Genomic DNA, 144,179 nt, shown 5'->3' on the forward strand with positions numbered 1-144,179 from the left:
TCACAACATTAGTCTAGTCAAACACCTTATTAATCTAATAAAGATGCATTACACAATATTAGCTCATTCAAATAGTCTCAAAACTCTAATTTTACCACAACTTCTGTGTCCTATAAGTGAACACCCAAACTTTGGGAGGATTCACATTTGTAAATAGGAGGCTGTCTAGCCACTTAGTTCATTCCTTGTTTTTCAGGTTACCCTAATTCTTTCTTACCCCCATCCATAAGGCACCTCATTCAACTTGTAGCTATGGTTATCCCAGGTTGCATTTTGCCCTATCTTGCTAATATTGTCATCATCTACATCATTTCATTTTTGCATTTTCAATACTTGTCTTCATCCAACTAGTGGTTACTACACTCAACATCTATCTCTATTAGATGACACATAGCAACCCCTCCCACAAGGGCCCTTGGACAGCTCTCCCTTTGAGCATCTTGTGCACTCTTTCCTTCATTTACAACATTCATTCATCCACTTGTTTATTCTCTATTTGTGTCTTTGCATTTTGTGTTTTTAGTTTGAGTTCTTTGTATTTTAGTCGTGATCATACACTCAAGTGTTTTCCTTTGCAAACCTTAGCATATCTCCATTTGGGATCAAAATCGATGCTCTTCTAAAGAGTTACCTAAGGCTATCGTGGATTACTTTTTTTGGATTAGGAAAAAACTCTATGATTAGAGATGTTCCACAAGGTGATTCTTTATCTTCCATTTCATTTGAGTTTAAGTTTGGTGCTTAACATTCATCTTAACATTGTCCACCCTTCCCTCCCACTATCACTTCACACTTACATTCTTCTACATTCATCCCATCACTAGACACTCATAGGTGTAGCACTTTGAACCTTGGTGCTTTGTTAGCAAGCCAGGAATGCCACTTGTGCATTTCGCATCTCCTCAATATCCCCAAGTGTGTCACTGTCTATCCTCTTGTCTTGTTGTGTGCGGAATGTGCAATCACCCTCTTCTTATGCTGATAAGCCATCTCCTTCAAAATGAATTGCCTATACATTCCCACCCTCCTTGATTGATCCTAAACACTAACCACATTCCAATGCTAATGCTCAGTCTTGTTTGCAAAAAAAAAAAAAGAGATGTGAGGTCCTATCATTACAAAGACTCTTCTAGCATTAGTTGCCTAAAGAGAATATGTTTTGTACATTTTGCCAAAAACTTGGCCATGTAGATGACAATTGTCACTCAAAGGCTAAGGATATTAGACGGCCCACACCCAAAATCACACCATCCACTGTCAAGCTTTTCTATCCACACTAAAGCTGAATCCATTACCAATTTCCAAATCATCTCAGCCCCTTCCGATAATGCTAGTGACACTTCAAGGATGTGAATAGGGGTTCTTCCCTAGGGAGGTAGCATAGTTTCTCCACCCCTTGGTAATCATCTTCATCAGTGGCTAGCCACTAGTGCAATGGATCCCACATCTCACCCTCAGTGCCCCATAGCGTCTCTCACTAGTTCAGACAACATTACCTCCCACTAGGCTATTCTCTTTGGAGTCCTAGGTCATCCATAGGAACCTTAGGCTAGTTAGACTCAAATTATTTTATCTTAGCTATAATTTTAGCTTTTCTAGTCTTCCATTGCATATCTTCACTTCAGCTGCATCTAACACTCACTTAGCAATACTTTTCATTTAGCATAACATCCAAATCATCTCAATATGAAATATTTGGCATGCAAGTTTCTTTTTTAATCCTTTCGTGTTGGGCTTTGTATTTCAATTTCGGAATAACATTATATGTATTTTATTGGTTTGAACTAGGCTGAAGGTTTGTTTTTCGGCTCTTGCCTTAGTGAGTATTGCCTCTACCATGAGACAAAGATAGTATTGTCTCTCTCATGATCAATCATTACTCCACTTGTTTATTTCCTTTTGATGTCAAGTGGACTTCTACTTTGGTGATCGTACCTCCAATGCTTAATCAACATTCGATCCAACTCTTGAGATTAAGTATGGGCACATCCCAACTACCTTAGTGACTTACTTTTTACCCCCTCTTCCAATTGGGGAGTGTCGTCTTTCTTCTTCCTCCGTTTGCATGGGGGACTGCTATCCTAGTAATTCTCTACTAGCATGAATCCCTCTCCAAAGATTGAGATTCAAACTTACCTATGCCACTTGATCAACACTAGAGCCCTCTCTTGAGATTGAGAATGAGCATGTTCCGCATACCCAGAAGGTTGATTCTTCTTTGGCTATTTCAATTAAGGGGTGCCATGTCTATCTACATTCATCATCGGCTTAATCCTTCATCATGATTTTTGACACCACACCAAGACTAACCTTAGGTTTCCCTTCCTCCTTCAGCATCATCATCCATGGTTGAGAGGGGGTTCCTACCCTTTCCATTGATATTTACAGGTTTTTGCATTGTCTTCAACATTAGTCTCCATTCTTGGTTGTACCTACCCTTTACATTGCATGATGATCATCATCTTTGTAAAAGAGTGCTTGGGCAAGTGAATAATTTCTCCATGAGAGACATTGTCCAAGTGGCACCTTGCTACATACACTTGTTGATTGTTTAGCTTTCATCTATGCATCTCATTATGTAGAGCACCCCTAAGCAGATCATGAGATGTTTCCACTAGTGGTGCCCTCACCACCATACCTCGATACCTCTTCACCATTTCCTTCGTCACACCGACACCCTAGATGGATGGTTGGGATAGTATTATGTTTTGTGATGTTGGATCTAACCATCCCTTTATTCCCCCATGGGCACAGGTACTCGTAGGAAAAGAAACTTCAAAGTGGTTTAACATCACCTTTGGAGCTCCTAATAGGCTATTGCATAACCAACAAGCACCCTTTGTCTAGTGCCTTGGCTTCTCTTGGGTGGCCCTTTGGATGCCCAAGGTAAGATAACCATCATCTCTGTAGTCTTGGTAGATTCTTGGGTAGCCAACGTGCACCCATTAAATGATGCCCTAGCTCCTTTGGGATCGGACATCCCAAGATAAAAGCACAAGGTGAGCAATGCTTGTAGCCCCTTTCAGGTTCAAGTTTTGGGTCTAAGTTTGGGTGTTGAGCTAAAAAAGATACATTACACATCAATCTTCATTAGCTCATTCATACAATCCCAAAATTTAAAATTTACCAAAGCTTCTGTCACATAAGCAAACGCTCAAACATTGAGAGGCTCCACTTTTAATAATAGGAGGTTGCCTAGCCACTCAATCCATCCTTGTTTTGCAAGTTACCCTACTTATTTCCAACCTCCATCCATCAAGCATCTCATTCACTTTGATAGTGTGGTCATCTCTAGATATCACCCATCAGCCTAACAACTCTTATGGGAAACATTTTGCCCCATCTTGTTGACGGCATCCCCATTTATAACAAGTCATTTTTGCATTTTTAGCACTTTGGTAGCTACTGCACTTTGGATCTATCTCCAACAAATGACACGCATTGGCATCTCCCTCAACCTGCTCCTATGAAAGCCATCGATTATTGGACAACTCTCCTTTTGAGCATCTTGTACACTCTTTCCTTCATTTACAACATTCACTCATTCACTTCAAAGCTCTCTATTCTCTATTTGTATTTTTTTGTTTTGCATTTTTGCATTTGTGTTTGAGTTTTGTATGTTTAAATCGTGGACGTACACTTAGTGTCTTCTTTTGCAAACCCTAGCATATCTCCACACACCCTACAAAGAGAAGGCAAATAGTCACAGCTCACTAATTTTTCCCAGATAGCACCCCTGCGTCTACACAAAGAGAGGTGACAATCCAACGAGTAGAGGTGATCAAAGTTGCACACCAATCAAGGGCACAATGTTACCACACAAACAGATTATACCTCACAAAGATGATGAAGATCCACCATCGACACAAGCAACACAAGACAAACCCAAGGTTCTAGACTAGATGCTACGCATATACTCTTGCCAAGATGTATGACATACTATATCCACCAATCCTAACAACTGGATGGGGTTAGGCAAGATAGCACCACACAAAGTCATTGTATCATTACTCAAGTACACATTTAATCATGTAATGCTCCACCAACCCATCCCCTCATTTTTTGTGTATCCCTTTATGGTGGGCATTATTGTACATCACTTTACACTTTGCTCTGCACTATATATCATCAGTTACCATTTAGCATCACACTTTGATATTCAAGGACCATTACAATTGTGCACAATTTTGTCTCATATGCCATTTTTAACCTAACACACGCACACACACACACATATCAATGCATAAGAAAGACCGTGCTCGTGTCAAACTTTCAAATTTTTGGGATTCATTGAAAAGACTTTATGGAATTGTATAACCTAAGCAATAGTTAAAATTTGCACACCGAAGGGATGGCATTAAGTCTTAGGTTGGGGTTTCAAGCCTCTCTCTCTCTCTCTCTCTCTCTCTCTCTCTCTCTCTCTCTCTCTCTCATGAAGAGGCTCAAATTAAATGAAAGTATTTACATCAAGCCTTCAAGCCAACCATTTTAGAAAACCATAAAAAACCCGATAATTACAAATCAAGCCAAAAGGGTACCAAGACCTAGCACACAAATACCACGTAGGTGGCACAATAGAAGTAGATTGAACAATGACATTCTTAGAACTATTATATGGAGATTGACATCCAGCAAAGCTATTACCCCCAACCTTCATAGTAACAAAACATCCACACCTAGCCCAAATGATTCCCTTTCTTTTTCCACAACATGAAGTAGACCGAATATACCAATTCCAAGAGAGACTTCTTGGTCCAAGGAAGTAAGGGCCCAAAATACAAAAGCATACTAATCATGGTGGATTGAGTGACTTTCAAGTGCACATGGAGATCGGCCCTAAGACTTCCAAGATATAGGACATCCAGTCAAGCAATACTAGAGAAGCCACATCCACACCAATGGGATATCCCAAGTGTCAAGTAGTTTCACCTTTAGAAACGACTCCTTGCCAACCGAGAACTTGCAGATCAATCTCCATACAAGAAATTAGTATAGATTTATGAGAATTAATATGAAGCCCCAAAGCTAAACCAAATTTACTCCAAATAGTCATCACCCAATTGATATCGGTCATGTCAACCTTAAGAAATATAAAGAAATCGTCAATCAACGATCAATACAAGCATTACATCTTAAATGTTCAAATGGGGATTGATTATGACAAAGCCTCTATCTAGTAGGTTGCTATGATCCATTTGGACATTGAAAAGGCTTTTAATCATGTTAGATGGTCTTTCCTATGGTGGTTGATGTCTTCTATGCATTTTTGGTCACTGTATGACTTTTCTTGTTGATACCATCATTCAAGATGTTGTGGCACCTATTGTGCTTAACGAAAGGGGGCCAAGGGAGGATCATAGATATAATTGCTTTGTCCCGTTCTCTTAACTAAGGATGTCGTCTTAATCCGCATTGATCACTCACCCAATGCTCTCTTTATTGGATAGGTTGGTTGATGATGGGAAGATCATTGGTCTCTCTCTTCCTAGTGTGCTTAGATTTTGTGCAAGGAACCCATAACAAAAATGGGTCTCCACTATTTCAAGGCACACGAGGAAGAAGCAGTAACCAAATAACAACAATCTTCCAATTTGGAGGCATCAAAACAAATCTCCACACATGCTAGCAAAGGTGAGTGAGTGGGTCCTTGAGCTATCCAACATGCCCTGAAAACAACTAATTAGAGAGCCCATCCTAGCCAAGACTTTTCCTACATGGTAAATGGAAACTATACATCCTCCACTTCAACCTTAGTAATATGCCTCCATCGAATATACCCATTCAAGTTTAACCTTATTTCTAACCAAGTCATAAATGTATCTACGAGAAAAGTGAACAACATTAGAAAGGACCTCATGTGGACCCGATAAAGATTAATAATATTCGAGATATATCTAAATGATATATACATGCTCAATAACCATGCCATCTTTCTCATTCATCAAATGCACAATATTTTCCGGAGCATATTTTTAGCGCAGACGAGCAAAGAAATACAAGTCAAGCAATTATTATCGTGCAATGCATCCAATCCGTACAACGTAGATAGAAACCACATACTAAATGAAGCAATCAGTTGTTGCATGAACTCTATGAACTAATCATGCAGCAAAGCCTCTCTCTCTCTCTTTTTTTGTAATAGCAAAGCCTCTCTCTCTCTCTCTCATAGGTGGATTTGGCCTTTTGTAGATGTTAATATAACTTTCCTTCCTTCACATCCTTGACAAGGGCCCAATAAACAGCCAAACAACTCTCCACTTCCACCCATAATGAACATGCCTACTTGAGTAAACAAAAAAAATCTACCATTGGATGCCATGAGACAACATGCACCAACGATTTATCAAAGAGAAAGGACTACTTATTGAAGATGACATCCTATGCTGAAGTAGAAAGAAAGACAACCTCAGAATCCACAGGGACCAGCAAATATCTCCACACAATCAGTCCGAAGGGTAGGCATCAGCCATTGACAGATCTTGGCAAGCACAGGAATCTGGCCGGTGAAGAAGAGAATAACCCCTCGCTTGTACAAAGCAGAAAAGGAGCGAAGGACCTCCTGAGTACGCACTTGTGTATCCAAGATCTCCACCGCACAGGCAAGAATAGCTCAATGGTTGTGCTCCATACAATCCTCCAAGAGGGAATACGCAAACTCAAGCAACTGTTCCCAATTCGGTTCTTGCAAATCCTGCCAAGTAGAAGCCACCTAAGCATACAAGCAAGGTAGAGAAACACCCAAATTAGGGGCCTCGAGAGCAGCTGTAAATTCATCATGGAGATCATGGAGATGCTTCTTGCATTTGAAAGATGGCTGACTGAACATCAGGGGGTAGAGGAGCAATCTTGTCGGTGCAGGGCACCATTTCTTCTTCCACTGCATCTTCTTCCACATCCGTGTCCGGACCCAAGACTGCAACAGCCTGATCCATAGCATCCATATCCAGGACTGTCATCAAGAAACAGGAACTGTCAGTTGTTCATGCTCTCCCCCCCCCCCCCCCTCTTGTGTTGCCATGCCCCTGTGCACAGCAGGCACAGCAAGCGTGCAGGCCTGCAGCACAGGTGATGTGCAGAGCAGGTTGAACGCAGGGCAGCCACCTCCAACAGAGCCAGGGCTGTGCCCTGTGTGCTACAGGGTTGTCTCAGTACAGGCTGCAGGGACATCAGAGGGATACAATCTGCACAGGTGGCAGGATAGGGATGCAAGGCTGCAGATCCACTCTGCAGGGATGCCGTGCAGGCACACAGGCCACAGGGTGGCACCTGCCACAGGATGGCATGCACAGGCTCACAGGTAAAAGGATGATGCGCACAGGCTACAGGGATGGCGTGCAGGCTCAACACCATCATGCCTCTCTCTTCAAAAATCTCTCCCCCCCCCCTCCCCCCCGCCCCTGTCCCCCCAAAGTGCATGTCAAACTTGTGGGCTTCTAGAAATAATGAGGTACATTGAAAGGGAGGCCATGAATAAGAGAGAGATACCCACATGAAAACAGGTTACTTAGTTGGATTGTGCAACCTCAGTGAATAGTTAGCAATTGAAAACTGATATGATAGCATTAGACTTTGGTTTCAAGTCCCCTATTGCTATGGTAGAGAATGCCTACATTCCCACAAAGCAGTCAGTGATGTTTGTGACTTATCCTCACTTCCTAGGCTAGTCACACTCATTGTGAGTTATACCTTCTTTCATAGGTCCTTCCTCAAAGTGACTTGCCTCTTTACAATAGCATTTGTGAAAGGTAACTAAAAAGCAATCCTAATCACATGCTTGAATGCATGGGGTGCTGCTTTGGAAGAGGGTAACAGACACCACTCTACTTCGCTAAGCTACCCATTCGAAGAGACTCTTTCTAGGCTTGACCAACATTTGTTAAGGTGGCAGGGATGTTACCTTGATAAGGCTCAAGACTTAGTAGCAGGCCTGCAGTGCAAGTGTGCAACTCTAGACATCATGCTGTCTTAGAAGTAAATATTATTTTCACAGCATTAGTTTCTCTTGTGTATAATGCAATCAATTGTTACCAGAAGAGTGGATCTTATCACATCAAAAGGATTTTATCATACATCCACAAATTCTTTAACTACAGAGGCATGAAGCAAATAATGTATTTACACTCCACACTTTCATTTACCAAGCATATTTACAGTACATGAGCCTCTTCCAAGCAATAGGCCTGGTCCCAAAAAATGATTCTCCAATCAAAATACAGAACCCCCAGATGTTGAGTTGCTTCTCTTGGTCCCAATTCCAAATCAGTAAACGAAAGTGAAATATCAAGCAAGCCGTATGGCCATTTCTTGAAGAAGTGCTCTCTTCTGTGCAGCATTGATCAAACCCTTACATTCAGCATCCTCCAACACATCCGCTATGATTGCTGCAGCATGTCCTAAAGGCTCCTCTGCTATTCTCCTTAACATGAAAGCCTTCACAAAACAGCTGAAACATTACTTTGCAAAATTTTCTTGTTTAAACAGATGAATTGCACATTGTTGCAATATTATACCTGCCCATGAAACGCTATCTCAATGGTTCCAGGTTCTTGAATCCAAGGCTCACCATCAATTTGAACTGGAAATCTGGAATTGGTTTGAATTTTAATCGATTGACCTTGGGCAAGCCTCTTGGCACTTGAAAGACCCATCTGTAACAGAGAACATGTTGTCTCAATTATCCAGTGAGATCAACAAGGGCACTTCTTTGCAGATATTCTTACCTGGAGCTTTCCAAGATGCCAAGTTCCACAAATTCCTACTACCTCAAGCAACTTATCATGCATGGACTGAGGAAGAAATTCATCAAGGTCTTCCTCATTCTGCCATAGATCAACCCCTCCCATGTAGCTCCCAATATTTATCACAAGCACACCTTCAATATCCTGCAACATACCGACTCAGCTGATATTTGTATGAAAAAGTGCTCCAAAAAAAACCCACAAAAGGTACCGAAATCAAGGAATAACCTCTGGTATCTGTACTTCTATGCCATCAACAAACAAGCAAAGCTGCCATGGCAGATCAGCACAGGTCCTATCCATGATGTCTTTAGCACCTTCTTTGGCATACAGCATTTTATTCATGAACTGCAGGTGAAACTACATCAGTCTGTGCTAAAAACTAAATATTGGAATCTCTATTAACTTTGAGCACTGTTCTTAGGTTCCATTATCCAGGGGTTCATATGCAAAATCTCAACCAGAAACTATAAAATATAAATCTGAAATGTGTAATTATGTATGCTCAATGGAGAACATCAGATTCTTTATTTCAAAGTGCAGCAGTTTGCTACCTAAAAAGTCCCAGCAGATGTTTGTTCTTGCTGTTCAGACTAGCCAACTGATACTTATCCACAAAAGGTAAAACGAGAAAACAAAGACCTGCCTGACTATAAAACTTTTCAGGGCTTTCCTCTCTCAATAAATGAATATCCAGAGCCACCTTAGCATCGCATCCGACACCTAGTAATGGCACCAACCAATCAAGATAGCCACCAATAAATATAACATCAACACAGGGGCCAGCTTTATGAAAAGCTATATTGCTCACTGAATTACCAAGGTAGTTGTTCATCAACTTTATGGTGGGTCCCTTTGTTTCAGCACAACGATTGGAAGTTTCCTGTGTTACTGTCACCCGCCATCGATCTAGCATTGTAACTGCAGCATGGTCGATTTGTTGCAAAACCATTGTTAGTCCACCTTGTCTCCTCACAGCTCCATAACCTCCTCCCCATGACAAAACTCTAGCAAGGTCATTCCCAGTTCCTATTGGAAGAATGGCAACAGGTGGAGGTGAATCATAATCCTGCTTGTCAATTGCATCAAGAACCCAGCCTACAGACCCATCACCACCACAAACGAGCACCCTAAAATGGGAAACATTTTTGAAAAAAGAAAGGCCCAGTTCAGGACCCTCAGATGAACTTAATTCGAACACCTGTAAAGAAGCATGAACAAACTCAAATCAGTCCGCCAAAGAATGTGTTCTTTAAGTCAAAAGCCGTAAAATGATGCCTAAATTTATCCTTAGAATACAAAGAAAAACTCATTGAGAAATGAACATGAAAATTTCTAATGGAATCCTTTATTCAAAATAGACATCACCATTTTGAAAGGAATCTAAGCTTCACACGGAAAGATTATCTGAACTCCTTTGCAAGCTATTCTGCAATTATTTCCACAATGTAATTCCGTAAGTCAAAAAGTGACTTTTATAAAGGTTAAGGGATCTGCACTACCAAAACAAAAAAAAATTGTTTCTCATTTGAATGGAATTTTTTTTGTTGACCTATTTTTGTCCAAGTCCTGGCTGCTACCAGAACTTGCAAGGCTTTTTTGTTGAAGCAGCAGGTTAGTCGGCTGTAATGCATATAGGAGATGTGCACAACTAAAGTACAAATCCACAAAACCGTATTTTCATAGACACTAAGACAACTCTAATTGCAGAACAAGATTTGTCCGAGTTTCCAATAACATTGGTTGAAGATTGGCATTTGCTTGTTACTTCAAGACACATACTGATCAAAGGATGTAAAGTCTTTCAAAAAACATGCTTGGTGCATCACATCTTAACCTTTTGGCTGCTTATTTTATGAACTATGGATATATTCAAGCCCTCTCCCATCAGTAAAAGATCGTATCAGTGAAAATTAGGGCAGGGCTTGGGGCTATCAAAGCTTGTTGTATGAACTGGGTCAGAGCTAGAGTTGCAACCCTCTAGTCAAATGTGATAATTATGTACCAAAACTTTAACAGCCCAGTGTCATAATAAATGAAGCAAGTACAAAGTCAAAATATTTGACCAGAGTTACACCCAAAACACTATACTAAGACGTGAGGATGGAGTGGAGCGGCCTTTGCCTAAGGAAGCACCAAAGATGAGCACATTGATAATGTTCTACAAATGCTGCATGGGGCACTGTGCAATTGATATTGCTTACAAATGCCCACTGAGCAAGAAGGGGAGGTAATCAGGGCTTTCAAAGAGGTAAGAGCATTGCACTCAGTTAGTTAGGTCTCAATGTGGCATTGATGGTCTTTTGTGATGCCAATCACGTGTTACAACAAAGGATATCTGTCACTTCCAAATTCATTAGTTGAAGGGAGCAAAGTGGTAGTATTCTACCTAGACAAGGAGCCTTAACAATTGTGAATGAGTTAGAAATAACAGTATCGTGAGAGGGAAAGAGTATATGAACGTCTCTAAAAGGCAAATGTGGCCTATGAGACTACGCCAAAACGTACAAAGAATTGTATCTCATCTTAAAAGATAAAAGATAAAAGATAAAAGACATGCCTATGAGACTAGATGCTAGGCAATACACACTGTGTAAGAATATATTTGTGGTGCATATGTAAGTGATGCTACTAAGAAAAAGAAAAAGAAAGATGGAAATATTCTTTTTCTCAATGAAGTATCTCCCTCGTGGAAATGTAGCTCTCTATGGTTTAGGAGCCTTGACATCTATCTACTGTGGCACTAATTGATTGCTCTAATCTGTCTATGATAAGAGTGTTTGGACCTCCTCCTAGGTGGACGTGGGTCTCTCCCTCAATTGAGTACCAATGCTCTACCCAAGGAAATACCCCCTGAAGGTGGAGCTCCTCTATGACATGGCCCTGCTAGCTGTCTATGTGGTGGCCAATCCTGTGCTTGGGACTGTGTGGTAATGAAAAAGTCAGTCAATGACAGCCCTCCGTCTAAACGTGTGTGACTGTGGGGCGCTTCTATTCGGTAGAATAGCAGCTCTATGACGCTAAAGCTCCAAAAGAAAAAATCCCAAACATCTCTAATCCTCAAGCTGCATCACATGTTGCAAAGACCCAAAATCCTCTCGAAACAAACAATGGTATCTACCTCAAATATCGTAATATACAATACATCGACAAATGTAATGCTCCTTAGTCTCTTGCTCTTTGCCACAAAGTTGGCACATGCAGTCCTCACTCTCCATATCCTCCCATTTACCTATAGATCTGCCCAATAGCTCTATGTAACCCATGTGGCAATTAAGTATCCATATAGCTCGATAGGGTGACAAAACCATACTCTTAAGAGCTAAAGGAAATACCTCCGATAGTGTCCCATCCTCGTGTTGTGTGGGGAAAGGGATCTAATCCAAGTCCTCTTTGTATCTACTATCTAATCTCAATATGTATGCTCTAATCACATGGTTCAACTCCGACCTCCTAGGTTGGAGTGTCAAGCAATCAAGATAGTAATCATAGAGTAATTTTTCAATTTGCAAACCGTGCAAACTCATCCACATACCCATTCGAGCATACCAGCAATGTTTGTCACCCTCCACTGCTAGTTGTCTAGTAGTTTTAATGCAAAAATCTCTAATCTACTTGGGCAGCCCACAACAATACTTCTCTATTTGCTCCTAAAGTGGGACAGCACGATAGGAACAGTATACCCCGGAATGTCGTTTCGGCAGCCCCGAAACGGACCGGCCGTTTTGGACCGGAATGGAAACGGAAGACCATCGTTTCACAATCCTACTGTCCGTTTCGGGGCTGGTTATCCAGCGCGCTGGATTCGCAAATCTAGTTTAGAGACTCCAGCTAGCAGCCGACAGCACGTTGAGTCCAGCTCCTGAGTCCCGCAGCACACTCCAACTCCCGCCACCACCGTCACCTCCTCCTCCTCTTCTTCTTCCCATGATGCATTACCTTCTTCCTCTTCCTCTTCCTCTTCCCATAATCCATTACCTAAAGGCTAATCATCAAATCATGGCGCCGGATCCATATTGGAGGCACATCACTACAATCAAGGGATATGAGGGCTCTGGCGGATCAAAGAAGTGGTGGTGCAGCTATTGTGGATTGGATAAATCGGGGAGCGTAATACACGTGAAAGACCACTTGGCATGCATTCCCAACAAAGACATCAGGCCTTGTGCAGATGTGTCGACAGAAGTAATGATAAGTCTCCATCTTTGGCGTTGAAAGCGTATGGGTATTGAGCTAGAAAAGGATGAATCCTCTCATGCAACACCACATTGGGCTAATGAAGCACAAGTAGGGCAAGGAGAGGCTAGTGAGCCTAGTGGTACTAGCCAAATTGGAGGTGCCAATGGCCCATCAAAAAGAAGTGCACCCATATCCGTATTGGGTCCAAGTGCAAAAAGGACCCTGTTGCCATCTTCTAGTGGTGGTGGGCAAAAGGGCTCCTTGCATGGTGTAAGTGTCCATGCAGGACTTCAGAGGTAGGCAATTGTGGAGGTAACTAGGAAACTCACACGCTTATTTATTTGGTGTGTTATCCCTTTCAATGTGGCCACTACACATCAATGGAAGAAGATAATCAAGGCAATGAGCCGCATAGGGTGTGAGTGGGAAGGCCCATCCGCAGATACATTATGCACATGGAAGCTTCAAAAGGAGAAAGCATCCATAGAGGCTCAATTGGACCCCTTGAAGGAGACATGGGTGAAATATGGGTGCACAATATTATGCAATGAATGATCAGATATGCACCAAAGGAATGTTTACAATGTTTTGGTATCTTCATGTAAAGGCACCATGTTCATTAAGGCCAACAATGCCTCTGCCTCAGGTCTTACCATCATAGGAGCTTTCATTTAGAAGCACATGCGGCAGATCATCATGGACGTAGGAGTCCAAAATGTGGTGCGGGTGGTTACATGTAATGGAAGCAATTGTGTATCTATGGGATATATACTTGAGGAGTTTCCTAGCATAGTATGGGCTCCATGTGCATCCCATTGCCTTGACTTGCTTATTGAAGATGTTGAGCAAATATCTTAGGTAAAATGACATTTTCAAGACGGCAACAAGCACGGTAAGATTTGTGAAGAAAAGACCATCCGTCACAAGCATGTTTCGAGCCAACATCACACTTGAGCTATTGAATCCCTTTACTACTAGATTTGCTTATCTATTTATTATATTGGAGAGGTTGATACGGATCTGTTCAAATTTGATACGAACCATTGCATGCCAGGAATGGCTCACATGGAGTAAGAAAGAGTCTCCAAAGGCTCTTGCTTTTAGGTGCAATATTTTAAATGAGAGTTGGTGGGTTGAGGCAAAGGCATTGGTGAAATGTCTCACTTATATTTACACTATATTGCGCATCATTGATATGGAGGGGAGTACTTTGGGCCTTTTATATGAATATATGGATAAATTTGACAAGGCCTTGCTTCGCAACAACTTTTTGCCCCAAGACAAGTAAGCTTTTGTTTAACTTTTACACATGTAATTATTTGGTATTAATGACTCCTTGATGATTGATCATTATTCTAACTTTTAAGTCTTTAACTTATTTTATCTATGATCCATCATCCTTCGCTCTAAAGGGTTGATGAGATTCGTGCAATGTGGAATGCACGATGGGATTGGTTTCATAAACCAATCTATGTTGTTACACATATCTTGCATCCCCTTTCGTACAGCGAGGAGTAGTACACTAGCGAGGAGTTAGAGGAGGGCTGCATGGAGTACATGAGGCACCTCACAAGGGATGATTTAGATATGATAAGAAGAGTAGAGGATGATTTGTTGGCATATAACAATCATTCTCTTCATTTTGACGAACCCACATCTAAGCTTCAAGAGACATAGCTTCAGCTTATCTCTTGGTGGGAGAAATATGGCGCTTCTATTTTGATATGTGACTGGCGACTTTTATATTTTAAATCTTGATTATCTAATGCATTATGCAACCTAGGTAATAGGTTCTATAATCTATTGCCCACTCAAATGTTGATTTTGCGGCTTGCATATTAGCAATTGCCAATTATTTAATCTCAATATCTTAAATTTGAATAGAAACGCATTGTCATTCAGGTCCTCTCGCAAGATTGCAGTTCAAGGCATGCTAAGAGGAACTGGAGCATATGGACCCTCTTCCACACCAAAAAGAGGAACAAGCTCACAACTGCCCAGCTGGAGCGTTTAGTGTTTTCCATTGCAATCTTCAGCTTCTTGAGAGGACCGCTATGTCCCTTCAGCCTTCACAGGTAAATCGGTAATGATTAGTATTATGTATAATTAACTTTTTAACCTCGAGTCCTTGACACTTGACATTGCTAATTTGCTTGGAAGTTGGATTGTAAATTGTGATATGTATGAACATTGAACATGTTGAATCTTCTCTCATATGATATATATTTGTCTCATTCACCTTTACACGTGAATCTCGACAAGATTGATATAGAGGTGTGTGACATTCCACAGATACCACAGGAGGAGCGGGATATCTACTCCATGCTCTATGAGGAGTTATCCTCACCGTGCATGAGACTCGTGTATAGAGGAGGATTCGAGCGAGGGCCACATGTGCTCATGCATCACAGGCAGAGTCAGAGCCAGAATTTGAGACTGAGGCTGAGACTGCTTCATCAACCTCTTGATCAAGGTCGTCGGAGTCGGATAAGGAGATGGTGCACAAATCCTCAGAGTCCAAATGAGTCATGACTTGTAATATACAGGAGTCAGTTTAGCAATCCAGAGTTCAGACTACAATTGCCAGTTGTTCATTGATGTTGATACTTATAGCCTCACTCGACTTTGGAGTTTTGACAGATTATTCACATGACATAGTTACATGTATCATTGTATCTTGATTTCACGTATTATGCATCTTGATTCTTGTTCCATTGTTCTTGATGTCAATCTCCACTATTCTTGATCTCACTCTTCACTGCTCTTTAGGTCATAGATTATTCAGGAGTCATAAATTATAATTCATTTTGTTGCCTTAATTTTTGAAAATTGAGTCTTAATTGTATTAAGTTGTCTTAAGTTTCAACCATTGAGTCCTCATTCTTGACTCCTCAATCTTCACTTGTAAGTCGTGACATGTATAATGAATCATGATTTCAACCATGGCATGAAGACTCAAAGCTTTGTATGAAATTTGGATACATGTTGTTGTAGGCATTGATATATTTGCATACCCACATAATATTGTATTTATTTTAGTGTACAATCTAAAATGCCGTTTCCAAAATTTGGCCAAAACTCCGAAACTCTAGTTTTTTCCATTTTTGTTTCCCCCGTTTCCGAAACTCCCCCATACTATGGAAACGTTGTTTCCCCATTTCCAAAATTTGGTCAAAACTCCGAAACTCTTGTTTTTTCCGTTTCCGTTTCCCCCGTTTCCAAAACTCCCCCATACTATGGATAAGAAGTAATAGGCAACAATGCCAATTTGCTGAAATTCTATTCTACTGTCATAAAATTCAGCAAGCATGTTTGTTCTCGTAGTGAAGGATCACATTTGCATTACATCAATGTCTCATCAAAAACAATGGAAATTATACCATGTCTAATCTTGGAATGGACTCTCAACATGGTCAACATGTTGTAAATGTTGGCTTTGTTAATGAAGTTAGAACTTCAACGCATAGACATGCAGAAAATCAGCAAGAACAATAGGATTCAAATACATGGGAATCTTAAATGCAAACATTGCATGTTGGACAGCAAGGTATACAGCCAATAATATAGGGAATGTATATTGGATTGCAAAATCCCATGTATAGTTGCATTGGAATGATCCTTGGTATGCAAATGGACATGTTTGGCAATGTATCTAGTGCTCCAAGTATGTTTTGTACAAATGAGATTGGGACTGGTCAACTAGATGCAATGTTTCATGGTGGTTAAGCTGGAATTGCAGCAATTGTACCATATTTGGAGGCAATGTGAAAGTTTCAAGGATTCATGTGATCCAAAAGGGGAAAAGGCCTAGAACCTAGTGCAAGTTTTGGGGGAAATGAAGTTACATGTAAAGTTTCCATGTGCTACTTGGTGAAATTTCAAGATTGTTTCACCTAATGGATGATGCAAATGGATGGTGGACAGAAAACGCAATCGTAAATGATGATGTCAGCAACGGCCAACAGCTGCACAATGGCGACCACCTAGACAACAACCAAACACAGCTTGTGGATGATGCCAACAGGCTGGAAAACAGTTGTCAGCAGTAGGAAATCATTCACATGTAGGCACCAATGGGTAACAACAGGCTGGAACTGAGATATTTGTCAGAAGGGACAGCAGAGAACAGGCATCAACAATCCGCAAAACAAGGATGGGCTAGTGGTTGGCAGCCTGTCTATTTATATAAGTGGATCCTCCCAATTAGGATTTGGCTTATGGGGCACAGATACTCTCTAGGAACGCATTTCTTTTAGTGAAAGTTTGGTGATAATTGAGTTTTGGGGTTGTAATAAAGAGCTAATTGTTGGGAATAAAGGGCCCTTGTGCCTTTTATATGTGATCGGGTGTGAATACACCCTTAGCACACTCGTACTTTCATATATATATCTATCTAAAAACCTAAAGTGGTACACTCGTCATTGTACCCGCAAGTCGTGTTCACTCTTCTGACTACTCTACACTCTCTCTATCTCTCTCTCTGCGGCTAGCAAGCACTACGTGTCTCGATCCTCGCGCCACAGGTGGCAACAAACTGGTATCAAAGCGGGCAAGGAGTGCACACTTCTCGAGACGTTAGAAGTGTGCCAGGCTGCAAAAGGCGAGCAGGTCCTGAGGTCGTGGGCGACAGTTGCTGCAGGCGCAACAGGGCAGCTGACAAGCGAGCTCTTGACACAGGCGAACTCTCAGCAGGCAGCAGACTGACAGTTGACAGGAGGATTGACTGTCAGACCAAGGCGGACAAGACCAGAGGGCGACTTCACTGGCGACTGCACGGGGCGCTGACGACGGGACCACGGTGCATGACAGACGGGACCAGCAGGGCGCTGACGGCAGACGCGGCAGCTGACCGGACCCACGCGGCCAAACGAGTGCTGTTAGTCCTGACGAGTCAACGGACCCATCATCCAAAACATTATTTTCTTCAAAAAAAAAAAATTTTGAAACTCATTGCTCTAACCGGGGTTCGTGCATGATCACACAGAGTGCAAATTTGTGCAATCTTGGCCTAGCAATTTTGGGCTTTTCCTGGATTTGGGGATTGTGTTTCAGAGCAAGACCATTTATCTTAGAAATTGCAGGAATTTGTGACATTTTGCCTCCAACATTTGGGGCTTTTCGTGTACATGCAAAAATTGGGCTGAAATTTACCCAATTTCTCGACATTGATGCACATTGGACCCTGTGCAATTTGTGGCTTTTGCTATTTGGGCAAAATTAGTGCATCATTTGGTCATTTTATGTACATGCGGGTTTAATTCCATGCAATTTGTACACCTAGCACTTGGAAAATTTTGGGGGTTTTGCTGAAATTGCTGTATTTTGGCAAAATTGACCTATTTTATGCATGTCAGAGACAGTGCAGATGTATGGTTGATGCTTTGAGCACAAAAATTTTGGCGATTTTGATCATGCGTGTCAAATTTTGTGCTCGTGGGTACATGTACAACAAAAATTGCAGCTAAAATTTGGGACTTCTCATGTAATGTGATGTATTTCCCCTTGGAACAGCTGTAGTCAATTGTGGAGTGCTATAGCACATGATTTGGTACTTCTGAAAATTTACTTACAGATCTGAAATTTCTGCTTCTACGTGGTTATTTATTGCTGGTTGGTACTTGTTTCTACCTTGGTCACTTGTGTGACAGTTTGGGCGTGCATTTGCTGAAGTTTTTGGTCACATTTGGGCTGAAAATCATGGCTGACTGAAATCGTGCACACACTCTGCTTTGCTCTCTCTCTCTCTCTCTCTCTCTCTCTCTCTCTCTCTCTCTCTCTCTCTCTCTCTCCGTAAAAGGTAATTGTATTAATTATGAAAAAAGGTACAAGTTTACATGATTACAAGATACACAAGGGCTCTAAGCCAACGTGTGTAAAATCCTAGTACGAAGCCACGAAAAAGTTACACAAGTCATGGCAAAGACTCAGAGGAAATTGCCATATGCCAGGGAAGTAGGTTCTCCCGAGGGAGCAAGTCCGAGTGCCAAATGAGATCTATCTGCCAATGCAAGAGACCTTTAAGCTTGGCAATGTGTCTCGGTACATTAGAGGCCGAATCAAAAAGAAAGGCATTCTGAGTGGTCCAAGTGTGCCAACATCCCGAGTATCGAAAAAAGTGGAATAAGATCTTTATATGCAACTGTGGCGGTGTGGGGTATTTTGGCCGTACAAAAACCCAATCGAAAGGGGTTAGTGAGAATCTCACCACCACACGCCAAACCTGTGACAAGAGCGACCAGATATTCTTAGCGAGCGGGCAAGAAATAAATCGATGTCGGGCCGATTCCACAGTAGTGCTGCAGAAGAAACAATTGCCGTTCGAGATTCGGTGCTTGGAAAGGGCCGAGGCAAGAGGAAGACCACCAATCATCACCCGCCAAAGAAAGACCTTACATTTGAAAGGTGTCTTATTCAACCAGCCCTCCATCACAGTTGCCTTCCACCATGACTGAGATTTTCGCAATCCCCATACAGTATTAGCTTTAACACCCAGCCATTGATGATCTTTAATCAGAAGATGATACACCTGATTAGCAGAGGCCTTTTCCAGACTCAATCGACCTGCAAGGACCCAGTCCTGCCACGGACGATGCACAGCAAGGGCAGGAAAGGGTTGCCTACTCTGAAGCACTACCAAAAGCTGTTCCCATAAATCACGATATCCACGCGGGATTCCGAAAAGCCTCCTGGCAGTACGAAACGATGTGAGGACATTACGACTGGCAAGGGTGGCATCTGCAACTGAAGTCACACCCAAACGGGCCATGCAGTTGAATTTTGGTCTGAGCTCATGTTTGTCTTCCCATGAAAGTAATCTCGAGACTGCCAACAATTCCAATTGAAAAGAGTTAGTATGCAAGCGGTCCTCCGCTAGATGCCAACACGCTTTTTGGAGCACCACTTTCCACGAGCTAACCAAATGCAAAAACAGAGAGGAGGACGGACTAGAAAACCGAGAGTCTGCATTAAGGACATGCCACCAGGAGCTCCGAAGTTGGGTATTGCCATGCCGAAGCCCGCTGTCCTTAAGAAAATAACGGGCTATAATGGCCCACGGGTGATGATCCACACACATGGCGCGAAAAAGAGACCAACGAAGTGCCAGCATATGAGTTTCGGCATTGTCAGATGACTCTGAAGAAGACCATTAAAGCCAGAGGAAAAGCAGTCGGGATGAATGAGCACGAGTGATCCTTTCACCTCCCAGCCTTGCCTAGTTTATTGCTGGCTAGACCCATCGTGATCCGATTGCCAGCCGTCAAACCTTGGTGAGTCCTACTATTCTTGGACTCTCTTTGGTTCTAGGCTCCCCTAAACCCCGTTCGGGTGCCCAAGAGCCCGGACGGTCATCCTCGTGCATGTTCCCCTTGATTTACCTTTATGTCATATTAAATGTCACTTTAATGTCACATTAATGTATGTGACCTTAATGTCACATTAAATGTCACTTTAATGTCACATTTTCTTCCCCTTAAGAATCGGTTTCATCCTCGAAAACGATACTTGGAAGGTCTAACTGTAAATTGGGAAACCTTTTCTTTAAAGTACTTACTCGCTCCCATGTTGAGCTTTCTTCTGAACAATCTTTCCACTTAACCAAACATTCTTGATAAATAGTATTCCTTGTTCGTCTATTACGAACATTTAATATTCTTTCTGGTTCATGTGGATTAGATTGGTCATTTAATAGCTCCTCAATATCATCATTTAATATTAGATTATCCAAATCACCCAGCTTCTTCCTTAATTTACTTACATAAAAAACTGAATGTATTTTACTACCAGCAGGTAGTTGGAGCTTGTAAACCAATTCTCCCACCTTTTTAAGTATTATGAAAGGACCACAATACCTTGGTGAAAGCTTTGGACATTGTCCCTTTTTCATAGTTTTAGTTTGTTCAGGCACCTTAAGATAGACCAATTCTCCTTCTTCAAAGGAGATGTCTCTTCGGTGAGGATCTGCATATGCTCTAGCTCGATTTTGAGCCTTTTTAATATTTTCTTGAGCAAATTTTAACATACTATTCATATCCTCCAAAAAGTCTTTGGCTGCCTGAACCTTTTCCTTATGCAGTCCTACTGCAAAAGGAGCTCTGGGTTGAAACCCATACATTAACATAAATGGACTATATCCAGTGGAAGAGTGCTTGGCACTATTATATGCAAACTCTGCTATCGGTAAATACTCTTCCCAATTAGTTTGCCTTTTACTTACATATGCCCTAAGCATATCTTCAAGAATTTGGTTAACCCTTTCAGTTTGCCCATCTGTTTGCGGGTGTTCTGCCGTACTCATGCTAAGTTTAGTATCCAATTTCCTAAATACCGCACGCCAAAATTGGCTATCAAATTTTCTATCCCGATCAGAAACTATATTTGCGGGAAGGCCATACAATCAGTATATGTTCTCTACAAACAATCTAGCCAATTCTGGTGTTTTAACATCAGTTGAAGTTGGAATGAACCTAGCCATTTTGGTTAACCTATCCACAATCACCCACACAGAATCATGCCCCCTCTGTGTTCTGGGTAAAGCAACAATAAAGTCCATGGAGATACTCTCCCATTTTCCCGAAGGAATCTCTAGTGGATCGAGAAGTCCTCCCATTTTTAATCTTTCAGCTTTATTAACCTCGCATTTATTACATTTGACCACATAGTCAAGGACGTCCTTATTCATTCCAGGCCAATAGAACTGCCTTTTAATAAGACTATAAGTCTTATTAACTCCTGGATGTCCCGCGCTAGGGGTATCATGACACTCAAAGAGTATCTGGCGCCTTATTTCTATATCTTTCGGGACACATACCCTACCCTTATAGAGTAAATAGCCATTATCAATGGTAAAATTCTTCCACTTGAATCCGGTTTGAGCAACCCCTGATGCTCCATTTCCTTGTTGAACATCGTCAGATATTCCTTCCTCAGTAAAAGCACTTTCATTTGAATCCCCATTTTTTATTGCTTCCCATATGTTGGAATATGCCGGATCAACCTGGCATTTCCCTTTTAAGGATTCAAGCAAGTTGGAAGTGAACTGAGTAAAACTCAATTCATTAATGATGGGCATTCTGCTGAGTGCATCAGCTACTATATTATACTTTCCTTTTCTATATCTTATCTCATAGTCGAACTCTTGGAGGAGTTCGGCCCATCTGGCTTTACGCCTGTGTAAATCCGGTTGATCATTAAGCCACTTAATGCTTTCATAATCCGATAAAATCAAAAGTTTGGCACCGTACAGATAGTGCCTCCGTTTCTTCATTGCATGTACTATTGCATATAGCTCCCTCTCATAAACAGAATAATTCTGTTTTGCACGGTCTAATTTCTTGCTTTCAAAAGCAACTGGTCGACCTTCTTGTAATAAGACCGCGCCTATTGCCTTATCACTGGCATCAGCTTCAACCACAAATGGTTTATTGGGATCCACTATTAATAATACTGGAGCTGTAGCAATAGCTACCTTAAGTTTTTGAAAACTTTCATTTTGGTATGTTCCCCAATTAAAGCTCTTTCCTTTCCCTTTAAGTTGGTCTGTCATTGGAATAGCTATTTTGGCATAATCTCGAATGAATCTACGATAAAATCCAGATAAACCCCCAAATATTTGACCTCTTGTGCAAAGAATTCACATTTAGTTTTCTTCGCATAAAGGGAATGTGTTCGTAACAGTTGGAATACTAATTGTAAGTGTTCCAAATGTTCTTCTCTTGATTTACTAAAGATCAAGATATCATCCAAGAAGACTACTACAAAATGTCCTAGATAGGGCCGTAAAACACTATTCATCAGCTTCATAAAGGTAGTTGGTGCATTAGTGAGGCCAAAAGGCATCACCAAAAAATCATAATGCACGTATCTAGTACGAAATGCTGTCTTAGGAACATCTTGTGCCTTAATTCTTACTTGGTGATAACCTGATCTTAAATCTATCTTTGTGAAGAATTTTGCCCCTTGCAATTGATCAAAAAGATCTTCCATTTTGGGCATAGGAAATTTATTCTTCACCGTTATTTTATTAAGTGCTCTATAGTCAACACAAAGTCGCATAGAACCATCTTTTTTCTTTACTAATAAAATTGGTGAAGCCCAAGGTGAATTACTGGGTTGTATAAACTCTTTATCAAGGTAATCCTTAATTTGTCTTTCAACTTCTTGATGTTGTGTTTCACTTAACCTATACGGTGGTTTAGAAATAGGGTGTGTATCCTTATTTGTGTCAATTGGGTGATTTATATCACCCCTATCTGGTGGAAGGCCACTTGGTAAATCAGAAGGAAACGCATCTTTAAAATCATCTAACAAACTATTTAGTTCATTATTTATATTCAACTCACAAACATAAGAAAATTGTTGCTTTATATTACAGAAAGTGAAAGTATTCTGTACAGGAAGAGACCATAACATATATACCTCACAAACTTCCTTCTTTATCAGCTTCTGAACTTCAGTAGAACACAGCAAAGGATTATCAGATACTTCATGTTCACCTTGAATGACAAAAGTCTTACCATCCCTTTCAAATTCCAGTGTATTATGATGGTAACTACGTTTTAAGGATGGTTCCAATCCCCATAGCCACTCCCTCCCTAGAGCAATATCAGCTCTTTCCACGTTCATAATTTGGAAATCAAGTTTATCTTTATATCCTTGAATCTCAATTTCCAAATTGGATACCATTGTATCCCATATTTTATTGTCTTGGCCTTGCATCATACGAACAACATATTGATGCCCACTCTTTTGTTGGGGAAGTTTCAATTTTTTGACAAGTGCATAATTTATAAAATTATGTGTAGCAGAGTCATCAATCATGACTCTAACTCTCTTTCCAGCTAATCAATCCATGTACTCTAACTAAATCATGTGGCCCAAAAGTAGGCTGCCACATAGAAGTTGATATACAACACTTGTGTTGTACATCCATGTGCAAGACCTCTAAAGATTTATACCTTTCATGCCCCTTTAATTCTAAGGTCTGCACTACATGGATTTGTTTTTCTTTTCCCTTGCCCTTGTCCTTATCCTTTCCTTTGTCTTCCCCCTTTTTCTTTTGAGAGCAATTCCAAGCAGCATGGTTAGGGGATAGGCAGTTGAAACACAGCTTTTCTTTTTTGGCCTTATCAAAGTCATCAGGACTTAACTTTGGCCTCACATATTGTTTCTTTTCAAAAGGTTGTTTTTTACCCTTTAAAAATGGCATTTTCCTTTTAAATTTGCCCACAAATTTTGAGGTTTCCAATTCCTTAGACTTGGGCTCCGTATCAGTGAGACTAGTGAGTGTACCTGGACGCATACTATCTTCATTGATCAATGCAAATTTAATTGCCTCTTCCAGCGTCTTAGGTGAACTCCTTTTAACTTCCTTTTTACAGGCTTTATCTAGTCCCCTAATGAATCCTCTTGTCTTTTGAAATTCATCTATTCCCTCCAATTTGAGGATTATCTCACGATATTCCTCCAAATATGTCAGCAGGGGTCTTCCCTTTTGTCTGACATAATCCCAATCTTCCCAATTTCTTTCCATTTCATTTTCAGGAAGGAATTCTTTCAAAAAGACGGATTCAAATTGAGCCCAAGTTTCAGGTATTTTATTTGCCTCCTTTAAAGTTCGCCACCACTTATATGCTTTGGGCCCCAAAGTTAAACTAGCCTCCAGTGCTTGGAGATGTGGTGGGGTATTTTTAAGTTTATGTAAATCTTCCCATTTTTGGAGGAAATTAAAGATTGTATCTTTATTTCTATCTTTTTCCTCCCCATGAAACTGAGGGGGTTTCATATCCTTTAGAACTGGATTATCCCTCAACTTATGGTGGGGTTCCTTAGGATCTCGCATAGTCACATCTAAATCTTTCGATGAAGATGGGACATCCGAGGTTTCTATCTTATTTTTATCTCTTTCTAATAATAAAGTTAATTGAGATTTTATTTCAATGAGTGTTTGAGTTAAAAATTCCATTTGAATCCCCTGAGCCTGTACATGAGCAGTAAGATCATCAAATTGTTCTCATGTAGCAAAAAATTCTTCCCACTGTTCTTCTTGCATCTCTGGTTCATGGGGATCTACCATAGGGTGGTCCCCAGAACTAGAACCTTCCATTACTCCCTCTTTCCCTTTTTTTGCCATTAATACATTGGAATTGGAAAGCAAAGATAAAAAATTTGCAGACAAAGTAAAGTACTTCCCTGGTTTTAATGACAGGCAGTTGTTGCTGGTTTGTAAATAAACCCGAAGAGTAAGGAACAAATTTTATCTTTCGAACAAAGTCGGTCACGCAAGAAATGGAGCTTCTTTGCAAAAACGACTAGTATTCAGCCCCCTTCTTAATGATCACGCAGGCCATCAATGCACCTTTCCTGAACTTGTTCTCTACTCAGCCTGTACTTGTTATACAAGTGCAGTCGGAGCTGGTCACAGGGAGACCAAAAGGTGGCATCTTTTTTTTTTTTTTCTGTTTGCGTCTCACGGAACTGGAGGGCCAACCTGCGGAAAAAGAAACAAGGTGGTCCGCTGATGCGCTTTAAGACGGGCTCGAGCCAGGATTCGGCGTGCGATCCAGCCTACGACGTTCGATAAAGAAGATAGCTCCCCCCCGCCATATGATAAGTGACGTAGTGCAATAAATCGTCACGTCAAATTTATATGACGTGTCACCAGGCGCCGTAAACGGATTGCTTCACGAGACCCGTCAGCCTATATGACGTGTCACCAGGCGCCGTAAACGGATTGCTTCACGAGACCCGTCGGCATGTCTTCTCGTCGAACAGCTTCACGGATCCACAAAACGAGACCCGTCGGCTCTGATACCAATGTCAGATGACTCTGAAGAAGACCATTAAAGCCAGAGGAAAAGCAGTCGGGATGAATGAGCACGAGTGATCCTTTCACCTCCCAGCCTTGCCTAGTTTATTGCTGGCTAGACCCATCGTGATCCGATTGCCAGCCGTCAAACCTTGGTGAGTCCTACTATTCTTGGACTCTCTTTGGTTCTAGGCTCCCCTAAACCCCGTTCGGGCGCCCAAGAGCCCGGACGGTCATCCTCGTGCATGTTCCCCTTGATTTACCTTAATGTCACATTAAATGTCACTTTAATGTCTGTGACCTTAATGTCACATTAATGTCACTGGCATCCAAAATAGCTCCACCACCCAGGCGTTTGGGGGTACATGTATGTGACCACGAAATCCACGAAATACCTACATGCAATGAATCCTTCTTCGATAACATGAAACGAATGGGGCGAGTGAGAGCCTTCAAAGTAGTAGGAGTCCACGGCAGCAACGGCAAGAAATATGTGAGTATTGGCAACATAATTGTCTGAGCCACTTTGAGGCGGACATGGAAGGGCCACGCTTGAGACTTCCAATACATAAACTTAGCTACCAATTTCTGTGAAATCCACTCCAATAGTTGCTTTGGCCGAACATCAACACCCAACGGGTACCCAAGATGCCTGACAATGGAACCACGGGGAACCACCTGACCCTGCCAGCCCAATGACTGTAAATCAGACTCCATACAACTGAGAATGGCTTATTTGAAGGCATTGATACGAAGACCAGAAGCATGACCAAAGAGCGTCTAAACGTCTAATGCCTTTCGAATGTTGTCCTTGTCCGCACGCAAAATCATAAAGCTATCGTCAGCCAAAGATTGGCTAATGAAGTGCTGTCCCAAAGGAAGAGACAATCCGACCAGCTGAGTAGAAGCTACCATTGAAGATAACATTGAAAGCACCGGGTGGGTCGCTAGGGCAAAGAAGAGAGGACTCAAAGGGCAACCCTGTCTCACCGAGCGTGCAAGGACAAATGGCTCTGTAACACCACCATTGAGCATAACTCGCGAAGAAGCAGTAGCACTAATGGTATAGATCAATCGGGACATTCGGGTACCAAAACCCATAGCAGACATAAGTTCTGCAATAAAAGACCAGTCTAAATAGTCGAAAGCCTTTTCCAGATCCAATTGAATCAACACCACTTCCTGACTAGAGTGCCTTGCATAGTCAATCGCCATTTGCACATTTAAGATATTATGCAGAATGTTGCGGCCCTTAATGAAACCATATTAAAGAGGATGCACAATAGCTGGGAGGTGCTTGTGGAGCCGATTCGCCAGCACTTTGGAAAAGATTTTATATATCGAACCCATCAAAGAAATTGGTCTCCAATGTTGCAACATTGACGGTGAAGGAACCTTTGGAAGCAGTTTGATAAGGCCTTCTTTCCATGAGGAGGGCATGACCCCTGTTTCCCAAACCTGCTGAAACATAGCCACCAATGGCTTCACCAGCTGGGTAGCCAAGCTCTCAAAGAATTCATTGGTGAGACCATCCCAACCAGGACTTTTATCCTTAGGCAGGTGTAACAAAACATCCATAACCTCCTCCTCACAAATATCTGCCTCCAAAGTAGTTTGCATATCAAGTGAAACCTGATGGCGGACCAGATCATAGAAGACAGAGCGTGCAGGCGTAACCTAGTCAGAAGGCGACGGAGAAGAACCAAGAAGATCTAGAAAATAATTCCTACACATATTGACAATGGTCTGCGGATCAGTGAGACCATTCGACCTTCTGAATCCTGGAGTCTGGTCATATTTTCTCGAGCCGGAGAAACATGCAAAGCGCGAAATAACTTATGAGTCTGACAAGCACTATCTTGCAAATTGTCAGTCAAGTTGTGCAGTTTGGCCTGCTGATAAGATTTCAACTGAAATTCTTTAATAAGATCAGCCAAATGCATCGCCAGTGACAGCAGAAATTCATCATCTGGGGTGTCCACAGCAGCGAACGAACCAAAGCCAGTAAGTCCTCTGCTACGTGTCGACGCCTCCGACAAATAGAGGCATGATGGATCCCATACTGCCGAGCAACCCGCTGCACATTAGAGAGCAGGCGTTCAAATGAAGCCGAGCCCTCAGAGGCAAAGTCCAATAAAAACCTCTCAATCAATTGTTACATATATCCCTGAAAGATTGGATGCTTCAAATAAGACCAGTTGAAACGTAAAGGGAGTCTACCCAACAACTGCATAAAAGGTGCAATGGGTTGTGCAAGTATCTCAAGCTGGAGAGGGAAATGATCCGATAAGACATATTGCTGCAAGACTTTCATTTCTAGCATCTCAGGAAGAAAATCATCATCCTGCATGATATACATTCGGTCCAGCCGCGATCATGTAGTTGCATATTGTGCGGAATGAAAAGTAAACCCTGTAGAAGAAGGGTGGATCCAAGACCATAGATCTTGCTTAAGTACCTCAAGAGCAAAGGCATTCCATACCCGAGTTTCCGGAGCATCCATCACCGAATGCCCTGAAGTGGACTGAGAAGAGTCAACACACATATTGAAATCCCCCATCAAAAAACCCCTTCTGCCAAGTGACATGGAGCTCTGCAAAGTCTTCCAAAGATCCCATCGGGATGAAGGGTCCCAACAACCATAAGATCTCTCCTTCAAATGAAACTTCGATCACCACAAAGCAGCCTTGTACATCATTTTTAATAAGAACAGGCTGGTATTTCTCATGGACAATCATAAGCACGCCAGAATAGTGCATAGCATGTGTCCCTGCATAAAACAAGCGAAACCCATGGCAATCTACCACTTTATCTGCTTCACTGTGACTCTTGTGCTCAACCGCACACAAGACATCCCACTGATTCTCATGCAAGACAGTCCACATGGCATGTTGCTTATGGCGAGAACAAATGCCTCGCACATTCCACGTGGCTATCTTCATATATCTTCAAAAAGAAAATCACGAACGAGGCACCGCTTGCCTCGATTTAACCTTTTCGGCTAGAATGTCAAGGACACCTTCATCCAGAAAATCAGCTAACACTGCAAAATAATTCTGGCGGCCCGCTTTAGAGGTAGATGGAATATCCACTACCTTGGGAGTGGAACAGGGATAACGACAATCCCAAGGTGTAATCACATTACCTCTAGTATCAAATGACAACTTAGCAGGTGGGCCCTTTGGACCGTCTGCATATACTTTCCTCGTAGACTGATTACGAGGAGCAGAAGGAACCATAGTACGCGCAGCATGCTGTGAAGAGACCATTTCTTTCCTACACATATACGTGCATACGGAATCCTGTGAAACATTAGGCCCAAAATCCGCCAGGCCAGCATTCAACTTTTTACCTTTTTTGGGACGTGTCTCTAGCCAGTCATTGCTACAGGAATCCAAACCTAGGACCTGTTGTTTACCTTTATCCAAAATATTAGGTGGCTGGATGGCCTCCTGTGACGGAGCATCAAGCACCATGTCCTCCATAGGCAGCACCATATGCACATCCTCTGAAGACGGTTGCCTCTCTGGGCATTCGGCCATAAAATGCCCCAATTTTCCAAACAAAAAGCAGTGTCCAGCAAAGTTGCCCCATTTCAAGCGAAAGTGCAAAGGATGCATGCGAGAGCAATTAAGGCGAAGCCACGCAGGCCTTTTCCTGACAGTGTCCCATAACATACACAAACGGTTTCGATTCATGGCCCTTAGGCTTGGGGGAACCAGCACCGTTCCCACAACGGTCATGGCATCCTTTAACAATGGCCAATAGACAACCGGACAATTTTCCACTTCAACCCACACCGGGCATTCACGTGAAGCAAGCGCTGAAAGTCTGCCATAGGGTGCCATGGTACCACATGGACCAAGTGGCGATCAAAGAACAATGGCAGTTTGGACAGGAGCTCCGCCCGATGCTTCTCTGATTTCAACAGCACCTCATAGAAGCCTCGGGGCCCAACAAAGATCTCCTCCACACACTCCCCTTGTAGTAAATGGTGTAGCCACTGGCGAATATGGGAAAGCACTGGGATCCTGCCAATGAAGAAGAGTATAACCGCACGGTCATAAAACACCGAAAAAGAGTGCAAGACAGTTTTCGGGTCCACAGTGGCTTCCAAAACTTCTTCAATTCCTGAGTCAGAAAAAGCTTCATGATTATGCTGAACATAATCACCAAGCAGAGTATTGGCAAACTCCAGCAAGTGCTCCCAGTCAATCTCCTATGAATCCACAGAATCAGAGGCAACCTGCGCATAGGAACGTTCCTAATGATCCATTGTCTCTTGGGAAGTATGCTTGGAGCGTTTGCCCGCAGGCGGAAAGTCCGAACCAAGAGGCATCTCCTCTGTGCAAGGAACCATATCCTCCAGTTCCTTGGTATCAGAATCCGGACCCAAGGCTGTCACCGTCTGGTCGATAAAAGCCATATCCAGCCCAGCCATACTGCTGTCCTCTCTCTCTCTCTCTCTCTCTCTCTCTCTCTCTCTCTCTCTCTCTCTCTCTCTCTCTCTCTCTCTCTCTCTCTGTGTACAAAGGCAGGGCTGCTCTGTCTCCGTGCACCAGACTAGATTGGACGAGGCGCAAGTCGCAGAATCCAGGGACGCAGGCACAGGCTCGAACGGGGGATGCTGACTGTCGCTGGGATGAAGACGAGAACTATGCGCCCTATGAAAAATTGTCGCAGACAACATGTTACCTAGGGCGAGCAGGACGAAGGCTAACAGGCGCCGATGGCGGACAGGTCAAACCGGACAAGTCGAAACACGGGCGGGTCTGGCTGCGAGCTGGTTTGACGGCAGTGTCTGATAGCGGGCAGGTCTGATAACGACGGACGATGGCCGACAACGAGCAGGTCGCAGATCTGACGACGACGGGCAGGTCGCAGATCTGACGACGACGACCGACGGCCGACGACGGGCAGGGCCGACCGGTCAGACAATCGACAACAGAGCTGCACGCGCAGGCGGCGACATCGCAGGCGACCGACGGCTTCTCTCTCTCTCTCTCTCTCTCTCTCTCTCTCTCTCTCTCTCTCTCTCTCTCTCTCTCTCTCTCTCTCTCTCTCTCTCTCTCTCTCTCTCTCCCCCCCCCCGTGCATAACGAACACCTACTGTCTCGATCTTCATGCTAACCCGTCACTACAAACTGGTATCAGAGCTGCGGTTGAGGTGTTTGTACTTCTCGGAGTTCGAGCAGGAGTTGTCACAAGCGAGCAGGTCGTGAGGTCGTTTTCTGACTTGACAAGCAAGCGTGAGGCAGTTAGTTGTTAGGCAGGTGACGTGTTGCCAGTCGGACAGGCGACTGGCGGGAGTTGTGGCGTGGCAGCGTGGCAATGCTGACGACAAACGTTGCACGGTTCAAAGACGCGACTGGTCTACGGTCCAACCCTTAGAGACCCGCTCGGGACCCCCTGGGGATCCCGTCTAGGCCCCGGGGCAGCACTAGACCCATTCCATAACTTTGCCATTTCGACCCCTCAACACGTCACAGAGCACCCCAACATGTCACGGAATGCGACATGGGACGCGACACGGAACATAACATGACACAAGTTTGGCACAAGGGCCCATCTTGAGGGCTTTACGTCATATTCATAGCTAGAAAGCATTTACATGATCACCGGGGGCTCAGCAAGGGACTATGTCACGGTGGGTGGGTGGAGCTATCAACGCGCTACAACACGACGCCAACACCGTGGGTGAGGGAGCTACAACACCAGTCGCGTCTTTGAACCATGCAGCGTTTGTCGTCAACGTTGCCACGCTGCCACGCCACAGCTCCTACCAATCGCCTGTCCGACTGGCAACACGTCACCTGCCTAACGACTAATTGTCTCGCGCTTGCTTGTCAAGTCAGAAAACGACCTCACGACCTACTCGCCTGTGACAAGAACTCCGAGAAGTACAAACACCTCAACCACAGCTCTGATACCAGTTTGTAGTGACGGGTCAGCATGAAGATCGAGACAGTAGGTGCTCGTTATGCGCGGAGAGAGAGAGAGAGAGAGAGAGCTCTACACGATGACTGCAGGCGACGAGCGAGCTGCACAACGGAACCGCTGACGAGCTGCACACGCGACGGGACTGACAAGCGTCTTGCACACGTGACGTGACGGCAAATCTTCCACATAACAAGCATCTGGCTAAGGTCAACGGCCCATTTTTTTGTTCGCTTCTTCTTTTTTACCCCATTTTTACCGGGTGTTCACACCAACAAGCACAGATAAAAATCTGTGTCTTGAAATTTGGCGGTTCTCCCAAATTTGTGCCCGACACACATTTCAGTGTTCTCTAGACCAAAAATTGCAGACATTGAATGCGCAGGCCTCAAAAAATTTTTGGGGATTCTCAAATGCAAGTGAGAATTTTTCTTGGAATGACTTAATTTCGCTGAAATTTGTGCAATCTTAGCCTGAAAATTTGGGGCTTTTCCCAGATTTGGGGATTGTAATGCAAGACAAGACAATTTGTCTCAAAAATTGCAAGAATTTGTGACATTTTGCCTCCAACATTTGGGGCTTTTCATATACATGCACAATTGGGCTGAAATTTACCCAATTTCTCGACATTAATGCACATTGGACCCCGTGCAATTTGGGGCTTTTGCAGTTTGGGCAAAATTTGTGTATCATTTGGTCATTTTATGCACATGCACGTTCAATTCCATGTAATTTGGACATCCAACACTTGGAAAATTTGGGGGTTTTGCTGAAATTCCTCTAATTTGGCAAAATTGGCTTGTTCTATACATGACAAAGAAAATGCAGATGTGTGGTTGATGCTTTGAGCACAATAAAATTTTGGGGCTTTTGACCGTGCGTGTCAAATTTTATGCCCCTTGGGTACATGTACAACAGAAATTGCAGCTAAAACTTGGGACTTCTCATGTAATGTGATGTATTTGCCCTTGGAACAGTTGTAATCAGTTGTGGAGTGCTATAGCACATGGTTTGGTGCTTCTGAAAATTTACTTACAGATCATAAATTTCTGCTTCTATGTGGTCATTTATTGCTGGTTGGTACTTGTTTGTACCTTGGTCACTTGTGTGACAGTTTGGGCTTGCATTTGCTGAATTTTTTTGTCACATTTGGACTGAAAATCATGGCTGGCAACAGTGAAAGCAGTAATCTCATGCACATTAAGAAGCTTGAAGGAGCACATAACTTTGCAGTCTCGCAAAAACAGCGCTACAATATCCTGTTGTAGAAGAGACAAGCAAAGCCGATTAAGTCCAAAGGGGCAAAGCCCACAAACATGGAATAGGAAGATTGGGATGAGTTAAATGAGCTTGCACACTCAACCATCAAGCTATCGATTTCTAATGCCTTGTTGTTTAACATTGAAGATTTGGATTCTGCATATGCTATTTCGACTCGACTGAAATAACTATATGCACAGAAGAGTGCCGCCAGCAAAGTGTATTGGCTGAAAAAGCTTATGGATTTCGTATAAAAGAGGGTATAGCAATGTCTACTCACTTGAGTGAGTTTAACTCCATTTTCAGCTAGCTAGTTACCTTAAAGTTCTTGATTGATGAAGAATTTAAGGCTACGTTCTTGCTTTGCACTCTGCCAGAGAGTTGGGATACATTCAGGACTCCTATGAGCAATTCTAATGCAATTCTTTTGTATGCTGATGTGGAGAGTGCTCTACTCATGAAAGAAATGAATCAGCAAAACAATCCATCCAGTAAGTCTTCAAATGCTTTGCATACTAGGGGCAAATCACAGCAGAAAGGCAAATTTGATAGCAAGGGACACAGTAAATCACGTGGCAAAGATATTGAATGCCACCATTGTGGTAAGAAGGGTCACTTTAAATGTTCTTGCTATAGATGGAAGAAAAAGAAAGGCAAGGGTAAGAAGACAAATGATAGCAAGGAAGAGAAGAAAGAGGGTCAACCCAAAAAGAGCAGTGTCAAAATTAAAGAGGTGAATGTAGTCACTCATGATAGTGAGGACAGTGGGAATGACGTACTTTTGGTCTCTTCACACTTTGGTGCACATGCGTTACTTGCAGATACAGATGAGGACATGCATACCTCGATTTTCGATTCGGGTGCTTCCTTCCATGTCACCCCTCATCGAGAGTGGTTCTCTACCTATACAGGGGGTCGACATGAAGTTGTCCATCTTGGGGACAACTATGCATGTGACATTGCAAGTATTGGCAATGTGCAGTTACAGTTTCAGCATGGCTCCGTCTATACACTTCAACATGTACAGCATGTACCTCAGCTCAAGAAGAGCTTGATTAGCACAGGGCAGCTAGATGATTATGATTTTTATACCACTTTTAGTAATGGAAAATGGAAGATCTGTAAGGGATCTAGAGTGATTGCTTTGTATCCTCTCCATGTATCTAGTGTGAGTGATCATGTTGTTGCCATGACTGAGCAACCAAGCATTTCTTTGTGGCATGGCCAGTTGGGACACATGAGTCAAAACATGAATGAAAATGCTTTCTCGTTTGGGTTACTTGCCTTGTCTTCGTTATGCTGATTTTGAGCATTGTGATCATTGAATTTATGGTAAACATGCACAGACGTCTCACATAAAGTCTCTTTCTTTGAAATCTTCTCCTCTAAAGTTAGTACATTCAGATGTATGTCAGATATCAGGATTATCCTTAAGGGGAAAGAAATATTTTGTCACCTTTCTCGATGATGCTACACGAAAGGTATGGGTTTATCCTATTCTAGCAAGGATAAAGTACTTGACAAGTGTTTTTTTCCCATTTAGGCAATTGCGCTAAGTCCCAAGTGTCATTTTTCTCAAGAGATTCCATTTCTGACAACATGGCTTTATACTATTTCTTATTGTTCTATCTATCCATTGCTTCCTTGAAGCAAGACGGTTCACCACAGTCTGTGTGATCTACATGAAGACATATATATGCACCAGCCTGAACGGTTTGTGGCAAAAGGGAAAGAGAAGATATGTAAACTCAAAAGAAGTTTGTATGGACTGAAACAAGCACCAAGAGAATTGTATTATAAATTTGATACATTTTTGCAATCTCAAGGTTTCGATAGAACTCAAGTGAATCACTGCTTGTACACTAAGAAGGCAACAGATAGCAACCTGATTATCTTGGTTCTATATGTTGATGACATGCTAATTGCTGGCAGGGATACTCGTGCCTTGGATTCATTGAAGCAAAGTCTTCACGGCAGCTTTTACATGAAGGATCTTGGTGATGCAAATCACATTCTTGGTATGTGAATACTCAGAGATAGGTCAAAAGGAATGCTCTATCTATCTCAACAGGAGTATATCTCCAAGGTTTTGCAGCGTTTCAAAATGGAGGGGGAAAAAACAATTAGGGTTCCATTACCTCCATATGTGAAACTCAATGCAGAGGACAGCCCTACATCTAATGATAAGAAGGCTGAAATGGCCAAGATACCTTATGCTTCAGTTGTTGGCAATTTGATGTATGCTATGGTTGCTACATGTCCTGACATTGCCTTTGCAATGAGAGTGGTTAGCAGATACATGACAAACCCTAGCAAAAAGCATTGGGATGCAGTGAAAGGTATTATGAGATACCTCAAAGGCACAAAGGAGTTGTGCATCTACTTTGAAAAGCAGAAGGCATCTGCTGTTGGCTTTACGAATGCAGACTATGCTAGTCATACGGATTGCAAAAAGTCCACTTCTAGGTATATGTTTACCTTCACAGGAGGAGCAGTCTCTTGGATCTTGAGGCTATAAAAGTGTGTTGCATTGTCTACTACAGAGGCAAAGTATGTTGTTGCCACTGAAGCATGCAAGGAGGCTTTATGGCTTTCACGTCTGGTGGGAGAGCTTGGCATCACAAAGTTACCTGTTCTCCATTGTGATAGTCAGAGTGCTATCATGCTAGCACGGAATCCCATCTTTCATGCAAAGACGAAACACATACAGGTGAAGTACCACTTCATTAGAGATGTACTTGACAACAAGAGCATTGAGCTTGTCAAAGTGCATACAGATGATAACCCTGCAGACCTTCTCACAAAGGGTCTTCCAACAAAGCGGTTTGCTCATTGCCGATAGATGATGGGAGTTGGATAGATATATGTATTTCAGCTTTGTACATACCTAGACTTAGCTGATTCTTTTTTCCTCTTAAGGCACATTGCCTTTAGGTGGGAGGTTGTTGGAAATAAAGACCCTCGTGCCTTAAATGTGCTCGGGTATAAACACACCCTTAGCACTTGTACTTACATATATATATCTATCTAAAAACCTAAAGTGGTACACTCATCATTGTACCTAAAATCATGCACACTCTCTGCTTTGCTCTCTCTCACTCTCTCTGTCTCTTCGCGCGTAACGAACACCTACTATCTCTATCTTCGTTCCAACCCATCACTACAGATCACAACAGAAAGGCAAATCTAATAGTAAGGGACGTAGTAAATCACGTAGCAAGGATGTTGAATGCCATCAATTTGGCAAGGAGGTTCGCTTTAAATGTGACTGCTACAAATGGAAGAAAGAGGGAGGAAAGAGCAAGAACATAGATGATAGCAAGGAAGAGAAGAAAGAGAGTCAGTCTAAGAAGAGTAATGTCAAAATTGAAGAGTTGAATGTAGTCACTCACAACAGTGACAGTGGGAATGACATACTCTTTGTCTCTTCACACTTTAGTGCACATGCTTTACTTGCAGATACCGATGATGACATGCATACTTGGATTCTCGATTCATGTGATGTCCATCTTGGGAACAACTATGCATGTGACATTGCAGGTATTGGCAGTGTGCAATTGCAGTTTCAGCATGGTTCTGTCTTCACACTTCAGCATGTATGCCATGTACCTCAGCTCAAGAAGAGCTTGATTAGCACAGAGGGCAGCTAGATGACGATGGATTTCATACCACCTTTGGTGATGGGAAATGGAAGGCACATTGCCTTTAGGTGGGAGGTTGTTGGAAATAAAGGCCCTCGTGCCTTAAATGTGCTCGAGTATGAACACACCCTAGCACTTGTACTTACATATATATATCTATCTAAAAACCTAAAGTGGTACACTCATCATTGTACCTAAAATCATGCACACTCTCTGCTTTGCTCTCTCTCACTCTCTCTGTCTCTTCGCGCGTAACGAACACCTACTATCTCGATCTTCGTTCCAACCCGTCACTACAGATACAACAGAAAGGCAAATCTAATAGCAAGGGACGCAATAAATCACGTAGCAAGGATGTTGAATGCCATCAACTTGGCAAGGAGGTTCGCTTTAAATGTGACTGCTACAAATGGAAGAAAGAGGGAGGAAAGAGCAAGAAGATAGATGATAGCAAGGAAGAGAAGAAAGAGAGTCAGTCTAAGAAGAGCAATGTCAAAATTAAAGAGTTGAATATAGTCACTCACGACAGTCACAGTGGGAATGACATACTCTTTGTCTCTTCACACTTTAGTGCACATGCTTTATTTGCAGATACTGATGATGACATCCATACTTGGATTCTCAATTCATGTGCTGTCCATCTTGGGAACAACTATCCATGTGACATTGCAGGTATTGGCAGTGTGCAATTGCAGTTTCAGCATGGTTCTGTCTTCACACTTCAGCATGTATGCCATGTACCTCAGCTCAAGAAGAGCTTGATTAGCACAGAGGGCAGCTAGATGACGATGGATTTCATATCACCTTTGGTGATGGGAAATGGAAGGTCTGTAACAAATCTAGAGTAATTGCCAGAGGTTGTAAAAGTGATACCTTGTATCCTCTCCATGTATCTAGTGTGAGTGATCATATTGTTGCCGTGACCGAGCAGCCAAGTGTTTCTTTGTGGCATGGTTGGTTGGGATACATGAGTCAAACTGGAATGAAAGTGCTTTCTCGTTTGGGTTACTTGCCTTGTCTTCGTTATGCTGATTTTGAGCATTCTGATCATTGTGTTTATGGTAAACATACACCGACGTCTCATAAGACGTCTCTCTCGCTGAAATCTTCTTCTTTAGAGTTAGTATATTTCGATGTATGTCAGATCCCAAGGTTATCTTTAGGGGGAAAGAAATATTTTGTCACCTTTGTCGATGATGCTACACGGAAGGTATGGGTTTACCCTATTCGTAGCAAAGATGAAGTGCTTGTCGAGTTTAAAAAATTCTTGGCATTGGTTGAAAATCACACTGATAAGACACTTAAGTGTCTTCGCTCTAACAATGGTGGGAAATATGTGTCCAAGGCCTTTCAAGTATTTTTTCACAGCAAAGGGATAAAGAGGAAGCTCACTACCCCTCATAATCCACCCCAAAATGGTGTTGCAGAGCGTATGAATCGGACCATACAGAATAAGGTCCGTACAATGATGTCTCATGCTGCATTACCCCATGGTTTTTGGGCAGAGGCGGTTATGATAGTCGTACACTTGATTAATCGGTCACCAAACAGGTCTTTTGGGCCCGGGGGGAGGGGGTGGGGTTCCCCAAGAAGTGTGGTCGGGCAAGCCACCTTCATATGTACACTTGAAAGTATTTGGCTGCGAAGAATTTGTGCACATTCGTAATAAAGAAAAACGCAACATGCATGCATAAACAGCCCGAAAAGACTGAGGAGGTCCGTAGGGTTGTATTCCGGGAAGAAATACCTTTTGGACAACAAAATGTGCCCGCTGTACAGCAGCAAATACCTGCTGTAAATGAACCTGCAAATGCAGAAAATAATGCTGGAAATGAACAGCCAGCTATTGCCTATAATAATGAGCCACTACATGTGCAAGAACAGCCAGGACAGCAAGCTTTTAATGCTGATTTGCAGGCTGAAATGCCATGCTAGCAAGCACTGTGTGTCTCGATGCTCGCGCCACAAGTGGCAACAAACTGGTATTTGAAGATATGGAGCTCATATAGATGGATGTAAAGACTGCATTCTTACATGGTGATCTGCATGAAGACATACATATGTAGTAGCCTAAAGGGTTTCTGGAAAAAGGGAAAGAGAAGATGGTATGTAAACTCAAAAGGAGTTTGTATGGGCTTAAACAAGCACCAAGAGAATGGTATCATAAGTTTGATACATTTATTCAGTCTCAAGGTTTTCATAGAAGTCAAGTGGATCACTGTGTCACAAGACTGTGACAACTATTACCTTTTTGTTGATTTCTTTATTACATATTTTATTTGGTTTTTCTTTTTGGAAGGATCCCTCTTGAAATCTAAACGCCTGAGTTCCATGGCCAGTTTGTGAAACGGACAGGAATGTCTAGTGAGTCAAGACTGGACAGTTAAGGTCCAGTATAAGTCTGGAAGAGACTGATGGCACTGTAGATTGACAAGCATGGAAGAGACTTGTGAAAGTGTATATGAACAAGTGTGTTGAAGAACTAGCCTGGAAGAGACTAGTTCAAAGTGAAGATGGACAAATCTTCAAGAGATTAGTCCATGTGGAGTCATCAGTGGAAATTCACTTTCAGTTGAGCTACATTACAAATTTGGATGTAGCCATAGTCTGCAAAGATGGTCAGAAGACTAGTGGGGATGCAGTGGGGATGCAATGGAAGCAACTCCTAAAATTTAGGGAGTTACTATTTTTGGATCCCAGAATCTGTTTGCGTCATTATCTTCGTTTTTGTACGAGGATTAATCCTCTGGTCTGTGCCGAGGTCAAATTTTGAACCGAGGATAGAGAATTTTAGACCGAAAAGTTTAAATAGGAAAATTGTTACATGTATGCCATGTGTCACAATTTGGACATAAATTCCCAAAAGAGAGAGAGAGGACAGCACAAAAACGAGTTTCAATGCATGGGGAGCTCTTTTTTTTGTGAAAGGGAGATGGATTGCTGCAGATGGAGAGCTCTTGAGAGCTGGTCTACCTTGTCTATGATGCACAGAGGCTTGAGCTTGCTTCCTACTCTCTCTCTTTCTCTCCCTAACAGTACGGTTATGCTGCAGAATCAAGGGTTTTTCTTCTAATTCAGGTACAGCTATGTGGAATATGCTGTTTTTGTATGAGGCAAGAGCCTCTTTTCTTCAGGAACAGGAGCACTCTAGCTTCATGTATGTCTTCTTGGTTCTGTGTCTTTAAGTTCAAGTAAAGTAGGCGAGTGTGAATTGGGTGAAAGCATTTATATATTTTGGTTGTACACTACCGCCCTTTTCAGTGAACAGGCCGGTTACACACTGCTTGTAAACCAAGAAGGCAGCAGATGGCAACTTGATTATCTTGGTTCTATATGTTGATGACATGCCAATTGCTGGCAGGGATACTCATGCCTTGGACAACTGAAGCAAAGTCTTCATGGCATCTTTGACATGAAGGATCTTGGTAATGCAAATCACAATCTTGGCATACAAATACTCATAGATAGGTTGAAAGGATTACTCTATCTATCTCAACAAGAGTATATCTCCAAGGTTTTGCAACATTTCAATATGAAGGGGGGCAAACAATTGGGGTTCCGTTGCCTCCATATGTGAAACTCACTGCAGAGGATAGCCCTACATCTAATGATGAGAAGGCTGAAATGGCCAAGATACCATATGCTTCAGCTGTTGGCAGTTTGATGTATGCTATGGTTACTACACGTCCTGACATTGCCTTTGCAATGGGAGTGGTTAGCCAATACATGGAAAACCCTGGTAAAAAGCATTGAGAAGCAGTGAAAGGTATTATAAGATACCTCAAAGGCACAAAGGATTTGTGCATCTACTTTGGAAAGCAGAAGGCATCTGTTGTTGGCTTTACGAATGTAAACTATACTGGTCATGCAAATTGGCAAAAGTCCACTTCTAGGTATGTGTTTACCTTCACGGGAGAAGCGGTCTCTTGGATCTCCAGGCTACAAAAGTGTGTTGCATTGTCTACTACAAAGGCAGAGTATGTGGCTGCCACTAAGGCATGCAAGGAGACTTTATGGCTTTCACATCTGGTGGGAGAGCTCGGCATTACAGAGTTACATGTTCTTCATTGTGATAGTCAGAGTGCTATCATGCTACGACGGAATCCCGTCTTTCATGCAAAGACGAAACACATACAGGTGAAGTGCTACTTCATTAGAGATGTACTTGATAGCAAGAGCATTGAGCTTGTCAAAATGCATACACATGATAATCCTGCAGACCTTCTCACGAAGGGTCTTCGAGTAGAGCGGTTTGTTCATTGCTGACAGATGATGGAAGTCAAATAGATATATGTATTTCAGCTTTGTCCATACCTGGACTTAGCTGATTCTTTTCTCCTCTTAAGGCACTTTGCCTTTAGGTGGGAGGTTGTTGGAAATAAAGAGCCCTCATGCCTTTTATATGTGCTCAGGTGTGAATACCCCGTAGCGCACTTATACTTTCACATATATATCTATCTAAAAACCTAAAGTGGTACACTCGTCATTGTACCCACAAGTCATGTTCACTCTTCTAACTACTCTACACTCTCTCTATCTCTCTCTCTCTGCTGCTAGCAAGCACTGCGTGTCTCAATCCTCGCGCCACAGATGGCAACACTAATCAATCTATAGTGCATTTTTGGCTCAACAATCCCAATGGCAAAGATACTTTCGGCATATATACCCTAGATGCAGACCCAATATATTCGAGATCCATTACATATACTGAAAAATATTAAATCACAATATTTATGAAATTGTGCTCTCTTTCAACATTTTATTGATCTCAGGATTAAGATTCTCTATATGTTCTGAAGCTAACCTCGATCTCATAAAGGATATTATTGAGCCTATCCATAGGGCTATGCTCAACTCGAAGAGAGTTTGATTGTATTATTGAGCTTTATCCATGTTGCCAAGTATTCTTACTACATTAGTATTAACAACCCACCATTTTAATCCAAGCATAGAGGCATAGGGCATGGTCTTTGTATTACAAGTCTTTAGTATGGAACTGATGACTCATGGCCATGAAGGAATAAATTCACGTCAATACTACATAAATATAGTTTAGTCTCTAGGCACCCGTACACATTATCAATGTATATACAAGCTTAGAGCTCAACAAAAACATACATCATGCTAGAGAAGTGGAGGTGCAACCTCCCCCCTTGAGCATCAAGCAATACTATGGATCCTCTATGCTATATCGAACATGAATGAGCCCGGTGATCTAAGCATGATCTATCACATTACTTTTGCTGCACCAATTGTTCGTGGCATCATCCTAACCATTTTCAGTCTGCTGTCTACTCTTCTAAACTGTCCAACTTTGTCTGACACTGATCTAGACTCTATAGTTCTATGTTTACTGTGTTGAAACCAATCTTCTGTGAAGGAAACTGCTAGGGTTTGCACTGAGGATACACAAAGCGTACAACCATGACAGAAACACAGAGAAACAGACACATACACAAAGGGCAAAACTCAAAACTCAAACACAAAAACTCAAACACAAACAGAAGAAGGGAGAGAGAGAACACAACTCTGAAGTGAATGAATGCTGTAAATGAATGTAAGAGTGTACAGTGTGCTCAAGGGCAGAGCAATGTCGGAGTGTGATGTCCACCGAAGACGGATCCCAAGTCTGTGACCACCAGTCGGAGTGTAGGAGTGTTGAATAGTGAATGGCGGTAGGCTAGTCACCAAAACGCAACAGTTTGGAGGCTGGAAATTGGTAAACGCAGTAGTGTACCACCGATCGGAGGCTAGAAACTGTGCACAGTCTGCTGTAAACAGCAAGCTGAAACAGTGTCTGAGAGTGTCAGGGCCCGCTATGCTGAAAACGCAGGCTGGCTGACCCTGGAGATGATGGGCAGCAGGCTGAACAGCATTCTGGGACAATCTGGAGCAATCGCCAACAGCTGAGAGTTGTCGCCTCCAGCAATGGACAGGCTGAAGATAATGTGGCTGTAGTCGATGATGGCTGTATTGCAGATGGAGGCGGGCTGCAGGCTGGAAACTGGGCGCCCACAGCAGCAGAGGGTGTGTGGGCTAGTGTAACCTGCAAACAAGGATGATAGCTGAATGGGAGCAACCTATCTATTTATAGATGTGGAAGGGTACCCCAAAAACTATGGTTTTCACTAAACTCTCTCGAACCGCTCCCCGTTTTAGGGTTTCCACTGCACTCTCTCGAACCACTCCCCGTTTTAGGGTTTTACTCTAAACGAGCATTTTTAGTGTGTTCTAGGGCTGTTTAGTAGGCTAATCAGCAAGTAATGCATGTTTTAGCTCAACACCTTTCTACTCAGATAGGGTGAATTAAGCACTATTAACAAATTCATAAAACTGAAATGCACACTTTACCATATGATCTTGGACATTGGACATCCTGTTGGCCCCAAAATTGGCGCCCCTTTCGGTATTTATTTAACTTAATTGAAGAAGAAGTTGATGTACAATGGGATTCTCCCAATCCCTTTCGGTATTCCAACTCCCCTTGCTATTCAAAATGACCAGCAAGTCTTCAATCTGATTTGCCCCTTGTTTCACGCAATCAATTGGCCTTCACCCGCTTTGATGGATATGGAAAATACCCCAAATTCAATTATTTGCTAGTCCCTCCACTTAAATAGGCTAAAAACAGCTTCAGCCCTATTGAATCCAAGTCTTGGAGCTTCCAATTTCTGACACACTTCTCAAGGCTACTGCTAAACCCTACTTTCTACTGCAGATTAGAGTTTACAGCAGAGAAATCTGAAATTTCTCAACCTCTATGATCTCAATGCTGTAATCTTCGAAGCAAGGCTGTAGAAAGGCTGGGAGATGAGAGAGAATGCTGAAGAGAGAAAATTCAAACTTTCTTTGCGAGGAACTTAAGAAATCTGTCATTTATTGCTGCTGCCCTGTCTCAACAGCTTGTAGCTGCAAAGAACTAAAGAAAATCAGTCATTTGCTGCCGCTGCACTGTCTCAACAACCTATAGATGCTATCACCTACTGTTGATTGGTCTTCTCCTGCCCCTGGCTGCCTCATAAGGTCCTCCAATGGCTGCAAATCAGACCAGCAGCATCTCCTCTCTCTCTCTTGTAGATTGAATACACTAAAAATGTCTCTTGAGCCTCTAAATACGTTTTTCAGTCTTGCATGGGCATTTTTGACAAGTGGCAGCCTTCCCAAATGTATTTTCCAACATTGTCCATAATTAGATATTAATTATTTCGGTGCCTTGAAAAATAATGTGACTGGCCAATAATTAAATTGGCTAGGCAACTTTCATTCCCGAGTGTCTCTACACCATCTTTGACCATTAGATTCACTCCCTAGTGTCACCAGCTGACACTTATAGCCAAATGAATGACCAAGGCCAACTGGCACCAGATACCACCAAGTACCTGTGCAGCATAACTTATAGCAACTTTTTTGCCTTTGACATCCCATGATTTCCTTGGGTACTGAGCTCGTAAATTTACTCTAACCCCAATTACACCTCACATGTGCAACATTTACTTAACCATGTGACTAAAAATTAATCCACATGTTAAGTGAGGTTTCAAAAATGCATGTTCTCATGACAATTGTTGTTGTACACTTTGGAGGCTTTCTATTGTAATTCGGGGTCTGTACTTACAGAGGATGACACTCTCTCTAGCTCACACTCTTTGCTAGGATCCTAGACACACAAGAGTTAGAGGTTTCATATTCACCTTGCATAGTATGGTTACTGCATGAGCATCGTATTTTTTCATTATTCTTGTGTTCATTGTCTCCAAGTTGCCCTAACCCTACTGAGTTCATTTATTAATCCGTGCTTTGTCATACAATTGTGTTTGTTACTTATAGACGAGTATTTCTTTACATGGTATCAAAGCTAGATACTTACTAAAGAAACTAGGCTTCTAATTAGAAAGCTCGTCATCAAAAACATAATCTCAAAGGAAAGATGACTTTGAAGATATCATCATCACTTCAATCTCTAGAGCAGCCTATGCCGAGAAATTGAACAGGAGTGGGTTTCACAGCTTGCTCTGCAAGGTTCCGACACTAGAGAGACATCAAACTACTATGGAGTCCACACCATATGAGATTTCACGGGTAAAGTTCAACTCGATCCTCATGCACAGAGCCAAACAACAACTAGAAGGTAATGTTGATTCTTCTCCTTTAGATTTGGTACACGGATCTATTGATAATTGGTTTTGCAAAAAGGACACAACCTCCAATTGGGACTAGCCATCCTATTGGGGAAACCTGCACAGAGCATAAGCCTGCTTTCTCTTCTCCTCCATCTACTCCTCTATCAAGTATGTGCACATTTACTTTTGCATCAGCACCTGTTGTTTCTACTTCATTGCAAGATTTTGGTGATAGTCAAGAAAAAGAAAGAACTCTTTAATCTCTTCATAACAATTTAAGTCTTGAATAGGACTATTATATTTATGTAAACACAAGAGGAGGTGCATATAAGAAAAAATCAATGAGCCCTGCTGTAAATTTTCCTTCTCCCTTTTTTCCTTCAATTTTTGTTTCTCAAGGCCAATTTGAAGTTAGCACATCATTTTTTTCTTCATTTTCATCATCATCCACATTTCAATTTCAACCATTAAAATCAGAAATTTGATTTAATGCATTCATATCCACTTCATTGATACCGCAATTTCAAACCCCACCCATCCCACCCACATGTTCCACTACATCTCTATTATTCACACCTTTCACCTTTCCTTTTCACACATCATGTGGCATCTCACATCACACTGGGGGGTTCATCAAACATAGGCACAGCCTTTAGGACCTCTGTGTTTCCACATCCAAGTGGTACAAATGCACATATGGGGTGGGCTCAACCTCCATCTCACACATTTTCGAGATTTCTATCACATGGATATCCTCCTAAGCCTTCCGAAGTGTGGACCGTTTGTTGCCCCAGCCAACAGTTGATCAACGTTATCTAGTTCTATTGCATCCTCCATCGGCACCTTATGGAAAACCCCATCCCAATTCTATCTACCCATCCTATTATCCTTACCCCTCTTATGTCTTAGACTCAGAACTTGTGGGACATTGTATAGTCGCTCGAACCCCAACTAGACTCTTGCCTTATTCCACGTGAGGTTATTTGTTCTTGAAAGGCATGTAATGCCTCAGCCATTGTTGAGTTAATGCAAGGATTGCTTCATGAATTCCACTCATACTTCACCATTTTGACCTTACATTTGGACTGTGGGAACACTTGACTAACCTCTCTATGGGGGGGGGAGATGTGTGTCATGTTATATTGGGGAAAGGGGGAGGGGGGCGCGTCGTGTCATGTTGTGTTGGAAGGGGAGGGATAATGGGATGTCACGTTATGTTGGGAAAAGGGGGAGGGAGACACGTCACAACATGTTGTGTTGTGTGGGGGGGAGGGATGTCACGTTATGTGGGAAAAGAGGGAGGGGGGCGCATCGCGTCATGTTGTGTTCGGGGGGGGAGGGATGTGTTATGTTGTCAGGTTCTCTACTATGGGGGCTCATTAGTCCCCTGACAACCAGGTCGCATTTTCTAGAGCAAGGTTTCTAAGAAACATTTTCATTTTGCTCAGCAAGTTATTTCATAACCCATTATGTTTACCTTCTATCAATTTGAGTATTAGCTACTATATTACGCTTAGTTGTTTGACCAATTTCATAGCATGTCCACTTGCTCTTTAGAAAGACTCTTATTACCACTTCTCAAAAGGGGCAACAAGGGAAAGGCAAGAAGACAAATTCAAAATCAAACTCAAAATCAAGCAAGTGAATCACAAGGAAACACCAATCATCTCTCAAACCCAGGCGGCAGAATGTACCTATGAAAAGTAGGTATTGCTAACAATGTGAAAAGGATGACAATTTTGACAATAAGTGTCACTTAAAGGCTAGAAGCACACAACCGAAACCCAAGAATTAAACCCCCAGCCTCAATCAAGTAACCCCCAATAGGAGAGGGAGGGTAGTGGCAACCGACAATATTAGAGGTAGTCGAGGACTCAAACCCACACTGCCACCGGTCAACCATCACAACCAATATTGTTCTCAACTCTAGAGGGCATGTCTGACTAATCTACTAGACCACAAGCCCACCTCGTCTCCATAAAGACATCAAAGGATATCAGCTTAGTCCATATTTGTGTTACCTCCAAAGGGGGCGTCCACAAAAGGCCCACTCTACCCAATTGAGTAGCTCCTCCCCTACTTGGATTGTAAATAGTGAAGCCATACATTTCACGGTCCCCATTCAAGACATCTCACGGTCAAAGGATATCAGCTTAGTCCATATTTGTATTACCTCCAAAGGGGGCGTCCACAAAAGGCCCACTCTACCCAATTGAGTAGCTCCTCCCCTACTTGGATTGTAAATAGTGAAGCCATACATCTCACGGTCCCCATTCAAGACATTTTTATCACTTGTCACATCAAATTTGATACTAACAAGGGCCTAAATCTCACTTCCCTAGACAATGTGTATTATGTCCTTCAGCTTACAGTGAATCTTATCCATCCAGTAGCTTTGCTAATTGGGGCGAGAGGTCTCCTTTACTAAGATCACAATTGATGGTTGAGGGTGTTGTGCTAAGAAATGCACTTACCCACTTAAACAGCCCCAAAAAATGCTTATTTTAGGCTTATTTTAGCCAAAACCCTAAAATGGGGAGTGGATCGAGAGAGTTAAGTGGGAGAGGATCTAGAACCCTAATTTTCTATAAATAGGCAACCAACCCTCCACTCTTCTCTAATCTCGTTTTTGCAGATTTCACGTTTCAGCTTGCTACCCACACCCCGTTCGCGGAGGACATCTCAACCGAAGCTGTCCATTGTTGTCTCCATCAGTTGTTTGGCACCTAATTTCCAACCCTCTTCACGCAATTTGGAGCTGATTCCAACCAGGCGATTGCTGTTCTTGTGCAGACCTGCTGCCGTACAACCTGCCACATCATCATAGTCCTGCTGCCTGCGTTTTTAGTCTTTCTCTCTCCTACAAGCTGTCTTGCCTACGTTTTTAGTCTTTCTCTCTCCTACTGGCTCTCTTGCCTGCGTTTTTAGTCATTCTCTCACCTGTTGCCTGCGTTTTTTGTCTTTCTCTCTCCTCACTATTATCTCAGATCCAACTTCTCACTGCTGCGTTTGCTGGTGTTCGACATACGGAGACTGCCTTGCTGCGATTTGGGATCCGTTCGGAGTACGACACACTCTCCAACTCATTACCCTTGCCCTAATCCTTGAGATACAAGAGTTCGAGATTTAGTATTCATTCACTGCATAGTGTGTTTGTTGTTTGAGCATCGTATTACTCAGTAGTTATATCACTTTATTTATTCACTGTGTTCATTGTCTCTGAGTTACCCTAACTCTAACTGTGTTCTTTTATTAGTCTGTGCTTTGTCGTACGGTTTCCATTTATGTTTCTGTATTAGGACATTTCTTTACATGGTATCAAAGCATGGTACTCTTTGAGAAACCTAGGCCTTTGATCTAAAAGCTCTACACAAGAAGCAAGAACTACAATAGGTTCAAATGACTTCGAACACAACAACACCGATTCAGTCTCCAAAACCAACTATGTCGAGAACCGAGCAAGAGTGGGCCAGTCAGCTTGCTCCACAAAGTTTCGACATGGTGGAAGACACTTTTGATTAGATGGAAGAAAAGCTAGGCAAGCTGACCTCTGAAGAATACAAACTGATCATAGCTCTTCACATTTCATTTCCAATCATTAAATGATAAAAATGAACAAAATGCATATACATCTCATACACCTCATTTTCAAAACCCACCCATCCCACCACATTCATCCGCTACTTCTTCACTTCCATTCACACCATTCACTTTTCCATTTCACACACCTTATGTCGCACCGCACATCACACCGGGGAGTTATGGAAACATAGGCACATCCTTTAGAACCTCATCCTTACCTCTGCCAGCTGATGTTCCACCTACTTCGCACAAACTTTCGAAATCATTGCAGCCTGGGTATCCCCCCCAGTCTCTCCCGAGTGTGGATCAGTTAACTCCACAGTTTGCCTCCATGGCTTTACCTAGTGGACCTTCTAGTCATACTGTTGTGCCCAGCCTCACTTTGGACAAGGCTTCTGTGTCCCAGTGCCTCCACCTAAGCCGGCACCTTATGGACACATTCATGTTCCAGTGCCTCCGCCTCAATCGGCACTCATTGGACACTCACAGCCTACTTCTACCTACCCATCTTTTCCCCCTCCTCCTTATTAGACATATCCACCTCCACCATCTTACCCTACACAATCTTATCCCCCACATCCATCTTACCCTACCTACTCGACACCTCATGGTTCTAGCTCATCTTTTGTCAAGCATGCATTTAATGACAAGACTCGTTTTAACAGGTCAAACTTTACTACTTGGTCGAACTTGATGAAACATGTCCTTGACTCCCAAAACCTATGGGATCTTGTGTAGGGGTTGGAACCCCAACCCAATCCCGCATTTGTTCCATACGAGGTTGTCCGCTCATGGAAGTCTAGGAATGCCTCCGCTATTGTCGAGCTGATGCACGGCTTATTACCTGAGTTTCATTCTCAGCTTCAGCATTTTGACTTAGTATCAGATCGATGGGCACACTTGACTGACCACTATGTGGCTCGGGATCGAACCCGTCGTATTAATCTTGACTATGAGCTTCGGCTTTTCAAAATCATTGACCGGGATAACTTGAAAGCCAAGTTGGTTGAGTATCAACGTCTCCTCACTGAATTCTCCACTACGGGGACTCCTAAGTCCTCTGACAATCAGGTCACATTATTCCTAAACAAACTCCCCACGAAATACTTCAATTTTGTGGAAGGCATTGTTTCAAAACCTACCATGCCTACAATCTATGAATTTGAGTGTCAGCTGTTGCGTTACGCACGGTTGTTCGATCCGTTTCATATAAATTCCTCTTCAGAGGGGGCTCTTATTACTCATTCTCAGAAAGGGCAACAAAGAAAGGGAAAATAAAGCCAAACCTCCACTCAAAATCAAAATCAATCAAAAGTAAAATCCATCCAACGAATCACAAGGAACATCCCAATCCCTCAAACGTGGGTGGCAGAATGTACATAAGAAAAATAGGTATTGTCAACATTGTCAAAAGGCTGGCCATTTTGATGACGAGTGTCAATCAAAGGCAAGAGGCGTAGCACCAAAACCTAAATCACACACCCCCGCCCCTCAGTCGGGCAACCCCCAGCAGGGGAGGCAGGGTGATGGCAAGGGGCAGTTTAAGGTCAAACTCACACTGCCACCGCACAACCATCTCATTCAACAACGTTCTCAGCCAAAGGGCTTGTCTGATTGGTCTGTAGAGGTCCACATCATCTCCATAGAGCCATCAGATGCGAGTCTTGTCCACATCTGTGAGTTGCCTCCCGATGAGGTTACCGCAGAGGCCCAATCGACAGAGCCAAGCACTTCAGCTCCTGTTTGGATTGTGGACAGTGGAGCTACACATCACACGACTCCTATAGAGGACATCTTCCGTACCCGAGCCTCTACAGCCGGGCAGGTCCACATAGGAAACAACTCCTCGGTCAAGATTCAAGCCCAAGGTTGCGTCAATTTTGCCACTGACAAGGGCTCAGATCTGGCTATGCTGGACAATGTATATCATGTCCCTCAACTTGAGGTGAACTTGTTATCTGTTCAACAGCTTTGCCAGTTGGGGCGAGCAATTTTCTTTACAGCGACCACAGTCGAGATGCTTGACTCTCAGACTGGTTTAGTGATTGCTCGCGGTGAGGCACATCCTAATGGCCTATACCACATGACACACTTTCTGACCGAGCCGACAGACAAGGGCTCCTCCATATTCCATAGCTTCCAAGCCTTAGCCACATCTCAGGAGCCTACGAACAATGAGTGTCTTTGGCATTTTCACTTAGGGCATCTTGGTTATGACTCACTTTATGAGTTGTCACGCCATGAGTTGGTTGAGGGCCTTCCACGCCTGAAGCTAGCCCGAGATGTCTGTAAAGCTTGTCAGCTCAGGAAGCAACACCGTATCCCATTTCCTCAATAGACCTCACATAGATTTGAGGCGCCTCTTAGATTGATTCATGTTGATCTTTGTGGGCCGACATCCATTGCTGCCTTGAATGGCACACTGTACTTCTTTTTTATAGTGATCATTCTAGATACATGTGGGTGTACTTCCTCAAGCATAAGTCCGATGCTTTCACATACTTTTCTGCTTGGGTGCTGTTGGTTCATAAGACTGGTCGTCGTGTCGGTTGTATGAGGAGTGATAGCGGTGGTGAGTTTATCTCCCACGAGTTCTCCGAGTTTCTACAGCAGCATGGCATCTCTCACTAGCTCACCTCTACCAACTCCCCTTCTTAGAATGGAGTCGTAGAGCATAGGAACCGGACAGTCATGGAACTGGCACATGCACATACCTATCGCTCTGTTGTAGGCAAACTTCTTTGGTTAATTCACCTTGGGCACGGCTCCCATTTCTTGGTCCAACCGTAAGCAGGAGACGATGGCAACTTCCTCAGCCGAGGCTGAGTATCGGGCTCTCTTCAATGGCACCACCGAAGCCATCTCTCTGAGGAGTTTACTGGAGGCACTTCATTTTCCTTGTCTCTCTCCCACAGTTGTCAACTGCGACAACCAAAGTGCCATTGCCCTTGCAAGCAATCCGATCATCACACCATGGACGCGGCATGTGGGAATCCACTTTCACTTTTCCCGAGAGCAAGTTGAGCTAGGCACTATTTGCCAAAACATGCTTATTTTAGGCTTATTTTAGCCAAAACCTAAAATGGTGAGCGGATCGAGAGAGTTAAGTGGGAGAGGATCTAGAACCCTAATTTTCTATAAATAGACAACCAGCCCTCTACTCTTCTCTAATCTCATTTTTGCAGACTTCAGGTTTCAGCTTGCTACCCACACCCCGTTTGCGAAGGACATCTCAGCCAAATCTATCCATTGCTGTCTCCATCAGTTGGCACCTGATTTCCAGCCCTCTTCACACAATTTGGAGCTGATTCCAGCCAGCCGACTGTTGTTCCTGTACAGGCCTGTTGCCGTACAGCCTGCCACATCATCACAGTCCTGTTGCCTACGTTTTTAGTCTTTCTCTCTCCTACCTGCGTTTTTAGTTATTTTCTCAGGGGACAGATGCTTGATAGAACGAAAACACTTAATCTTGTTTTCTTCAAAAGCAAATGTCAAAGTGGTTCCATCTACCTTTGCAAGTCTTGGTAGACCATTGGGCAGCTGACAAGTACACTTTGTCCATTACCTTGGCATCTCTAAGGTTACCCTTGGGCCTTTGGGCTCACTTGGTAAGCTAACCATCACCTCTGCAACCTTGGTAGCTCTTTAGGCTTCCTTGTGCCTAGAAAAGAGGACCATGTTTATTGCTTGTGAATGGCTCTTTCTAGCCTAAAGCAAGCTCCCAAGGCTTGGTTCCAGCATATTAGACAAATTCTTTCTTTAGAGTGGTTTCCATTGATCAAACCACAACCCTAATCTTTACTATTGGTTAAAGGGATATGAGTGTATCTTAGCCATCTTTTATACGGATGATTTTATTATCACAAGTACCAATGCACAGGTGATTTTGAGCCAAGAGTCCGATACTACAAACTTGGGCATCCTCCATTTCTTCCTCGATTTGGAGATCTATCAATTTGCACATGGTATTTGTATTACTCAATACAGGTACATATTTGAGCTTCTCTCAAAGTTTGGTGCGGATACATGTGAGCCCATTTCTTGCCCCATGGACCCAAAGTCCAAGTTATGTATTGCAAGTGATCCCCTACCAGATGCTACCCGTTACAAGTTCCTTGTCAGCTCCCTCATCTAGCTCATTCGTACTAGGCCAAATATCTCTAATGTTTTCTTCTTTTATGAAGACTCAATTGTAGGCTCACTTGAGAGCTACAGGCAATGTTTCCACTTCCTTGTTTTCAGCCTATGAGTGACTTAGCTTTAGAGGGGGTAAGCTTAGAAGGTTTTATAACCTTAAGATTTTTTTTTAATTTAAAAAAAATGATATGAAATGTTGTGCTACCATCATTGACTTGAATACTACCCTTTCTCAAGCTCAACACCATCAAGATTAACAAACCACATGTGCAAATTGGAAACGATCACCATCATACTGTTAGCGGTGAAATCAAAGCCACCATGCCACCACCCGTCTACTCGGAGACATCAATCTAATTAAGTGCACAATAACCACATGTTCATTAGCCTTAGCTTAGGCTATAAAAGCCTGAGCCAAGGCTTGTAAAGACTGATTTTTTTTCTTTGTATGCCCGTTGCTACTTGGGGGAGAGAGAGAGAGAGAGAGAGAGAGAGAGAGAGAGAGAGAGAGGAAGGGAAGAATAAGAAAGAAGGATAGTAGAAGAAGAAGAAAAGGAGGAGGAGGGAGTAAAGAAGAAAAAGAGATAAAGGAGAGTAGAGGGGAAATAACAAGGGGAGTAGAAGGACAAGTGGAGCAAAAGGAGGAGGTAGGAAGGAGAGAGAAGAAGAGATAGGGGGGAGGAGGAAGGGAAGGATAAAAGAAGGAAGAGAGTAGGAGAAGTAGGAAGAAGAGAGGAAGAAGAGAGGAAGTAGTAAGGAGAGAGAAGAGCAGAGTGGCAAGGAAGAGGGTTGTGATTATCAGCCCAGATTTATTGCCTTCGACCGAACTCCGCTCACGTCAACTATAGCATCCACGAACGTTTCCGTCATCTCCCCAAGATCTCTGTCTTGATTCAAAATTCCCGATCATACCCCTTCAAGACCAACGAAGTTCGAAAGAGGGTCAAAGTGCCGATACTTCCCCCCATTTCTCTCTCCTTGAACCAAGTACGGTATGAGTCGACTTCAATTCAAGCAATCTAGCACAGGCACATGCTTGAAGGCCAACGCTAGTTAATCTAATAAGTGACCTTAGTTTACTTAGAATCCAAAATTCACGTTGATTCTTGTGGGAATGGCTGAGACTTTTTGTTGTGAAGTGGACTCAAGAGAGTCTAGACAGCAAACCTTGTGTTATTCGAAAGAGTACCAAGTAGCATTGCCTAGGAAAACATCTCAATGGACCACTAAATCGTACCGCTGAGGATGTCTGAAAGTGGGCACGTCACACGTGGTATCAGAGTGAAATTTGAATTAATGCATAGAAAGATTTGTTTGCAACCTTGTTTTAAGAAAAAATTTGATGCAAATATGATTCATCCTCTAACAATAGATAGAATATTTTACAAAATAATGAAGGATGGCAAAAATTCTTGGTATTTCGAGCAATGTTTACATCCACAATGCATTCCCTTGGTTTTAATTGGAAGAATCGCTTCATGGGAATCCTGGAGCGTATATATAACCCTTCGCCGTTGTGTCGAGCGCATTGGTGGACACGAAGCAAAGTCTATTGTTTTATCAATGCCGAATCAACTTGTCTATCTTCAAAACAACCTCAAAAGAATCAAGTGGATGGAAAACCTTAAGTTGGTCAAGCTATTTATCTTTGAATCGCATCTAAATCCCATCCTCAACATAGATAGACAGTTGATTCATCAAAGCCATTATCTATATGATTAAGTGCTCCACATTCTTCCAACCGAGCGTGTTGCCATTTTGGGGTACTCATGCTGCAATAATTATTGCAAAGATGGTTTACTGGATCTCCCCCAATACAAAGTCCTAAATATATTTGATGAGCCTTCAACCTACAAAATTATGAATGTATCTGAATTTCACAATTAGAACTATTTTAATGAAAATCTTCTTAAACTAGTCTCAATAATCTCAATTTGATGTAATAAAGAAATCCGGCTAGCACTATTACAGCCATGAATAATAAAAGAGTCTCAAATTCTTTGCAAAATCGTGTACTTTTGTACTAGACTTATACTATAAATTTATAAAATCGTGGATTCAATTATCAAAAACCTTGGAGAGAGACAAAAGTTGTAGCATACAAAATGTATATCCAATCTTATAAATGTTAACAATCCCAAGGTATTACGCCTTCCATGCCTATGCTTACCCTAGTTGAAGTGCAAGCGGAAAAATTCCTTCTCAAGAAAATCAAATTGCCCGAGTTTGCTCCTCCTAATCAAGCAATGACAGCTAAGCTAAAGCTGATAGACGAAGCCCGACTTTGGTGGAAGTAATGGTGCAAGGACCAAGGGGTTTTGGAAGCAACCATCACTTGGGAAAAGCTGAAGGAAGTTGTACGCGAGCGATACCTCCCACCAACATACCACACCTTAAAGATAAATGAATTCTTTGGTTTCAAGCAATCTGTGTTAAGCTTGGAAGCCTACTATTCTAGATTTGTATCCCTTTTGAAATATACGCCGCCCCTGGACACCACCCAACAAGTGTTAAAGTTTTACCATGGACTAAACCCTCCATTGGATACTTATCTCAAAGCAATGCATGTCAGATGGGAGAGGATCGAGGTGCAGCTGAAGTGCAGTAGACAGTGTGAGAGTGAGAGACAGAGTTGAGCACGACACCCAATGCAATAGTACTGAATAGAGTGTAAGCTGAAAGTACAAATGATAACCCTTATACCTTAGAGTTATAAGGGGCTGTTCACACCCGAACACAGTAAGTGCCCGTAAGTGTGCACCACAAGCACATACAAAATAGTACACATAATCTGGGGGAAAAAACCTCTCCTACCGAGAGTAAAAAGTGCCCCAGTGTCCTAGTGATCACCCGCACACTCCCATATGAGCGTAGGCGTAAGTAAGGCGTGTGAGATACCCAACAAACCCCCCTGGAGTGAAGAGTGATCAAGTGTACAAGGATCATCCGCCACCAAAGGGCGTCAAATTCAAAGCATCGCGAAATGCTTCAAATTTGTCTCGTGGAAGAGCTTTGGTGAAGATGTCTGCCACATTGCTGGTGGTAGGACAGTAGACAAGGCTGATATCACCTGCATGTAGCCTCTCTCTGACAAAGTGGTAGTGAATCTCTATGTGTTTCGTGCGAGCATGAAACACAGGGTTCCGTGCCACTGCAATGGCACTCTGACTGTCAGTATATAAAGGAGTAGGCTCCGTAACAGATACATCCAAATCAGCAAGTAAGCGTCTAAGCCATACGCACTCAACTGCAGTAGTGAAGGCTGCCTTGTACTCAGCTTCACATGACGACGTGGCAACAGTGAATTGTTTCTTGCTAAGCCAAGAAATGCATGACGAGCCAAGAAAGAAACAATTGCCACTAGTGGAGTGACGAGTATCAAAATCACCAGCCCAATCAGAGTCACTGTAAGCATGTAACTGCAGTGGTCCCCCCTTGGCATAAAGCAATCCAAGAGCTCTAGTACCCTGCAAGTAACGAAACACACGCTTCACAGCTTGCCAATGCGACATACGAGGCTGATGCATGTACCTGCTCAAAACTGAAACGGCAAACTGTATGTCTGGCCGAGTGTGGCATAGATAGATGAGACATCCCACTGCTGGAGCATAAGTATGGATATCAAACAAATCACTGTCATCATGTAATGACAGTTTGAGCCTAGGTTCCATGGGTGTACAAACTGGCTTGCAATCCTGTAAGCCAAACTTCTCAAGAAGTTGCCCAATGTACCTTGACTGACATAATCCAATGCCTCTAGCATCATGTACAAACTGGATGCCCAAGTAATAGTGCAAAATACCCAAGTCAGACATGTCAAAAGTTTGCTGTAAATTATTTTTGAATGCTGAAATCTGATCAGCACGTGTTCCAGTGAGCAAAAGGTCGTCTACATATAGACACAAAATCAGCATGGATCCCCCCTCTTTATGTACATAAAGGGTAGACTCAGATGGGCTGTTTACAAACCCCTGACTAAGCAAGAAGGCATCTATCTTTGCGTACCAAGCTCGTGGAGCTTGTTTCAAACCATATAGAGCTTTTTTCAGCTTGCATACTAAATTTTCTGAGCCTTCAACTGCAAAACCAATGGGCTGCTGTACATACACTTCTTCCTAAAGTTCCCCATGTAAGAATGCAGTCTTTATATCCAGCTGATGCACTTTCCAACCAAAATGTGCAGCCAAGGCAATCATAGACCGAATGGTCGTCATACGGGAGGTAGGAGCAAAGGTCTCCTCATAGTCAATGCCCTTTTTCTGTGCGTAGCCTTTAGCTACCAGCCGTGCCTTGTACTTATCTATGGATCCATCTGCATTCCTTTTCAATTTGTAGACCCATTTCGTACCAATGGCACGCTTGCCAACTGGCAAAGACACCAAATCCCAAGTATGATTCTTATGAATAGAATCCAATTCAGCTTGCATGGCTGCCATCCAATGCACACTATGTCGTGCATCCTCAAAACATTCAGGCTCCTCATTATCATGAGTACATGCTGCCATAACAAACTCCATGGAATGTGCTGAATCATGCAGTCGAGTTTGCCTTCGAGTACGACCAGCCAAGGGTGTTTCCAAATGACTATCTCTCATAGTCTGCGTGTACCATCTAGGCACCTGTCTTGCTTCCTGACTGTGTACAAGTTCCTGCTGAATTTCAGTTTCAGCAATGTGCTGATTTACTGCATGTTCCATAGGAGCAGCTGGCTGAACATTAGGTTCATTTGCTGAAGTACCAGCTGAATCACCAAATGTGATGGGCAGCAGCCCTTCAAAGACATCACGGGCAGCCTGATATGTATCAAAACCAGCCAAGGATAATTCTGATTTTTCATCAAATACAACATCCCTGCTGACAAAAACCTTCTTGGTCACGGGATCATAGAGTCTGTAGCCTTTGCTTTCGCTGCTATATCCCATAAAGATGCATTTTACAGCCTTGTTGTCCAACTTCTTTCGAAGTACCTGTGGAATATGGGCATATGCAAGACACCCAAAAGTACGGAAGTGGCCAATAGAAGGTTTGCGGCTGTGCCAAGCCTCAAAAGGTGTGACGGTTTTCAAGGCCTTGGTAGGGCATCTGTTCAAAATGTGGCAAGTGCACATGACGGCTTCCATCCAAAAACTATGAGGCAAACTCTTTGCCTTCAGCATACATCTGGCCATCTCCATGAGTGACCGATTTTTCCTCTCTGCTACCCCATTCTGCTGTGGAGTATATGCAGTAGTGTACTGATGGATAATGCCCTTCTGCTGCAAATAAGAATTCAGCATAGAGGACATGTATTCCCCCCCTCGGTCCGAACGGAGAGTCTTAATCTTGCAACCAGACTGAGTTTCCACAAGTGCACTGAAAGCCAAAAATGCATCATACACTTCTGACTTCTTTTTCAAGCAGTAGACCCAGCACAAACGTGTAAAGTCATCAATAAATGTTACAAAATAGTAACAACCACCCAATGACTGTGTCTGCATGGGCCCACAAACATCCGAATGCACCATCTGCAATCTGGCTGTTGCTCTAAAAGCAACATCACGGGGAAAAGAGAAACGATGCATTTTCCCCAAAATGCAACCCTCGCATAAATGCTCAGGAGGTCTCTCCAAGAGAGGTAATCCATCCAACATCTGAGTACGCTGTAATAGCATCAAGCTGCCATAGTTTACATGCCCCAAACGAGCATGCCATAACTCTGCCTCTAACATAGCAGGAGTAAGAGTAGATGTCAAATATGCAGACTGATCTACCGAAAGAGCATCCAACTCATATAACCCATGACACAGAGAACCTGTCAAGACCAATGTCATGTGTTCCTTGTCACGGACCATGCAATGGTCATCATCAAAGGTGACCTGCAAACCACAACGTGCCATAGAAGAAATGGAAAGCAGATTCTTCTTAATGCCAGGCACATACAAAACATCCTGTAGGCGGAGAATAGAGCCATCAATGGCTGTAAGCTGAATCTCCCCAATACCACGAACAGGGTATGATGCATTATTAGCACACTGAACAGACTTCCCAACGGGAGGTGCACCAAGAGAAGCAAACAAATCTCTACGAGATGTGATATGCCGTGAGGCACCACTGTCAAAGAACCAAGTGTCAGCATCCTCTGTAGAGCTAAATGCTCTATCAGCCCAAGAGACATCATAACTGCAAGTGTAAAAACAATAGTCCCTGTCTGCAACAAAGGACGCGGACTCACTAGCAGTGGAAGGAGCTGCAGAAACAGACATCCTTGACTCCTTCTTCTTCTCTTTGGCGATGCGCTTCCTGCACTCAGTGATGTAGTGACCAGGCTTCTTGCAGTAATGGCATTTTCCTTTCTTGGCTTGCGTGCCCCCCTGTTTCTGACTTGTCTGTGAAGTGTTACTATTACCAGAACTCTGCGAAGCATTTTTCCCTTGGCTGTTTTTACCCTTCTGCCTTGACATAAAAGCCTGCTCAGAGGCTATACCATCCACACCACTGTTCCGTCTAGTTTGCTCCTCCTCTAGAAGCAAACTGACAAGCTGAATGAAAGTGATGGGCTCTTTCGAAATCCTCATAGTGAGGTTCAAGGCAGTATGAAAAGCCAAGTAAGAGGGAGGCAGTGAATTCAATGTCGTAGAAATCAGCTGCGCATCTGAGTAGTACTCATCCACATTCATGAGTTGCTCCCGCAAGTCCTGAATTTTGTTGAGATGATCCTGCATAGAATCACCCTCATTCATCTTTAGAGTCTCTAGCTCTTTCTTCAAGAAAGAGATGCGAGTCTCATTCTTTCCTGCAAACATCTGCTCCAATATCAACCAAGCTTCTTGTGAAGAAGCTGCTGAACGAATATGAGGAATGATAGAACGCTGAACTGCCAATGCAATCAGCGACATAGCCTGTGCATCCCGTGTATCCCAAGTTTTCTGAGCTGCAGTTCTTGGGGGAAGTGGCTGAGCGGGGTGAGGTGGAGGGGGCTGAGGTTGCCCTCTTGCACGTCCTCCTGGAGGAGGAGTAGCGGGAGCCACAACTCCCGGTCGTGCTTCCTCTCCACTGACATAATCCCACAAATTTTTGGCCACTAATACATTCTTCATCATGAAAGACCAAAGGGAATAATTGTTCCCATCCAATCGGTCTTCCTTGGACACATAGGTGAATACATCTCCTCCCTGATTTGCCATTATTTCCCAAAAGGTAATAGAGCAATGTCAATGCAGTACGGGCTGGAAATCTGCAAATTTCCAGAAATTGCAGCAAACACAAGTCTGCAATTAATGTGCAAAGGGTACTCTGTCAAAAAAAACTGTCACTGATGCACGCTTCCCAAGGTGCAATTAGTGCTCAGCAGCACTAAAACATCAAAAGCCCCAAAATTTTCTGCCCAAAATTTCTGTCACAAATGTCTGTTACAAAAGCCCCAAAATGTGCATTCAATGTGTCACAAACAGACACAGCACGTTTCCCAATGCTGAAAACTGAACCTGCTGTTCAGCACGTTTCCCAATGCTGAACCTGAACCTGTTGCACGAACTCCTGTGTAAAAGAAAAGTGCAGAATGTTACCTCTGCGTGTTGACGACGGGCACGATTCCCGAGATAATGACTGCTGGGTACAGTCGGACTGACGCACAGGTACAGGCGTGCAGGTCCAGTGACGCGCAGGCAGGACTGGGCGCGCGCTGGGCAGAGGAGGCGGTACCCAGGACTGGGTGGTGGAGACAGGTGTCGCGCTGGCAGCTGGAGCTGACGGCACAGGCTAGCTCAGCGCAGGGAGGCTGCACAGGCAGACTGACAGGCGAAGGGGCACTTGGGCAGACACAGGGCAGAGGACTCGCTGGGCAGAGGTAGCAGCACGCAGGTACAGGTGGCGCGCTGGGCAGAGGTGGCAGCACGCAGGTACAGGTGGCGCGCTGATTGTTGGAGCTGCACGCTGGGCAGAGGAGTCGTCTGGTGCTGCGCGCTGACGGACTGACAGGCGCAGGCAGGACTGGGCAGGAACAGGCGGCTGGGGCAGAACTGGCGGGGGCTGCAGACTGCAGACTGAAGACTGCTCTGAGCTGAGCTCTGATACCAAATGTCAGATGGGAGAGGATCGAGGTGCAGCTGAAGTGCAGTAGACAGTGTGAGAGTGAGAGACAGAGTTGAGCACGACACCCAATGCAATAGTACTGAATAGAGTGTAAGCTGAAAGTACAAATGATAACCCTTATACCTTAGAGTTATAAGGGGCTGTTCACACCCGAACACAGTAAGTGCCCATAAGTGTGCACCACAAGCACATACAAAATAGTACACATAATCTGGGGGAAAAAACCTCTCCTACCGAGAGTAAAAAGTGCCCCAGTGTCCTAGTGATCACCCGCACACTCCCATATGAGCGTAGGCGTAAGTAAGGCGTGTGAGATACCCAACAATGCATCCATCCGAATTACAAGATGCATCAATTCAAGCAAGGCCCATTATCCAGGAGCTTCAGGCAACATCCAAGGGTGGCAAATTTTGGGAATAGGGTTCTTCATACAAAGGACCGCGTGGATACGTCAAAAGGATCCAAGGACAAAACAGGTCAAAGGAAGAAGGCCAAGACAAGTACAGTTGAAAACTTTGTACTTGCAGTCAGCAACAAGAAGGGCCCAAATCGCCAGTTCTCAGTAATCCAAACCCTCACAACCTCTCAAGGTAAAGCCTTTAAGGTTTTAATTGACTCTAGAAGTGCCCACTCATTTATCTCACCAAAGTGTGCAAAATACTAGAAATAGACACTGCACCTGCATCTAAGTTGGTGGTAGAATTAGCAAATGGAAAAGATGCAATTTCTACTCAACATACTATAAGAGTAGAATTTAACTTAGGAGGCAATTTTTCCAACATGCGGTTCAAAGTTATGAATCTAGAAGCTTATGAGTGTGTTGGGAATAAAGGGCCCTCGTGCCTTTTAAATGTGCTCGGGTGTGAACACACCCTTAGCACTTGTACTTTCATAAATATATCTATCTAAAAACCTCAAGAGGTACACTCTCGATTGTACCCACAAGTCATGCTCACTCTCTATCTCAACTCTGCACTCTCTCTCCCTCTCTCTGTCTCTCTACTGGTAGCAAGCACCGCGTGTCTCGATCCTCGCGTCACCTCTGAGCTCAACCGAGTGTTTGCTATGAATGGATTGGCTTATCTCCAATGATGCTCGTATTCATTGCGAAAAGGGCGAAATCACATTCCAAGATAAAAAATGAGAGTTAATAACCACTCAAGGAGGAACCGAAAACCCTAGAATCTAACTGGCAAAAGCTTCTCGAATCATGAAGGGGCTAAGAAAATGACTACCTATCTACCTAATCAAACTTAATAAAACTAAGCAAGAAAAGGAAGTTGAAGAAGGACCATCCTGGTTAAAGGAATATGCAGATATGTTTCTGAAAGAGCTAACCGAACTTCCCTTGCCAAGAGAAGCTGATCATGAGATTAAGCTAACACCAGGAGCTGCTCCAGAAGCAAAGCGACCCTATCATATGTCTATTCTAGAGGCCATTAAGTTGAAAGAACAACTCAAGCAACTCTTGGACCAAGGATACATCAGGCCAAGTAATTCACAATGGGGAGCCTCGATGTTGTTCTAAAAGAAGGACGGAACCCTTCGTCTCTGCATTCACTACCGTGGACTAAACCAGGTGACAATCAAGAACAAGTATCCAATTCCAAGGATAGACGAACTACTTGACCATCTTTAAGGTGCAAAGATCTTCTCAAAAATTGATTTAAGATTAGGTTATTACCAAATAAGGTTTAAAGAAAAAGACATTCCAAAAACTGCATTTAACACAAGGTAAGGCCATTACAAATTCATTGTGATGCCTTTTGGATTAACCAACGCACCTGCAACATTTAACAAGCTAATGCAAGACATCTTTCGGCTCTATCTTGACAACTTTGTCCTTGTCTTCTTCGACCACATCCTGACCTACTCAAAGAAAGATAAGGATCATGAGCAACAACTCCGAGTTGTCCTTGAAACAATGATGGCACACATACTTTATGCTAAGAAGAAGAAATGTACATTTTTCAAGAGGCAAATTGAATATATTGGATTTGTAATCTAACAAAGGGATTGTGGTAGATCTTGCCAAGATTAAAGATATGCAAGAGTAGACACTCCTAACAACAACTAGGAAGTCCAAAGTTTTTTTAAGCTTGACAAGATGGTACAAGATTTTTATCAAAGACTCTACCTTGATTGTCGCACCCCTAACTGACTTTGAAACCAACCTTCCTTCCGTGGATCGGTGGTAAATCCCTAATTACAACTTAATTACAGCAGCAAACAATAAATGCAAATCTAAAAATACAAATTTACCTATTGATCTTGGACAATGCACACTCGATTGGCCCCAAATTTAGCGCCCCTTTCGATATCTCTTTAGCTTTATTGAAAAAAAAGTTGATTTACAATAGGATTCTCCCGATCCCCTTCGCAATCCAAACTCCCCTTGCTGTCCAAAGTGACCAGCAAGTCTTCAATCTGCCCCTTGATTCGGGCACTTAATTGGCCTTCACCCACTTCATAGACGATGGAAATGCCCCAAATTCAATGACTGGCTAGTCCTCCACTTGAATTTAGCTGAAATTCACCCTCAACCCTAAAAAATCCAAGACTTGGAGCTTCCAATGTCTGGCACGCTTCTCAAGGCTGCTGCTAAACCCTAATTTCTACTGTAAATTAGGGTTTACAATAGAGAAATTTGCAATTTCTCAGCCTCCAAGAGTCCAAATGCCGAGATCTTCGAAAGCAAGGCTGTAAATGGTTGGGAGATGAGAGAGAAAACTGTAGAGAGAGAAAATTCAAAGTTTTGTCGCAAAGAATGACTGAAAATCAGTCAAATGCAGCTGTTGCCCTGGCACAACAGCTTGTAGATGCAAAGAACTGAAGAAAATCAATCATTTACTGCTGATGCCCTGTCTCAGCAGCCTATAGATGCTGTCACTTGCTCTTGATTGGCCTTCTCATGCCCCTAGCTGCCTCAAAAGGTCCTCCAACGGCTGCAAATCAAACCAGCAGCATCTTCTCCCTCTCTCTTGTAGGCTGAATACACTAAAAATGTCTCTCTCCAGTCTCTAAAGACGTTTTTCAAACTTGCATGGGCATTTTTGACAAGTGACAACCTTCCCAAATGGTTTTTCTAGTATTAACCAATGTTAAATATTAATTTTCGGTCTTTAAATACTGAAAATTAATCTAATAATTATTTCAGTGTCCTAACAAATAATCTGGCTAGCCAATAATTAAATTGGCTAGGCAATTTCCATTCCGAATGTCTCTGCGCCATCTTTGACCATCAGATTGGCATTAGGTACCATTAGACGCCACTTCTCTAGTGTCACCAACCAACAATTATGGCCAAATGAATGACCTAGGCCAACAATTGACACCAAATACCTAAGTACCTGTGCAAAATAACTTATAGCAACTTTTGCCTTTGACATCCCGTGATTTCCTTGGGTCACGGGCTCGTAAATTTACTCTAACCCCAATTGCACCTCACATGTGCAACATTTACTTAATCATGTGATTAAAAATTAATCAACGTGTTAAGTGAGGTTTCAAAAATACATGTCCTCATGACAACCCTCCCCCTTGAAATCCTTGCAATCATCCTCGATTGCATTGCCAAATGTATCAAAAGCAAAGTACTACACTAGAATTTCCTTAAGGCATCATAGTCAACACAACATTGCGCACTATTGTTTAGCCATTCCTTATGCCCAACATATGCTGAAAATTACCAGCCAACATAACATAACATAAAACTCGCAAAGAATCTCAAAAACATTGCCAAATGATCATGTGACATGTCCATTTCTCATGAGCTCAACTCATCTACCAAAACCAAACCGTAGCATTGTTAGCCTGTCTTGGCCAATCGGTCAGCTCCTGGGTGTAGGCAGTCGGCCCATTTTATGGGCAGGTTGACCAATTTTAGGCTAGTCGGCCAGTTTTAGGCCAGGTCAGCCAGTTTTGAGGCTGGGGGGCTATATATAGCAGCCCCCCCATTAGTCCCACACATTATGTCTTGCAGATTTCAGCACACACTCCCTCCGTTCCCACTCCCGCATTGGTGCTGCCACTGTTTCCAGCCTGATTTGGTGCCCTCACTGACGCTTCGGGCTGCGTGCAGGGACTGATCAGTCCACAGTTTTGTATTCAGCATTCATTTCAGTCAATGCAGATTTTCTTCCTTCATTTTCTGCTCTCTCTCTCTCTCTCTCTCTCTCTCTCTCTCTCTCTCTCTCTCTGTGTTCGTGTTTCTTCTTCCATTGCGCACTCACATGGTATCATTACCTAACTGAGATCACGGAGGAGAGCTTCCATAGAGAGACACCATCCCCTTCTGCTGCTGCTGCCATACCCTCACCATCAGCAAGGCGGCCATCCCTGAAGGTCTCCCACATTGCATTTGCTGTAGGCGACCCCTTCAATGGCTGCCACGTCACCATCCTCTCCTTCCTGTTTGCGTTTCCAGCAAAGCAGTCTCCTCTACAGCCGGGCAACACACCTACTGGCGTTTTGCTATTCTGGCGGTGTTCTCGACCACTGGCAGCCCTTTTCTTGCTAGCAACTGCATATTAGCCTGCATTTTGGTGTCTGGCAATCGCTCCTCAGGCGTTTGCATCATCAACAGTTGTGTTTACAGCTTCTGGTGCTGGGCGACCTCAGTTTGTTGTGTTCGGCAGTTTGATCAGTGACTGGTGACCCTTTTTGGTGTTTATCTCTCGGCATCGGCAACCTTTGTTTGGTGTTTGCAGATTTGGACAATGTCTTACCAGTTTCAAGCTTTGATGACTCAGAGGATGAGCTCCTTTCTCATTTTTCCTCTGAGCGGAGACGGGATTATCAAGAGTTTCATGATCGATGACAGGAGGAGTCTCCTCGTACCCGTCCTTCAATCCATGCATCTCAGAGGGTTCCATCTACCGTAAAGGTTCCATCGGCGAAGACTGCTTCATATGTCCATATGCCTTCCTTGATTCCCTCGATTCAAGTGCCCATACTCCCTTCCTTTCTGAAGTGGTTCCAACTTCTCCCTTTGGTCGTGCAAAGTGGAGTGCATCCTTGACACATTCAACCTATGGGAGCTTGTTTCTTCACCCATCAATCGTCCCCCAGTGGATTCTTCCAATGGGGCCTCTATGGACCGTGCAGCCTTGTGGGATCGGCTCAACTCTCGAGCCCGTTCCTTTCTCTTTATGAGTCTTCACGACTCTGTTCTTGTTCATGTTCACAGGTTGAAGACCACAGCAGAAGTGTGGAAGAAGCTTGTGTCTTTGTACCAACATAAGACGTTCGCCCACAAGATCTCTCTAGAGAAGAAATTGCAGATGTTCAGTCTTGATGATTCTTCTTCCATGAAGGAGCACATCACGAAGATGGAGGATATGCGAGGCGAGCTAGCCTCTCTTGATCAGATGATCTCTTCCAAGGATATGGCAATGATTCTCTTGACTCAGCTGCCATCACCCCGTTTTGATATTTTCTATACCAACATCATCACCTCAAGGACCCGCGAGAAACTCCTATGGGAGGAACTTTCCCCGCTTGTCTTGGAGCATGACGAGCGTCTCAGAGAGGTGGATGCCAGTGGCTCCACCAAGGCTTTTACTGTAGGTACCGACAGAGGCAAGAAGAAGAAGCACCAGAAGGAGAAGGCAAAGGACAAGAAAGAGGACACGAAGGATGCGAAGGAGAGGAAGCCCAAGTGCCCACATTGTGGGAAGGACACTCATCCCGAGGAGAAGTGTTGGCAGAAATACCCCTATCTGAAGCCCAAGGAGAAGGACTCGAAGGCGGCCCCAACCATGACAGAGTCTGCTTTTGTGCATGTCTTTGTTGAGGAGGATACAACCCTAGCTTCTACCACTCAGAAAGCCTTGGCTCGTGGACAGTGGAGCATCTTCTCATATGATCTTCAAGAAGGATTGGCTTCAGGACATTCGTTCGAGAGGGGGCACTATCACCATTGGTGACAACTCTACAATTCCTGTTCGAGGCATGGGGACTTTACCTATGCTTTCAGACAGGCGGTCTTCTTCCGCTAAAGTTATTTATGTACCTAATTTGGGTTTTAACCTATTGTCTGTGCATGGTCTTACTCAGCTAGGTACCCGAGTCATTTTTACCCAAGATGCAGTCACAGTGGAGGATGCTTCTATTGGTGATGCTCTTTAGATAGGTACACACAAGGGTGGGCTCTACAAGCTCACACCCTTGGCTGCGAGGGCTTTCCATGAGCTTGGGCTGCTTTGGCATACTCGTTACGAGCATCTGAACATTGATGCAATTCGACGGGCTTCCAGGAGGAAGATGGTGGAGGACTTCCAGATTTCCCTCCTCTTCACACTTTATGCCCCAACTGCTTGAGGGGCAAGCAACATAGGTAGCCTTATCCACAGGTTGCCTCTCGGAGGACTTCTTCACCGCTCGAGTTGGTTCACATGGACCTTTGCGGACCTATGAGCACGGCCTCCCTTGGAAAGGCCAAGTATCTGATGCTGATTGTGGACGACTTTAGTCGTTATGTATGGCCTTATTTCTTGGAGTACAAGAGCGAGGCGTATTTCGTTTCTACCAGTGGAAGGTGTTTGTGGAGACACATACTCCTTCCAAAGTTCGTGGCATTCGAGCTAATCACGGTGGCGAGTTCACTTCTCATCTTTTCTCTCAGTTTTCCAGGGATCACGGCATTCGGGTGGAGTGTTCCCATCTAAACACACCATCGGAGAATGGTGTGGTGGAGCGTGCAAATCGGACCATGGTGGAAATGGCCCGATCCATGCTGGAGCATAGGAGTCTTCCTCATTCCCTTTGGGGTGAGGCGGTGACTACGGCGGTGCATATTTGCAACCGCTCTCCAACTTCGGCATTGTAGGGCATGACTCTCTTTACGGCTTTCTTTGGGAGGAAGCCTTCCGTGTCTCACTTTCGCATCTTTAGATGTGATGCTTTTGTCCATGTGGACAAGAAGAACAGGAAGACAAAGCTTGACTCTAAGTCGAGACGGCTTCTCTTCATGGGCTATAGCATGACCACGAAGGGATATCCGCTCTACGACCCGGCGACACGGAAGATTGAGGTGAGCAAGGATGTGATCTTCGATGAGGCTTCAGCCTCCAAGGATCCGATTGATGGTTCTCTTACAAGTGTTTCTTCGTCATCGACGAGCCCTCCCCCACCTTCTCTTCCTTCCAAGATGCCTCTTTGTACCCCTCCTTCTACTTCAGCTTCGCCTCCCCCTATGGCGGATGTTACTCCTTCATCGAGTACTTCCATCCCTTCCACCTCCCTTCGGGAGTCTTCTAGGGCTCCACCACCATCCGATGGGGAGCCTTCTTCAAACGAGGAGGATCTACCTTCCCCTGGTGAGGGGGAGTCCCTTTCTTAGACAGGTACTTTGCAGATTCCGGAGGCTACTCGGTCTCCCCCGCAACAGTAGGAGTCTCTTAGGATTCCTTTGTGGTATCACCGGCTCATGCAGGATTCAGGTGCTACTCACTTTCCTGCTTCTTCTACAGGTCCACGCAGATCAGCTCGATTACAGGCACAGCGGGATAGTTCACTCTGTGTGAACTATGCTCTTATGTCACACATTCTTCAGGCTTCCGAGCCTTCCACGATTGAGGAGGCTTTTGCGCAGGATGTTTGGAGACAGTCTATCCAAGCAGAGCTCGATTCCATTGAGCGCAATCAGACTTGGGAGCATATACCGCGTCCCACAAAACGAAAGGTGATAGGTGTGAAATGGGTCTTTAAGACCAAGTATCTTGCTAATGGCTCCTTGGACGAGTATAAAGCTAGGCTTGTTGCCAAGGGTTTTGCACAGCGGGCAGGTTTGGATTACTTTGAGACCTTTGCTCCTATAGCTCGGATGTCCACCATTCGAGTTATTTTGGCTCTTACACCTCACCACCGTTGGCATGTTTACCAGATGGACGTCAAGTCAACCTTCCTGAATGGCGTCCTTGAGGAGGAGATCTATGTTTCACAGCCTCCATGTTTTCTTATGCAGGGGAAGGAGGATCATGTCTATAGGTTGCGGAAGGCCCTTTATGGCCTGAAGCAGGCTCCTCATGCTTGGTACCAGAGGATTGATCTCTTCTTTCTATAGAGTGATTTTCATCGCTCCGATCATGACCCCAACCTCTACTTTCGAGTTGTGGGTGACCTTTGTGTTTTGTTGATCTTGTATATGGATGATCTTATTCTTACAGGGAGCGACACTCAGCAGGTGGAGCACACTAGGTCTATTCTATGGCAAGAGTTTGACATGACGGATCTAGGAATCCTTCACTTTTTTCTTGGATTGGAGATCTATCAGATGGCACAGGGCATCTTTGTCTCACAGCACCGGTACATCTCTGAGCTTCTTTCGGAGTTTGGTATGGCCGAGTGTCAACCTATTTCATGCCCCATGAACCCAAAGTCCAAGATTTTGGCAGATGGAGTTCCCCTTACTGATCCCACCCATTACAAGTGCCTTGTTGGCTCACTTATCTGGCTTCTTCACACTCAGCCGGATATCTCTTTTGTGGTGGCTCTGTTGTCTTCTTTCATGAAGACTCCTACACAAGATTACTGGCGGCGGGCAGCTTTGCGTGTCCTTCGGTATTTGCAGGGGACTCGATCCTACGGGATCATGTATAGAGATGGGACCACTCTTTCTGGATGGAGTGATTCTGATTGGGCAGGTGATGTGGATTCGAGACGATCCACTACAGGTTATGCTTTCACCCTTGGATCCAGTGATGTCTCTTGGAGTAACAAGCAGCAGCCTACTCTGGCACTTTCTTCTATAGAGGCTGAGTATCGCTCCTTATGTTCGACCGCTATGGAGGCCGTTTGGCTCCGTCGTATGATGGCGGAGATTGGCTTCCCACAGACAGGACCTATGGAGCTGCGCGTGGACAACCAGAGTGCTCTTGCTCTCGCGAAAAACCCGGTGTTTCATACTCGCACGAAGCACATTGAGGTTCAGTACCACTATGTTTGAGAGCGGATTGTGGCTTCGGAGTTGGCGATGGCCTACTATCCCACGGCAAACAATGCTGCTAATCTCTTCATGAAGCCTTTGCCTCAAGCTTCTTTGCTTCATCACATGCAGATGTTAGATCTTCAAACTCTCCCAGGATCTGAGAAGGGATGTTAGCCTGTCTTGGCCAATCGGTCAGCTCCTGGGTGTAGGCAGTCGGCCCATTTTATGGGCAGGTCGGCCAGTTTTAGGCCAAGTTGGCCAGTTTTGAGGCTGGGGGGGCTATATATAGCAGTCCCTCCCATTAGTTCCACACATTCTATCTTGCATATTTCAGCATATTCTCCCTCCGTTCCCACTCCGGCATTGGTGCTGCCACTGTTTCCAGCCTGATCTGGTGCCCTCACTGACACTCCGAGCTGCATGCAGGAACTGATCAGTCCACACTTTTGTATTCAGCATTCATTTCAGTCAATGCAGATTTTCTTCCTTCATTTTTTGCTCTCTCTCTCTCTCTCTCTCTCTCTCTCTCTCTCTCTCTCTCTCTCTCTCTCTCTCTCTCTCTCTCTCTATGTTCGTGTTTCTTCTTCCGTTGCGCACTCTCACAAGCATAGCATAACCAAGCATAAACCATGGCTAAAACATCAATGGCATCATAACATATGCTATTGTCCATGGAACTAGATGTAAACCATTGAAAACTGAGCATAATCTGATCATAAACTGATCACTTACTGATCTGAGAACTCATCACAAACTGCTGCAAATGTGACCCCAAACTGATTACAAACTCATTGCAAAAACTGACCAGCAATCAATGCAAAACTTTTTCAAAAAGTGACCATAAACGGTTCTCAATCTGATCAAAAACTGAGCTCGAACTGATCATAGTTTTTGTCTTAAAATTGAGGCAAAATTCATGCCAATTTGAACATAAGCTGATGCAAAAGTATAGTTGCAATGCCCGGGTGAAACTCATACTCATCTGCATACATCTCACAATGACTTCAACGCAGTACCTTGGATGCATACTGAATACATCCGAGATCCACTACATACGAGAGCTGTCCATAACTAGAGGAGTGGAAGTGCTACCTCCCCCTTGAGCATCAAGCAATACTTCGGACCCTTGCTCTGCTGAACCTGATGGAGCCTGAACTAAAGTCAGCTCTAACTAAAAGGCATCTAGGTAAAGCTGCAACAACTGAGAATGGTCTACCAAGTCATCCTCTTCCATCCATTTAGCATCCATTGGTGAATAATTTTGAAATTTCACCAAGTAACACCTGGAAACTTTACCTTCAACCTTTCTTTCCTTATGTGCCAAAATCTGCTCAGGTACCAAAATCTCATCCAGCTCCTCAACCTCAGGCTGAATTTCAGCAGACATACATCACCATGAAAAGGTCTAAGCAAGCTCACATGAAAGGGCATTGTGTATGCAAAGAACTGAAGAAAATCAGTCATTTACTGCTGCTGCCTATCTCAACAGCCTATAGATGCTGTCACCTGCTCTTGATTGGCCTTCTCCTGCCCCTGGCTGCCTCAAAAGGTCCTCCAACAACTGCAAATCAAACCAGCAGCATCTCCTCCCTCATCTCCTCCCTCTCTCTTACAGGTTGAATACACTAAAAATGCCTCTCTCAAACCTCTAAAGACGTTTTTCAGTCTTGCATGGGCATTTTTTACAAGTGACAGCCTTCCCAAATGGTTTTTCTAGCATTAGCCATAATTAAATATTAATTTTCAACCGTTAAATACTGAAAATTAATCTAATAATTATTTCGGTGCCCTGAAAAATAATCTGACTGGCCAATAATTAAATTGGCTAGGCAACTTCCATTCCGAAGTGTCTCTGCGCCATCTTTGACCATCACATTGGCATTAGGTACCATTAAACACCACTTCTCTAGTGTCACCAACTGACACATATGGCCAAATGAATGACCTAGGCCAACAATTGACACCAGATACCTAAGTACTTGTGCAACATACCTTATAGCAACTTTTACTTTTAACATCCCGTGATTTCTTAGGTTCCCGGACTCGTAAATTTACTCTAACCCCAGTTGCACCTCACATGTGCAACATTTACTTAATCATGTGCTTAAAAATTAATCCACATGTTAAGTGAGGTTTCAAAAATACATGTCCTCATGACAAACTTAAGTTACTATTATGTGGCCTCCCACTGAACAATCTAGCTTTGAGAAGCTTAAACAAAGCTTAATCACAACTTGTATCTTGAAACTACCTGACTTGAGCCAAGAATTTGAAATTGAAGAAACTTTCATTGAAAAAAGCTCAAAGAATATGTGCTTAAATATGTCAGTGAATACCTGAGCTACCAATGGGTAAAGGCTAAGTGCATTAAGATGCCAAGGAAGCTCCAATCACTTCAAATCCTACAAATAAAGTTGAAATTTATCCGCGTGGATTTTGTAGTTAAATTATCATGTGTCCAAGGAGGATACAATTCAATCCTAGTGATTGTGGATATGCTAACTAAGGTTGCCCACCTTGTGCCTATTAAAACCAACTACAAGGCTTCAAATATTGCAAGGATCTTTGTGAAGGAGATCTTTAGGCTGCATGGACTGCGTAAGAGAATCATCAATGATCGTGACTCTCTTTTCACTTCTCACTTCTAGAAGAGCTTATTTGAGGCCATTGCTACCCAACTTTGATCTAGTACCACCTATCATCCCCAAACGTATGGTTAAATCGAAAGGGTTAACCAAGTCATTAAAGACATACTTAGATCTTATTGCTGCTACAGGAAACCTAAATGGTGGGTACAATACCTACCTTTGGTTGAGTTTGCCTACAATGTATCCTATCATCAAAGCATTCAGATGCACGTTTTGTATGGGCAAGAATGTCTAATCCCATTGAGCTTTTCTGACCCTACCCTAAAGATAGAAGCTTCCAAGAAAATGTTGGAAGAAATGGATGAACAAATTAAGACTCTCAAACAAGATATCCAAGCTGCCAACAATTGGCAGCAAGCATATGTTGATCTAGAAAGACAAAAATGATTCTTCAAGAAAAGAGACATGATTTTTGTTCATGCCCATCCTACATAGAGTTATTTATCCTTGGGGCAATTCAAAAAACTAAGTGTGACCAACCTTCCTCCTCGGATAGGGTGGTAACTAACCTGATTAAGCACTATTTATAGCAATTAACATTCACAAAACTGAAAGGTACACTTTACCATATAATCTTGGACATTGGACACCTTGTTGGCCCCAAAACTAGAAACCCTTTCGGTATTTATTTAACTTAATTGAAGAAGAAGTTGATGTACAATGGGATTCTCCCAATCCCTTTCGTTGTTCCAAATCCCCTTGCTATTCAAAATGACCAGCAAGTCTTCAATCTGATTTTGCCCCTTGATTCGGGCAATCAATTGGCCTTCACCCACTTTGATGGAGATGGAAAATGCCCCAAATTCAATTATTTGCTGGTCTCTCCACTTGAATAGGCTAAAAACAGCTTCAGTCCTGTTGAATCCAAGTCTTGGAGCTTCCAATTTATGACACACTTCTCAAGGCTGCTGCTAAACCCTAATTTCTGCTGTAAATTAGGGTTTACAGCAAAGAAATTTGCAATTTCTCAGCCTCCAAGGATCCAAATGCTGAGATCTTCGGAGCAAGGCTATACAAAGGTTGGAAAATGAGAAAGAATGCTGAAGAGAGAGAAAATTCAGACTTCTTTGCGAGCAATTGAAGAAAATCTATCATTTACTGCTGCTGCCCTGTCTCAACAGCTTGTAGATGCAAAGAATTGAAGAAAATCGGTCATTTACTGCTACTGCCTATCTCAACATCCTTGCTATCACCTGTTGTTGATTGGTCTTCTCCTGCCCCTAGCTGCCTCTAAAGGTCCTCCAATCGCTGCAAATTAGACCAACAGCATCTCCTCCCTCCCTTTTGCAAAAGCTGAATACACTAAAAATGCCTCTCTCCAACCTCTAAATACGTTTTTCAATCTTGCATGGTCATTTTTGACAAGTGGCAGCCTTCCCAAATGGTTTTTCTAGCATTATCCATAATTAAATATTAATTTTCAATCTTTAAATACTAAAATTTAATCTAATAATTATTTCTGTGCCTTGAAAAATAATCTAATTGGCCAATAATTAAATTGGCAAGGCAATTTCCATTCCCGAGTGTCTCTACACCATCTTTGACCATCAAATTGGCGTTAGGTACCATTAAACACCACTTCCCTAGTGTCGCCAACTAACACTTATTGCCAAATGAATGACCTAGGCCAACAACTACACCAGATACCACCAAGTACCTGTGCAGCATAACTTATAGCAACTTTTGCCTTTGACATCCCATAATTTCCTCAGGTTCCGGGCTCGTAAATTTACTCTAACCCCAATTACACCTCACATGTGCAACATTTACTTAACTATGTGATTAAAAATTAATCCACATGTTAAGTGAGGTTTCAAAAATACATGTCCTCATGACACTAAGCCCAAGGTATTGTGGGCCATACAAGATTCTCAAGTACCTAGGACTCAATGCTTATAAGTTACAACTTTCTAAACACTTGAAAGTTCACAATGTGTTACATGTTAGCCTGCTGAAAGGTTATGTAGTCAATCCTAACCATGTTCTTAATTATCAACAAGTTGTAATGCCAAGCCAAGGAGTCCTTGAGCTTCAACCTGACAGAATACTTGATGAAAAATAATACACCCTTAGAAGTAGATACTTAAAGAATATGTCATCCAGTGGAAGGACTATCCTGAGAAGGATGCCACTTGGATTGATGAAGATATCATATGTAAACAACATCCCTAGTTTCTTTCGAGATGAGGACATCTCGATTCCTCTAAGGAGAAGAGAATGTAATGTTTCCGCTTCCTCGTTCCCACCCTCCATGTGACTTAGCCTCAGAGGGGGTAAGCTTGGAAGATTTTATAACCTTAACAATTTTTTTAACAAAATGAAATGATGAGAATTGTTGTGCCACCACCATTGAATCGAACACCACCTTTTCTCAAGCTCAACACCATGAAGATTAACGAACCACGTGCGAATTGGAAACGATCACCATCAGACTGTTAGCGGTGAAATCGAAGCCACCATACCACCCCCTGTCTGCTCGGAGACATCAATCTAATTAAGTGCACGATAATGACATATTTATTAGCCTTATATTAGGCTATAAAAGCCTTAGTCAAGGCTTGTAAAGGCTGATTTCTCATTGCATGCCCATTGCTGCACACACACACAAAGAGAGAGAGAGAGAGAGAGAGAGAGAGAGGGGGGAAGAATAAGAAAGGAGGCTAGTAGAAAAAGAAGAGGAGGGAGGTGTAAAGAAGAAGAAGAGAGAAAGAAAGAGAATAGAGGAAAGAACAAGGGGAATAGAAGACAAAGAGGAGCAGGAGAAGGTAGGAAGGAGAGGTAAGAAGAGACAGGGGGGAGGAGAAAGGGAAGGATAAAAGAAGGAAGAGAGTAGGAGAAGTAGAAAGAGAGACGAAGTAGTTTAACATTCAAAGATTAGGAACATAAATAAAATATCTTTCAGTATTCGATGATAAATCTATAGTTTAACAAATAGACAAAAATGAGAATTTAACAAGAAAAGAATATCATAATAAAGTAGGAATTATTCATTTAATTATAAATTTTGAAAGGCACGATAACTGCACGATATCACAATGCATTGAATAAATTCTTATATTTAGCTGCATTTAAGTGCATCAAAAAAAAAAAATCTTATCATTTACGAATCATGTGAACATAAGGAAAAGTGAATTAAGGTAATTAAAAGTAGGTCATCAAATTCATTGAGTGGAAGTACCCTCTTTGATAGAGAAAAATTCCACTTGTTATTAGTTAAGTGGAAATTATTGAATTGCGTACGTAACCATTAGAAGCCTAGGATATCTGAATTGACTCGCTTCGCCAACAAAACAAAGTGGAGTACAAATCCTAGTTCAAGGAGCAACTAAAAAGTTGATATGATCCTCTTTCGAGAAATTAGAAGCTTAAAATTCCTAAGGAAAATACTTGCCTTGTTAGCTTACGTAGCTTCCAAGATAAATTCTAGATTCCAAGGTTTCCAACTTAGCTTCCACAAATTGGGACAAGTCTTAACCATATCCTAACACATAGAAGCCTAGTACAATAGTCAAGACTCATAAAAATGATCAATTGACCAACAAAGATTTACATCGAGAAATATTGCGAGCAAAGATCAAAACAAGTTAGAAAAATTAATAGTAATCAAGGAAAGATCCAACAAATAAGACTAATTAGAATTGAGATTTCAAGGGAAACCTACGAAAATCTGAGAAGGAATTAAACCAAGTTGGAAAGAATTGCTGCTAGGTTAAAATCTTACTCTAATTGCCTCCCTATTTGTGTAAGGATATAATTGAAAAGAATTGCTTGTTCTTTCAATGGTACATACAAGCTTACTTGATGCACTTAGAAGATTTAATTGAACTAGTCAAAACCCTAATGTATCAAATTTACAATGAGATAAAAAGAAAGCACACTAGACCTTCCCCAAGGCTAGCTGTGGAATCCGTTACCAAGAGGAGTTGGTTTTTACCACCTCGAAGAGTTCAAATTGACCTTGATAGCGAGAGGTCGCTCCCTAGGAGATTCTTAGATAGGAGGAGTTAAGGATGCTAGAGAGGCTCTAACCAATAAACTCTTAGGCTCCTAGGAACCGTCCAAAACCTTGCGTGACTCAGGATGAGACTTCCTAAGGGCCCATTAAAGGGGCGAAACCTTGGTAAAACAAAGGCCTTCAAGTCATTCTTCCGTATGGGCAAAAGGTGAACACTTATATAAAATTATCCAATAAATAAAGAAATTGTATTCCAAAGGATTGTTTTCATTGTTTGTGTATTGTGACTTAAATTACATGAATAAACACTGTGACTAAAAAGGCTAATTAAGAAGCTACTTTCATAAGTACAACATAAATGTATTAGCAAAGTAGATAACTAAAGCTATCCAACCAAGGGAAGCAAGAGGACGAGATTCTTGGCGAACCCACTCTAAGGTAGGGTAGTCTCAATAAGTCGAGAGCTTCTCCACATTTAGATATGTTATAGTATAGGGAACATTAACCACATAGGATCACTTAGCACCCTGACTCTGTATCGTTTTAGGGAAATGGAGTGAGACTTTGGGCAAAGGGGTCGACGTGTCCATACTCCCCTCGTTTCTCACTCTCCTCGAACCAAGTATGATACGAGTTGCGGCTTCGGGTGGAGCAATCTAGCACAAGCAGATGCTCAAAGACCGATGCTAGTTAATCTAATACATGACCTTAGTTTACTTAGAACCTGAAATTCAAGTCGATTCTTATGGGAATGCCCGAGACTTTCCACTATGAAGTGGACTACTCCAAAGAGTCTAGGCAACAAACCTTGTGTTATTTGGAGTACCAAGTGGCGTCGCCTAGGAAAACATCTCAATGGACCACTAAATCATGCCGCTAAGGATGTCTCAAAGTGGCCACGTCACACTACACTATACATTTTGCGCTATCTACAAGGAAGTCATACACATGGATAACAAGAGTACTCTTGCTCTAACCAAGAACCTCATGTTTCATGCCCGTACGAAACACATCAAGTTTCAATACCATTATGTTCGGAAGTGGATCGTGGAGTCTAAGCTAGCAGTGGTCTCTACTGTCCTAGGAAGCACAATGCAATGGACCTTTTCACAAAGCCTCTGTCTCGGCCTTCTATGCTCCATCACATCAAAATGTTGGGTCTTGAACACTACTTGAGATTTGAGAGGGAGTGTTAGCATTCATGTGCATTTCATGTTGGTCATCTCCTAGTTGTGGGCTCCATCAAGGTCTAACAAAGACACTGAAGTTCCAATAGCCCATGCATTTCAGTTTCCAGCCTTGCATTTCAGTTTTCAGTGTGTTTAATGTGTTCACACTGCCAATCACGTTTCACTGCATTTTAGTTTTGTGGCTTAAACCAGCTGCATTCACCGTGGCAAGGCTTGTTTGACCAGGCGGTGGCATTTATGGCCAGTCATCCAGCATTAAATGCTGCCAACTGGGCTGGTCAGCCTGTTTCCCAGCTGGCTGCTATTTATAGCAGCCATCAAACTGCTGCGTGTCACATTCTTCTTGCAGCCTGCCAACTCTCTTTCCTATTAAGCCTACAGCCTTTCATCAGCCTGATCCAGTGCCCCTACTAGTACCTTGGATTGTGCAGGGACCGATCAGTCCATCATGTATTCAGCTTTCATTTTCAGTTTAGTGCAGTCTATTTCTTCTCTTCTCTATGTTGATTTCAGTCTCTTTTCCCTTCTCTCTCAGTGTTAGTGTGTGTCTCATACTTAAAGGAATCGCATAATGAACCGTCTGTGATGAATTGATTAAGGAATATATTTATATGCAGCCAAAAAATGTGGTAGAATGAACTTTTAAACTGTTTAGACGATTAGATTACTAGGTAAGTGGGTGCAAGCAAATGGACACAATGACCCTATCCTATGGATAAGTAGACTCAATTTGTCCAGTGGCTTTCTACATTATTGTTAGGATTAAAGTCTAGTGATCATGATCATTTGCCTACAAGGTTGAAGGAGAGAACCTGAGCTAGCACTAGTTAAGAGAAACAGATGTGATCAAGCATTGGTCCTTGAGACCATGGAAGCAATCGCCACTCTATGAACCAAGTGCAGTTTTAGCTACTGCTAGCACCTTATGAGAGAAGCATCACATATATAGAAATCTTGTCCACTATGAGATATGAGGGTGCTACCATTGCATTTCCCATCTTCACTGGATCATGGTCTTCCCCAATCAAAAATATTTCAGACTCTTATCTTCAAGAGCTCCGCAAAAACCAAGATTCACTGGCCCACCCCCCAGTCATGAGTGATAGCTCTAGGTACACATGGCAGTAGACAACAAACACTAGCAAAATTTTTCTCTAAGATCCCACCACCACTGTAGAGACTTCACCATTTGCCACTAACTAGAGGGCCCCATTGATCACCAGTAGGATCCCACCACCACTGGTAGAGCCTTCACCATTTACCACTAAGTAGAGGACCCATTGATCAAGTCACAAAGCTAATGTACAGAACTAGGAGGCCCTACCCCCATAGCGCTAGGCATCATCCCTAACACTATTTGAGGATCTGGGCCATCATTTTCCACCATTGTTGGACATTCTCAAAGCGCCTCACCTTAGAAAATGCCATCATGGATATACTCAGATTCCTCTATAGTAGCCCTATTCTAGATACGCAAGTCAAGAGCTCATGTACACATTTATGATCTACTTTTTTGTTTATTTAATTTATCCGTCACGAGGCATACCATGCATTCATTGTAATCACCATTTTTGTCTCATGGTCATTTTGGCCTTTTGACTTTTCTTTATTTCTTTCTTTTTGTCTCTCTCACAGAGTTATGCATGCATGGTGTTGCCACCTTAGAGGCCTACAAAAGAACAGGCTGTGCTACATTTCATTCATTCTAATTGTCAAATGAGGCTTTTGGTGCCCAGTTGGGATTTCAAGGCTGTATATCTGAACGTACTCTCTCCATCCACATCTCCAGCTCGCTCTTCTTTTGCCATGGCATCAGCAGTCTCAGGCTTCTGGCTCTTGGCTCTAAGCCTATGCACTCTCTCTTCTTCTTCAGTTAGAGTGACCTTTCTCAGCACCTGGCCTTGCCAAAGTAAAATTGTGAAAGAGTTTCAACTTTCTGGGCTGGGAAGCCCTGCTGATTGAGAAGAAAGGGTGGTTGTGAGCTCTGAAAGAGGGGCTAGTGCTGAAATGGTCCTGCTGTTCGCAGAGGCAGAATAAAGCGTATTTGCAGCCGCTTTGCAGCAAAATCTTTGCAGACTTGTCAATATGCTGCTTAGATGTTGTTTCAGAGCTAATAGCTGGCAAAAATAGCTTGTCAAATAGTTAATCTACTTAGCTGTTAGTCAAAAGTCAGAACTGGAAGCCAGCTGCTGCAGGCAACAGGATGTCAAACTGTGCACCTTCACAGATGACTGCTGCCTGGACTGTTGTGGGGTCATTTTCACAAGCTCCCGTTTAGCATCACAAGCTGCAAGGTGCTTGTGGAATTTTTCAAGATGGTTCATTGAAGCTAGCATCTGTCAGACATGGCATTGGTGTGGCATTCTTAGATACAAATTTGATAATTTTTCTAGTAAGGCCTCTTGCAGTTCAAACCTATTGCCAATTGTAATCATTAATTTCCCCCACCAAAACAAAACAAAACCCAATAATAATAACAATGATGATGATGATGATGACGCCATGGAAGGATGACTCTTTCATCTTAGCATGAAGTGGCTTTCAAACATTACAGGTCCAGCTGTTATTTAAAATGTATGGATTTAACTTGTCACAGATTTACCTGTACAGGATTCAACAGCATATTCAGCTGTCTTTTCAGAGATACTCCAAGCTGAGCACCACTTTTTTTGTTGACAAATACCAGCAATGGCCTAGCATCTGGTGAAAGGTCTACTAAAGCATATTTGGGCCTCTTCTCAGCATCTAGGCGCAGTCCATCCTGGGCATTTGGAGATTCCATTTGGTTCTCTTTTGAATAGACAACTTCTGAAGCAGGATATTCATCGTTTGTACGTGTCCTGTCCAAAACACCATTTAGTTTGCCATCAAGATGAGCCTCCGATCTACCTTCATTAAAGGTTGCCAGATCACCCTCTGTATCAGAGGCAAGATCACTCTCAGTGCCAGATGTGCTATTGAAAGAATTCCCTCTCAGTGGCTTGTTTTTTGTTCTTCTCTTTCTGATCTGTACACGGACAGTTGATGCAATCCCTGTTGCACCATGAGTTAAAGAGCTGAAAAAACCCCCTGTGGAGCTTTTGCCTCCCAAGTCCTTCACTGAAAGAGGTGAAATAATAAGTCTCTTGAATGGCCCTAGGTCACAAACATCATCCCCATCTTCTGATGAACTGGTATGGCAGCCAACGTGCACTTGATGTTGGCACCAAATGCAACGCCAAACAGCAGCTGGGGCAAGAAAGGAGCCACTACAAGCCTCATCACAGTGCATACAAAAGCCAGGCTCATCATCTGTATCATCCCATTTTTCTACCCATTGGTGAAGGAGAATCTTTGAACCAGCCATGGCAACCTTTTTGCAATCATTCTGTGCATTTTTGGAACAGCTTAAATGTGCTCCAGCACCACAGACTGTGCATCGACTTATTGAATACTGTGGACCAAGAGATTGTGATGGTGTAAGGGCCTCCAAACAAACACAGCAAGACGATGAGCTACGTGCCTTCTGCACAGATTCCTGCGCCCAGGTATGAGGGACAGAGGAAGCCCTCCCTCTCGAACTTCGTTTTGCATGAGCGAATTTCAACCAGTGGATCGAAGCTTTTCTTTGCCAACGCAGAATGAACAGTGCGAATGTAAACACTCCGATGAGGACTGTGGTGAACCAAGCTGAAATCAATAGAGGAGCCTCATGAAATCGGTCGATGACACGGGAAACGAAATGTATGGTGTGGTTCAACGAAGGATGTGGCAAGAAGCTGATGTTACTGTAGTCCATCAAAAATGCTGAACCTCTGAGAGACAATGACAGAAACTTGGACACTTAGCATGGTCCTTCCATAACGATATTGAACAAATCAATAACGTGGTCTTGACGCGTAGAATATTTCTTTCTAGCATGTGGAGCCATAGCCGACCAAAACATCCAACAAGCCCGCACAGAAGGAACTCGGAAGCTGACGGATCACGAAATATGCCTTAGAGATCCCCACAGCATGTCCAAAACCCTAATATGCTCATGTGATCGCTTGCCCTGCTGATTTAATCACATAAGAGATCGCTGCAGAATCTGGACAGTGGAAGGTTTCACGAGCCGATCTCATCACAGTAACCCTGTTTTATCCAACAGAACAAAATCGTGACCATTGATAACTCGAAAACAAATTGAAAACGGAGTGGAATGGGAGAGCTTTATAAACGAGTGGCGATGGTGGGACGCAAAGGTTCATAACACACGGAGAAGGACGGCCAAGTCGATGTACGGATATTTCTTTCTACGTGGCCCCTTCGTGGATCGACATTTGTCATGTCGAGATCAAATAGATTGTCGTACAAACTAACTTAGCTGAGTTCTAGACATGCGCATCGAAAGAGCACCAATGTATTTTGGAAGTTCAACCTCTCACCCTGGGGAGATGAGGGGGTTCCGTTCCATAGCCATTTTCAGAGGTGCCTATTGGAGGATATCAAAATAATAGGTACATGCAGGATCATCTCTACCTAGTCGGCAGTTGCTTGACCTTGCCATAGTTAGGAGCACATCTTGGATCTCTATTGATAATATTGCTGCAATGGGTAGAACTATGGAGAAGGGGGGAGGTGGTTGCATAAGATTAGCTATTATATAGTTGTTTGACCTTGTCGGCTTGTGCATGAAGTTTGCTCTATCAAGGAACGACAAGCTTTTTGTTTCTCCTTCCAATTGCAAAAGTGGAAGTGCTCCATTGCCAACTTGGATAATGTCTACCAAAACCCATATATATATACATATGTATGTATGTATCATCACACACATTCTCTATATACTACCTTAGTGTTGCAAAAGTTAGTTGATCGCTTGTAAACTCTACTTTGTGTCTAGAGTTGGAGCAATCAACTCATAGAATATTGAGCTAACACGCTTGTGGTTAGTAATCCTTGGGTTCTCACAATTGTGGTAATGATTATAACCCTTGTAGAGGTGATGATGCTATCTCGCCCCATTACACCAGTATCTCCTTTAGTCCCTCCATCTATTGGGTTGTCAAACCCTCCTACTTGGACCTCTCAATCATTTTCACCTACTCTTGGAGGGGAACTAACACCAACCTAGCATAATTATGCTTTGCAAGAGTTGGTATTGCTAAGGCATCTCTAAGATTTGCCACCTATTACCCTAGACAATGCTCTTTTTCCCTTGTCCCCACATAGAATTCCCCTATCCTTAGATAAAGCTCCTAGTTTCCTTGACTATGCTTGGGTGTAGCACCACATAGAGCTTGTAAGAGATAGGGAATATGGGAATAAAATAATAGAGGAAAATACCTGCTACACTGGCGGGTATATAAGATATAAGGGACCTGACATTTTTATCATCAGATTATAATAACAAGTCTCATTCATCTTCTCTCCAACTTTCATGGGTTCCTTCCTTCCTTTTCTGTCTTTCTCTCTCTTCTTCTAGTCTTTCTCTCTCCTGATCACTCTCTTTTGCTTCTCTTCTTCTCTCTCTTTTGCAGCCTTCTCTCTCCTCTTTCTCTCTCCCCAGTCCTCTCCTTGACAATTGGTATCAGAGCCATAGGCTCTTGATCCAGTTGGTTAACATTCCATTTAGTTATCTTTTTTCAGTCACACAGATCTAAGAGCCATAGGTACACAGGTACAGACATGACATGGAGCAGTAGTGGAGTTACCAAAGATCTCTAGACCACAAGGAGTGCATGTCAGAAGTATTAATGGTGGCATGGACCAAGTTTGGAGGTTGGAAGACCACATTTAGCAACTCCTAGGTCATTTTTGGCCAAATTTGAAGGTATTTTCCTTAAAAAACTGTGGTAAATGGAGTAGAAGAGGGCAAAGTCTTGGTTACTTTTTGGAAAGAGTCTTCTCTCTCATCATTCTCAAGCTACTGTCAAGCTTCCATGGAGAAAAACCACCTTAGATCTTTTCTCTCCCACCTCCATTGATCAAATGGCTTCTACCATAGCTTCCCAGGGACCTTGAGCTTCATTCTAAGCAATCATTTGGTCATTTACACCTTGCCTAGAGATTCATCTTTAGCAGGCCATTTATGCAATGAGCACACGCTTCCATTGCTATAAACTAACGGTTTGGAGAATATTGCAGTAGTTTTGGAGACCAGATCTATAGCCTCATGTTCCAGCTATGTCTTATAGGGTGTTTGCACCTGGCAAATTTCCTCTCAAGATCCAGCATAGTGCTGCATTATTTCTTCCCAACAAGCTTTTCAAGGATAAGTGATGCAATGCTCCATTGCTTCTTCCCAGGTTGTGGAAGTTCTACACGTGCTCAAAGGCCATGCCAATCCCACGTAACATTTGTTGAGTGCGCTTGTACCAGGAGACATAGAAGAAGGCCTTCACCACCACAAAAGAGCAAGCCACCTGTCTTCTGTAGCACTCATTCAGTCGTTCTCCTCCTCGTCCTCGTCCTCAGCCTCCTTCTCCTTATGCTTGTTTGGAAGTGACAAGACCAGACTCTGAGCCTTCACCAACTTCTCGATCTTTGCCTACAAGGAGGTTAGTGTACAGGATGCTATAAGTTTGTTTGAAAGCAAGCAGTGCAAAGATTCAACAAAACTGATGTCAAAACAAAGGGCTAGGCAAGTTAGAGAGCTCTTGAGTCTCTCTAGAAGGGTCAAGTACGTCATCCATTGGGAAGGTCGCTCCAAGAAGATGGAGTGCTCTTAATAGCTTTGAAGGAAACATCAAGCTTCAGGCTAACCACAGGCCATAAAAGCAAGAGTGACATCAAACTTCAAGATAACCACAGGCCTGAAAAGCAAGAGTGTAAGATATCGCAATCAGGAAATCTGACTAAACCTTATGCTGGTGTCAAGGCAATCTAGAAGGTCCAATGCCTCAAATTCATTTACCCACACACCGTAGTTGTTTGGCCAAATGCTCTGAGGAGCAAGATCAACACAGCAGACAATGACACTGGCAATAGAGACTTGTTTGGCAACAGTAAGGCCTGCAAGACCTGACTCCACAACCACTAGATCTACCTTGTTCTGCTTCATCACATCCACTCAATATCATTAGTCAATTGACCAAAAAGGGGAGAAATATCAGCATCAGATTATGGATCCTGACAGCAAGATGTTGCCTTCTTCATGCTGGGACATTGGGGAGCCTACAAAGAGAAAAGGATGTTATCTATCACAAAAGTCCTCACAGAGGTGTTTCAATCCCACCTGCAACAACCAGCATTGAGATCTTGGAAAGATTGGATATTGAGGTTATGGCACTAACCCAAACCCATGGTAACTAGGCAATGCATGCAAGAATAGTTACTAGCTTGGTTGTGCCATTGGCTCAAGTTTAGAGATCTCAAGCTTGGCTCTATTACACTGGAGACAATAGGGTGCTCAGGTACATTCTCCCCACCTAAGACTATCATTGCAACATCTTCATGGGTATCAAGCTTGTTGTCCTCTTTAGGACTTACAAATAGTAGTCACACTTATTTCAAGATCAAAACTACCAAAGCTTAGACCAACGCATTCGGCCTCAAGCACTTGAAGGATTGGCATTGAAAAGCAAGCAAAGTTCTAAGCAGGCAAAGTTCCAAATTCTAGGCACTTGAATCTTCTAAGGCACAAGATTATGTTGATTGTCGAGGTTATCTTCTAATCCAGATATGTGACTTTCTGCTAAATGCAACTTCTAAGAATTCAAAACTACACTTGAACTTCCATCAAATAAAGTCCATCATAATTGCTCCATGGGATCAAACACCTTGAGCAATGAGCCATGTCAAACGCTTGGGTGGGATATGGAAGATGTTGAGTAGCCATGATTCCAATCATAGCAAGCAAAGTCTTTGCTTTTGGACCATAAAAAAGGAGTTTTATATCCTGCTAGAGCAGGTATTAGACACCTAAGTTTTACTCATCAATAGGACAATGCCGCTCTTTGTATATTAGATTTTCCTTGGGGAAAACTTCAATGCCCTCTTTGGACCCTAGCATGGTGTATATCAACATAATCTAGACCACATGATTCAAACAACTTGATGGAAGTATCATCTGAGGTGTGATGGGAATCAAAGTTCAAAGTCCCAAAGTCAGAAGATGCCACAATTGCTTTAATTGGAATAAGCACCCCCAAATTCTATCAATGTTTGTAGAAGATTGCTCAACAGAGAGTAACAACTTGTTGGAATCCAAGTCTTCATTGATTACCATAAAGGAGTTGCAATTCTTTGTTGAGGTTCTTTTCGAAAAAGGGAGATGCTTGAATATAAGAAAAGCAAGTAGCAGAGCAGCAATAAAACTGAGCAGACCTAGGCCATGCAGATAACAACAGTTTCCAAGTTGAACAGTGGGACTTGCTTTCTCTTGTATATCTGCTAGCCTCCATTGCCACTACTTCTACAGTATGACAAAGCCATAGACAAGGTGTTGGACTCCACAGTACAATAGTACTTTTCTTATTACATAATTTTTTGTATAAAACTTGGGAGTGCATGCTTATGCTTAGTTCGAAGAGGGCACCCTTGGCTTAGACTTGAAGCAAAAAGTAGGTCAATCGGAGCTTCCTAGCTTAAGTTATGGGCAAAATAGTGACATCAAGTGGTCTAACGGGACTACACCTAACCATGGCAAGGAAAAGGGGGAAAACCAAGGCCAATGAAGATGTTTAAGAATAAATCAAGGGTGCACGAGAACCAAGGATTGAGACAACCCTAAAATGGATTACAAGGAGTATCCTCATGACATTGGAAGCCTCAGTGCTCTTAATGACACTCTATGCAGGCATGAGACAAGGCATAATCAAAGACATGAGGCTATACTTGCAAGCATAGCAACAAACAAAGAAAATCATGCTGAGATGATGAAGGAAATGCGTCAAATGAGAGCCACCATGGACACACTTAATGCCAATTCTCTAAGTGGTTGGAGATTCAATTGAAGGGAAAAGAGCAAGAAGATCGATCACATGTACATGTTGAAAGAACCACCTTCCCATCGATTAATGCAAATTCTCAGGGCATTTTAGGAAGAATGGGCATTTCCAATAGTATCTTTGAGCTTGGTGAGCCTTCTTAGAGGTAAGAGGACCCATTGGGGAATGCATCACAGGGAAATTCTTAGCTTCCATCATCCCTCATGCCTTCAACAAGGTTTCAGCAATCTTTGGCAGGAATCACTCTCATAATAGTACCATTTTTGGCACTCAAAATGATCAATTTCAGTTGGGACAGTTTGGACAAGCCACTCCTCATGAACGAGAGCTAAGAGATAAGATTATCTTGTCCAAATTTAACGGCCAATCCTCTTCCCCAAGTGAATTAAAAGAATGGCTTTCAAAGCTTGAAGACTACTTTGATGTTTTGCCAAGAATTGATGACCAAAAGATCCGCTTGGAGGGATTTGCTCATATGTGGTAGCCATATATTAAGAGGGAAAATCAACAAGTTGATACTTGGGATGTATGTAAAGCACTTATGGTTCAAGTTTTTGTGTCTCCTATAGAGAAAGAGAAGCTTGCCTGACAATGGTATAGCTTAGAGCAGCGTGGCTTGACAGTTTGGGACTACACAAATCAATTTCTTAATCTCACGATGTATGTTGAGTCCATGAGTGATGATGCAAAGCTGCATAAGTATATACATAGCTTGGATCCTCAGTTATTAGCTGATGTTTTAGTGCAGTCATCTTCCGATTTGTCCAAGGCTATTGAATGGGTTGAAAGATACTCATGTAAGTATCTTAGGGATACTTCAATTCATTCACAGTATGGACAGCAAAGAGGCTTGTCTCAACCATCTTTTGGGTAGCTTAGAGGGCCTACATAGTCCAATTTTGGATAGCAAAGAGCTGATGTAAAGCATGGCCAGTTTGGGGCCAGTTATGGTGGTGGACATATGCCATTTATCACCCCTAGAGTTCCCACATATCCCACCTTCAATGCCTCAAGGCAAACCAGTAATTTCAAGATAGTAAACAATTGCACTGCTGAGAATAAACAAGGGGACAACAAGAACAAGAATGTCTTAGCCTTTGGTGGTCAATGATCCATTCCCATGGATTTATACAAGAACGGAAAGAAAAATGACTTTGTTTCAAGTGTGGGGAAAGTACATAGCTAAACATGCTTCCAAATGTGCTTATAGAAATGCAAGGGCAAGAGTCCAAAGTATGTTGGTCTTTGAAGACTCGGAGGATGACCATGAGGATGCAAGAGCCTTAGTAATCATTGCTGAAAATGATAAGGCTCATGAAGAAATTGGGTAGGAATAGTTATTTGACCCTGCGCAAACACCTTTCCTTTTGACACAATGGTCATGTACGTGTAGATATGGGTGATGAGAATGGCTCACATGTTGCTGCCACTATTTGTACTATCTCCTATGGATGAAGAGGGTATCATCCAATACATTCCAAAGGCAGTGCATAAGTCAAAGGAAAAAGAAGCTGCACTCAAGATCAATCATGGAATACTCGATCAAATGGTAAGGATTGCCCCTTGAAGAGGCCTCTTGGTGACTAGCTTCAATCATGGAAGAGTTCCCTCATCTTATGGATACTAACTTAGCTGAAATGTACTTAATAGGTAGCTAGTCCCAGTTCACGTAGCTTGCAGACAGCTCTCTATTTTCAACCAGATTTGATCCCAAATTATGGATAGCATTTAATGCTGTACATGAGCTGAAAGTACTCGAAGTAAGCTCTGTTTTTATGTGTCAAACACCCCAATCAGAGCTAGTTATCAAAAGTTATTGCAGATTTACTACATCAAGGTCCTGTAGTAGACAACATACTATCCATTGTCTGCATCACTCAATTCCTCACTGAATATGGGTCAAAATTGGATTTTTCTTATTTCCCAATCATGCCCATACATCATATTGTATCCATGATCCAACATTCATATATACCCCCCCACATGATTTATTGAATAACCCCTTGTAATCATGCAGTAGAGTAGTACTCTAGACTGCCCTACCCTATTTTGTAATAAGTGCCCATTTTGTTTTTGAGGGCAAAAACCTTTGGGTGGGGATGGAATGTAAGAGATAGGGAATACGGGAATAAAATAATAGATGTAAGGTATGTCATTCTTTATCATCAAATTATAATAACAAGTCTCCTTCATCTTCTCTCCCTCTCTCTAGCTTTCATGGCTTCCTTCCTTCCTTTTTTGCCTTTCTCTCTCTTCTTCTAGTATTTCTCTCTCCTCGTCACTCTCTTTCTCTCTCTTCTGCTTCACTTATTCTCTCTCTTTTGCATTATTCTCTCTCCCCATACCTCTCCTTGACAGAGCCCACCAACTAGAATGATGCTCTCTCTCAGTTTAACCACTGCACCTAGAAAGCTCAAGTTACTCATGACTCCTGCCAACATGTCATACATGATCAGCGATAGTACAAGTCAATTGGCCATGAATGATGAAGGAAAGAGAGTAATCTTCAAGACACATGAGCTTTTGTGCAAGTATACATGTATAGTATCAATATGGGACTGCAACTTGAAAGAATATATTGTACAAGAGTTGTGATAATATGTGTTTGTTTCTTGTCACAACATCAACCAAAGGAGGGATTGAGGGAGGATAAGATATTTGATTAGGGATCTCGTCCTTTTCTAATTCGTAGATGCTAGTGTTCCTTGAGCACACAATTAGAAATCCCATCCTTTTCCAATTTGTGGATACTAGTGTTCCACGTGTAGAATGCTATGCTATGAAGCAGCGTTGCGAGATATTGCATGGCAACTTTGCTTCCCTCATGCATGGCAAATTCACTTCCCTCACTTCTTCCTCACACACTATATTTCACTTTCCTCATTGTCTCCCCTCACTTCTTCCCCCACGCATGGTATTTCAATTTCCTCAACTTTGCAGACTTTGCTCTCTCTCTCTCTCTCTCTCTCTCTACACACACACACACACACACACACACACACACACACACACACACACACACACACACACACACACACACACACACACACACACACACACACACACACACACACACACACACACACACACACACACACACACACACACACACACACACACACACACACACACACACAAAACCTTTCTCTCTCCCACACACACAAGCACGCGCACGCACTCTCTCCCCCTTTGTTTGCTCTCTTAGCATCTCTCTTTGTGGCTATCCTAGTTTCATTTCTCCCTATTCCCTCCTTTTTCTCTCTTCTAAATTCATATTGTGTTCTCTCTCTCTCTCTCTCTCTCTCTCTCTCTCTCTCTCTCTCTCTCTCTCGCCTCCCCATTTGCATACCACCCTCAACCACCTAGTCTCTCCTCCTATTGTTTCTCATGCCCACCGTCCACTCATCTTGTCTACCGCTACCTATGCATGCTTCTATCCCACATCTCCCAATTAGGTTGACTCTACCTACTTGTGCCCATTGACTCTCTAGCTCAACAACTATTATTTGCAGAGAGAGAGAGAGAGAGAGAGAGAGAGAGAGAGAGAGAGAGAGAGAGAGAGAGAGAGTGTGTGTGTGTGTGTGTGTCTGTGTGTTTAATGATTAGCAATGGCTAGAGAAGGCATTAGGTGGATCATTCCAACATCTTCCTCCCATTCTCTCTCTCTATGTAAGAGTTTTTATCCTTCGTGAAGTGTTCTCCAAAGTGGTCTCCTATAAGGAAGAGGAGAAATCAACTTCTGAGGAGTTTCCAATGGCACAACCTTCACCGTCACCCCCATTTCTGCAATATGAGGACTACAATGAAAAACTAAGCTAGCACAAGTGAGGGAGGGAGGACCGCACCGTGTGTGAATTGAAAGGAGAGAGAGAGAGAGAGAGAGAGAGAGAGAGAGAGAGAGAGAGAGAGAGAGAGAGAGAGAGAGAGAGAGAGAGGCAAGAGCAAGACCTACCTTGCTTGAGCCCCACCTCTCTTGTGTCCACAACTAGTCGAGCTTGCAGCATCTATATATATATATATATATATATATATATATATATAGAGAGAGAGAGAGAGAGAGGAGATAGGAGAGAAAAAAGGGGAGAGATTCAATCTCTCTCTCACACACACACACACACACACACACACACATCTTTTTTCTTTGAATCTCTCTCTCTCTCTCATCTTTTTTCTCTCACACCTCTCTCTCTCTCTCTCTCTCTCTCATATCAATGGTATATATTTACGTGTAGATATTTTAGTTAAGGTTGATAAATATTTACATTGTTAATCTTTACTTTTGTTATCTTGGCTTCTAAGCTGTTGGGCTTATTTAATATTTGATAAATACGAATAAATAAAATATTATTTAAATTAATGGCTATGAAAGTTATTAGTTTTAATAAAGTATTAATACATTATTATTTATTATAAAACTAATGTTGAATGCATTTTGCCCTCTCTCTCTCTCTCTTTGTAATGTCCCCATTTTTTATTACTTTTTCTTTCCTCAATAATTATTTTCCTACATATCCCCCCGTAAGTGAGCTAAATATCAGAATACTCATAATAAAAATTGTGTGGGAACTAACTCGCAATGATTGTGCAAAAACCAATAGTCACAAAAAAAAGAAATTGCACATGAACCTTCCGCATAGAACTCCAATCCCAACTTGTATGAAAATCACCCATAAGTTTTGTGTGTGTGTGTGTGTGTGTGTGTGTGTGTGTGTGTGTGTGTGTGTGTGTGTGTGTGTGTGTGTGTGTGTGTGTGTGTGTGTGTGTGTGTGTGTGTGTGTGTGTGACGATCATATGAAGGTTAAAGAGGGAACAAGAAGCTACATGTGCAAGGTGATGCATGCAAAGCACGTGGACAAGGGCGAGAGCAAATAACACAAAGCACACATGAACAAGTGCTAGTAATAAGGCTTTTTTAAAACCTTAATGAGATAGGAAGAAGAAAATAAAAATAAAAAAATAAATGAAGGGGGCTAATCTAACTTGGCTATCGATTAGCTATCTCCCCCCCACCTTATATGCCACCTTGCTCCCCCATCACCATCATTATCATCATCATCACCTCTCCCCTCTTCCCTCCTTGAAAATTCCTTCTTAATGACCTTTTTAATAAAGATATCCCCCTCTTAAATTCATTAATTGACCTTTAATAGAGGCACTCCACCTTCCCCCTTTTAAATTCATTAAATGACCTTTCATTAAACAAAGGTACCAAAAAAAAGGATCAAAGGATAGTACGCTCCCCTATTTATGATTTAATAAATATCCTATGAATATTTTGTACTCCCCCCCAAACAACAGATGCTTGGCTAATTAGAGTTAAGACGTTTTGACACATGGATTTTTGAATTTAAGTCACTTAGATATTTCTCCTCTCCTTGCCACGAGTAGAGACGCCAAAGATTCCATGACATAAGAAGAATCCCCCCTCACCCCCCAACTATAAAAGGAAGGCCAATTGTGAGTAAACAACATGAGAGATAAGCAATGATGCCCAATAGAGAGGAGCAACAAAATACTAGAATGTTGAGAGTGAGAGTGCAAAATTCTCGAAATACTTACCCAGAGACAATAATCCTTTTTGTGTCATCCTATTAACTTTCTTTTTCTCCATCCATTATATCCCCTTGCAAAAAGGTTAACCTGTCCAATGAGGAAAGATCTTCCAATGTGGTGGGTCTATCTTGAACAACATTGAGCATAGGGGGAATAATGATCAATGATGCTATCAATTCTAACTCCCAAAACTAGGTATTTTATGCTTAAATATTCAAGAAAAAACTAGAGAATAATAGATTATATATACTTTTAATATATAAAATTCCAAGACTTTTAGATAGGTAGAAATATAAGCATTAGCCACCTCATTAGCAATTATAGAAATTATACAATAATGAGGTAGTTATAAGATTAGAGACCTTCTTGACATGTTATTATGTGTGGATGTTGGAATGAGTATGGATATGATACAAAAGGGTCATGTACGAGTAAAGATATCAAACCTGCAAGTGCACAGCCATGATGGTAAATATGTTATAATAATATTAATTTTTTTATTAAATGTACATAAAAAGTATTATTTGATTAATAGAAGTCTATTAGTAGCTGAAAGAAAAACTAGTGGTGGATTTACTACTTGATAAAGATATTGTAGCCTAGTTAAAGTCATTTCTGGCTATGGATGGGTGTAGCAAATTTTGGATGTGTTTGAAAGGATCAAGCAGATAAGATGTGATGATGTGGTATAGATTCACTATAAGATGCAGCACTATGTTTTATGTGATGATGTTGTGCAAATTCACCATAAGAGGTAGCACTACAATTGGTGCAGATTCACCTTAAGAGGTAGCACCATAAGCGGCATGTACTCTCCCTAAGGTCTTGTCATCACGGCTTACACATGGGTTGGTTTATATCCATCTAGAGTGTAGATTGCCACTTAGACGAGGGATCAAACATGGGAGGAAGGTCCACCTCTTAAGGTGATTGAGAATTATTAGGGCTTTGATAGTAATACATGAACCAGTCCTAAGATAGGGAAAGAATTCTCAACAGGCACAATGTGTGGGGTTGGTGCATTGGAGAGACCCCAAGATGAAGAGAGAGTAGAGGGTGAAAAAGGTTTTGTATGAAAGGTTCCCTCCCATGCTAACATGTAACTAAAGGACCTTGGTTAGAGAAGAGTAGTTATGTAGTTGGTTCTAAGATGGAGAAGAAATCCATACAAGTATGATACAATGGGCACCGAGACACAAAAAATTATGGCTTGGTTATTGTTCTAAAAAAGAGAGTGGATTTTTATAAAGATTGTTAATTAATGATGCAAATGTTTTGAAATGATTGTCTTCATGCTTTTGTGTTGTGCTTAATGAAGATGTGAAATGAACCCAATATTAAGGATTAATTAATGAAGTTACTTTTAAATGTCAAATAGTTGTCTTCATGCTTTTATGTTGTGCTTAATGAATATGTGAAACAACCCAATGTTAAGGATTAATCAAGAAAGCTACTTTTGAATGTCAAATAGTGTGTTAGCATGCTTTGTTTAAGAAACTTTAAAAAACCATGTTTAATTAGAAAGCAGGCTGCTCAACTTTTTTGGATGAAAAATGATCGATGGTTGGGTGGACCTGATAAGTCCGGTGATTTCCTCTTATGGAAAATTTAGAACATGAGTTGAACGTTGATTTTTCTTAGGTTATTCCTATAGAGTGCGGATGGTGGCAGTTGGAATAGACCCTGGATGACTACCAAACATTACCTTTTGAAATTAAGTGGTGGATATGTTATAGTGGTATCAGAACAAATAATTATTACAATCATGATAAAGTATTGATAATAATCATTGAAAACTTTATCAAATGAATTCAAGTACATTGCAAATGGTCTATTTGATGTGCCAATAGGTTTGTGTCCTTGAAATTGATATTGGAAAGAATACAAGATGTGAATTATTGCAAGAGCAATTCTTTATGCATAGGTAGGATCAAGGGATAGAATAAAGTAAAACAATGCAAGACGAAATGTGTATCGATTGTTATCAGCATGGGAAATTGGAATCTTTCTAGTTGATGAATAATCATCCCAAGGAAAAGAAGACAATTGAGTTTACTAATGCAGAGGCATAAATGGATTTGTTAGAAATAGAAAAAAATCCAAATCAATATGATTTGTGTTGCACAGATCAGATGCGAGACTTGCACATAGTGAGCAAAAGAAGCTCTCCCTTACTCTCTTTTCTTGTAAAAATTGAAAGCATGACTCATAAAACTCAAAATAGACTTAAAGAAGAGTAAAGTAAATTTCAGCAATATACTATTGGGTGCAATTTTCCCTTGTACATGAAGTGGGCATCTCCTCCATGCTGTATTTATAGTATTAAAATGAATATTGCTTTGCCCAAATATATGCTCTTTACAATCACTCTTTTTGAAAAAGAGTTTGAGTTAATTGAATAGATGGTTACAATCAGTTGTACAACCCACAACAACTGCTGAGAGCCATAAAATATTTCTAAAATATCTTCAGTATATGTGCTGTCGTGTATATCCAATTCATCTTACTCTACGTGTTAGTTGTCAAAAATTCAAAAAATCATATTAGAAAAATAATTAATTGAATAATACAGCTAGCCATAATAAATCAACTAATCATTAGAATCCCATTAAATAAATGCAGCTAGGGGGTGAAGCTATATGTGGGTGATACCACAATATTCATATCTCAAGTGCTAACATCTCCATGATTTGATTATTTAATAAAATTCCAATGATTATTTGATTTATTATGGCTAGCTATATTATTTGGTTAATTATTTTTCTAACATGATTTTTTGAATTTTTTACAACTGATATGTAAAGCAAGATGAATTGGATATATGTGACAAGCACAATTTATTCCAAAGACTTCTTCATTAAATTATTTAAATAGATGTACCATTGTTTATTCTAAGGTGTGTGTACATCCTCTTTGTAAGCATTTATTGATACTTAAGATTTTTAGAAGATATACTGAAGATATTTTAGAAATATTTTATGGCTCTCAGTAGTTGTGGGTTGTGCAATTGATTGTAACCATCTATTCAGTTAACTCAAACTCTTTTTTGAAAAGAGTGATTGTAAAGGATTTATATTTGGGCAAAGCAAGATTCATTTTAATATTATAAATATGACATGGAGGAGATGCCACTCCATGTATGGGGGAAAATTGCACCCACATGGTGTCACTCAAATTTACTTAGCACAATCATGCAAATAAGTATTTTTTATTCTATCTAATGAAGATATAGAAAGCATAAAAAATATTATTTACAAACAGTTTATGACTTAATGCACCAGCTATATATATATATATATATTTTTTTTTTACTGAGCTGATATTGGATTAAAGGATGGAAAGATTGAATGAAAGATGCCCATTGTATATGCTTATAAGAAATTTTTGGTCGATAAAGAAGGTGTTTGATACTTTGTTGATCTATCTTAATCATAAATTCTGAGCCCATTAAATAATGTTTTCATATTCGTAATGCATTTACTAAAGCTAAAAGTTCATTGTCATATGTACTAGAAAGAATATCTATTGAAATCAGGGAGCTATAAAATAGGTGCATGAGTTAATACATGCTTTAGTAAATTAAAAGATTGTTGTTGGTTGTCGCCCTAATGAAATACAAGGCATTTCTTTAATAATACAAGTAATGAAAAAGCAAATAATGAAAAGTTTCTAACAAATTTATAATAAAAATTGGCTAAACCTAAAAATGAGTGGACTTCGTGCACATTTTTTGGGTATAGACCATGTATTAATAGCCTCAATTTTGCATTGATAAACTTGTATTCCTTTAGCAGATACAATATGACCTAAATATTCAATTTCTATTTGAAAGAACGTACTATTTTTTTGGTTAGCAAAAAGATGATTTTGTTTTAGTAAACTAAAGACTAAAGATAAATGATTTTCATATCCTCTTTCATTTTTACTAAACAGAAGGATATCATCTAAAAAGACAATAAGACTGTTGAAAATTTAGAAATATTTGATTCGTCATTCTACTGAAAGTGGCAAGTGCATTAGTAAGACCAAAGGGCATTACTAGAAATTCATACTGGTCAATTTGGGTCCTAAAAACAATTTTATAAATGTCAAGGATAGCCATGCATACTTAATGATAACCGGACTTAAGGTCAATCTTGTTGAACATTGTTGCACGTTGCAGTTTGTCTAACGGATCATCCACACGAGGAATTGGATATCAATTTTTAACAATAATTTGATTTAGAGCTCTATAGTCTATGCAAATATGATAAGTTTGATTCTTTTTCTTTACTAAAAGAACAAGAGCTTCAAAAGGTGAACTACTAGGTCGGATTAATTTTCTATTCAATAGTTCTTCAATCTATTTTTGGATTTCTTTTTGTTCTACTTGATTATAGCGATAAGGAGCTTTACAAGGAGATTGATTACTAGGTAAAAGGTCAATTTGATGATCCTGAAGTCATGATGGAGGAAATTGAAGAGGAAAATTAGAAGAAAAATAATTAAAAAATTTATTAATAAAATTTTTCTGTTGAATAATCAATTTAGAATTAGCAACTTTAACTTCATTAAGTAATATGAAAAAAGCTTTAGATTGTTTTCAAATGGGATGGTTTACTTAAGTATGACTAATTAATGGATATAACTCGGTGTCTGTTAGTTCTTCAAGAAAAAGAGTTTTACCTTCATGTTGAATATGCATAGGATGCGTATCATAATCAATATTAGGATTAAAATGATGCCACCAAGGTATACCTAAAATTACATCGATAGGCTGTAACAGTGCTACTAGAAAATTTTGTTTTTCTCTATAAGCTCTAATGCAAATTTCTAATCCGTGTATTTCTTTAGTTTTATTATAACATTACCCTAAAAATGCAGTCTTAATTTTATAAGTAGACGGAACAATTTTAAGTTGCAATTTTTTGACTACCTTTTTCGAAACAAAGTCATGCGTACTTCCATCATCATGCAAAACAATCATTTCATAATTAAAGATTTTACATCTCATTTTCAATAAAGCATGGATAGAAATTTTACTAGCAGGTTCATAAATGTCATTAGAGTTTTCTCCCATAAGCGTGGCTTCATCAAAATCAAACATTGCTTCAAGGTCTTCAGTTGCTTCATTAGCTCCAAGCTATTTTAGATTTGCATTAGGTTTTTTCTAATTACAAGTGTTTCCCATAGGACAATGACTCATAATATGGCTATAGCAATTACATTAATAACAAATTAAATTCTTGGAATTGGTATTTGAGACACTTGGATTAACATTCTTAGGTTTAGATGATTTAGATAGAGTAGAAGGCATATGAGAAATCCTAGGATTAGGCTAGCTTATATTATTATTAAAAATTTCTCACCCAAAATCAGCAAATATGACAATTCTTGCCAAATTGAAAGTTGGAAGTATGAAAATAATTAAAACGAGAATTGTTGTTACCCATATTATTTCCCATGGAAGTTGGAAGTTGTCTCGCCAATCTTGTTTCTTTTCGGTATCATGCACCAAAGATATAGCCTCATCCAATGTATTGGGTTTAAACATGTTGACTTCAGCTTGGAAAAATGGAAGAAGGCTAGACATATACTTTCATTTAAAAGTCAATTCAGCTACAAGCTTGATCATTTGAAGTTGTAGCAAAGTATTCTAGAATCTTTTGGTATACTGAGAAATGGTCTCTTAATCTTGCTGCACATCCCATTGTTATAACATGCGAAACTCGAATTGGGCAGGAAGAAAATTAGTGAGAACCTTTTTACGAAATGCTTCCCATGTAAGAGGACGATCAATGCTCTTGCATGTGGCATCCCTCCATAAAGAAGCTTTGTTAACAAAATAATGTGAAGCACACTTGATTTTATCATTTTCAACATAACTTTCATGATCAAAATATGAGCTGATTTGACTTAGCTAAGAGAGAACCTTATGACTATCTTTAATACCATCGTAAGTATTAAATTTAAAGGTATGTTTGTTTATCTTTGCCTCTTTGTGGTTGGATTGTGCTTTAAGGGTAGCATTGATGGTGTGGACCATAGTGTTGTTGGCAGAGGAAATTTGGAACGACGGACGCTTAAGAGATCGCAACTCTTGCTCCAGCTAGGCTCGATGTTGGTGCTCTTCTTCTAGTTGTATGGCCAATAAATCCATGTGTTGCTCCATGGTTGATTCAGGAAGCAGCGATGCAGAATCAAAATTTGCAATGCTGGGGATGGTCCTTCATGAGACATGATGATTATGGATGGCTTGATGAAGATATCCAAATAATAAAGATGCCTTGAAGAGACACTTCACTTGTGGTAATAAAAATTTGGTGTGTAAGCACCAAAATAAAGAGTGGCTTCTTGGCAAAATGATAAGATAGAATATGCAAGAAAGACAAAAATTTTGATGGTAGTTTGATAAAGTTTCACAATCTTGGAGTGACCATATAGGAATCACCTCTTAAAAGTAGAAAGTCAATAGTGATTTTGACTGATTGGAGAAGTCAACCAAGTGACTTGATGTAAAAGAGGCTGAAGTTGGGTAAGTAAGCCAAGGTTAAGCGAGGCTTATAGCCTTTGATTAAAAACTTTGATTTGGAGGACAAAAGAATGGCATTGTTTTATTGACAAAGGCCCAAAAACAGTCCCTCCTTCCCCATGAATTGCAAAACTAAGTTTTAAGAAGCTTAAAGCTTAAGCAAATATTAAGTTAAAAGCTTAATTAAGCTTCTACTTCTTTTGGCATGAAACTTACAGAATGATGGCGCCATGGTAGGGGGGTTGAATTTTTCAATCTTGGCCTAAACTGCAAAATTTCTAAGCAGAGATAGAGGGGTTTAGGGTTTTGAAGCCTTGGAAGTCTAGCCGTGCAGTTAGTCTAAGACAGGGACCGTAGAGCCCGATTGCTCTAGAGAGCTCGCCTTCGCACAAGATGATATGCGATTGGAAGCCCAAGATGTACTTGAGCTTTGATACCAGTGTTGTGCATATCAAATGATGCAAGTCTTGCACGTAGCGAGCAAAAGAAGCTATCCCTTACTCTCTCTTCTCATAAAATTGAAAGTATGATTCATAAAACTCAAAATAAATTAAAGAAAAGTAAATTAAATTTGAGCGACACACTATTAGGTGTGAGTTTCCTTCGTATATGGAGTGGGCATCTTATCCATGCCATATTTATAACATAAAAATGAATCTTACTTTGCCCAAAGATAGGCCCTTTATAAACACTCTTTTTGAAAAAGAGATTGAGTTAATTGAATAGATGGTTACAATCAATTGCACAACCCACAACTGTTGAGAGCCATAAAATATTTCTAAATATCATAAGTATATCTTCTAAAAATCTCAAGTATCAATAAATATTTACAAAGAGAATGCATGCATGCCTTAGAATAAATAGCAGTACATCTATTTAAATAATTTAATAAAGAAATCTTTGAAATAAATTACACTTGTTGCGTATATCCAATTCATCTTACTCTACACATTAGTTGTTGTTAAAATTTCAAAAAATAATGTTAGAAAAATAATTAACTAAATAAATATAGTTAGTCATAATAAATCAATTAATCATTAGAATTCCATTAAATAATCAAATCACATAGATGTTAGCACTTGCGATGTGAATATTGTGGTATCATCCATGTATGGCTTCACCCACATTCACACCTGCAAGTCTTATGCCCGAAAAGGATAGGCGTCCCTATCAACCTTCCGCCCAAGATGAAAAATAATTTGCTCTTAGGAACATGTCCTACACTAACTGATAACCATTCAAGGCACTCATCTCATCAACATGCTCACAAGGGAGAACCATTGAAGGCGCTCATCCCCTCATGGAGGTGCCACTTGGTAACAATTCGATACATGAGGTATACTCTCTTACTTCTTGATTAGTGTTGGACTAGTCATTAAAAATTCATGATCTATTTCCAAAAGCCTATAGATAAGGATCTCAGTGCAACATTGCTTTCAAGAAAGAAATATACCATACAATGGTACAACTTTGTCCCATATGACTTCGAGTTTAATCCAAATCGTTGGACTCAATATTGAGGATGGGGAATGATATCTGCATATTTCTCCATCTATATTGATTTGACATGTGTTATTGAGTATGATTTATGGAAGTTGCATTGGGTAGGAAGACTTTGCTTGGCTCGACTCTATATGTTCCATAGGAGCCATACAAGTTTCATGGTGTATAGAGACAATCATATAGTGAGCTTTAATCAATGGGTCTATCATAAAATCACTGAAAGTGTCCAACCAAAATTGGGTTGTTGTAACTCTTAGATCTCTAGACAACAACTACAAGGTTGAAGATCTTCCCAGCTTATCTAAGGTATATTTAAGGCTCAATACCCTGAGTGAATCCCCTGCTTACTTGATGATCTTTGTACAAGAATTTCATGGCTGAGTATTGTATAGCTAGCCTTCATGTTAACACTTCCTAAAAGATATATAAACTCCCTTATAGTAGGTATACCTGTTCTTGTACATGTAATATTTGAAAATACACAACTCTTTTTTGGACAAGCTCCACCATGATTATAGTAAGGTGTTAGGCTAGGAAATAATTAAAATCATTGACTTGTACAATGAAGCTCTTGCTTATGAAGTGATAAATTAGATCCATCTCTTGATGAAGAAGTCAAAAGAGGAACTATTCATGCTCCAATCAACAACGAGGGCATTGGCCTATAGACTAAAACTTCCACCTCATCTCAAAGTATTTTATGAAAGCATTTTGAGCCTTATTATGTCCTAAATGATGGATAAATTGTAATGCTAAGTTAGGGAATTTTGAAAGTTTAGCCTGATAGAATCCTAAAGATCAAGGAAAAGCCTCTTGGGAATTGCATTTCCCATAAGTAATCCAATGGAAAGACTTCCCTAAAGAGGATGCTACATGGATCCAGGAGTCCATCCTCAAGAGAGACCACCTCGAGTTTCTCTCGAGATGAGAACATCTCAATTTCTCTAAAGGGAAGAGGATGTAATGTCTTCATTTTTGTTTTGTTTTTTTTTCAATAATTATTTTTGGCATATTTTTCCGATACATGATCTGAATATACCAAAATACTCATAAGAAAAAGCACACAGGAACCAACTTGCAAGGATCGTGCAAGAACCAATAGTCGCAAAAAAAAAAAAAAACTGCACATGAACTTTTGCATAGAATGCCCCTTCCAACTCACATAAGCATCAAAGGAAACATCTCTGCTTAGCAATGTCTTTTGTGTAGATGGCACATAACACTTATAGGCCTTTGGTCCTGTGCATACCCCAAAAACACGCTCTTTATTTCCTTAGGATCCAATTTCTTCCTCTTTTCATATGGTATATGCACATATGCAATGTTGCCAAATATCTTCAAGTGCAAAATGTTAGGCTTATGACCATACAACCTCCCATAAGGTGTAACATCACGAATCCCTGCTTTAGGGGTTTGATTCAGCACATAGACAGAAGTCATCACTGCTTCAGCCCAATAACCATTTGGCAGACTCTTCTCGTTAAGCATAGCTCTAGTTGATTCCATAAGGACCCTGTTTTTCCTCTCTATAACATCGTTTTGCTGTGATGTATAGCTACAAGTTAACTGTCGTCTGATCCCATATTTAGCAAGATACTTGTCAAAGTAATTAGAGACATATTCTCCACCTCCATTTGGTCGTAGACATGAAATTTGATAGCCCAACACATTTTCAACGTGCTTTTTGAAGTCTTTGAATGCATCAAACACATAATCTTTATGCTTCAGAATGTAAAGCCAAGTGTACCTGTTGAAATCATCAATGAAAGATATGTAGTAGCGTGCACCTCCAAATGAAGCATTATGCGATGGACCCCAAACATCAAAGTGCACCAACTGTAAGGGTCGTGAGCTATTCTTTACATGCCTCATGAATGGAAATCGTGCCTGCTTTCCAAATAGACATGTATGACATACATGACCAAAATCATTGTACTTGAATTTGGGCAATCCAAGTACCACTTCCTTCTGTTGCATAGATTTCAGTTTTTGTACATTAACATGGCCAATCCTCTTGTGCCAAATCTTAACATCTTAAATAGCACTCTCATCATGTGCAAACATGGCTGCTTTAAGTTTTGGAATGGTCGCATCCAATGTAAACATCCTGCCATCCCTTCTGCCTTTGATAATTAATTTGCAGTCATTTATGTATTCTTCAATGAAGCATCCATCTTTATTGAACCTCACCTATAGATTGTGTTCTACCATCTGACCCACAGTCAAAAGATTCTTGGTTATTGACAGTACATGCAATACATCATGCAGGATTTTCTTCCAACGGAACAACTCCTGTGTGCTTAATGTCATGCTCGGTGTCATCCCTAGTATAGACATAACCATGTGAGCTTACAACCATTTCATCAAACCACTCTCCATGAGGTGTCATGTGGTATACTTGGACACATGTTGCATGGCAAACAATTTGTCAACCTGCTCATCATGGGCACCGCTAGAAGATGCATAGTGCCCATGTTGTTTGCCCTTTGCCTTCATATCTCCTTGCTTCAATCCTTTGCAATGTGCCCATACCTAACGCAAAATGACAGTCCTTGTCTCTGTTCGACTGATCATACAATTGCCATGATCCAAATCCACCACCTCTGCCTTAGGTTGATCTCCCCTTGCCTCTAAACTTACCAAATCCACGCTGGCCTTGTGTATTTGTGCCATGCCTTGCTATTGTCCCATAAGTTTTTTGAGTATCACCACGACCTCGAAACGAGCCATGGCCTCTGCCGCCTCTACCATGCTGGCTAGAGTACAAAACACTGCCTCTACTCTAAGATGCACTAGTACCTGTATTCAATCCAAGCTTCACCTCCTCATGCAACAACAAAGCAACTAGCTCATCCCAGTCAGGGGGTTCAGCTCTAACAGATATATATGTATCAAATGCTTTGTATTCCTTGCCAAGTCCATTCAAAGTGATGGCAATCATATCAACCTCAAATACTTGTTATCCAATGGTGGCAAGTTGGTCAGGTATGGTCTTAACCTCTATCGTATATGCCTGGATGTTCCTGCCATTCCTAGACATGTTGTTGAACTGCTGTTTCAGCTGAATCTTACGTGCATATGTCACATTTTCATAGTTCTTCATGAATATGTCCCATGCATCTTTCGGGGACTCACTTCCAGTAATTTGTATTTCCATAGTGTCGGTAATACATAATGAAAACCAGTGTAGCACCTTGTATGCTCTCTCAGTCCATAGCTTATGAGCCCTTTTTGGAGGGTTCTTCTCAGGCAATTCAAGTTCAGCCTCATCACCTATACATAGGTCCCAATAACCTCTGCCAACTAAAAAATTCTTCATCCTGAATTTCCACAAGGAAAAATTCTTATTATCCAACTTCTCTCCAACGATTTGGGTAATATTGTCGGTGCCCTATGCATTACCCATGGTGTAGTAGACTATGTTTGACTTCTTCCAAGCCAACAAGTGTCCCTGACTCACTGTAGATCTTGACTATTTATGATAGTTTTCTACAAAAAATTTACTGTCAAAACTAGGGTATTTTAGTCCTTTAATTGCTCAAAAACATCCACAAAAATGTGGTCCCACCTATAGGTGCATTTGTCAATACATATGCTTCAAGTTTGTAACATGCAGCCTTACTACCAGGGTACATACATGCAGTCTAAAAATTGTAAACTATCAGTGATGACCAGCAGCTTATTCAAAGCCAAAACTGAGTCATATACATGTCATACATGTCCCAAACCTTCATAGACATCTGCTAGTACATGTAGCAGTCCAAACATAACTATACGAGGACAAATCAGTGCATAGACACCAAGTATAAGTGTCAAACCTCCATTCATATATTGTAGTCAATAAATGCTCAGTAAAACCAAGTCTATCCAGCTCCAAAATAGCCTCAAATCATGTCATACATTTACTTTGAAGTGATAGGTTCCATACATGAGCATTCGGGTAACCATAGACATACTGTCTTCATGAATCCAAGTCATAGATTGCATTTAGAGTTAGCAACTAGCAAAGACAATGTCACTGTAGTAATTCCAACCTTAACCTTCAGCTTTCATGAGCACTCAATGTTCATCTCAATCCCTAGAGCCTTCAGTAGACATATCCCATGTCATACATATGACAAATGCCAACCAAATGTTATTTAATGCTTCGACAAGATACAATGCCCGCAGCCCACAGTTAATGACAGTTTCTAGCCATTAAAAAATTCAATATCTGAATATTTTCAGTATAAAACTTCGGTTCCAATGCATGTCATCAAGTACATATGACTTCCCAGTATATACCTATGCTGCAATGGTACTCCTAGGCAAGCTTGAGAGCTCCAGACTCATATTAGAGATGTATACATACTGTGAAATGCTAGTATACAGCAGGCCATTGTTCATGTCAGATCCGCAACCAATCCTTTTAGCTCCCATAAGAGCTCCTAACCAGACAATGATGCTTCCAGGCCTTCATATGCCTTCCAGAGGGTTCACCCAAGCTCTGTATCAGTCAGCAAGTGATCTCCTTGATTATTTCTAGCAAATGAGATCAGCCCAGACATAGGAGCAGCTCATGTAGATCAGATCTGGGATGCAACAGCTTGAAGTTGATGATAATGATGATGATGAGCATTTATATATGCTCAATGATGCTCCCCAAAGGCTCCAAACAAGCCTCAAACACTGACATGTACAATGGAGGCCCTGATGAACAATGCACACCTTTGAAGAGTAATGGCAGCCTGCTTGTCTTCAAGGAAAACTTATTCTTCAACTCCTGCAAGTCTTCTTGACTTCCTCCTGCTCTAGAGAGCCCATCCTTGCATGGCTCTAATACCATGTAAAAAGAGAAGGAGAGATATACAGGGAATGAAGCAGAACCAAAGAGCCTTAGCTCTCATTCATTTCCTTCATTATATCACCCTAGGTCTACAATACTGAAAGATAAGAGTAAGTGTTACTCTAGATCTAACTAACCAATCATTTGACTATAGTTAGATTAACCCTACACCGACTTATTCAATGACACACACATGAACAGTTGTATCTAGCTGGAGGCGGTTTCACACACTGACATAAGAGATATGGAAGATATAGGAGCTTGATTTCTAATAGGAGTGAGGTGGCACACATGTGCCCCTCCCCCCTATTGTCATCTCCATCGACTTCTTCTCCTTCTTCGTGGATCTCCTCCACGTCATTAGTGTTGGCGCACCATCGTCTCCCTGTTCTACCTCATCAACATTGCCTCTGTCTCCCTCCCGTCATGGTCTCGTACTCCATCTCCCCCTCCCTCCACCAGCTGTCGGTGTTGACAGGGGGTGTAAAGAAATTTCGATTAATTTTAAGGGGGGGTAGTTTCTATGTGGGGCGGGATATTACATGATGAGCCACCCCTTGCTTCTCTCCATTATGTCACCATCAAGGGGGTGGAATATCTACTCATGTAGGATGTATTAGAGATTTTGGAGCTAAGAGAAGAAGAACTATAATGTATCATGGTGTGTAATGCACTTGACGATTTTATAGATTTTGATATACAGGATGCCCTAGCACATGTTGATGAGGTGGCTTGATATGATGGCACGAGTATTGATAACATCTCTAGCACTATGAGCATCCAAGAGCAGATTGAGAATGCAACGCCACAATATGAGATCTCTGATGAGGAGTTTGAGCGGTTGCAAGAAAGCCTTTTTGGTCCTCGACCCGAGTACACAATACCTTTGTAGGAGAGAGATGAGGGTGGCCTAGTTGTAGGAGCAGACCTAGATGCTCCATTATAGCAACAATTATAGCAGCAGATAGATGATGCAGAGAAGGTAATGTTCTTGGTTTTCCACAAAACTTCACCAACCAGTAGGGAATTTAGGGCATCCGGACCCTCCATATCAAATTTTGTCGGAATTGGGCCTCCAAAGCAGCCCTGACCAGAGGCTTATTTCTGGGGGTCTGGATGCCCTAGAGGCCCTATTGGTGAAGTTGCGCATAAATCTGATGTATATGTATTTAGCATACTCCATGCATAGTGAGTCTGACAGTGAACTTGGGTGATGCAAGACATCATCTATATAGATGAGTTTTCATCTAAGCAAGGTGGCCAATCTGGTAGCCAAAGAAGGGTGCATGACTCGGCATTGAAGGAGTAAATTGGGTAGCTTGTCAATGATATTATTGTGTTTCATAAGACATGCTCTCCTATTTTTGCTGAGAGCTTTCTAAATTTGAGGGCACTAACGAAGGCTGGGTCCTTCAAGACCATCTCGACCAACTCCAGCTTGGAGAAAGTAGCGTTGCTTCGACATTCAAAGCTGCTCTACTTATTCGCTAGTACTAGTCTAGCCCACTTTTTCCATGGTGGCCCGTGGAATGGTTGCTAGTGTTGAAGAACCCAATGCCATTAGGTAGGAACTATTGGGGCTAAATGTATTGTTGTCTATGATCAGTGACCATGGGGAGTCTCCTGCCACCCCCCTCATGCCCCTCTCTCTCTAGACCAATGAATGTTCCAAGGTTTGGAATTTTCATATCTTTGTCTTAGGATTTTGAAATCGACTTTCCATAATTAAAAAACATAGTAAAAAATTGACTTTGAAAAACATAGTGACAAACCTTTGAAATTTTAAATAAAATTTGTAAGACATCTCATGTTAAAGATAGGAGTATTGATGTGTCATATCCTTAGTACCTATGCTCTCTCGTGGACTCCAAATCCATAAAAATTGTTATCTTTATCTAGGTCTCTATTTCTTGCCGTCTCTCTCTTGGGTTGCCAACCATTTTGCGTGGCATTGTCTAGCTGTGCTGTTTTCATATCTTGTTTTTCTCACTTCATATATTTTCCTACTTATAAATTCTACTTGTTGAGAGGTTTTGGATTTTTTTTCTTTTTCCTCGTATCGTATCTCTAATCTCCTATACCACCATTAGAATAATTGCCTCATAGAATTGGAATCATTGATGCCACCTCCATGATTAGTTGCCTTTTGAAAAGCACAACGAGCTTGCCAGTGAGATCATTCCATGCCTTGAGTTGATCATACTGTCAAACTTCCTTGATATGTAAAGTATGGACCATTTGCATCAAGTATATGCTATATAAGAAGAGATATTAGAAACACAAAATAATTCGAAATGATGTATTTTTTTGTAATGGTGACAATACTAATCATGTAGTGTCTTATTCTGTTTGTAGTCCATGCCTCCACCATGGACTTATGAAATTTAGCAACTGTCTCTTTAAATGTGTTGGCATCACCATCCCTAAACCTCAACTTTTGTAAGAGAGCTGCTAATCTATCTAGGTGTATTTACACTTTTGCTTTCGCAATCCTCGTTCGTCCCACATTGCTACAATCTAAAAACAACAAGGTGTAACTTTTTCCACGCTTCATACTTCTTTGGTTGTTTTACAAGTATATTGTCTTCCTCATCTCAAGGTGGAGATATAAATTTCCTAGCCTTGGGTTTGCCAAAGCATGGTTTACAAGGGATATTTTGTAATATTTCCACACAATTAAAAGTTAGTTGGTTAGTTTGAAAGTTAGTTAGTCAATGAATAAGTTAGTAAGGTTATCAACTAAAGACTAACTAAGGTAAAACCTAACTAACATTAATAACTAACAATTTTTATTTAATTAAAAATATTTTATAAAAAAAACAAGAGTCATAAATCCAATATTTTTCTCAGATTAACAAGGACCATACCTACCCTTCACATAAGTTACAACGTGAACAAGAGTTATTAGCCATATTAATCACTAGTGTTAATATGTATAGTATGGATGGTCCAAAAATATTAGATTTTGGGCAAAGCTAGCATATTCTAGATATTATCCTTAAAAAAATGGAGATTTCTAAAATTGGATGCCATTTAAAAGAAAAGACAAGTGATGTTTTATTTAGTTTTGGAGATTTTATAAAAAAATAAAATAAAGAGAGATATTGGCAAAACCGTGTATGCCGCGATCCCAGTCTACAGGTAGTAGACAGCACTTTGAACATGGAGAAAAGGAGTGATCTGAAAGCTTTTCAATCAAGTGTCTTGGGGTTTTACCCCCCTTTTGGAGCCAATGTAACCATCAGATTTATGAGCTAAGCATCAGATCACTGAGTTTTCTAAGAGTCCCTCCACCAAGAACTCTTGTTTTTAGCCTCATCCCCTCTTCTCTAATTCGTTATAAATATGAGGCATGGGGAGGCACAAGGAAGCATAAGGAGACACCGAGAGGTTGCGAGAGAGAGGTAGAGAGAAGGATACTCCTCCAAGAGATTGAGAGAGAGAGAGAGAGAGAGAGAGAGAGAGAGAGAGAGAGAGAGAGAGAGAGAGAGAGAGAGAGAGAGAGAGAGAGAGAGAAGAGTTACCCCAAGAGGCTGCAAGGGAGAGAATTAGTTAGCTCAATTCCCTCTATCTCCATCCTTGACTTAGCCATTTTCTCTTACACTCTTTCATCTCAAATCTATTCCGCCTTCTTAATCTCTTGAGTCTACTTGCGGATGATGGCCTCCAAGTGAAGAATATCGTGTGCATATGGCAATCCTACAACCAACAACGACGCTTTGGGTGAAGGCATCACTATCAATCCAATCAGTTCCGATCATAAGTAATGTATTTCTGAATTGATAGGTGCTTGCTTTGATTCTTGCATGAGATACATTAGGCCCATGCTATGATGTATGAGAATAGGTCATGGGAAGGGATAAGCCTCTTCTCACATATTTGAAAGATGGAGTTTGCAAAATGCATGTATCAAGGGAAGTTAATTGCACTTAGTTGCGTATGGCTTATTCATTGATAGAGCAATTGATTAGGGGTTATGAATAGCATAATTGTAAAAAGAATAACATTAAGAATTTTGCATACAAGTATAAAGTAAATTTTGTATAGAATCACTATTGGATCCCAAAGGGGAGAGCGAATATGCGATGGAATTATTATCACGTCTATTCTTGTATTGTTTGGGGAAAATACAATTAGTTTTGTTGGGTGATTAAATAACACCGTAGATGCTTTTTGCAATCAACTGATTACTGCATTTGTGATTTGGATAAATATTCCAAGTGCTTGTGTTGGATGGTAAAAGCATGGCAAAGGTCAATAATAAGAAGTAGCCATGGGAAATAAAGGAATGTTTCACTGGAAGATGATATTAGATTGATTGCCTTGATTGTGCTTGATTCTTAATTGGATTAATTAAAGAAGGATATTTGCACGGGTGGATCATCTTCAAGATCGCACTGCAGATTACCCCAAGAGGGCACTACTCAATTTAGGGGCCGAAGAACGAGTGGTGAAAAGGCCAACCACAAAAGTTGTCTCTCACTTCTAGGTCACTTGGGGTCAGTGGAGCTCTGGACACCCCTTGCCTAGACTGAAATAGAATTGTAGACTGCCGTGAGTCCAACATCTGGGGCGTTGGAAGATCCTATTCTAGATAAAGAATGGAAATTATGGTGCCATGTGATTTGGACCGAGTACTTTTGTTGGAAAGATTGGATACATAATTCTCTTGTATGGGTAGGAGACAAAGACTAACTTGAAGATAAGTTAAGGAACTTATTAGTCAAAAGGACTGCTTGTTTTGTTTTCGTGTCTATGCTGTAAATTACACGAACGAACCCAGTTCCCTAAAAGGCTTAATTAATGAAGCTAATTTTTAATGTCGCAAATAAATGTGGTAGGACCTAATTAGAAAACTAAAGCTATCAAGGAAAATGGGTGGACAAAATCCCCAATGGGTCCGCAGGGTGGTCCTAGAGAACTGGGAGGCTTCTCATAAGGATCACCGTTTTGACTTTAGGTATTGTTAAGTTAGAACCTGATCCATGCCGTTTTAGGGGAGGTACTTCAAATGCTGCAAGCCACCATATTTCATTCTTTGATTGCACATTGAAGTATAAATGATGATTTTCATCGATGTTGGGATTCGATGCTTGATTCATAAGTGTTATACTCACACGTTAAAGTTTTTGCCCCTTGATAGTCTCACTCTCATCAATATTGAGGAAAAACTTAAGCTTGCCTCTACATTCTTCCATAGACATATTATAGAACTTGACCATAGCAATTTGATCCCTACATATATCCTATACAAAGTTGTTGGATGCATTCAATACAAAGGCAAATTCTTTGAAACCATACTTCAATATGTGTGTGTGTTTCAGATGCATAGGCTCACCAATTAGTTCTAAAAATTTCTCATTTAGTTATGTTCAAGCATTCTTCATGTGACATGGTTTTGGCAAAGGCATTACTCACTTAGTTTTGAAGACCTGCTTAAAACCTGTATCCAATTGTTGATAGAGCATACTGTATGACTCGAAGTCATTCTCGCCTTGCACATAATCCCTGAGCATCTATAGCAGTAAACAAGTTGCTCACATTCCTAAGATGTTCACTTGCGACACCATCTATAATGTCCTAGAATTTACGATTTTCCAATGCATTTTTGACCATATCCTTGTTTAGGACTTTGGCAATAGTATCATTCTCTACATGAGGGAGCATATTTCTCATTGTAGTAGATTGAGCATATATCCGTCTATGATACTGTCTACTTCCTTTGGTTAATTGGTGAATTGGTTTAATTAATCGGATGCGCTGACGTGCTTCTTTGGTTTTTAAAGTGGGCCCAATCTTCTTATTCTTTATGTGGGCCCAAGTTTTTGTGAGTTTCTTCTTTATGTTTTGACTGCCCTTCTCCAAGTCCATAACTTTAGACTATAACTCCATATTCTGCACATGTGCAACATGCGCATAGCATCTTCAATGAGAGACATTGCTTGTTGTAGGCTATGGTTCTCCCTATCCTTCTCAGCCACCAATAATCTATCCTTTTCCATCAAAGAATGCATATTCCCTTGTAATCTTGTCTGCATATTTGTTAAGGCTTGATGAACCCCTGGTAATCCTTGTGTGACAAGTCTGCATGTGTATCCATATAATTCTTTATTGTCTTCACAAACAAACTTTACAAATTATGTAAGCCCTTCAAATTGTGGTGGCCTTTGAGTGACTAGATCGGGTGGATAAATGCACCCATCAATCCAAATGTCCATATTTTTTTTCCTTGCATTTCTTTATTGTTGCATCCTATATCTTATTGCATCATCCCTTTCCATAGTTCTTTTGAACATTGGTGCAAAGTGAATATCTCTCTTTCTTTTGGTGCGTCCTGCACTTGCATTCTGCCAAGAAAAATGTATGCCAATTTTAACTTGGATTAACATTCAAATCACACAATTATACCCCTTTGATTCACTATATCTGTGTTCTTTTTTACTTAGTTGGATCTTGTCTCTTTCTCTTGATTTCAGCCATGATAGACCCTAATCAATCCCTAATCAGCTTATAATCTTAGCTTTTAATCTACCTCTAATTAGCATCAAATATTATCTTCTATTCTATCCAAAATATTCTCCCTCTCTCTCTCTCTAAACAAGAATTGATCAAAGATATTTAAACACATTTATACAGAAGCTTGGCTAGTGGAGAACAATAACATAGTCTTATCTTTTGCCCTAATTTACTCTCTATCACTCTATTACTTATTTTCTTAGTTCATCTCACACACATTCCTCTCTCTCCCTTCCCTTCTCCCTCTCTCTCTTTCTCTTCCCCCTCTCTCTCAATTGATGCTAAAGGATTAAACAACAACTGTGAAGAATAGTAACATCACAGAGATTAAAAAAATAAAGATACCTCCATTAACACTTGATTGCTTGAACTATAGACTATTGAAGAGGAAGATATCTTATAGCATAGTACTGAAGAGGGAGATTGCTTGTAGCAGGGTAGAGAGTGTTGTAGATAGAGATTATTCCTCAATGCTGCTTCAGAAGAATTCGTATGCAAGAAACTATATTTTGGAGGGAAGGAGAATAGTACATAAAAATGGAAGATTTCTGAGTAGGTGTCCTGAAGTTTTACCCCCTTTCAGAGCCAACGAAACCATTAGATTGTGATTTGAGCATCATATTTCATCTTAGAAGCTTCGGATTGCTGATTTTGCCAAGATCCTCTCTATAAAGAGCTCTTCTTCTTAGCCACAATCCTTCTTATCTAATTTAACTATAAATAAGAGGCATGGGGAGTAGTTGAGAGAGGTCCGAGCAAGAGGAGAGAGGCCCTTCTCAGGAGTATAGAGCAAGAGGGAGGAAGAGAGAGGAAGATAGAAGGATAGCTCTCTCTCCCCCTCCTCCCCCCCGAGAGGCTGCAAGAGGGAGCTAGAGAGGGGGAGAGAGAAAGAGAGGGAAGAAGATCTTGAGAGGCTGTGAGAGAGGGGGTTAGAGAGAAAATGAATTAACTCAACCTCCCCCTCTCTCACGCTTCAACTCAGCAAGCTGATCTCATGCTCTTCCATCCCGAATTCATTCCACCTTCTCTATCTCTCGAACTCGCTTGCGAACAATGGCTTCAAAGCAAGGAGGCGGAAAGACCATAAAATCCACCACAACCAATCAAAGAATGGGTATTGCCAGAGATACGAGAATGCACAAGGTTGTCGGAATTGCCACTACCAATGGAACATCGGGTGTGGCGAATGCAAGTGCAAGAAAATACAAAATTCCCAATGATATCGTGTCAAACCAAGTTGTTCACAACTTAGAAATAGGCTATTATTTTCATATCACCACATAAAAGAATAAGGTTTTTTGCAAAACTAAGTACACAAAATGTTAGCTTTTGCATTTACACTTACACGAGATGTCAGTTTCATCTAGAGAGAGCATTAATACACACACAAACGGTTAATTTCTACCTATGATTTGTAGATAGATTAATCGAGATTATGATTCGTAGAATCATGATGGAAATAGTTGCAGGAGGTTATTACACAAAATGAGTAAAGGATGTTATGTGCACTCGAGAGTAGTACAATAATTCGATATATTTATTGCTAAATGCGACAATGGTTAGGAGATGATTAACGCTTAAAAATTGAAAGTCTATTTAAGAATCTTGTAAATCATCTCTTAAATGATTGTCACAATATTTTTCTAAGTACCAACTAAAAGAAATTCGCTTATGTTGGGTAAGTTAGCTCTAAATGGGAAATTTGTGTCTTGCTTAACAACGTTGAAAGATTTATACTCAACACTTCTTTATGGGAAGAAGAATCCTTGTTAGAATGTAAGGTTACCTTGGGTTAAGGATCTACCTTGGTGACTATGTGAAGCTTTGAACTACACGATGGTGTGATTATCATTGTTTGAAAGGATTGTTTGTATTTTCTAGAATCTAGACCTCTGATTAAAAAACATTGACAAATAGGATAAAAGGAAAGATTGTGCTAGGCTACCCCCAAGCTAGCTACAAGACCCTACTCCAAGGGGGTCATGATTATCGCTTCAAGAGGCTTAGACCAACTCCATAGCGGAAAGGTCTATCCATAGGGATAGTCTCGAGCAATAGGAAATGTAGATACTAGGTGGGGCTCTGGCTGTAAATTTTGCATTACTCCTAGAACCTGATGAGCCCCTTCGTGACCTAGGATGGGATCTTGGAACCCTAATACTAGTTATAAGGGAGGAATCTTGGTGGACAGAATACCCTCGTGGAATTTTGTATATCTTCCATAGGATTAAAAAGATGGAAATTGTAATAAACTTTCAATATAATAAAGGATTTAAAAAAAATTTCAAGGGTTGTTTGAATTATATGCGTCTCCGTGAAATAAATTAAGTGAAGGAACCTTTTGTTTCATGGACTAATTAAGAAAGTTGGTTGTATATGTTTCAATAAATGTGTCGCAAGTAATTTAAAAACTAAAGATGATACCGTCATGAAAGGAAAGCGGGTGGGCGTGACCCCTGACGGGTCCGTCCAATGGTAGGGTGGTCCACGTTAGCTAGGTGCTTTCCTAAATCGGTGATAGAAATAGGAAGATGATAAATTGACCAACTAGTCATTCCCCGTTAGCTGGGAGCTTTTCTAAATCGGTGATAGAAATAGGAAGATGATAAATTGACCAACTAGTCATTATGTAGAACTGACTTGCATTGTTTTAGGGGGGCCGGAATGGGATTTTACCTTATGGGCAGGAGGGTTGACATACCACACTCCCTTCCATCTCCCATTCTAAGTGCAATGGCAAGTTTGCTTTAGTTTGAGTAATTGTGTAGCAAGTGGGAACTCAAAATTACTGAAACTAACTAGATGTTAGGAGAACCGTATGATTTTAGGAATCCAAAAATTCAGGTTGATCTTAGTGGGTTTGGCCAGAACTCTTTTGTTGCACTGTAGACTCAGTAAAGCCTAAGCAACAAACCTCGTGATACTCCAAGGGAGCGCCGTGCAATGTCATTTTGGAAAATCTATTGATGGACTACTAAATGGTGCGCCTTGGATTGAGACTGGCAGACACCTCACAATTGGTATCAGAGTGCTCGTTAGAATAGAATGTGACATAAACTTAAGAAAAATCATTTCTTGGATGGTAAATATAGCCTAGGATATATTTTCTTCTCTTTGTTAATGTATCTTTTTGAATTATAGCAGAATAATGAATCTTGGAAACGATTCTTGATATTTCGAGTAATTTTTATGTCAGCCATGCATTCATCCAGTCTTGCAAGGGAGGAATCAGATGATGCAGATACTAGATCAATTATACAACCCATCGCCTCTATATCGTGAAAGACGATGGATGATTAGCGGAGGATACTGTTATATTGATGCAAGTCGTCTAGCTTATCTTCAGAATAATTTGAAAAGGGTAAATGGATGGAAGATCTTAAAGTTGTCAAGATCTATCTATTTTATGAAGCCAATGTAAACTCAACCTTGTATACTAGGGGCAAGAAGATCAAACTAAACTTGTATATCTATGAGGAAGTTATAAAGATCCTTCCAACTGATAGAAGCTGCCGCAATTACAAAAAGGACAGATTTCTTGATCTCCCAAAAAAATATAGATTCCTAGATATCTACTCTCAGAATCCAAGTTACTTCAAAAAGGATGCATCAGAGTGTCATGCTTATATTGTAGTAGGGAATCCTTTTCTGAAAAAAATAAGATGAGCCTCTGAGCTATCTGCATAATGTATTTTTTCCCATTTGATTACCTTGTACATCCATTGTAATAAAGATTGATTGATACTTTATCAATCAGAGAAATAATGGAACCTTATTTTCCCTTGGAACCTCAGAAATTGCGGTTTAACTTCAATAATGTGAAAAGAGTCTTATTTAAAATTATTTCAATAAATTAAGTGAGAAATACTTTGAGTATCAAACTCTAATATTAATGCTATATAAATTTTGTAAATTTTAACTTGAAAATTGTTAAAAATTTCCTAGAATTTTGCATCCACAATAATTCCCAATGAAGCCAAGAGCAAAGGAATCTTTTGAAGCAAGTCAAACCTCTGGAATTTGATGGGAAAGGTGAGAATGTGGAAGTAGATGAAAAAATTTGGATCGAATCCATGGAAGATTATTTTACTACTGATGGAACTGTCCTAGCCAACCAAGCCATGATAGCTAAGCTAAAATTAATCGATGAAGCTCGACTTTGGTGGACGTAGCGGTGCCGAGATCAAGGTGTCCCTGAAAATACAATTACTTGGGATTTGGTGAAAGAAGCTGTAAGAGAATGATATTTACCTCCAGCTTATCGCACCCAAAAGATGAATGAGTTTTTTAATTTGAAGCAAATGGGACTGACCCTGAAGGTGTATTACTTCAAGTTTGTTTCACTTCTTAAATATGCACCCTCCATGGATATTGCTCAACAAGTGTCTAAGTTTTGCAATGGGCTAAATTCTCCTTTGAACACTCGTTTGAAATCAGTGCACCCAATAGACCTCCAAGATGCTTTGATTTGAGCTACTCCTATTATGCGGAAAGTACAATAAAAGCCTAAAAACAATAAGTTTTGGAGCTACAATAACTAAAATAAATGAGGATTCAAAGGTCAGGCAAAAAGAACCCAAGGTCAATTTCACCAAGGTTAGAAGAAAAAGGAAAAATCCAATGCAGTTGGAAATTTTGTTCCTACCCAAGGAAACAGGGATGGTCTTTGGTGCTTTTATTGTAATGAGCAAGGACGTTTCGGGAGAGATTGTCAAAATCTTGGTGGAAACCATCGCCAAGGCCAATTTCGAGGTCAAGGTAGAGTTTTCGAAGGCCGTGGTCAAGTAGCTATGGCAAGAGGAAGAATGTCAAATATTACCCTTGAAGAGATTAATAAGGAGGAAGGCCCTACTATGGAAGAAGATATTGAAAGAGCAACTGTTTATGCTGCATTCCACAATAAGGGTCCAAATCGTCAATATTCGAAGGTGATTAGGACATTGTGATTAGTTACGATTTGTTTGTGTGCCTTGCACAAAAAATAGCACTCCACAATATCCACAAGATACTCTTTACACATGTAAAGAAAACTATGGGCTGCTAGGGCCAAAGATCGAATGGAGAGGGAGAATATCTTTTCAATGAATTTTTTGATTTTTTGCAAAAAAATGGTATATAGAGGTAAGCATGCAAATCTTGTAGTAACAATGTCATTGGGATGAAACAACACAAGGTGTCATGAGTACTACTCAAGAAGCGAAAGATCTTCTTCACTACCTATCAATGCTTAATACTTGTGTCCTACTCATCTATGAGACTGAAAACTATATACCAAGCCTCCCAATGCATACATAAAATCAAGCATATGATAACTTGTTGATAGAGAAAGACATCAAAGCTATCTCTAGCATCATGAACGCTCAACTTTAAACATGTCTCCATAGGAGTAGCAATAGGCTTGTAGTCTTCAAGTTCAAATCTCTATAATAATGTCTATACATATGTTTTTCTACACAACAAAAATCAAGGCCATTTATGTTATGTGTTACTTCCCACTAGACACCTCCACATATGCCATAAACATATATGATGCACAGAATTTTGAGGAGGAGGAGGAGGAGAGGATAGAGACTAGATCACCATGTGGCACACATTCTGAAAAAATAAAAAAAAGATGAGGTTAGGAGAGGTTCTATTGCTAGGAGACTTCAATGCAAGGACAATGAGCAAACAACACACTACATTCAATATGAGGTCGACTCCACCACAATTGTCTCCCATACTATATACAAAAGTAGGATAATGAATCATTAAGATTATCTATTAACACTAAAGCAATCACATATTATGGGTATGGTCGAGAGCTCGTCATAGTCATAATTCAAGTGGCCAAACTGAGCATGCCAAAGCTTGGATTGTGTCTATGAAGTAAGAAAAAGAGAAGTCAAGGTAGAAGGAGACCTCAACTTGTAGACTCCATTGTCCTCATAACCTGTAGAAAGCACCTTCCTCGAGCCACGTTCAAGAATCTTAAAAGAATTTGAATCAAACTCAACCAACAAGCCAAGAGCACAAATCTTGTGGATGGAAAGAAAATGGTAGCCCAAACCTGGGATATAAAGCACCTCGGAAGTATGAGTACAACCTCATTCATTTGGAATTGACTATATATCACCCCTACCCTATATGGAAACAAAAGAGCTATTCTCCTATGAGCATCTTCCCATGCAAAGGTTGCAAATGGGCAACACCTGCAAAAGAAGGGGTCATATGCCGGGAGGCACCACTAGCTAGACACCAAGGTAAATCATTTAAAGTTGATTGACTATGGAAGTACACATTCATTTATTTCTCTCCAAGTGTGCTAAGAAGTTAGGAATAGATACAGTAAATGCATCAAAACTGCTTGTGGAATAGCAAATGGAAAGGAAGTACTTTCTACACAACAAATTGCAAAGGTAGAGCTTAACCTAGGAGGAAACCTTTCAAGTATGAGATTCAGAGTAATGAACTTAGGAGCTTATGAATGTTTACTAGGAATGGATTGATTGATTCCCAATGATGCTCATATCCATTGTGGAAAAGGTCAAGTCACATTTCAGGATCTGAATGGTGAAATAGCAACTACACAAGGTAAAACAGGGAAACCTAAAATTCAATTAGCAAAATCTTCTCGAATTGTGAAAGACTTGAGGAAAGAATTACCAATTTACTTGATCAAGCTTAACAAGGTAAATCAAGATAGTCAGACAAAGAACCATCTTGGTTAAAAGAATATGCCGACATATTTCTCGAAGAGCTAACTAAGTTTCGGAAAGAGAAGTCAATCATGATATCAAACTTGTTCCAGGAGCCACTCTAGTGGCAAAAAGACCTTACAAAATGTCTATTCTTGAAGCCATTGAACTAAAAGAGCAACTCAAACAACTACTAGAACAAGGGTATATTTGGCCAAGTAGTTCACCATGGTGAGCCCCAATATTATTCTAAAAGAAAAAAGATGGAACTCTCCGTCTTTGTATCGACTACCAAGGGCTAAACTAGGTAACAGTGAAGAATAAGTACCCGATCCCGAGGATAGACAAGCTTCTTGATCATCTATAAGGAGCAAGGATCTCTTCTGAGATTGATCTTTGATCAAGATATTATCAGATCAGAATCAAGAATGAAGATATTCCTAAAACCACCTTCAACACAAGATACGGTCATTTTGAATTCATCGTGATGTCATTTGGGTTGACAAATGCCCCAGCTACCTTCAACAGGTTAATGCAGAACATTTTCAGGCCTTATCTCAATGATTTTGTTCTTGTATTCTTTGATGATGTCCTAACTTATTCTAAGGAGGAAGACAAACATGAACCACATCTTCTTATTGTCCTCGATGAGAACACACAAATTGTATGCCAAGAAGAGGAAGTGTGTCTTCTTCAAAAGAAAGATTGAGTACTTGGAATTCATAGTGTCTGGTGAAGGTATATTAGTAGATCCTGCCAAGGTCAAAGATGTTCAAGATTGGCCATCCCCAACCACTATTAAGGAAGTCAGAAGTTTTCTAGGTCTAACAAGATGGTATAGGATATTCATCAGAAACTATGCCCAAATTGTAGCACCTCTTACAGACCTACTCAAAAAGCAAGTTTCCATTATCTGGACGCCAATTAAACAATCTTGCTTTGAGCAACTAAAGCATAGTTTGATAACTGCTCCTATCTTAAGGCTACCTGACTTAAGCAAGGAATTTGAAGTTGTCACAAATGCCAGCTCTCTTGCATTGGAATGCATACTAATGCAAGAAGGTCATCCTATAGCTTACTCTTTGAGAAAATTGAAAGCCCAGTTAGACTCTCAAGACAAGGATACTTTGGGAAGCACATGACTCTCCTTTTTTAGGACACCCGGGCTATTACTAGGAAAGATTCAAGGGTGATGTACTTAAGTATGTCACTGAATGTCTAAATTTCCAAAGGGTAAAATCTAAACATGTCAAGTTACTAGGAAAACTCTAGCCACTTGACATGCCCTAGATGAAATGGGAGTTTATTAGCATGGACTTTGTAGTTAGGTTACCTTCTGTGTGCAAGGAGGACATAACTCAATAATGGTAATAATAGAAACGCTAACAAAGGTCACTCATCTTATTCCAACAAAAACTAATCACAAAGCTTCAAATATTGCAAGAATTTTTGTAAAAGAGATTTTTAGGTTACATGGGTTACCTAAAAGGATCATCAGTGATCATGATTCTCTTTTCACATCACATTTCTGGAAGAGCTTATTTGAAGCCATTGGAACCCAACTTTGTTTCAACTTTGCTTATCATCCACAAACTGATGGGTAGACATAACGAGTTAATCAAGTGATTGAGGATATTGTGCGCACATATTGCAGCAAGGAACCTAAAAGGTGAATTCAATATCTACCCTTAGTGGAATTTTCTTATAATGCCTCCTATCATCGAAGTATTGAGATGACATCATTTCAAGCACTATATGGTCAAGATTACCGTATGCCACTTAAATGTTTTAATCCTACTCTAAGGATAGAAGCTTTGGGAAAAATGTTAGAATTCAAGGGTTGTTTGAATTGTATGCGTATCCATGAAATAAATTACGTGAAGGAACTTGTGATTTAATAGACTAATTAAGGAAGCTAGTTATATATATTTTAATAAATGTGCCATAGGTAATTAAAACTAAAGATGATATTGTCATCAAAGAAAAGTGGGTGGGCATGATCCTCGATGGGTCCCTCCAATGGTAGGGTGGTCTTCGTTAGCCGGGAGCTTTTCTAAATCGGTGATAGAAATAGAAAGACAATAAATTGACTAGTTGTTAGGTAGAACCGACTTGCATTGTTCTAGGGGGCTGGAAAGGGATTTTGCCTTATGGGTAGGAGGGTTGACGTACCGCACTCTCCTCCATCTCCCATTCTCTTTGAACCAAGTGCAATGGAAAGTCTGCTTCAGTTCGAGTAATCTTGTAGGAAGTGGGAACTTGAAATTACTGATGCTAGCTGGCTGTTAGGAGACCCGTTTGATTTTAGGAACCCAAAAATTCAAGACAATCCTAGTGGGTTCGTGTTCAGCTAGAACTCTTCTGTTGTGATGTAGACTCAGTAGGGCCTAAGTAACAAACCCTGTGATACTCCAAGGGAGCGTCAGGCGGCGTCATTTTGGAAATCCTACTGATGGACTACTAAAAGATGCACCTTGGATTGAGACTAGTGAACACCTCAGAGCTACAAAGGGTTCCTTTTCACAAGGATCTTTGAAGAGAATCTTGTCAGGGATGCACAATCTCCTACATCTTTACTAGATTAATCTACCTTGTCTATCCTTTATCTTTAGCCTTATAGTAAGGGCTACTCCTTGATGAAAAAAGTAAATGGTATCCCCTAAGTTAGGATGTACTTACTTTCCTCAACTAATTCTTATGTGGCAAAGCCATGAAATGAATTTATTAAAAAAATTTGAAGTTCTCTAATTTGGTCGGGATACCTTCCTCAAGCCGCTCTCACAAGGGTCCTTCTCAGCATCCCCACAAGAAATGCAAGTGGAAGCCAGGTACAGTGGCCTTGAGAGAAATTAGGAGGTATCAACGCTCTTTTGATCTCATCATTCCGAAGGTGAGCTTCTCGAGACTTGTTCGCGAGATTGTGCAAGACTTCTACCCATAGAAAGCAAGAGGTGGTTTTTGGCACAAGGTCAAGATAGATCTGATCGCTTCACAAAAGAATGTCTTCATGCTCTAAAGTGTGTTGTAGAGGCCTTTTTAGTTGACTTGATGACTGATACTCAATGTTGTGCAATACATGCAAAGCACATCACTGCAACTCCCAAGGACTTCCAACTTGTAAGAAATCTTCAAGCAGTGAAGGATGCATTCGTTCCAATGGAATGAACACAGTTTGTAATGTTATCTTTTTTGGCATAGTGTTATCCTCGTGCATTGGACATATGACTATGTCCCAGTGCAAAACTATTGTATGTATCCTTAAAATATGAATTAAAATTTTACACTTGTCCTTCGCTCTTAACTTTGACTGTGCATCTTCGTTGTATTTTCAATTCTTACTTACAGTTTTTGTTAGCGCTGTCAATTTCAATATGAATAACATGCAAAAATTTGTCATTTCTTGTTGTAGACTTTACTCCTAATGCCTCTGTATAGTCTATATGGTGCGAAGTTTCTAAGGGCCAATAGTCACGATGTTGATTTCTCAATTATCAATCCATCCATAATTTTGGTGTGGGATAATTTTTAAAATACTAAAATTTATCGGAATGTGATGAAACTTCACATGCACACTCGTTAGGTGGCCAAGAGCCCAATTTTTTTTTTTTGGAAAAAAATGCCTGTAGACCCTGGTCCGAAGTTTGGCTTCTGGAGCCACCCAGATGCCAGACTTCGGACCAGGGTCTACAGACATTTTCTTTTCAAAAAAAAAAAATTGGGCTCTTGGCCACCTAATGAGTGCACGTGTGAAGTTTCATCGCATTTCGATAAAAGGTTATAGATTTACGATCACACGATGGACAATGCGTATGAAGCTGCATTAACCCAATTTTGGGGTTTAAATGGGTTAAAAGTTCATTCTTTTTCTCATTTTCATATATTTCTTTCTTTGCTTCCTCCATTTTCACATCCCCAACCTCTGTCTCTTCTTTGTCTTGCCTTCCTTGAGCTTGCATGGCACACACCAAGCAAGCATATCACCGTTTTGGCCCCAAGAAGACATTACACCAAGACCCGCCAACTGGAGCACAAGGTGGAGCCTCCTCTAGTGCAGCAATAGGTGCTCCCCATAGAGCACAAGGACCACCACAAAAGAAGAGGAGATGGAAACCAGGCACTGTCGCCCTTCGAGAGATAAGGAGAATCCAACACGGATACGAGCTTCTCATCCCGAAAAGTTCTTTTCATAAGGTTGTTCGGGAAGTCATGCAAGACTTGGAGCTGAAGGGGATGGGAAGATTTTGGGCACGAGTGCGGGATGGCCCACTAGCAGGAAGGTGGACTATTGCAGCTATGGAGGCCCTACAAACAGCTGCAGCTATGGAGGCCCTACAAACATCTACAGAGGGGTTTCTCATCAACTTGTTCGATGATACACACCTTGCGGCCATCCATGCAAAGCATGTCACAATCAAAGATAAAGATATGAACTTTATCAATCGACTTTGACATGGCAAGGGGACTCTGCCATAGTTTACTAGATTATGATGCAAGGTTTGTAATGAGTGTTATAGTGCCATAACATCTTGGAAGGCCAAGAAAATTTGTATACTCTGCCACATTGGAATATTTCTTTATATATACATAATATCTCATGCGATGTGTATTGAATTCAAATAATTGAGTAAAGTTGTTTTGTTTTGTTTCTTGAAACGCATGACTCTTAATTTTTGTTTGACGTACGAACAGATCGAAAGTAGTAATATGTACAGATACAAGTTACGTTATTGCTTATGCACAATCATAAGTGCAATACTAGTTGAATTATGTTAATGTATGCAGATGCGTCATTCACATACTACACATTATCATCACACTTACATAATCGCAAGTGCAGTACTACACGTTGAATTATGTTAACGTATGTGAATACGTCATTCACATACCACACATTATCATCACACTTATACGAATCACACATTTATTTGATAAATATTTATTTGTAGGGACAAAGTAAAGTATCTTATATTCATAAAGAAAAATGCATGTGATGGCTGCTAGTGATGGTAGATACAAAAAGCCGATAGCCAACAAGAACTCTCAATTGTTCCTTGGCTTTTTTATTGGTGGAGAGGAGGGGCCAGCTTCCGATGAAAATATAAGTTCCTTCTTTGCTTCAAAAATGATGTGCTCCCCCTTTAGCTCTTTCTCCAGGAGAAGTGGATTTGACACTTTAGGGTCGCTTAATGTAGCAACCACACACATTGCTCTACCATGCATTTGGTCAAACAAGTAAAGAAGCTTTGATCGCTTGACTAGCACCACCTTCTCCAAGCTAGATGTCACAGGTATCGCTCGAAAAGGTCCAAACTTGGTCAAAGCTCAAACTTTCATGATTATTTCTTGCCTCCTGATGAGCACTTCTTATGGAAGATCACCAAATCTGAAACAAGGCTACCAATATACTCCTTCAGAGCTGAATCCTTTCGTTGATCCGCATGTCGAGCTCCTCCTTGCCTTGATGCAAACTCATCTATATACAGTATGTCTTGAATGACAAAGTCAAATCAAACAATATACTTAGCGACTAACCTAGAGTTATCAGAAAGCAATGAAACTTGACGGTAGAGTGCATTGGATCCCCTTGAGTCCATTGGTGAAATCTTGGCAAAAAATGATGCATGCAGTTGCCTTGTCCGAAGTCTGGCATCATCTGGGGCCGCCTGACTTCGGACAACAGTTGCATGCATCATTTTTGGCCAAGATTTCACTGGTGGACTTCGGGGACTCGATGCACCCTACCATCAAGTTTCATCGCATAAAAATATATGGTAGTTGGAAATCTCACATTCTCCAGATCATCTTGTATCTTCATTTCCTTGTGTGTCAAGGAGGCAACTCTTTGGGCAGAGGGATCTACAAACTCCTTCATAGGAAGTTGGGACCTTGGTTCAAACAAATCATGCTGTAGTGCTTCAAATTCAACATCCGGCACAAGGTAATCTTCTTCAACCGAGGTAATATGCTCCTGTGCTGTTATGATGGCACTCACAGTATCTAAGCTTGTGCCATCATATCTTCCAATCTATGCCATCGTCGGATGCACATCCATGTAATCATAATCGATCAGGTCTTCCATCAAATCCATGACTAGGATGGAAAACAACTTTTCTTCCTTCATTTCCAAGTATTGCAGTACATCTGATAGAAGCAAGTATTGTACATCATCTACTTCAATGGGCATCAAGGAGGTAAGGTTGGGTTTGGCGACTTGTGGTTGTTCTGAAGAAGATGGTACCATGAGAGCCAACCCTTACTCTGCTAATACCACCCGATGTTCCTCTTCAACATTTATGAGCTCTTCAATCGGTTCTTCTCCCGTGTATGTGATAGAAACAACCTGTGGAGTTGTATCTTCATCGTTCTCCTCCTCTAGGGGTGTATCCAATGCAAGGAGGTAAATTGCCAATGTGCAATTACACTCCACAAGATCCAAAGGTGATGTACCTGGTGCACTTCCCATGGGAACAGTGCATACTCTGTGCGAAGGATCCACATGGACCAGACACCTATTCACCACTTTTTGGTGATTCTTCCCTACTTGAAATACCATGAGCTATTCCAAAGGCACCCTTCTCATGTCGGATCTCTCAATGGAGTATGTTCATGTAGCAATGGTGCTCACAAAGTCTTCCAAAACCTGAAGGGGGATCTAGCAATGAGAGCACGCTTTCAAGGTTGAAGTTCTTAGAGAAAACTTGGAATATCTCGTCACCTTGGTTGGCAAAGATAGTCTCGTGGATCCACTCATCAAAGTGTGCGCGAGCATCCAAAGTAGCAGGTAGGAGGGATGTGGTGGATATAAAGAGATGAAGAGAGAAAGTGTGAAATGAAACAATGAAACAAGAACTAAACTAGTTCTACCTTAAAAACCTTAAGTTTTAAACCATTAAGGGTTGTTCGCATACGATATTTAGTTATGGCTTTACTTACGTCTTTGAAAAGTTTACATGCATATGTAAATGTGTTGATGTGGAAAGTGTATAACAAGTGTATGATTTTGCATAAATACCATAATTTTTAAATATTGCAAGTTTGTAAGCGACAATATTCTATTGGAAAAAAAAATCCAAAAATTTATAGGTATTGGATATTACAACTTGTGGTGTTGGGATTTTTAGGGAGACTCTACAATTTCTAAAATATGTGGAGCCACACACTTTCTATTGGTAACAGTATCCTCAGCCCGGCTTTGAATTTTCCTACCATCTAGTTTAAAATAGAAGCTAACAGTTGGATTCTGCATTAACATTGTAATTTCCTGGCGCATGATACTCAAGGGCCAATCATCCTCCATTTGCAACACTTGGGGCTCGCGGCCCTTACAAATGACAGTAACATCCACAACTGCACTTTCATGCATGTCTTGATCAAGGCATAACCATTTACCCTTGAGCATCCTCCATCTACGATACTTGAATACTAGGCATAAAGTCTGTCATGCGACAAAGTACCTATAATTGGAAAGGAAAGTTAGCCAATTCATCCCAAAGTAAGATAATAGTCAACTAAGAGAGAAAATTTTTACTTGAAAGCCATGTCCCTTGTTATGACTCGACACTCCACTGTGTCAAGACTGTGTGTTATTTTTTATGTCCAAGTTTTGCCTAGAATCCTTGTTACATAATCCTCTGATGCATTTTTTATGGCGTACGTGCTTTTGGTACGTCTCAAACCCTTACATTCCTTGAACATGTGTGCAAAAATTGCAATCGGTATGAACCAGCTTAGATGTACATTCTTTGAGCTGGTACTTGGCTTCATAGAATTCAAAATGTCTATTGAAATTTTTGTGCTACACATGTGCAAAATGTCCTACTACACAATGGACATTCTATGCTATTAAGATTCGATATGTGCATAGACTCAAGGGTTCCATATTCTTGACTCCCCTTGGGCAATATGTACTTGGAGTCATAGAAAAAAACAAGGTCCTCTACGAGCTACTTAGCTGTACGCCCCTCAAAGAGCAATCTAACAATTTTGAGGTAGTAATACTTAAAAGAACTAGTGAAACTCTCAACATTTTGCCACTCATAGCAATCAAAAGGGTATACTTCTGTAAATATGAGACAAGTTGTTACATAGGTATCATGAAATTTCTCATTCTCAATGAGTCGCAAATACTTACTGTTTGCAATGTTTCGTTGAAAGGGCACAGTGGACACAATATGTATTTGTTTTTGCATGAATACATGTTGTACAAATGCCTGTGTTACAAGGTGAGAATCAACATTCCTTTGCCCAAGAGCTAAAATTTTACCCTTCCAGTGCTTTGATACATCTACAATTGCTGATGCTTTCACCCTGAAAGCTCCCTTCATACTTGGATGCATATGTATCCAAGACGAGCAATGATACATATCAGTGATCCAATTCCCTTCTTCATCATTTTTGTTATATACTTCTATCGAGAGAATGCTTGTTCTTCTCTCGTGGATTCTAACCTACATATTAGATGTAAAGAAGTATGTATTAACCCCTAAATAATAAGCATTTTAAGTTTGTCCAGTAATAACCAATATGCCATACAAATCAACATGGCATTAATAGATGTTTACACTTTTGTAAACAAACATAAACATCGATATCAAAACACATGTGGAAAAATACATCAACACAAAGTATTAGATTCAGTTTCAAGGCATAACTTTAATCATACCATTTACATGAAATATAATGAAAAGAATAGCACAAGAATACTCAGAGAATTTTGCCAAAATAAATTTTATTATAATGAAGAGGAGTCTGATTTGACTCAATACATTGTATAAAATGTGGGTATTATAGAGTAATTGTTACAAGGATAGCAGCCACATGGCATGCAAATCTTAATAGGCACATTGGATTGACACCTAAGATATTCTAAGACTCAACATATTGTGTGTTATATGGATGATATGATACAAGAGTTTCATGGATCATTGCCAATTGGCATGGAGATCCAAATGGACACATAGGACCAATAAAGAAGAGGATTTTTGAACCATCGACTTCCAGCAAATCCATATCATCCAACACAAAGGAATCACTCACCACATCAAAATAGTCGATCGAGAATTATGTGCTTCACCTAAACCTTGTACAATACCTGCATGTACAAAAAAACACATGCATGAATCCCTTTTAGCAAAAATACTTGCATGAATCCCTTTTAGCAAAAAATATCTAGATAACTGCATGAATAGAAGCAATACAAAACAGGGCCAATTTACCTATAAGCTAATCTGTTGAAGATAAGATTGAATCATTGCTAATCAAAACCCATTGCAAATGATGGACATAAAAAAATATCAATCCCATCAAACATAAAAGTCACTAATTAAATGAATAAATTTTGGCACCACAAAATATGGCAGATTTACCTGTAATTCGAGCTACAAAATCCCTGCTCTACCTTGTGTTAAGTGTTGCAACAACAATTGATCCTTAAGTTAGAACTAGCATTAAACCCTATTGTAAAGATAGTAGAAAAGGAATAATACAAAGAGAAAGAAAGAGAGATTGTGTGAGTATGTGGCGGGAGAGAGAAAGAAATGAGCACCTATCCAATCTTGCCCAAATTGATCTCTACAAAAGACAATAGCAAGAGTTAGTATTTACATGAAGGTATACTAAAAAAACAGTAGAAAAGAGGAAACAAAGAGAGAGAAAGAGAGAGATGAGCACTTATGCAATGTCACCCAAAATGATCTCTACAATAAAACAACAACAAGGGTTAGAGCTAACATTATGTTGTATTGAAAATATATCAGCAAAAAAAAAACGAAACAGAGAGAGAGATTAACACCTTTTCCTCTTGTTCCAAATAAACTCTGTAAGAAAACAACAATTAGAACCAACATCAAATTATATTAAAAACACAACATAAAAGATAAACAACACATAGAGAGAGGGGGGAAAGAAAGGGGAGAGAGAGAGAGAGAGAGAGAGAGAGAGAGAGAGAGAGAGAGAGAGAGAGAGAGAGAGAGAGAGAGAGAGAGAGAGAGAGAGAGAGAGAGAGAGAGAGATGAGCATCTCTGTCTCCTGCCCCAAATAACCTCTGCAATAAAACAATAATAACAGTAAGAAATGACATCAAACCCTATTGAAAAAATAGTAAACAAGAGAAAATGCAAAGAGAGATGGGCACCTGTGTTTTGCCCAAAATCTAAAGCTGCATGGAGAAGAAAGTGCAAAGGTAAGCAGAACACTCAAAACCCTAATTACTCTCAGCAGGGAGCTTCAATGGAGAAGAAGATTCATGAGTATAGAGAAGAGAGGGAAAGTGTATGTTGCTCAACTTTTGGGTCAAATTGATTTCGTGAGAGGGAAAAAAACCGAAATTGAAAATTCTCTAAAAAAAAAGGGGAGAAATATGAGGTGAGAGAAAATCAAATTTTGTGTCCTATTCATTCTCCCTTTTTTTAATCCCCCATTACCCCTTTTTTTAATAGAAACCCAAGATTTGGAGAGAGAAGATTCACCCTCCATGGATGTCAACATCTAGCCTTCCTATTGGACAATCCAAAAGGCCCACATCTTAAACTATATTATTTTTAAGGGCCCATTTGTGAGTTCATTTTTTTCCTAATGCTTTCTCTCTATTTCTGCAGTGTTTGAATTGGGTAATGATAAAAGCTCCCTTAAGCCTAAGGCTATAGGCTTATGTAGCCTTAGTGCCTCTCCTTTGTTTTTAATGTCTTCTCTTAGTCTCTCTTTATTGAAGTTTTCAATCTACATTTTTAGTTTTTGGCATATCTCTAGATTATGTTTAGTTGATCAAATGATTATTTTGATGACAAGAGGGAGTTGTTGTGAGGCGATTAGTTTGAGAAATGATTTGTTGTCGTGAGGGAGTTTTCACAAGCAATGAGGAAAATAGTTGCTATAGTTGAAGATTTTTTTTTTCTTTTTCTTATTAACCTTAGCTTTACTACATTAAGCTTTGTCCCCCTTTCACATGTGCAATGTTACATCTTTTGTCCTTCATATGTGTTCTCTACTCTAGATTTTGTCTATCATTCTCTTTGTCTCTTGCCTTATTCTTAGTTGCTCAGATTCTCTTCCTTTTCTACATTAGAGTTTGCATATTTTAAGGTCACTTCTCCATGGAACTCCAAAATTGACTAATACGATAGCAAGTGCACCCAAGCATACACAAATAGCACCATAGATAATCACATTGACTCTAGCTCTGGTATTGTGAGTTGTTTCTTGGTGGTCTATGAAGTATACTTTGGGCCCTCATGATTGATTCTCTCGTAGTCTCACTCCAAAGGTCATTCAAAGTTTGCTTCACTATGCCCCTCATCATGATGTTCTCCACCATGAGATCCTTGGGAATCTTGATTACCTATGAATAAGGCTTGACATTTGTGAGCTTGGTACGGAAAACTTGTGCTATAACTCTCAAGTCTTGATGTGGAATGGCACTAGATAGTAGCCCATCATTGTTTATTTTGGCCTTGTCATGCCATCTGCTCGACATCATCAACTCTTTGTTTGCCTTGTCATACTTTTCTTCTTCCATTTTTAAACTAAAGGCATGCTCTACCAATGGTCATTGGACTAGTTCTCTTTTCATTGCCTCTACTATAGGGAAATTTTTGTATTTGGGCTAACTAATCAAATGAAGTTTGCACACCCCAGCATTTGGAATGGCCTGCTCATGACTTTGACATAGTTAGGAGGCCAAATTCTTACACCAATCCTTTTGTCATGTCATTTTTTCAACCAATTTGTCAAGATTAGTTAACAAATAGAATTTAAGAATCCCAATGCTCCATAATTACAATCATAAGTTGTACTCTAATTGCAGCTCCATGGGGAAAGACAAATTTATCTTGATTCTTGGTGTCCTTGATAGGCTTCAATCCTTGGGTTGGTTTTTGTCCTACCATTTGCACAAGAGGACACCAAAAGTGAAATGAGGCTTTTCTTGTCTAAAAGATAATCACAAGGATTAGCAATAGTTGTAGTTATATATGTTCCTTTTCATCATTAACCCCCCTATGGACATAGTTGCATAACTTCCTAGCTAGTGTTGTGGAAAAGTTATATGGTGTGCATGCACGTGTGTGTGTGTGTGTGTGTGTGTGTGTGTGTGTGTGTGTGTGTGTGTGTGTGTGTGTGTGTGTGTGTGTGTGTGTGTGTGTGTGTGTGTGTGTGTGTGTGTGTGTGTGTGTGTGTGTGTGTGTGTGTGTGTGTGTGTGTGTGTGTGTGTGTGTGTGTGTGTGTGTGTGTGTGTGTGTGTGTGTGTGTGTGTGAAGTTGAAAGGAAATCTTGATTCTTATACAAGGATTTTGTAAATTAATTTATGTACAAGTTTCTTGGGTTTGTTTTGAAAGTTGCGGGGCTTGTAACCCAACTAGAGACCTAGCTAGCATGCCAAGATAAGCGAAAATGTTATTTAAAAGTGAAGGAATATCGAGGTGGCTAGCTATATGCAACACTTTATTGGGTAGGATTTTATTAAGAGGGAATGATGCTCCAACTCTAGAGGGTAGTACAAGATCTTTAAGAGAATTATGGAGAGAAGAGAGATGCTATCACAATGAGTTGGAATTTATGTGTCTTGATGGCACATCATTGCTCAACAATTTTATAAGTTGAAAGCCATTGCAAGCCATGTCAAATCTATGTCTATACAATTTCTAAGAAACTAGCATTAGGACTTATGCTTTTGTTTAAGCTATATTACTTTGGATTGATCTAGAAACTTGGTCATGAATGGTGTGCAATTGGACATTAGCCTTAGCACTTTTGCATTCTTTTCTAGAAATATTTTTAACAAGTTTGATTAAATTGGCATGCTTTTGCAAAAAGTATGCACACGGTCCTCCAATTTTGTTTTCTAGTGGGAGACAACCTTAAGTATTTGCTCATTTGTGATACCTGGGCCAATCATCTCGTAGGCCCTAGCAACTATTTCAAATATCATGTCAAACTGGGGGAAGTAATCAATGATTGGGAAGTTTTCTTACATGGCTAGCATTGTGGCGACTTGAGAGATCAATCAAGAGCAGGTGGCAATAGGCTTTAAGCTAGCTAGTGTGCATGGTTTTGTTGCATTCATTTTCTAGTTCTGTTTTGGTGAGATTTTTCTCTCACAATTGGTTCGTGTTTTTGACTGTGGTTGTGACTTTCATGGGTTTTGACAATTTGGAGTCAACTCTAGCTGTTTTGGACATGGATCTATTGATTTTTGGGAAGCCTTGGTAGCACATGGGTCATACTATCGCTATGCTCTAGGGATGATTTGGATTTGTTTCAATTCCTACATTTGTGGGGCTAGTTAGCTCTCAAGAAGACCTTGTGGCTTCTTTTGTTGGCATACCCAGATGGATCTCTTAGGTTAAGGTGATTTGTGGGGCTAGTTAGCTCTCAAGAAGAGCTTGTGGCTTCTTTTGCTGGTATATCCAGATGGATCTCTTGTTTCACATCCTCCTTGTTCAATATTGGGAAGCTTTAAGTTGTTATCGTGAACATAAGTTTACATCTTCCTTGTAAGGATTGTGTTGGGTTTTTGTGGCCTTGATTGATGGGTTATGGGAGTACTATTGTTAACTTCCCCTCCAAGGTCTCTAGCTCCACATTTCTAGTCCTATTGATTGCATGGAATTTGTAAGGTGCTAAGCCCCAAATTTCATTCTTTTTTTGTGGTCTTTAAGTGAATATAGGAGGACTAACTCTCCTATGCCAGTTTTTTGGTGCACATCTTTGTTGAACCATGCTTTTCATTAGGCCTTTTCAACAATTAGAGAATGCATGGCTATGCCATTTTTCGTAAGGCAATCAATGCTCAATCTATTCCCACCACTTTTATACAACCATACACAAACTAGGAATCAGAACTCTATTAGCATTATGATATCGATTCCATAAGTCAAGCTATCATGAGTTAATTATTCTAGGCCCCTCGTGATCAAAACATATTTTTCTTACAATGTTGATTAGGATGTTGTTCATAGATTCAGCTTGGCCATTTGCTTGTGGATATTACAAGGCTACTTTTTTGTGGATGACCAAGAAGATTGAAAGTAAGTGTTAAGCATCCAAGCAATCCTTCTTCAAGTATTCGTACAATATCATTCACTCCATAGGGTGTTAAATTGGGCTTTAGTATTGGGCCTCTTGTTGCACCTTAAACAAGTGGAGTTATGAAGCTTCTCGATTTTGGTTATCTTTTTATCACTCATAACATGGGACATGTGATCAAGTAAATAATGCTATTTTTTTCTAGTGATCATTGTAAAGTAAAATTTCAACAGTAGTAGAAGCCATCATGCTATTTGGCCAATGGTGCATGGTTTATTCACTAGATATAACAATGCTTTTTGATGGTCTATGCAGAATGTGAAGGAGGTGGCAAGAAAATAATTGTGAAACTTCTTTATCACACACACTATTCCTAACCCTTCCCTTTCTATTGTGGAATAGTTCATATTTATTTACATGAGCAAAACACACAAAATTCCACATTTTGTTTGCTAGAATGGCTTAGCACTACTCCAATAGCAATCTTAGATGCATCAATATGCACGTGGAATGTTATCTTTGAATTTTGGAGTTGTAAGATAGGCATGGTTTTAGAGCCTATTTAAGAACTTTATACATAGTTTGACACTCATCAATCCATTCCCAATTTACTAGGAGCTTGTATAAGGGACTTGTCACCATAGAATAGTTGAGCACAAAAGTATTATAGTAACCTGTGTAGCTCAAGAAAAGCACTAAATACCCTTGGAATTTGTGGGTGGTGGTAGCTCCAAGTTTACCTAAATCTTAGTTTTGCCAATGACAATACTTGTTTTGGATACCACATAGCCTAGGATGATTCCATGTTTTACCCAAACTTGGTATTTAAGAGAGTTTAGGGAGAGTTGGTCATGTTTGCACCATTTGACGACTATCTAGATGTTTGGTCCATTCAAAATTAACATGTTGAGATGTCAAGCTCTACATGTGGTGACACTTTTATACCTAGATGATTGTTTTTGCATTCATATCATTGGTGTGGTTGTTGATACCTACATAAGCATTTGCTTCTAGTGATATTATAGACGGACATTAGTTGCTTGACCTACCCAAGTTATGAGATATCTATCTAGATATATTTCTAGTTAGTATGTTCACATTATGGACCACTTATATATTATCTATGTTGTCCTTTCCCTTTATTCTTGGTAGATTATCATAGTGAAGAAGAAGAAGAAGAAGAAGAAGAAGAAGAAGAAGAAAAATTAGGGTTTTCAACTTTCTAACTTGTGTGCATTCTCTATGTGTTGTATGTCTTGCAAGAGCTCAAGCTCCCTCTCCCCTATATTTTCATGGTATCAAAGCAGTGTTGAGGAATTGTGAGTCGCAACAAGCACAAGAGTCTATAAAGAAGCCTTGCTATGGATTATATCTATGGAGATCTCTCTCATATGATCGCCAATTGACAAGCCATCTTTGTGAGCTTGGAGTGGCAGAGGGAGTGCAACAGACTTGGTCTAAAGCTATGTAGTAAAATTCATGTTATGGGTGCATCAGTCTCCATTCAAGAGTTAGAGGCTATTCACATATCGATTGGTAAGATTCAAAGTGTAAATCTTATCATTTTAAAAAAATATTGTAGGTGTTAGGTGTGGCAGGAAATATTTGTAGATTATCAAACACTATAGGTATTTCTTAGGTTATGCTTACATAATAAGATCAATATAGGTGACAATTTATTTGAATTAGCAAGTTATTGATAATGCTAGATTTTTTGGGTTTTATTACAGAATGTTTGAGGGGTTTAATCAGATTGTCAATAAAATCGACAACAATAATTTCCATGCTTGAAAGTTCAAGTCAACCAATTTCCTTATAGGTGAAGATTATTGGGATGATATTAAAGGAGATAATGTTGAAGCTATTGAGAAATGACAAATGATGTATGCTCTAGGAAGAGATGTCCTGAATCTCATATGCATAGTAAGGAGAGTGGAACAACCCAACTACTATAAAGCATTGTACTTTCACAATGAATATTGCAATATCATGATGTTTTTCTCTTTTAGTTAGTGTCATTGTCATTGTTAATCCATTACAAATGATGTATGCTCTAGGAAGAGATGTCCTGAATCTCATATGCACAGTAAGGAGAGTGGAACAACCCAACTACTATAAAGCATTGTACTTTCACAATGAGTATTGCAATATCATGATGTTTTTCTCTTTTAGTTAGTGTCATTGTCATTGTTAGTCCATTACACAAGATTGTGTTTATGAGTCCAAGCTTCCATCTTGGAACCTAATTCACTAGTGTAACAGTTATCTACTCATTGTCTATGTCAACATGAATCTAGCCTTCATCTTTCATCCACCATAACTTCTGCCATGCTCTAGATCCAACATTTTAACATGGTATCAGAGCTCAATTGAGCATGGTCAGCTTCTCACTTTGCTTCTTCATCTCCCTTTCACTTCTACTGCCTAGCTTGGTATCAACTCAATACTTCATTTCCTACTCCACCTTCACTGGAGCTTTCATGGCTACCATGGGCAACAATACCATGTCTGCTTGCAGCATCTAGATCTCTCTCCATAGTCAATATCTCACTAAAATTCATTCTAGAGAAGTATTTCTTGACTCATAGAGCTTCTCTTTGGCACCTCAATTGGCATCATTGTTGCTCCCTAGATTTAGCATTGTTGAAATTCATCACGTTGTTCAAAACTACGCATGTGCTGATCGTACAACCTGTTCTCTCTCCATGCAGTGTGATTCGTCCTATGAGTTTAGGGCAATTGAAGGTCCATATATGAGCTACCTCCCATCACGTGGGGTTCACTCATAGTAAAGAAGACATGTCACCTGTGTGCAAGGATTTCTTAAAAAAAACCCTATTTATGAAGCTTGTAAGACTAATATATCCCCCTATTTAAGCTTATAAGATATATACATGTATGACTTTTTATGTATCCCCTTTCTTAAATGTAAGTCTTTATAGAACATATACTAACTTTCTTCAAAATGGTCATATCACAAAGTGATTTATGTAGTGGCACTTGGATACCATCGAAGTATGTGTCGCAATGTTTTTGAGTGCCCGTGCCCCCTTAACACATGAGGAGAGAGAGTAGGGGAATCGAACCCCTTTATACTTAAAGTGACTACACCAAGCGGACACTAAGCTCTCTTTGGAAGAAGGGGAGTTGAATCTCTCTACTAAAACCATGGGAGAGTGCCAACTCCCCCCGTTCCACACTATGATTAATTCAATAACCCTACTATGTGAGGGTTTAGGGTTTTAACCTTACTTGTCAAGGTCTCTTGTATGCCATGGAGAAACCAATCTATGGAGAGAGGTGATCAAATGCATCCCCCCCTTCTTTTTTCCCTCTATCCCCTCCTTAAATTTAAGTTCAATATAGGAAATTAAGAGGGGTCTATCTCTAATGTATATGCTTAAGTGTCCCCTTCCAAAAAACCCCTCCCTTACACTCACGTGATACCATACAACATCTATAGTGAACCCCTCGGGCCTCCCATGTGAATCTTGTGTCATATGTTCCATTGTAGGAGCTGCAATCATAAAAAACTAGACCTGCAGAAAACCCTAATAGATAGACACCATAGCCAAGTTTCATCTAGCTCATATTTTACTCTTTTTTTTTCTTCACCAACTAAACTCAACCAAGGTTCTTACCTTCAGATCCACCAAATCACTAAAGCTCCAGCAAGATTTCAATATCCAATAAGCAATCCTTGGAAAGCTTTTGAATTTTTGAAGCTTTCACTGAAGGATAAGCATCAAGCATAGTGAAATTTTATGCTACCACTACTTGTGTTTTTCAGCACACTGCAAGTCAACTTGGTTACTAATCAACCTAAATCAAGTGAAGGCATTTTGAAGCTGAGAAGATTTATGAAAATTTGAACATCTTTGAGAACTCGAAGCTCAAGCAAATAGCATTAAGTTTTGCTAGTACCTCTTGATACTAGCTAGTGTTGTTTAACACTACTATTTCTTGTGCCCTTTGAAACATTCAAGAATGAACTCACTGTTGGTCTCATCTCAGTCACTTGAAGATGATCAACATGGCAGAACTAAAACAAATAGCCAAGTTCAATGGAGAAGGCTTTCATGCCTGGAAGGAGAAGACCATGTACCACCTTATGCGTGGAAGGACTTGTGGGACCTGTTTGAGGATGATGCAGATAGCAAGAAGGAAGATGATGAAGACGGGTTCATTGATTGAAGAAGACCAGCTCAAGACAAAGGAGTGGAAAAAGATGAACAACAAGGCTCTAGGCATCATTGCCTAGGGACTATCTGATGATGTATTACATCATATCTTTGGCATCAGAGATGCTAAAAAGGCTTGGGATGAGCTTAACATGATCTTTGGAAGTCAAGCCAAAATGTCTAAGGTCAAGTTGTTAATGCAGTTCTATAATGCAGTTGTTAAAGATGCACAAGAATGGGCACCCCTAACAATGATTAAGGAAGCTTTTGGGCTTAATAGGATGGTATAGGATTTTTATCAAGGATCATGCCTTGATTGTTGTACATTTAACTAATTAACTCAAGAAACAGATTGCTATTGTGTGGACTCCCACTGAATAGTCTAGCTTTGAGAAGCTTAAACAATGCTTGATCAGAGCTCCTATCTTGAAACTACTTGACTTGAGCCAAGATTTTGAAGTCGTCACTAATATTAGCTCTCTTGCATTAGGATGCGTACTCATGCAAAAAAGCCATTCCTAGGAAGTTGAAGACTCATGAGAAGAACTACGCTATCCATGATCTGTAGCTACTTGCTATAATTCATGCTCTCCAATCTCTGGTAAGTTACTCATGAACATATGTGTGCATCACGTGGGTTCAAAATAAGGTATTTTTAAGGGATTATTTACAGATTAAATAGAAAAGGGTTATGTTTTATCCAAGAAAAGTTCACATATAAGGATATTTAAAAATAGGCCTTGAATGCATGTGATGTAGAGGATATACATATAGTAACTTCCCCGAGTCTCAAATTATGGAGACATTATTTGCCTAGCAACAAGTTCACTTTAGTCACCAACCATAAGAGTCTCAAATTTCACTTAGCATGAGGCAACGATGATGGATTGAAGACTTGCAAGAGTATGACTTTGAGATCAAGTAGGTAAGGAGAACGTCGTTTGCAGATGCCCTAAGGTAGAAAGCATTTCTCAATGCCCTTATCTTAGAGGAATCCCCTAAGGCAAACTTTCTATAGAAATGGTGTCAATTTCTATGCCAATAAAGCTTTAACCACTTGACATCCACTAAATGAAGTGAAAATTTATCAACATGAAATTTATAGTTGGATTACCCTGTATCCGAGGATACAATTCAATCCTAGTGATTGTGGATATGCTAACTAAGGTTCCTCATCTTATGACATCCAAATACAAGGCTTTGGATATTGCAAGGATATTTGTGAAGAAGATCTTTAGGCTACATGACTTGCCTAAAAGGATCATCACGATCGTGACTCTCTTTTCACTTCTCACTTCTCACTTCTCACTTCTCACTTCTCACTTCTGGAAGAACTTATTTGAGGCCATTGGCACCCAATTTAGTTTCAGCACCGCCTATCATCCACAAATTGATGGGAAAACTGAATGAGTTAACCAAGTCATCAAAGATATACTTAGACTCTACTGCTACAAGGAATATAAGCAGTGGATACAATGCCTACCTTTGGTGGAGTTTGGCTACAATGCATCCTATCATCAAATTATTTAGATAACACCATTCCAAGATTTGTATGGAGAAGTATGCTTAACCTTGTTGAACTTTTTTATCCTACCCTAAAGGTAGAAGCTTTCAAGAATATGTTGGAAGAGATGAATGAACACGTTAAAGCTATTGGACAAGATATCTGGGCTGCCAAGGATATGTAAAAAGTATATATGATCTAGGAAGACAAGAATATATATTCAAGGAGGAAGGAGACATGGTTTTTGTTCGTGTCCATTCTAAAAAGAGTTCTTTATCCTTGGGAAAATTTAAGAGGCTAAGCCCAAGATATTGTGGATGATACAAGCTTCTCAAGTGTCTAGAACTCAATGCTTACAAGGTACAACTTTGTGAATGCTTAAAAGTTCACAATGCATTTCATGTTAGCTTATTAGAAGGTTATGTATTAAATCTTGATCATGTTTTTTATTATCAACAAGTTGTAATGCCAAGCAAAGGAGTCCTTGAGCTTCAACCTGATAGAATAATTGATATAAGAAAACACATCCTTAGAAGCATAATCCTTAGAGAATATCTCAACCAATAGAAAGACTATCCTAAAGAAGATACCACTTGGATGAATGTATGTAAGTAGTATCCTCAGTTTCTTTCGTGATGAAGGACTAGAGTCCATTGAAATCTTGAAGATGATTAGAAATCTTAGAAAGACCATAAAGAGATGTAATAAAATCCACACTTGTAATAAGAAAAACCTTGCAATTGCTATTTTTCCTTGTCCTTGTAATCATTATATCATCTTGAACTATCAATGTTTTTTGTAGTCACAGTAGCGCAGTAGAAGCGTGATGGGTCCTAACCCACAAGTCCTACAATCCAACTTCTTCTCTAACTTTGAGATGAGAACATCTTGATTCTTGTAAGGGAAAGAGAATGTAATGTCTCGGGTGTGTCCCAGCCCTTAATAATCTCTGCATGGAAGGGGATTTAAGAGAAGGAAAATCAATAAAGATATTAAACTTAACCTTTTTAAAAAGGAAAAGAAAAATGAACTGGATCATCATTGCCACCATGAAATGAACCTAGTTTAGACTGAATTAAAGTGACAAGAAAATCAAGAAACAACAATTGAAACATCTGGCCATAGCCATTCCATAGCTAAAAATGAATTAAGACTATAGCACAATGAAGCCATAGCTAAATTGAATCTAAGGTACAACGAAAATCATGGATGAGAGATTGCTAGAAGAAATCCACCTCTTGCTATGGTGGGCATTGAGTATTCACCCTCAATGTTGGTGGGAAATGCAAAAACCCTCAACTCCAAGAAAATCTAGAATTTTACAAATTTGCTAAAAGATATTTACAATGTCACACTCTTTTCTTTCATACTTCAACCCCAACTAAGCTAATTCCCCTAAAGTAAAGGGTACGAAATTTGTTTTATTACAATACATCCCTACCCAAAAGTTTTGTCCTTAAAACTTGAAAAAAGGTAAATGAATAGTAGAAAAGAATATGGAAAAAGCCAATGCTAAAGTGGCCTTGTAGAAGCATAATCAAGATATCAAAAAATGAAATTTGAATTCTATCCTTATAAGGGTAGCTATAGAAAATGACCCATTACTTTGGATAGACATGTTGGATTGGTGCGTATGAGGTATAGAAATGAAGTATACTTAAGTAGGTAACCATCCACGTCTTCAAAATATAAATTTGACATCAACAAGCTAATTATGATGTACAGAAATGAAGTATACTTAAGTAGGTAACCATCCATGTCTTTAAAATATAAATTTGACATCAACAAGCTAATTATTTTGAATGTAAAAATTTTATACATCAAGTTGTCCACTATTTAGTGAGCTAGTATCCTCTCAAAGAAGCCATGGAAATTGTTTCAAATACGAAACATGTTGCCAAAAATATTCTTCCATAAGCAAACCCTTCCATTTAATAATATATTCTATGATAATATGGCTCCTTAGGACCTTCTTCTACTTGCTAGCAATCTTCTTGAGTTTAGATAATTAATTCATCCTCATCAAGGAAGGGAGATAGTTCTTCAAGAACTTGAATATTAAGACCAATATGCCTTTTGAGCTTAGAGACATGAAAAGGGTTGTGAATATTTGTGGTTAAAGGCAAATCAAGTTGGTAGGCAAGTTCTCCAACTTTTCTTGAGTTTTGATATGGATCAGAATAGCAATGAGCATGCTTATTATGTACACCTTTAAGAGAAGCATAATAGGACTTAGGTACCTTCAAGAATGTCCATTCTCCCTCTTCAAAATCGACATGCCTTCGTTTGTTATCAACATAGGATTTCATAGTTTCTTATGCCTTCCTAATGTTTTCCTTGCATTACTTCATTAAGGCCTCCATCTTTTTTTGATTCTTCCTTAGAGAGGGGATTTACTTCATCATGAATAATGCTGAAGGCACTTGAACTTTGTAGCCATATAAAGCCTCAAATGGTGACATGCCTATACTCATGTGGTATATGTTGTAACAAAACTCCACGAGATAAATCCAATGATCCAATGCATTTTACTACCCAATAGGTTGCACTTGGATAATAATTGGAAATCCATGTTCCCTATTGACATCAACAACATTCATTTTTGCACTTTACATTACCTTATGTGCATATTTGGTAAGCTCTTAAAATTGTATATCAATTATGTGTACATAATGAAACCTCCACCTAGGCACCAAGTAGCTATGGAGGAAATTGAGGAGTTTCTGAACTCCATAGACATGCGTGGAGGCAAGGTTAAGATCCAAAAGGACCAAGAGGCCTCAGGGCTAACTCATTACATACCCTAAAAGATATCTATGAGTGTGACAAAGGCCAAAAGATTCCTCACAGTAACATGACTAGCAAGTCTTCAATACTAAAGTGGGAGCTTTGGAAAGATCTCTGTCAATGTAGTACGAACTTAGAAACTTAATCCCAACATTAGGAATGCTAGGGCATTTCTTTGATAAGCTTGTGTCCATGATGTTGAACCCCTCAACAAATCCTTCAATACGACCAAAATTCTGTCAAGCAATTAATGATTTCACAAAATCTATTATCAATTTATAGGGAAAAACAAACATCACCCATTACATGGTACCACATTGACTTACTTGGTATACTTTAATTTATGAGTACAATTTGGTATTGTAAATCTAATGTTAACAAGCCATGTTTTTGCAACATATATTATACGCCCACAGATCATACTATTTGGACAAGTATGGGTCCTAGAAATGTGGAGTACAAAAGAAATGGAGAAGTCATATTACCATGCTTGTGGCACCTATTTTAAGAATACTTTCCATGGAGGAGGTCACCAAAAAACTAGCACCTTATTGAAATGTTCAACTAGTTCTGTAGATGCACATTTGGTCATTCAATCACATTAGAAAATGCAAGAGCTACCGCTCTAGTAAAATATTTTAGAAATGAAATACAAGCTCGTAATAGTGAAAGATAGCAAACCAATAATGTTGCAAATACACATGATGCATGATGGCACAGTAGAAGATGATACGATGACTCTAGATGGGCTTATCCCTAAACCCCATATATTACCATCCCTATCCCCCTTGCTCCCCCCACGTGTGTGAACCCCCACAACTAACTTCCCCTTTAAATAGAGAGTATAAAGTTCTTTCTTATACTTCACTCTTGTTCACCTATAGCCCTCTAAACTTCCTTTCTCCAAAAGAATGTCTCATACAAAGCAAACTGTGCAACCCCATCCACTTCGAACGGATGAGATGTTTCAAACTTCTTGTGCTATAAAGGCTCATCCTTAGCCTTTTGGCATAGTCATGCATCAATCGCAAGGAAGATCGTGCTCAAAAAGTACAAGGAAAAAAGGCCACGGGAGGATGATGATGATGGTACCTCCACCGATGATGAAACATACAAGCCATTCGATGAGCTTGGGGATGAGGAGCATGGAGCTTAGCAAGAAGAAGATGAGGAGCATGAAGAGCAGTAACAAGATCAAGAGGAGGGTCCCACAAGTTAGGAGACACATACTGATCAAGAGCAAGGAGAAAACCTGCATCATGGTCGTGGCAAAGGTCTTATGAAGGGAATCCTCAGTAGTGAAGGCCCTACTCTTGTGCAAGAACCTGCAGGACTTCTCGCACTATAGCGACAACCCCCTCAGCAACAACTAGCCCTAATGGCTTCACCAATTCCACCACTTGCCCAAGGATACCAAAGAAGACCTCCCGCTAGCATGAGTGCTAGAGCGACAGAGGAGGAGGATGAGGAGGAGGAATTACAACCTTAAGGTGCTTAGAGAGATAAGGAAATAACAAAAGAGCATAGACATTCTAATTCACAAAGCACCATTTGCCCGCACTTTAAAGAAAATTTTATGGAGCTATGGAGATGACAAATATTGTTTTTGGAAGCATGTACATCTGTAGCATCATGGAATCACTATAGACTTCTTATCATAGTACCAAAGAATCACTTGGTAGTAAAGTATCACTAGAGACTTCTTTCTTATCATAGTACCAAAGAATCACTTGGTAGTAAAGTATCATTAGAGACTTCTTTCTTACCATAGTACCAAAGAATCACTTTAAATTGCAACACATCGATGTATGCCCATGTTATAGATCAATGGTCTCCATGCTACAATGTTGGATGGAGGAGTACTCTAACCCAATTTTTGGGTTCCTTTGGTGGGTGCGAGTTCGGTCATCTAAGGGACACCCAATGAGATGAGACTAAATACATAATGAAGGTGAGCTTGATGCCCCACAATATCCAGCCTCCTCGATAAGTGAGATAGAAAGCTACTCGGTGAGAGAAGAAAGCGATTCTATGTGGGTGGCTTGAAAGCACGACCCTACTAATCCCAAGACCAACTACCCAACTAGAGAAGAAAGGTGCCTTATGTGAGCACAAGGTGCCCTATGTGGGTAGCTTGAAAGCATGACCCTACTAATCCCAAGACCGGTTGCCCAACTAGAGAAAAAAGGTGCCTTATTTGGGTACAAGGTGCCCTACGTGGGTAGCTTGAAAGGAGGAGTCTATTAAAACAAAGGCCAAGGAGGTGCTTTACGTGGGTAGATTTGAGAGCAAGAGTGTATTGAAACAAAGGCCAAGTGGGCTAGGAAAAGTAGTCGTTGCTTGGGTGCTTGTTACTATAGCGATGATAATAAGAAGAAGATAGTGAAGGAAAGGACGGGGTTGTGGAATTAGACTAGAAAGGTCTTTGGCCATCGAGATTTCCACGAGGGTAGTAGTCGCACACGATCAAGGTACCTTGGCGGTAGGGGCTAGTGCAGGCGACGGGGGCACAGCCGACGTAGGAGGTGCGGGCCCACACTAGCTGGGTGTAGTGGCCGCATTGATCATGGTTATTAATCTGATATTCACTCAGGGAGTAATAATTATTGGCCGAGGCGATGCAGCTGTTGCTGTCGTAGTCGTAGTTGGCTCTCTCCGACGCCCAGTCGTCCACGGCGTGGAAGGCCGCCGTCGGCAGGTCAGCCATGGTGTCCGCGCCCGACCAGTAGAGGTTCTCGCCGTAAAAGGGGGCCTGCGAGTGGACCAGCTCGCAGTTGTAGCGGTCGCGCAGGTTGCAAGCAGACGCCATGGCCGACGCCGCCAGGTTGCCGTCCCACCTCAGAGCCGCCTCGTCCATGCTGGCCCGTATGGCGTTCTGCGCGCTCAGCATGTTCGCTTGGAACTGCCCCAGCTGACCATCGATGTCATGGTCCCCCGTCGACAAGGACGTCGTCGATGCCGCAGTGCTCTTATAACAAGTAGAATCATCGCCATCGCCATCTTGTAGATACGGCGGAGTATTATAAGAACTCGCTGAATCAGCCGCTGTGGCCGTAGTACTGCTGCTGCAGCTATCACTGGACCCATCCCCTGCCGCTGCAGTGCTGGATCTCGCGACGGCCATCACCAACAATACGGCATATAGCATTGCTTGCTCCATTTGCCTTTGCTCGGAGCTTAATTCTATAGCCGGCCTTCTTCCCTTCCGTGAAGCTTCCTCGCTCGAATAAACTTTTTAACTCTACTTATCGCCCTACCTTTCCGGAGTAAAATCCGCTTATGAATGATGAGGGCACGCCTTAGCTAGATTCTACACTCTCCTTTTGCATTATAGACACCTCGATCTGGATACACCTTCACCAGAAACTAGAACCAAATCTCAACATTAACCGTGCAATTACACATCTCCTAGTTCGACCGATACACCCCACCCTTAAAGTTGAGAGTGGTTTGGCACGTGACATTGTTCACGAGTTTGCTCAAATCTAGAAACTACGGATTGTAGCTCTAAGTTTGGCCAAGTAGGACACCTTCCACAAGAAGGGCTGTCAAGATAGAAGGTATCCAAGAGAAAGCATTAAGTATGCAAAGGCTCTCTAAATTTTTTTGTAAATAATTGATGGCAAATAGATTACACTAAGTTAACCTCTATATTCCTAATGTGGAGAAGGAGTGGAGCTCACTTGCACCAACATTGGGAAGAACTATAATGATAAGTTGCTTGCCCCTTTCCTAGAATGCAAGGCAAGTGCAATATTGACCTACTAAGTCCCTAGGCTCTACAAATCAAAAGTTGCTTAAGATGTCAAGATCATGATATTAATAGAAATTGACCAATCTGAAGCCTCTCATGTCAAAGGCATTGTGGTGGATTTTGGGGTGGTTTTACAGCTACCTATGGAGAGGCTGACAAGCTACTTGTGCCAAAACACACAAGCTGACAAGAAGGCCTATGTAATGTTGGAAATTCCCAAAACAAGAAGGCCTAAGGAATCCATTATAG

General features: G+C 40.9%; 1 protein-coding gene across 1 annotated transcript; it reads right to left on the reverse strand.

The window, feature by feature from the left end:
• Window positions 1-7,983: 7,983 nt before the first annotated feature.
• LOC148038199 (diacylglycerol kinase 1-like) lies at window positions 7,984-81,462 on the reverse strand. The gene is made up of 7 exons (XM_087669850.1): window positions 79,794-81,462; window positions 9,558-9,939; window positions 9,385-9,461; window positions 8,967-9,086; window positions 8,721-8,882; window positions 8,511-8,648; window positions 7,984-8,430 (listed from the first exon to the last, which is right to left on the reverse strand). Exons 1-7 carry the CDS (start codon window positions 80,967-80,969, stop codon window positions 8,281-8,283), a joined length of 2,205 nt encoding a protein of 734 aa, XP_087525976.1. The 5' UTR covers window positions 80,970-81,462; the 3' UTR covers window positions 7,984-8,280.
• Between the last annotated feature and the right edge of the window lie 62,717 nt (window positions 81,463-144,179).

This window comes from Lygodium microphyllum, chromosome 3 (assembly GCF_053477565.2).
Source record: "Lygodium microphyllum isolate KBCC chromosome 3, Lygodium_microphyllum_v1.1.10, whole genome shotgun sequence".
Classification (NCBI taxonomy): Eukaryota; Viridiplantae; Streptophyta; class Polypodiopsida; order Schizaeales; family Lygodiaceae; genus Lygodium; species Lygodium microphyllum.

Excerpts from the sequence above, each read along its gene's own strand:
- LOC148038199 (XM_087669850.1), bottom strand. The coding sequence starts at position 80,969 with ATGGACTACAGTAACATCAGCTTCTTGCCACATCCTTCGTTGAACCAC. Across the intron at positions 9,940-79,793 it reads TGCTGTTGAATCCTGTACAG|GTGTTCGAATTAAGTTCATC; the intron begins GTAAATCTGTGA and ends GCTTCTTTACAG. Across the intron at positions 9,462-9,557 it reads GTTGATGAACAACTACCTTG|GTGTCGGATGCGATGCTAAG; the intron begins GTAATTCAGTGA and ends TGCCATTACTAG.